Raw genomic sequence first — 144179 nt, forward strand, 5'->3', positions numbered from 1 at the left:
ATAACCCTCACGCTGCTCAAGCGACTGGAAAGGCTCTGCTTGCCACTAGGTGCCTCGTCAGAAATGATCACCTTCTCGGTCCCTCTGATGCAGAGAGGCAGGCCATGTATAATTAGCAAACTGGCTGGGAACATCGTGCCTCCATTTCCCCCTCTCTCCTACCCCTGTTCCGGTGAGTCCGGCACAGTGACACCCGGATTCTTCGCTATCTATGCTAACTGCTATCGGCATGCGATCCTAAGCCAGAGAGGGGTTCCGTGGGTAGTTTTGTACAGAGCACTACAGGTGACTGAACAAACAATGCATTCCATCGTAGATCCTGGTTTGTTATTACCAGGGATCTGATAGAGCCAGCGTGGTGTAGTGGTTAAGAGCAGTGGCCTCTAATCTGGTGAGCCAGGTTTGATTCCCCGCTCCTCTTAGAGTTCTTCTCACAGAGCAGTCCTAGCAGAGCCCCACTTACCTCACAGGGTGTCTGTTGTGGGGAGAGGAAGGGGAGTTGGTTTTAAGATGCCTTGAGACTCCTTTGGGCAGTGAAAAGTGGGGTATAAAAACCAACTCTTCTTTTGCGGGGTACATAAATATGTCTGTCCCCCTCCTTTTCCAGATGTTGGAACCCTTATTGCTTTGTTGTTGCTGAATTTTTTACATTATTTTAGCATCATTTTCATATCATTGTGGGCCATGCATATGTTATACGTAAGTTTTTAAGCCTAGCTGAAACCTCAGTGTGAGCAAAGACAAGGAATTCAGTGTTGTGCTGATACATGTAAAATGGAAAATGATGTCATCAAACCAGCAAGTCCAGCTCCTGTGTTAAAGTGTCTCAGCTCCAGTGCCAAAGTGTCAGGAACAAGGGAATAAACAGGTGAGTCAAGTAGAGGTTAAGTGGTATTATATCTAACTTACTATATCTAAATTTTAATATAAATGTCTCTCAAAGTAGACTAAGTGAAAAGGGGTTAAAATAGCTTGGAAGAGTTTGGAAAGTTCATTCTTCTTGGTGCTGGAGGAGCAACAGTGGGAGGGTTTCTTCAGGTCTGGCACACTGATGGACCTCCTGATGGCACCTGGGTTTTGGCCACTATGTGACACGGGGTGTTGGACTGGATGGGCTATTGGTCTGATCCAATATGTTTTATCTTGTATCCTTATGTTCACTCAAACTGCTGACAGAGTTGAAATATGCAAATAAACACAGCACCAGCTGCTTAGAGAACAAATAGTTTTATTGTGAAGAGAAACAAAGAGAGAGAGAGAGAGAGAGAGAGGAGAGAGGAGAGAGTCCTAGCAGTTTAATTTATCAGCTGTTTTTCACTGGAAGGCAAATAGAGAGGGAGCATGCTCAAGGAGCAGAAAGTATCCAATTGAGCCATTTAGGACCCTGGAGGAGATTATTTGGAAAATACCAGGAAGTTCCTGATCTAGAAGAGGCCCAGTGGCATCCCTGGGGTTGTTTCTGGAAGGGCAAACTTCTCAGGGCAGGGAGACTGGCATTCTTTCTCCCCAGGCACCATTTCCCCATCTGAATCAGTAGACTTTGTGCTTGAGAACTGAGCTCCTAGGGGACTCACCCAACTATACGGCAACCATGAGTCAATCATCTAAATGGAGCCAAAACTGGGATTCTCTTTGTAGATGTGATCATCATTTCACATGTCTTATTAATTCAGATAAATATTTCCCATATGTAGAACAGCAGTAGGCTGATTTCAAGCTCGTGTGGTCTATTTTTTATTTACTAAAATCCTTGTGGTGCACAATTAGAGTCCTACCAATTTTTCCACTTATGGATGCAGGATTCTGCACTTCAGTGTAACCCCATCCTGTATCCCATCTTTTCCAGTATAGGCCCCGGGGGGAGAGGGGGTCACAAGTTGGCCTTTTTCTTCTTGGGTCAGCAGAAAAACTGGGGTCTAACACAGAATCTTTAACCAGTTAAGGCCAAACAAAGCCATGTTCCTCTACTATGCATAATTGGCATTCTCCAACCCCCCGCCCTGATTTCCAATTATATGCTGTTGTATGTTTGCCTACTGCCAGCTAAAAAAATGTGTTTCTTTCCATATAGTGTTTGGTTTTAATTAAAAGACCAAGTTCTGAATGGTATTTTTTAATATGTTCTTTTCTCTGGGTTAAAGAAGCATGATCTTTTTGGCCAGACTTCTGCACAAGCACTTGAGATTTGTGGTCATTGTTTGGAAACACACTTATTTGACTGCCAATGTCCTTACTCTTAAATGAACAGACAGGATTCAAATTAAAGCTATTGCTGCTAGAAAGTATTCCTTGTGGCCAGCTTTCACCATGGTTGTCAGTGGACCATTAAGATAAGACAAAGCCATTCTTGCATGGATTGGGGGCAGGAAATCTGAAGTTATTTATTGTCTATGCCTTAAATCCCCTGGAGATCGGACTGCCAGGAACATTCCCATATGCCTGCTGTGAGATGGGAGAGGTGAGAAATTACCATTTTGTGAGAATGTATTCTTCCAGTCATTGAACCACTCCAAGTACGGTTGCCAGCCTCTAGGTCGGGCCTGGAGAGCTCTCCTAATTTCAGCTGATCTCCAGATGGCAGAGGTCTTTTCCTCTGGAGAAAAGGACTGATTTGGGAGGGGGGGTTGATTGTATGGCATCACAGCCCCACTGAGGTCCCCCTTCTCCCCAAACCTTGCCCTCCCCAGTTCCATCCTGAAGTATACAGAAATTTCCTGACTCAGAGTTGGCAACTCTTATCTGAATTCAAACCCTGTTGTTCACTTCTGAGAAGAATCCCCATGTTAAGTAAGCAACAGACATTATAATTTTTTAATATGGTGTATTCCCACACCAACCATCCAAGATAGATCCTAATAATGAATTCCACTTGTTTATACACCCTGACCAATCAGCAGGCAGGACTGATGTTTGGCCTCCTGCGATCCATCTCTTGAGCCTGAGGGGTGGAGCCTGGGAATTCAAGGGCAGGACCTGATGGAGGGGAAGTCTGGTATTAAAGGGATGTTGAGCATCTCCTGATGGTGGATTCCCTGTGCAGAACTACTGCGGTCTTTTTCTGTGTTTTCAAAATGTATTTAATAAGCCCATAGTGGTCTCTCAAATGTTCTCTTGCCATGGAAGATGAGGCTGGAGGCTGGCTTCCTGGAAACTGGCCTGCCTCTTGCTTGAGAAGCATCACCCCAACATTATAGTAATAGTAGTAGCATGTTTATTTGGTCAATTGACCCATATAAATGATGCATCTGCAGAAAACTATAACAATTAATAGTAGAAGTTAATAAATATGGTGTCATAAAAATACAAGAATATTGCTACATGAAAATATTAAGACAGTAAAACAATGTTAAAACAATGAATTGTCGGGAACAAATATAATGTTATTGCAGTTGGGGAAAAAATGGTTATAACACCAGCTTGGTGTAGTGGTTAGAAGCATGGCGAGGCGGGTTCAATTCTGTGCTCCTCCACTTGCAGCCAGCTGGGTGACCTTGGGCTCCCCACAGCACTGAGAAAGCTGTTTTGACCGAGCAGTGATATCAGGGCTCTCTCGGCCTCACCCACCTCACAAGGTGTCTGTTGTGAGGAGAGGAAAGGGAAAACGATTGTAAGCCACTTTGAGACTCCTTCGTATAGAGAAAAGCGGCATATAGAATCATAGAATCATAGAATCATAGAGTTGGAAGGGGCCATACAGGCCATCTAGTCCAACCCCCTGCTCAATGCAGGATCAGCCCTAAGCATCCTAAAGCATCCAAGAAAAGTGTGTATCCAACCTTTGCTTGAAGACTGCCAGTGAGGGGGAGCTCACCACCTCCTTAGGCAGCCTATAAGAACCAACTCTTCTTCTAAAAAAGAAATGGGGAAGAAACCTCAGAGGAGTTAACTACAGAGACAAGGAATCAAGGAGTCTTCTTGAACAGTATTGGTGAACCCTTCCCTACAGAATAAGACATCCATAAGGCTTGCCCGCAGTGGTCCCCAACCTTTTTTGGTCTGGGGGCCAGGGGGGGAGAGGGAGGTCTGGGGACCAGGAGTGAGAGGGAGGAGCAGGTGCTTGCTGCACTGGAAGCAATTGCCTCCTCCTGGCATAGCGAGCACCACGCTGCGGGGGGGAGGCATGGGCGCAGGCGCCCGCAAATGCCCGCTGGTATGCCAGCGCCCGCACCTCCCCCCCGCGCAGTGCAGTGCTCACTGCACTGGGAGGCAGTGATCACTTCCAGTGCAGCAAGCGTGCCGTGGGGGGGGGAGGGAGGCATGCCTGCTGGCGCGCCAACACCAACACCTCCCCCCCCCACCGCGGCCCAGTACCGAGACCTCCCTGTGGGGGAGGAACACCGCTATAGAGCAGGGGTGGTCAAATGGTGGCTCTCCAGGTTTCCATGAACTACAATTCCCATGAGCCCCTACCAGTATGGACATCTGCAGCACCACCGTTTGGCCATCCCTGCTGTAGGTTATGATAAAGTCTGACAAATTGCACCCACAGAATCACCATTTTCAGTTGCCATCAGATCCCCAAGAAGCAGAGAAGAACCACTGATGGTGCTCTGTCTGATCAACCCCATATTACCAAACCCAGCAGTAGAACCTGGGGATGTGGGTAGGGGAAGACATAAGAGGCTGCTAGGCTGCCCTCTCTAATCACCGAGGATAGTCCCATCAGAGATGTCACCCTACCCCTTTGTATTTCCTGCTCCATAATACTGAAGCTGGTCTATCAATTCAGCCAGTACTGGGCACAACCCAGCTGCCTGTTTAATTCTCGTGACCGTAACTGATGAGACACACAGCCCAATCTTATGTGTGTTTACCTAGAAGGAAGTTTGTTTATTGACATCAGTAGGGTTTGTTCTCTGCCAAATGCACATAAGACTTCAGTCTTCACTTTGGCTGGATCCTACCCAACTGTTATAATACCAGCACAGCAAATCTCCTTTGTACTGAACAGAACAACTTATTTTAGGATTTTCTGGATTCCATGGCTCCGTCTGAGATGGTATTTTGCATGCAAACGTATATAGCCCTCTTGCTCTGCCGCATACAGCACGGCAGCAAAAGTCACATGTCTTCAGTTTCCAAATCTCACAGATTTAACATCTGGTTTGAGCTGTCCTTCTTATTCTTATTATACATTCATAATACTCAGGCTTTTCCCCTTTCTTCGGGGCATGAAATTAGAGAAAAATTCAAAAGAGAAGACAAGCGCTAATAAAGACTCGCATCTGTTCAAGGTATTTGAATGGGGTTCAGGCAGATATGACGGAAGCAAAAATCTAGTCCTGGAGGCATATTCATCGGAGGAAAATGCTGGAGACTTCCTACGAATAAGCAGAAATGGAAACAAAACATTGATATTTCTAATTAGAAGGATCAAATTGTTGGAGTTCTCAGACATGATTGCTCCTGATTGAGCTTGATTATTATAAGAGAAGGGCAGCTAATGGGATTAAGTTTGATTTGGACCACAAGATTTAAACTCAGATCCTCCACTGTCTGGCTGTTGTGTCTCCTTGAACAAATTTCTGTCTTAACAGCGGGGTACTAAGCAAAGTTATCGTTGTTAGTTGCGAAGTCATGTCCAACCCATCGTGGCCCCATGGACAATGATCCTCCAGGCCTTCCTGTCCTCTACCATTCCCTGGAGTCCATTTAAGTTCACACCGACTGCTTTAGTGACTCCATCCAGCCACCTCATTCTCTCTCGTCCCCTTCTACTTTTGCCCTCAGTTGCTCCCAGGATTAGGCTCTTCTCCAGGGAGTCCTTCCTTCTCATGAGGTGGCCAAAGTATTTGAGTTTCATCTTCAGGATCTGGCCTTCTAAGGAGCAGTCAGGGCTGATCTCCTCCAGGACTGACCGGTTTGTTCGCCTTGCAGTCCAAGGGACTCACAAGAGTCTTCTCCAGCACTTGAGTTCAAAAGCCTCAATTATTTGATGCTCGGATTTCCTTATGGTCCAACTTTCACAGGCATACATTGCAACTGGGAAGACCATAGCCTTGACTAGACACAGTTTCGTTGGCAGGGTGATGTCTCTGCTTTTTAGGGTGCTGTATAGATTTGCCATAGCTTTCCTCCTCTCTCAGTCATTCCATTGCTGATCTAAGAATGGCAGTCCTCAAACAGAAAATCTTCAAGGGGAGAGTACAACATGAAATGGCTGAGCTGGAAATAATCCACAAGTTCAGAACAATAGATCCCCCAGGCCTGAATAAGAACATAGGATTCTTATCTTCCTGCAAATGCTAATTTTCCCCCCTAAGCTCTAATCATGCTGAATACTATATGCATCCTGAGTTTCTTGCTGTACCCCTCCCACCCTCTGACTTGGATATAAGAGATCTCTATTCCAGCTAATATCTGGTGAAGGGAGCTTTGTCTTGTTGATCTTGGAGGTGCTATGACTTGAATCTAGCTGTCCTACAATGAAGTGGGAATTTGTCAATGAATCATCTGCTAGTTGGCAGAATACCACCTCTGGTTACTGCGACATTATTTGTTCCACAGTCTTTGTACATCTCAATTACATCTTAATTTCTGAGGAGGAATATATTGGCTTATTGTGACATGCACGCTACTGTTCTCATCTTGTGGTAGAGTTCAAGGATTCCTGGCTTAGAGGAGATAAATATGTCCAGTGTAGCAAAACGGTGGCTGGGTGGCTGGCATTCTTCAGTGTGCCCTTGACACATTTTTTATTTGTGAAATTTGCTGATATATCTGAAACATCTTACAACTGGGACTTGGAGGGAAAAGAATCAATAACTAAGCATGTCTGTACCTGCCACTAGTGAAAGGGGGGGGGACAGAGCTGAGGCTGTCGTGAAGTTAAACAAGTTATCCATCTGAAATACAATACAGTTGGGATTTAATAAGATCACAAGCAGCAAGTTTTTAGACACAAGGGACTGAAATATCCACATTATTTTGTCATTTAAAGAATCAAGGTCTTTATTCAGTATTGAAAACAAGAAGGAAACATTAACAGAAGACAGTTTTTCTGTTTCTTTAGTCTTGTACTGCCTCTTTCTATGGTCTTATATTATTATATATTTTTAACCACATGTTATCTCCAAACATCCCAGGATGGTAAATGTGGATTCCTTTCAGTAAAAACAATCCTGTCAGGTAGGTCAGGCTGAAAGAACATGACTGATTCAAGGTCAACTGTGAGTTTCCTGGCTGAATGGAGGAAGGTCACTATTTCAGCCTCCTCTGCCCTAGACCAACACGAACCAGTGATTCAAATGAGTAGCTGTGTTGGTCTGAAGTAGCACAATAAAATCAGAGTCCAGTAGCACCTTTAAGACCAACAAAGATTTATTCAAGGCGAGAGCTTTCGAGTGCAAGCACCCTTCGTCTGACCCTCCACCTTGAATAAATCTTTGTTGGTCTTAAATATGCTACTGGGCTCTGATTTCATTGTACTAACCAATGAGTTACACAGTTACGAAATAGATATTGAATGGTACAGTTTTCAGTATGCTTGCTGTATTAAGAACCTTGCTTTTTAAACATTAGAAATGTTTTTTAAGCCAATTTTTAAAGCTTTTTTGGAGGAAAGTGCCATATGCATTGTTTTGTGGTTGCAAACGAGTCTGAAACAAGATGCAAAATTTTGTTGTGATGTTCTCAAGATATGCATACATAAATAGGTACATATATGCCTCTTGTGGCGCAGGGTGGTAAGGCAGCCAACATGCTGTCTGAAGCTCTGACCATGAGGCTGGGAGTTCGATCCCAGCAGCCGGCTCAAGGTTGACTCAGCTTTCCATCCTTCCGTGGTCGGTAAAATGAGTACCCAGCTTGCTGGGGGTAAAATGGTAATGACTGGGGAAGGCACTGGCAAACCACCCTGTATTGAGTCTGCCATGAAAACGCTAGAGGGCGTCACCCCAAGGGTCAGACATGACTTGGTGCTTGCACAGGGGATAACTTTACCTTTACCTATGCTTGGAAGTCCTGGTGCTTAGCAAAGGAGCTGTGATTCATTCTCAACTAAATTTGGACCCAGGCTGTCAAAGCCATTTTTCCCTGTAGGATGAACTATATGTGAGAATATGCAAAAGACAAGTTTATAGGGCAATCCTAAACAGTTACACACCCTACTCAGGGTTTGGGGGAGGGTTTTTAAGATTTTTGTTGTTTTAGATTGCTATTGTTCTTATATTATTGTTGTAATCCACTGTGAGCCAGCTGTGTTGGGAATGGAGGAATATAAATATAATAATAAATAAAAACTGGTTAAAGGACAGGAAATTATGAGTAGGAATCAATGGACAGGTCTCACAATGGAGCAGTGGGGCCTCAAAAGGATTAGTATGGGGACCAGAACTATTTACTTTATTTGTAAGTGATCTGGAACTAGGGGTGAGTGGTGTAGTGGCCAGGCTTGAAGATGACACCAAATTATTCTGGATGATAAAAACCAAGGTTGATTATGAAGAGCTTCAAGATGTCCAAAAATTGGGTGTGTGGGCAACAATTTGGAATACAAAGTGTAGTGTTGATACAGGTAGGGTGATTCATAATGAGACAAAATATATCCACATTTCAGGCACAGGCTAATGGGATCAGAAATTCCTGAGATTCAGAGGGGAAAAGGTGAAGCCTGGGAAGCAGGGGCTGTTCAATGCTGTAGAATCCGTCTTCCAAAGTTTCCATTTTCTCCAGGTGACCTGATTCCTGTTGCCTAGAGATCAATTATAATCCCAGGAGAGCTCCAGCCACCAACTGGAAACTGGCAAACCTGTTGCATTACCACCCAAACAACAGAGTCAATAAATTCCTGCTTGCTAAAATCAGCTTTGCATCAGTATAAATTCAAGAAATCTTTTTAGGCTTGTAAAGGTAAAATAGGGTGGGGAGAACAAGAATTGCATAACTGAAAAAACACAACTGGTAGAGAAAAAACAGTAGGCAGTGTGTGTGTGTATGTATTATCTAGGGCTGTTTACAAACCATTCCAGGAACCTCAAAGCAGCTTGAAGAAACCCAACAGCTTGACTAGTAATATGAAGGTTACAATCAGATAGGAGGTAAGAGACCAACCACTTTTCAGTGTGACCTGTGAATGAGGGGTCTGATTAAAGAGTTTCTCTGCTCAAAATAAAGGTGACGATAGAGCAGAACACGGGATAAGGCTTTGGACAAACTAGCCCAACATGGGCAGTATCTTTCCTAAAGGCATCTGCGAAAATCTGGCATTAAAGTCTAGGGTAGGCAAGATATCAGACCATGCAAGCATAAAAGCTCTTCAAGTTTGTGAGGGATCTAAGATGCAAGAGAAAAAGGCAGCTGAGGCCCAATAATCAGCTACTATGCCTAGCACCAAGAGCCTCTTGTGGCGCAGAGTGGTAAGGCAGCTGTCTGAAAGCTTTGCCCATGAGGCTGGGAGTTCAATCCCAGCAGCCGGCTCAAGGTTGACTCAGCCTTCCATCCTTCCGAGGTCGGTAAAATGAGTACCCAGCTTGCTGGGGGGTAAACGGTCATGACTGGGGAAGGCACTGGCAAACCACCCCGTATTGAGTCTGCCATGAAAACGCTAGAGGGCGTCACCCCAAGGGTCAGACATGACTCGGTGCTTGCACAGGGGATACCTTTACCTTTACCTTTTATGCCTAGCACCAAAGGGAAGCAGGCCCTATTTGCTAATGAGTACAAGATCTGTCTGTCAATATCCATTGGTCTCTGATGCAACAGGTTGAAGGCTTGTTTCCCAAGCATGTAAACAGAATTGAGTAGGAAAACAATCGAACACCCAAGTATCTATACACTTGCCTTGTACTTTCCAGTAGAGATATCAGATTTTGGAGAAGTCCATAATTTTAAATTTTTAAAAATTGATAGAGAATACATTAGAATCACAGTCATCTACAAATGCAGTCAAAAGGGGCTTGAAGTCCAGTTGAGTACAAGATAAAGCCACAGCTTCATCTATGAATAACATAAGAAGGATGTGATTTAGAACAATGACTATCCACCAACTTCAAAGCAAGCATCCAGTCATTCATAAATAGATTAAATAATTAGGGGCCAAGATACACCACTGACTGCTTGATTGGCAGGAATCTCACTAGCTAAGTCATTTTGCCTGCTATAATTCACTTGGCAGCTGGTGGAGAAGTATAATTTATGAACTAGAAAGAATAGTCTTCTGTCTCTTAGGAACTGGTTCAGTTTATTTCACAATAGATTCCTAGGGATTGAGTCAAAAGCCCCTTTTAGATTGAGAATGGCACAACCCAGTTTTTTCTCTAAAACATCAATACATTTCTCAACGAGGCTAGGGTACAACAAGGGTCCAGAGCAGATCTATCAGAAAGGGTGCCTGAAACTAATACTCAAATTATGTACTATCATTAGTTAATTAACAAGACCCTTTTCATATTCAGGAACAATCTCTTCTTAAGACCGATGGGATTCAGAAGTTGTTTTTTACACTCAAAATTCCTGGGAAGAGTAGTTGGATCAGTTTCATGATGGGTGCCATCAAACCATGGGTGAGATTTGTTTCTTCAGTGTTTATGATTGAACACAGTGGGCTTTCACTGGAAAGCAGCATGACCAAAGCTGGTAAGATTTCAGTATAGGCCAAGAGCCTCAGCAACTTTGGGGGCATTCATTAATTGTTGGTTTGACTTCACTGAGATCCCCGCAAATTTATTTCTATAAATAAACAAACAAACAAACCTATAAATCTCAGAATTAAGTAAATTAGTAATATCATCATCTACTCTCTGATTATTTGTAATCCTTATATAGGAAAATGAGCCCTTGGGAATGGTAAGAAGAAGAAGAATTGGTTTTTATATGCTGCTGTTCTTTACCAGGATATATTCTGCACAGTGGTGGCTACACTGGGCCACTGCTGGGAGTCTGCAATCGGGCTATCTGCCCCCCCTCACTTCCTGTGTCCCCATGGGGGACGACTTGTGGTGGCAGAACCCATCTGCCCTGGATTTCTGCCTCCACACAAGGCAGCCAGGGCAGAAAGGTTTTGTCATGTGGATGTGCGGGTGTGGATGTGGGTGGAGATTTTTTTTTTTAAAGCCAGATCTTTCAATCCCTGTGTGAGATATTGCTCTTGGATTTCAACATTTGCTTATGTTTCTTTCCTCTTGACTTACCCTTTCCTCTTGACTTTCATCAAGGATGAAAATCACATCATGGTGACACTCCCTCTGAATCAATCCTTGGAGCATTTATGGGACATTTCATATGAGAGATACCACATTCCTTCATGAAAGCAAAGCTTGTAACAATTTTCATTTCATGGAGTCATTAACTAAACTGTGGATCTGTTCAATCTCTCAAAGGAATTTTGCTAGGCTAATTAAAAATTTTCCACTGGCTTGCCATGAAATTCATCCCAAGGTTTGTCTGAGTTGGACCTCACCGTCTGACTTTGAATTTCACTTCAGGCAATAATGCACAAAGTTTGGAATGCACAGAAATCTCCTGGGAATGTTGATTTAAAATAAAATAATATATTTCTTAAATAGATAACAAGGTTTTATAAACAAAAACATTTTCAAATCAGTTTCCTAGCATCAGTTATAAAATGTCAAAGAGTACATATGGAAGGATTCTGTCTTGGAAATTAGAATTCCAGTACAGTAAAAAGATACTCTGAACATGTACATAATATGTCTGCTGAGGCGTGATGGACTACACTTCAAAAAATCAGTCAAACAGAAGCTCGGGGACACTGAGAGACAATATGACCTTGCGTATTGTTTTCGGTCCCCACCAGAGTGTAAATACTCTTTGGTTTCAGCTTCCTAACTCACTTTTTAAGAAGGAAACACATTCAGAAGGGCCTTTACTCTGGCAAGACTTGCAGCCTTACTCTCAGCAATCATGGATGGCCAATACAATAGGATTCCACTCTCTGAGAGAATTTGCCTATGTCCCCTTGGAGAAAATAAGACCAGGGAGCATGTTTTTCCACCATTTTATTTATGTTTGGATTGCTCTCTCCACAATGAGCTGCAGCCTTGGACTACTTACCAATATTACATTCAGACCTTCCTGACAGACTATATCTTGGTGGATGAAAAGTCTTCAATCTTGAGATGTGTTGCAAAGTTTGTGCCTCAGTATATATAGCTCGTAAGGGTTCCAATATCAGCTTGTTTTCTAAATTAAATTTCTGATTTTATTTCTAGTTCTATATATCATACATATAAATTTTATTTTGATTCTGATAATATTTTCTCCATAAATATTGATGTTATTCTTTTTGTATGCTGATCCCTGTTGTTAAAATATTTTATCTTTGGCCTATGGAAGCAAATACATTTGATTTGATTCATTTAATACGCTACTTTGATGATTGCCATTTTTGTTTAAAATCAAATTTCTTTGGCTTCCTTCAAAAACTCTCCAATGGAGTTGCCAAATCTAGCTTGGGAAATTCCTGGAGATATTAGTGATGGAGCCTGAGGATTCAGGAATTTGGGGAGAAGAATGTATGACCCCATCGAATCACCCTCCAAAACAGCCGTTTTCTACAGGTGAATGGATCCTTGTAGCCTGAAGATCAGTTGTAATTCCAGGAGATCTTCAGGCTTATCGGCAAGTTGGCAACTCTAAGACCTTGTTTTGAGTATGAGCAATTCTAAATCCTGACTTCTCCAATGGATAGATGTTAAGTCATTGTCATGATCCTAGGCCTGAGGTTAGGGCAGGCTTTCTCAACCAGGGATTCGTGAAATACTGGGGTTTCTTGACAGCCCTGGAAGGGTTTCCCAAATGGATGGGAGCTAATAATTAAAAAAAAAAATTAAAAATTTGTTAAACATTTATTGGGTGATTGACCCAACCTCCCCTCCCCAAATTGCCATTGATGGGCCTGGAGGGGATGGGAAGAGGAGAGGCCCTGGATGGGTATGCACACAGCTATGTTTCCCAACCATATTCTACACAATTGCACTATTTCTAGCATTTCCTGAAGCTTGACGAATGTTTCAGGAGTTTCGCAATGGAAAAAAGTTGAGAAAGGCTGGTTAGGAACAGAGCAGTTAACTAAACTGTGGATCTGTTCAATCTCTCAAAGGAATTTTGAGGCCTCAAGACAGCCTTTCCATCATGAACCAACCTCAATTTCCCTGCAGGCCTATATTACCCCTGCACTGTCCAAGCTTCTGGATTAGACTGTGGAAAAATGGAGGGGAAATTGCTGTACGGGAGACAGAGCTCTAATAGAGAGCATATAATGCCCTACACAAAGGGGGAGGGAGTTTACTCCCTGAGCACGAGCAGCAGTAAGGCGGACCTTGGTGGGATTTAATCCTTCACTTCATGGTGGGGGTGAGTCTGGCCTATTGGAATCAGATTGTGAAGAAGAGTAGGAACTATATAAGGACCTCGTTGTCTTCTGGCTGGCTTCTTTCTTTGATGGTTTTACACTGTGTTAATTCCGGCTCATTTTTGCAACTTTTCTCCTATTACTTGCTATAATATCTGTTTACTAAACTGTTTCTTGTTTATTCTGGACTCATCGTGCCATAAATTCAGCATGATCTGACTAAAGAAGGAGTTGCTTGGGAAGCTGAAAGGGTGTCTGGTCCTTCTCCAGCAAAGCCCTAGGTCTAGAACACTGGCACTCAGTTAAGCCCATTGCCTGCTCCAAGGCTGAAGGGGCGGGAGGAAAGGAAGGAGTGTGTGTGTTGTGGGGTGCTTGGGAGGAAAGTCCTGTCTATGGCCCATTATGCACGGCTGCCGAAACGACGATTTCAGGTCACATGGAAAACGCGGAGGGGGAAGACGCGAAGCACACCGGTTATGCACGGGACAGGACGCGACGACGGCAAAACCCAGAGTAACCGATTATGCACGCGGCGATCCCGCCGCTGCTTCTGGTTGCACCCCGGTCACCCAGAAGCTGCGCTTTCTTCTGCGTTTCACTAACGCGGCTTTTTTGGCAGCATGCACCGACGCTGCGGCCGGTTGCAGCCGGCACCGTGCGTTATCCGTGATTTTAGTCGCCGCCATTCCACCCCGAATGTGCGTTATTCCCCCCGTGCATAATGGGTCTATGGCAAACCATATAAGGCCTCATCTCCTTCAGTAATAGGCCTAAATGTTCCTGTGGAGCCAGTGAAGGCAGTGGGTAAATACACATTCCAACCATCCAGGAAGGACTGGCCCATTTTACCGAGCTTGTCCCCCAGAGAAGAATCTATGAACCTGTAGTTAGGTGTGGTGCTATCGTTCTCAATTTTTTAAAAAAAATCTCTAATAGCTGTCACAAAACTCTGTTTCCTAGGCTTCCTTGGAGAGAGCCAAGATAGGTTTTAGACTGGTTTAAATGTATATTTGGTCAGAACCCCCCTGGAATGCTGTGTGCAGTACTGGAGGCCTCACTTCAAAAAGGGCAACATTGAGAGGGTACAGAGGAGAGCAACAAGGATGATCCAGGGCCTGGGGACCAAACCCTAGGTGGAAAGGCTGAGGGACTTGTGGATTTTCAGCTTTGAGAAAGGAGGTTGAGAGGGGATATAATTGCTGTCTTTAAGTATTTGAAAAACTTGGAGGAAGGCAGGAAACAGTTCCTGTTGGCAGCAGTGGATAAGACCCACAGTAATGGATTTACACTATGTGTAGAACAGTACTAGCTAGATATTGGGGGGGGGGGGGGCAATTTCACAGTCAGGGTAGTTCAGCAGTGGAATGTGCTGCCTAAGGAGGTGGTGAGCTCCCCCTCACTGGCAGTCTTCAAGCAGCGGACAGATACTTAACCTGGATGTTTTAGGCTGATCCTGCAATAAGCAGGGGGTTGGACTAGATGGCTTGTATGTCCCCTTACGATTCTATGATTCTAGAGTGTAGATTTGATTATCAGAAGGGCTTATCTATGCCACTGTGTGAGAGAGAGATAGTTGCACATTTGATCTCTGCTGGTCATGTTGTGCCAGCCCACAGTCCTTCCTAGTTTCTGCCTGCCTGTGTAACAGTATACGTGGCGAGATCTGCATGGTTGACAATCTGACTGGATTTCCCCCGTTCTGTTCCCTTATTATTCTGAAATTTTGCTGTGCCCTGCAACCTGTTCCTCCAAATTTCCCTTTAACTAGGAGCATTTCTAAAATGGATTATTGAAATATGGGTATTCTTGGATCATTGGAATAAGAGTATTTTGAAATGGATTATTGGAATATGAGTATTCTTGGATCATTGGAATAAGAGTATTTGAAAATGGATTATTGGAAGATGGGTACTTACCCCTCCTGGTGCACTGCCATTCACCTCTAATCGATGCACATGCATTATAACAGCAGTCTTGCTATAAGTGTGCGTAACTCCACTGAGATTCTTTTTGTGCTGTGGTTTCACCAATGTTCACAGGGGCTGCTGTGAACCTGTAAAACACACAAATCAAGTCTGCATGCAACCATACGGGCAGCGTAGGCAAGGGGGATGGTGCAAATGAATAGAAGGAACCAAGCAATGTGGTACACCCCGTAAAGTTTTCGGTACCAAATTTTGAGAGAGGGGGGAAAAAAGAATCCATGGAAGATCCTGAATATATTGGTTCCGTGCTTGAGGACGAGACCAAATGAGATTTGGAATCTTCAAAACCTGGGAGGCAACAGAATAGGAACATTTCCATTCCCTAGGAATTAACATTCGGGCACATGAGATTCTCCAGTGCTGTACTTGTCTTGTTTTTCAAGAAGTACCTTGGAGTGCTCTGCCTTCTTCTGCTTCCCACGGTGATGAAGTGCCTGTAGCAGGAGATCCAGACACACACACACCCCTCATTGTTTTATCAGCTGAGGAGAGGAAATGCTTTCAAGGGTCATGTAGCTGCACCAACTTCTGCTGTAAAATCAGGCCATCCTTACATGACCAGGAACTCAACCGTGTAAGGGCAGTTTAACCTCAGCTGACCTTTCCAAACCACCTTACTAGAACACGGGGAGAGTGTCTTGGGCCAGCGGGCCACGGTTTTCATAAATCAGGAGGACCAGGGCAATCATTTTGGAGAATGTACTCTCCCCCTCCCCTTTATCAGATAACCCAGGAAAGACACCTCTAGTGACTTCATTGCATCGTTACTAAAGCACTATCACAGTCATGCTTAAAAAAAGAACCCAACAAAATAAATATACAGGCTGTATCACTTTGGCCCATTATGCACAGAGTGGAAAGTCTGCATTCGGGGTGGAATGTCGGCGGCTAAAATCACCAATTATGCATGCTGCAGGCGGCAACCGGGTGCAGAGTCAACTTATGCTGCCGAAAAAGCCTGATTAGCGAGATGCAGAAGAATGTGGAGCTTCCTGGGACCAGGGCGCAACCAGAAGCGGCTCCGGAGTAGCCCTGTGCATAATCGGATACTCTGGGTTTTGCCGCTGTTGTGTTCTGTCCCGTGCATAATCGGTTTGCTTCGCTTCTTCCTCCTCCTCGTTCTCCATGCCACCGTTTCAGCGGCCGTGCATAATAGGCCTTTGCCAGCTTGTCTCATCCAACCGGTTTTACACCAGGAGACAGATTTTGCTGTCTTTATGCAGCCCCCTCTTAATCTCCCCCCGGAGGAGTATTAATTCCAAGCAGTCACAAGATGCCCAACCCTTCCTGCTGCTACTTGTTCCTCCTTCCCATTCCCATACTCTTTCTCCGACCGACAAACGTTTGTATCTGGGTTGGCTCACTTGGGCTTACTGGAACCCGGGGGCTGCTTCCAAAACAAACCAACACAAAAATTGAAAGCGATTTGATCTGGGGAAATCCAGGGGAGAGAGAGCCTGTTTCACTGCTGGGGAGTTCGGTTTCCTTGCACAGCCTTCCCTCTGTACCAAGCAGGCAGAGCAAACTGCTGTATAAATAGCCAAGCCTGTGTGATACATCCAGTTGGAGGGCTCCAAGCATTGTCGAAGGAGGCACGCAGAAAGGAGAGCAGCCAGCCACTCACCAAAGGAAAAAATGATGTCTATTTCAGACTTGCTGTCTTGAGCAATCGGGAGGCGAGTGCGCGTGAATGGATTACAATAATACTTGACCAAGACTGCTGACATCTGTGCAGGACTGTCACCTACAGAGACAGATAAGAACAGGAGATAATGCTGTCATTTCCACAGGAGCTATAGACCGAGGGGCTGAGACCCTGAGAAAGAAGAGAGCTGAAAAGATCGATGGCTTAAACTTTTTACAGTCTTCTATGTATGGAATGGGTGAGTGTTAAGGCAATTTTTATTATTAGCAAGGGGGGGAGTAATTGCATGGTTTTGGCTTGATCTATACACTGTCTGAATGCTTTAATTGTACTTTAAAGATTTATTTTGCCAGAGTTGTCTCTTCTCTGTCCCTCTCCCCTTTGGACATCTCTTAGCTGTTCCTGTTTCAAGTCTTCAGGAAGAACGATGCAAACAAGGCAAAATTGGGTGTCACTAGACATGACTGGTTAGAAAGGTTAAGCGTTTTAGACTGATATATTAGCATCCGTTTACTAGGGAGAAAGTCCTGTGGGACCCAGCGGGACTTGTTCCCAAATATACCTGCATCGATTCAGAACGTCTGAGTCTTAGAATGCTTTCGTCTGAGTATTTGTTATGTACCGTCACCAAGTTCTGTACCGTTATGTACCGTCACCAAGTTCGGGTTGTTGCACAAGTTAGAATTCAAGGGACCGATATTTCAAATGCTGGGGAAGCGAAGGGAATCTTTGGGGCAGTGTAAAGTTTCTTAATGGCCTCATAATTATGTGTGCCTGTGTCTGTTTTCAACTCGAACTATGGCATGGATTCTGCTAAAACCTCCAGGCAAAATACAATTAGCACCTTCAAAATTTTGGATAGTTGATGCTCCTAAGCTGGTCTGAACATACCTTTAGTTATGCGAAAGAGGTTGAGTATTTTTTAAAAAGCAGCCTCTCTAGATTTCAGTTACATTTTCATCCTTTCTGAAGGAGTATATTTTAATGGGATTGTAACATGTGGATTTCTTAAGATTGTCCTCAGAGTAATGGCTTGGCTATTAAGGCAGCAGACGTATTAATTTTGTATTTATTTTTAAAAGGCAAAGTGAATCCTGGTTTCTGGAAAGCAATTAAATTCAGTGCCGGCTTGCATTTTCAGCAGGCTGGCAGAAGAAAAAAAATCTAAGTAAAACCTAAGAATGTACGCATCCTTCATTAACAGCCAATTGAGCTATTACCCCTTCCCTCACTGCATATTAATTTAGCAGCTTAGCTCATGGAATAGTTCAAGTGAACTCGCAACTGATACAGGAAAGGAGGTGAGAGGATAGAACAGAAAGAATTCAGCAAACAAACATTTGAATGAATGAGAATGCATAAGGACCACAAGGATCCATAAACCACCCCTGTATATTTGTGTTCATGTGTAACGGCAGGAAAAGAGATCTGTATTATGCTTTCTTTTTCAATTAGGAAAACAGTTCTCTATAATCAGGACAGAGGATGGGTTTGTTTGATAACAGAGATCTGTTTGACTTGTGATCAAAACAGACAGATTGAAGAGAATGTAGAACTGAAACATCTTTAGTTCCTTTGACGTTTTCGGATTGTGATCATATCTTAACTACCCAGACTTTGACGTGAGTTTTAGCAGAGTACCTGGTATTTACTTGTAAGCAAGCATTTATTGGGTCACGTAGACTTGCTGCGTGGGCCTAATAAACTTTTCTTATAATTGTCCCATTGTGTTCATGGGACTTAGTCCAGAATAAATGCATTTAAAATCAATGGTGTGTGATTTTTCATTTTTAAAGTTCATAAAAATACTAGTTTAATAAGACAGCAGAATTGCATAGAGGAGTGTCCCAAGACCTTTTTGTAAAAATAACATTCTAAATTCTACTTTCCACCCTGATGTCTTAATTTTCACCCAGAGAATTTTAATAAACTTTTAAAGCCGAATTATCCAGCACTTCAAGATAAAAATGGACTCAAAGCAGGCATCCAAATTATTAAGATCTCAGCTTCTGCAACCCACAGCTTTAATTTTTTGGTTGCATTATTCCAAATATATAATTTTATTTTATTTTCCTGAAGCTAATCCGATGGAAGGAAATACCATCCATTCTAAAACCTGCAGTGTGCTGTGCGCAGAAATGTCATTTGGAGTTATTTTTTAATTGATGATATCAAGCAAATATCAGCTATTAATGCAAACCACGGAGCTTAACCAAACTTTAATATGACTAATTGAGAGGATGTGTCAGCCATTGGTAACTTGGTGCAATTTATTTTTCTTTGCCATTGGGGCTTATGAAGCAAAAATTAAATGCGTGCTTTTCCCTTAGCTGCAACTATTAATTTGCTCAAGATTTCTTTCTTTTCAAAGTGTAAATCTATTTAGGTTTAAAGGGATTTGAGACAGATAACCCATGAGAGTCAGAGAATTCACACACCGCTTGTCCTGTTTTATTACATGGCTACACAGGAAGATTATGATTTCCTTGATGAGCTTTAACATCAAACAGAGAATGGGAAAATATATTGCTGCGTTATATTTAGAGAGGATAGGATTCTTTAATCCATTGATTATGGGTGTTCTGCAAATTCTTCCATATTATTAATCTAAGGCAAATTTTTCCATATAATTAATACACCCATGCATTCCCTGTTGTTGTTACAATTAAATCCACATTTTGGGAGAAAATACGGTGTGAATGGAAACGATGAAATTTGGCCCAATGTTACAGCCTTCATATGGTCTAGCTGCATTGTTTGGCTTCCTTCAAGTACAACTCCCCACACTTTTGAAGGCTATAAGTGGTGGAAGGATGGCTGCAGGCAGGGGACTCTTGTGCATGACAAATGAGAAGGGAAGGAGAGGGTGTGACAAGAGCTAGATCACCACCTGTATTTTCAGAGTCAAGGGACATTTCAGAATAGACAGACTGGTCAGAATCAGAGAATACTAGAGTTGGAAGGGGCCATACAAGCCATCTAGGCATGATCATTCTAAAGAATCCGGGATAACTATCTGTCCAGCCACTGCTTGAAGACTGCCAGTGAGGGGGAGCTCACCACATCATAGAATCATAGAATCATAGAGTTGGAAGGGACCTCATGGGTCATCTAGTCCAACCCCCTGCACAATGCAGGAAACTCACATCCCAAACGCTCATCTACTGTAACCTGCCACCCCTTTGCCTTCACAGAATCAGCCTCCTGAGGCAGCCAGTTCCACTGCTAAACTACTCTGACTGTGAATATTTTTCCTGATATCTAGCCGGTACTATTCTAAGTGTAGTTTAAACCCATTACTGCGGGTCCTATCCTCTGCTGCCAATAGGAACCCTTCCCTGCCCTCCTCTAAGTGACAACCTTCCAAGTACTTAAAGACAGCCATCATGTCCCCTCTCAACCTCATCTTCTCCAGGCTGAACCTTCCCAAGTCTCTCAGCCTTTCCTCACAGGGCTTGATCCCCAGGTCCCAGATAATACTCATCCCTCTCCTCTGAGCCCTCTCCCTTTTGTCTGTCTGTTTTTTGAAGTGAGGCCTCCAGAACTGGACACAGGTTGAGAGAATGCATTATATTTCTGTGATCTGTTGTGGGACATCCAAGAGAAGTGTTCCCCAGAAGCTCTGAAAAACATTGCTTCATGGGGGGCCACTGCTTGAGAGCTGCATCCCAACAACCATTGCAACCCACAGACTTACCCATCCATAATCTATGTTTGCTTGCTCCTACATGTAATCCCAGACCTTTGCTATGGTTGGAAGCAATCGACTTTCTTGGCCCACTATGTATGCTCTGAAGTTTCCCACAGACATGCTCAAAAGTTGGATTTACGGTGATCTAAGGCAGGGGTAGTCAACCTGTGGTCCTCCAGATGTACATGGACTACAGTTCCCATGAGCCCCCGCGAGCGTTTGCTGGCAGGGGTTCATGGGAATTGTAGTCCATGAACATCTGGAGGACCACAGGTTGACTACCCCTGATCTAAGGCATTGACCGAATGTGAGCCAGTCACCCTTGTCTGCTTGGTTCATGCCGAACAGCTGCAAAACGCGGTGAACCGGTTTGCATTGGCTGCTGCTGTTGGGTTGGGTTTTTGTTTTGTTTTTTTGCAAAACTGTATATGCGCAAAGGCACTGCAGTCTCCAACTTGATCAGTAGCCGTTCCTGTTGCAAGAAATTACTCAGACAAATATTGAAGGGTGAGATCTTGAGGTAGTGATGTAGTGTAAAGAGTGGTGGCATGTAATCTGGAGAGCCAGGTTGGATTCCCTGCTCCTCCACATGCAGCCGGATGGATTACCTCGGGCGAGTGACAATCCTGTTAGAGCTGATCTCAAAGAGCAGTTTCTGTCAGAGCTCTCTCAGCCCCACCTGCCTCGTAGGGTATCTGCTGTGGGGAAAGGAAGGTTGATTTGATTTATTACATTTATAAGCCACCCCTCTCGGCTCTGCCGTTTTGGGGTGATGTACAACAAAATAATAAGTTAGATGTAAATTACATAAAAATTACTGTGAGACAGCAGTAAACACCTTTTCTTTACCAAAACTGAAGGGAAGAAGATTGTAAGCTGCTTTGAGACTCTTTCAGGTAGTGAAAAGTAGGGTATAAAACCCTTTCTTCTTCTTCTTCTTCTTCTTCTTCTTCCACAGCATTTATTTATGACTGATCTAGGTGATTTGTAGCAAAATAAAAGGGGAGCCTGGTGGCAACTCCAAGACAAACAAAATTTATTCCAGCAATTTTTTTCCAGGATGAAAGCTCATGCAGGAACAAATGTTGTTAGTCTTGAAGGGGCCACTGGACTTCCATTTTATAGGATTTGTGACTGATTGAATTGCCTGTTTAATCAGTTGTCTACTGAGGGGAACACTCATGCATCGAGGATTGGTGGGGAAGGGGAAAGTCAGTATAAAAACGTAGAGGCCCAGGAAGCCAATTGTGCGGTATCACATACTTAGGAAAGCTTCAATCTTGGGCCAATAAAGAGGAACGTTGTGGTATAAGTATTATAATAAATAAATAAGCTCTGCTTAGTAGAATGGCAGGATGGGAACAGGATCCCTCCTTGTGCCTGGGCATGCATACGTACTCTCTTGCAGCTTGGATCTTAATCTTTGCTTCCATTTGTGCTTCCCCCATCCACTGAGGGGACAGTTCTCTTCCATGGTGTGCCTTCTTCCAGTGCTTGGTTTATCTCTCGTTTATCTAGAGCAGGAGTAGTCAAACTGCGGCCCTCCAGATGTCCATGGACCACAATTCCCAGAAGCCCCTGCCAGCGAATGCTGGCAGGGGCTTCTGGGAATTGTGGTCCATGGACATCTGGAGGGCCGCAGTTTGACTACCCCTGATCTAGAGATACTGCTCTTGACCGAGCTAGGGTGCCTAGCCACAGAAGAAAGCACTTGGCGGTGGAGAGTTGTTTTCGCAGAGGAAATGAGTACACCAGAAGTGGCAGCAGGTGTTAAGATCCTGGCTGATTGCTGCTGGAAACCAGAACATGGATTTGTACAAGTGTAAGCTCCACCACCTGGTTGGGAATGCTGCTTTTCATATACAATCCTATGGAGATCTCATAGCTTCCTAATAGCTCCCAGAAAACCTTACACTGGGAATGCTACCAAATTTGATTCCCCTTCCTGTTTCTGTGCTGACGTGCCTGGCCCAGGACCCACTCTGCACATCTTGGATAAAGTACTTTCAGTGCACTTAGATGTAGATTTTCCTGTTCCGCACGGGAAAATCCAGCTACAAAAGCACATTGAAAGTGCATTATCCAATGAGTGCAGAAGGAGCCCAAGTTAGCCTAATTGTATCAGATCTCAGAAGCAAAGTAGGGTCATCCTTGGTTAGTACTTGGAAGGGTTACGGAAGTCCAAAGTTTCCATGCTGAAGTAGGGAATGGCAAACTGTAAATGGTTCTGCAAAGATTGGATAAGGCACTTTCGATATACTTGAGAAGCAGATTTTCCTGTTATACCCATGAATATCCAGCTGCAAAAGTGCATTATCCAACATGTGTGGAATGAGTCAAGAACTCTGATCCTCTCTTCCTGTGAAAACCCTACAGCAGGTTTGGCCAGACTGTGGGTCTCCAGATATCCATGGACTACAATTCCCATAAGCCATTACCAGCATCTGATGGCAGGGGCTCATGGGAATTGCAGGCCATGGATATCTGAAGAGACATAGTTCAGCCACTCCTGCCCTACACACTTGCCATAAATCAGCTGACTTGATAGCCCTTTCCACCACCACTTGGTTCTTCTTGGTCATCTTCATTGTGGTTTTGATTCTCCCTTGTTTACATGGAACTGGAAAACCTCATTGATCATATCATATGTTCTCAATTCAATGTGTGTTTCTGAATCTTGTGTGTGTGTGTGGATGGCTTCAAAATGATGTTGAAATGGCCTCAAAATACCATAAGAATGCCTAAAAGACAAAAGAAAGGGAATGCCAACAATGAAATGAGAGGAAGCAAAAAGGCACAGAAGGTCAACATATGAAAAACAGTTTCCTGAAATTTTGCATGGCCATTTTTCCTGTCTTCTCCCTTGGATCCACCCACTGGCACATTTCTGCACACAGAAGGATTTCTGCCCACATCCTGTGGCTTTCTCACTACAGGTCAAAATGCCTCCTGAGAAATGATGCTGCTGAGGGACACGAAAAGTTCCAAGTCCAAGCCTTTAGTTATCCTATTTTGAAAATAACAATTCACACAAATGGCGAGGCATAATCTTGCCACCCCCCATAAGTAACACCAACTAATCTTATGAAGAAAGACATTCCCAGTTCATTCCTATGTAGGGGTGGCCCAGCTCTTCAGTTCACCAGGAAAGTCTGCTTTAGGCTGGATGGCTACTGGTGGTCAAAAGCAAGCCAGGCTGAGCTCCAGAGGTGCTCCAGGGTCCCTTTAGACCCACAGAGTAGCAGCATTTGAAGAGGCACTTGGCAAGCCTACACCATTACTGGCCTGGCTCACTCTTTGCTTTTATCAACGTCCCAGTTCTTTCCTTCTCCTGGGTTACAATACATCAAGCAGATGAATTCAGTTACAATTCTAAAAAAAAAAAAAAAAGGTGTTTTCTATAGAGGAAATGAGAAGGAAAGTAACGAGTGCTTGAAGCTGCCTTATAATAAACCAGGGCATTTGTCTGTCAGAGTCAGGGCCTTTTCGCACGGGGATCTTTGTTGCAAATTGTTTCCGGAATGAAAAATCGCCATTTAAAATAGTGGAATTCGTCGTTATGCATACCTGCCTTTGTAGTGGAATCAGTTGCGTTTTTTAGCGTTTCCCACAGGCTTCCGGTCTCGGCAGAAATCGCTAGAAAGGAAGCACTATTGCCAAGCTCGTCCCGCCCCTGGCCGTCAAGCAGCCAATGGGCAACCGTTAGCATGCTCCCAAACAGCCCCTTTCCCTTTAAGAAAGGTTTAAAAAAAAACAAAAACAGACCCATAGCAACGAATCTAGGTAGATTCGTTGCAACGGAGAGACCCATCCAGCTGCCTAATGTGAGCTGTCGTTTGATTGTATGATCGTTGGCACGCTGCCTCGAGTGATAAAAAAAAAAATCCCCCCCCCTTCTCACGGGCCCGATTTTCGGCTGAATTAATGTGTAAAAAATAAAGGGACTTTATTTCAGCAAACGGGCTTTTATGTGGTTTGTGCTTAGTGACTAAAGGTGAAGGACTGAAGCCAGGGAAGCCTCTAAACAGAAAGAGGCTCGCTGGTGCGTTTATCCCCGCTCGCTCGGAGAAAAAAAAATGGCGATCGCCTCGCCGGAAGTTTGGAGGACAGGCTCAGGAGGAGGGACTTTGAAGAACCCGCAACAATGGTAACGCACAGGTCTTTAGCGCTAGTGTTGCAGATTGGTTGCAGGAGTGTATCGCTATCCGGAGGGTGAATCCACTTTTCTGGATTCCCCTGAAAGCGCTACAACGAAGCGCTTTTTGCTGATTGGTTTCAGGAGTGTTGCAGATTGTCTGCGACGTCGTGCGTTAAGGCAAATTAGTAGCGTTTTCAATTAGCAACCATTGTGCTATTTTGAAGCCGTGCGAAATGGCCCTCAGTATTGTCTATTCAGACCGTTAGCAGCTCTCCAGGGTCTTGGGCAGAGGTCTTACACATCACCTACCGCCCAGCTCTTATGACTGGAGATGCCAGGGATGGAACCAGAGACCTAGCATGCCAAGCAGATGCTCTGCTATAGAGCCACGCCCCCTCCCCGAACCAACACAGTAAATAAATAATCTCAGGGGTCACTAAACACAAAACAAATGAGATTTGAATAAGGGGAAAGCACTGCAAAACCACCATTTTTAGCAAGGAACCCAACAGATATCAATAATTTGTTTTTCATAAAAGAGCTGGGAGGATCAAGCTATACGGGATTCTGAGCAGTTCATAGAACCAGTAGCTGTTCGAGCCCCCGGTTACATTAGAATCATAGAATCATAGAATCATAGAGTTGGAAGGGGCCATACAGGCCATCTAGTCCAACCCCCTGCTCAATGCAGGATCAGCCCTAAGCATCCTAAAGCATCCAAGAAAAGTGTGTATCCAACCTTTGCTTGAAGACTGCCAGTGAGGGGGAGCTCACCACCTCCTTAGGCAGCCTATTCCACTGCTGAACTACTCTGACTGTGAAAAACTTTTTCCTGATATCTAGCCTATATCGTTGTACTTGAAGTTTAAACCCATTACTGCGTGTCCTCTCCCCTGCAGCCAACAGAAACAGCATCCTGCCCTCCTCCAAGTGACAACCTTTCAAATACTTAAAGAGGGCTATCATGTCCCCTCTCAACCTCCTTTTCTCCATTCTACATTCTGACCAAGTGGTGGAGAGAGGAGCTGTAATTTGCCCATCTCATGCCCATAGTTACAATTTGTCATAAGGAGTGCACTCTGGTTGCCAACTGGCCCTGGAGAAACATGGCTTGGCCCTTCGTTAGAGGTCTAACATGCGGAAACTGGCTCTTCATGATGTGGGGGTAGAACTGGCAAATAACATCCGATTGACCTTCTGTTAACCCTATTTCTATATGACAAACACTGGGAAGGTTTGATCCCAGATCTTCCAAAGCCTGGGAAAGCCTTGAATCCTGGGTAAACATTTGCTCTAATAAGGAAGGCAAGTACCTCTAAGGCTAAGCATCATGCCTGCCGCTCACCACTGAGCCAGCAGCCTCTCCCCATCTATGGCTCACTAATGGTTCAGGGAATCCAGTGGAACGTCCATTGCTTGCAGATGTGCTTGAAACCCAGCATCATCTTTTTGTGCCAACCCTGAAACATTTGCAGTAAGCTGGAACCCTTACATAGAAAGTTGCTTGCAATAAATCTCGGGGGGGGGGGGGGGGGGGGTCAAGTTACAATTTGCCAAGGGTCTCAAACACACTCATCTTATATTCCAGTATAAACTTCCATGGCAGGGACAGACAATGCCAAGCTGCCTCTGAAAAGCTCTTTCCTTGGAAACCTGATGGAGTCGCCATAGGCTGCCTGCCACTTGATGTCACTTCCCACCAACCAGACGTTCATGAACTAGAGCCAACTGGCTCAGATGCTTCTGTCATGGGCCATAACTGGGCAGACATTTACACATGAGGTTAAGGGAGGAAAATGTTACATAACAGGGTTAGAATCATAGAATCATAAAATAATAGAGTTGGAAGGGACCTCATGGGTCATCTAGTCCAACCCCCTGCACTATGCAGGACACTCACATCCCTATCGCTCATCTACTGTAACTTGCCATGGTCCTGGGTTAAAGGACCATGACATGCAGAAAGCACACAGTAATGTAACTGGTGGAGAATGATGGCACGGTATAGCTCAATTTCATTCAGTCTTGGATGCTGAGGATGCTCAGTACTTGGATGGGAGAACCTGCAGAAGAAGGCAATGGAAAACCACCTTGGCTTCTCACTTGCCTTGAAAGCCATTTGCTGGGGTCGCCATAAGTTGGTTGCAATTTGACAACATGGAGCTACATCACATGTAATTATGTGTTCAAATGTGTGGGGGGAAACTACAGAGACCGGTCGCAATAGCAGTAAAATAGCCATTACAGAAATGCCCCCAGATAACACCTGTAATGACCAAGGAATCCCAAACCCTTGTTCAGCCCTGGGAGAGAGGGGATGCCCTGTCCAAACTCTTAGTCATCCTAGTTCCACAGTCTCACTCTAGAGCAGGGGTAGTCAACCTGTGGTCCTCCAGATGTTCATGGACTACAGTTACCATGAGCCCCTGCCAGCAAATGCCTGGCTACCCCTACTCTAGAGGTTCCTCCTGACCAGGAGGGTTTCTTCGTGCCAACTGTAGAGAAATGCTTTAGCCTGACCTCCCCGGAGATATTACAAGTGTCCAAACCATATATCCCCACACCCAGTTCTCACTCTATAATGCCATGGGATTCCATCCCATGAAGTCAGATGGGAGCAGACACAGAGGGATCGTATTTGTAGCTGTAACTGAGGCACTGCCGTCGGTCGGATGACAAAGCCTTCTTAGTCGGATCACAAAGGCTTCTCCTAACAAACTGGGAGTGGGGGGCAGGGGAGAAATAAAACCCTCGCCTGTCCCATCATCTGAATCCAAGCTTCTCTGCTCTCGAGAGGGAAAGGGGTGGTGGGGGGGAATGTGTAGCAATCCGGTCAAACCTGCAGGGCAACTGAGAGTGGATTGTGGGAGAATTAAATAGGCGTGCGGTTGAGGAGCTGTGGGGAGGGAGAAGATGCTCCCGTCTCCTCTGCCTCTTCCCCTCCTTAGTGCAGTTTGGGCTGTGGTCGAGAAAGCATCTGTGTGGCTCCCCAGAGTTAGTTGCTCAGCAACCGGAATCAATTAATATGCTCTGCAGAAAGAGCAGGGGAAGCCCAAGCAGCAGGCTGGGAGAAGGTAGGGCAACTCGTGCTCCTCACCTTTGAAACTGACCCCCCTTTCTCTCCCTCTTCGTGGAGTACAGTTCTGCGGATCATTTCCCTTTGGAATCCAGAGTCTGAACTCCCCTTCCCCCTCCCCCCTCCCCAAGTGATTCAGACAAATAGCCCGTGGCCCTCCCTTCTCCGGATTGGAAGATTTTCCATCACGCTGAATGTGTAGCCTCTATCGCTCCAACGCAAAGAGAGAATTTGTCATGCCTGACCTGATACAGGTTAGGGAAGGGAACAGAGGGAGAGCTGGGGAGAGTCACTGGCTGTGCCAAACCGAGTGACAAAATCAGCACCCGGTCAGTTAGCATAAAGTTTGTTACAAGAGAATTTGCAGGTAAAAATCAGCACTTGCAACAGCGTACAAGAAAATGCCTGTTCTTTTTCTGTGTCCTTTTTGGACAGCCGATTCAGAGCTTTAATAAGATCCTTCTTCTTCTCTCTCTCTCTCTCTCTCTCTCTCTGTCTGTGTGTGTCTCTCTCTTTCCTTTCCCTTGGAGTCTTTCGGATGACAGCTGAGCTCTTGGAATGAAGAACTTCTCGAAGCTGATTGGAAATGGCGTGGCAGGGATGAAGCTTCACTGGAGGAAATATACCTCCCAACGAGGAAGATACCATGTGCTGTAAGGCTCTGACTTCTGGTGACAAATGCAAGGCTAGAGAGAACTTGGCCGCTTGGCTGGGAAGGATGGGTTGGACAACCTTCACCCATTCCAAAGGGCGTCGGGATGCCATGATGAGCTTAATCTCTGCAGCCTGCTTGGTGATTCTCTCCTCCTGATGCACTGTATGGTAAGGCCTTTCCACTCTCCCCATAGAGAAGGCTATTGCTGGTTCGCTGGCTTTCATTTCCAAACGAAAGTGTGCAGGATGACGCTCAGCCTTTCCCTAGTCCCAGGGCCCACATCCCATGGTCCAGTTGGCACTTAAACGTCATAACTGATGTCTTCTAAACATTGGTGGGGCGATCCCTCATTATCTGTTTTGAGAGGGAATTTAAAATTATGGCTTTGATGCTGCCCATTCCTTTTAGATGGATAAGTCGCTTGGTGGGACTTATACATAACTCACTTGCATGACTGAAGCCTGACATTTGGGTGTTTCAATCTATAGTCAGGCTAAGGTGGTGGTTAAGCATTTCTGTATGTACGAACAAGATACATTCAGGTCGATAGCCGTGTTGATCTGAATCTGTGTCTGACAAAGTGTGTCTGGCAAAAAGGCTAATGCCATTTTGGGCTGTATCAACAGGGGCATCACATCAAAATCACAAGATGTCATAGTCCCATTGTATACGACAGTGGTCAGACCACACCTGGAGTACTGTGTGCAGTTCTGGAGGCCTCACTTCAAGAAGGACATAGATAAAATTGAAAGGGTACAGAGGAGAATGACGAGGATGATCTGGGGCCAAGGGACCAAGCCCTATGAAGATAGGTTGAGGGACTTGGGAATGTTCAGCCTGGAGAAAAGGAGGTTGAGAGGGGACATGATAGCACTCTTTAAGTATTTGAAAGGCTGTCATTTGGAGGAGGGCAGGATGCTGTTTCCGTTGGCTGCAGAGGAAAGGACACACAGTAATGGGTTTAAACAACAAGTACAACGATATAGGCTAGATATCAGGAAAAAATTTTCACCATCAGAGTAGTTCAGCAGTGAAATAGGCTGCCTAAGGAGGTGGTGAGCTCCCCCTCACTGGCAGTCTTCAAGCAATGGTTGGATACACACTTTTCTTGGATGCTTTAGGATGCTTAGGGCTGATCCTGCGTTGAGCAGAGGGTTGGACTAGATGGCCTGTATGGCCCCTTCCAACTCTATGATTCTATGAAACTATGATTCTATGATTCTAAGTGTGTCATGCACATGAAAGCTTCTCTCTGGAATAAAACTTGGTTGGACTCAGACTTTATTCTCCTGATGGATACATTGCTTATCCTTTGTTAGATTTGACTCTCAAAAGCTTCCATCCCGACACTCTTGCGCTACTGGACTTGGATCTGTTTCACTGCAGACTAACAGGGCTATCTGATGAAACTTTACCCATCCTGGGACTTTTCAGATCCTGGTTTCCTTGGACTTCTCATATGTCAGACTTGGCTGCTATCAGGAAATAAAGAAAATTTGGGGAGGAAAAAAAGGTTCATTACAAAGAATCAATTCCCAGAGAGCTGGAGTGTTGTAGTGGTTAAGAGCAGCGGACTCTAATATGGAGAACCGGGTTTGAGTCCCAATTTCTCCACATGCAGCCAGCTGGGTGACCCTTGGTTCCCCCACTTGCCTCACAGGGTGCCTGTGGTGGGAAGAGAAAGAGAAAGGTATTTGTAAGCCACTTTTGGAGCCCTTCAGGTAGTGAAAAGTGGGGTATTAAAAAAAACAGCTCTTCTTCTTCTTACTGAGTCATTTTATCTGTACAATCATCTTTTGGTACAGGTAGGTCAGCAAGTGCACAGGGAAAGCACTGTGTGAAAAAATAACAAATATAGATTTACCTTTGCAGAGATTTCCACAATTGTGGAAGCACTTCTGAGATTGCGGCGGAAATTGCTACAAAGAAATTGCTACTTTAGGTAGACACAGTACTTTCTCTATGCAGATGCAAGCATGGAATTGCTGTTGTTTTGTACAAGACTGTAAGCCAAATGGAATTTTCTCTCCTCATGGCTGCAGTCCTGAGTAACTTCACTAAGTCCCATGGTACTGAAAGGAACTTCTACATAGATTTGTTTGGGATCAAGCTGAAAGGTCACTTTGAGTCATGAAACACATCAGTCCACAGTAGAAAAGAGCAAGAGTTTGCCACATATGTTGGTAATACAACTAACCTTCTTGATGTCTAATTCACATTATGTGACCCTCGCAGGAGTTGAGGGCTCCCAAATGTTTTTGAAAGTCATAATGTTTCTGACTTTCAAACAAAAATACTGTTGGGATATTGAGGCATAGAAGAACCATGACGTACAAATTGAATTATTTGGAGGGTATTGTTTTCTTTTTACAAAGATTGGTTGCATAGTTGTATATTCTTTCAAGGAGGGTGTTTCTTTTCTAACTTAAAAAAATGATTTGAGAATTCATTTCTGACAGTTCTTCAAAAATGCAAAATGACCAAATGGAAAATCACATATTTGTTTGCCAACCCTATATTCATGTTAGGACCAACGAGGGATTGCAGTGTTGTGACAAGTATGGTGCCTGCTACTAAAATCCTTTGCTCCAAAAAACAAGATGTTTTGCTGAGAGAACGAGGTTGTATCTAGCCCTGATTTCAGCATGAAGGACCTGTACAGTGGGACGAGTGAAGGCTTAATGAGATTATTTTGCTAGGTGTCATCACAGAAAAGTCCCTGAAGTTCTTAGAGGCCTAGGGAAGTCACAAGCCAGAAAGGTCTTTTCATTAGGGTATTCTGAGTCCAGAAGGTAGAATTGTTATTGTTGTTGTTGTTAGTTGTGAAGTCATGTCCGACCCATCGCAACCCCATGGACAATGATCCTTCAGGCCTTCCTGTAGCATTAGAGCTAGGCGATTAATTTCACAAGGACAATTGGACCAAGCAGAACTGAATTAAGGCCTGGCACAGCAAATAGGAGCTTTCGGCAGACCAAGGAAGCAGTAACACCATGGGATCCAGATTCACAAGAAGATTTGAGACTGGTTTACCTCCCCTGATGTCCCAGCAGTGGAATATTCATCACTTGATGACGTCTGCCCAAATAGACTCCACTGAAAAATGTTAGTATTTGAAGAGATGTGATATGGCATTCCATCTGACAGCCCAATCACACAGGCAACTCATCAGTTGGTGGCTGCAGTTATCAGAGGATGGCAATGTAGGTATAGGTCAATGCTAACCTAAAACATGTTGGTAGATACAGTTGCTAACCTGTGGACATGAATGACTAGATGCAGTAGCAGCCGAGGCAGGTGTAGGATTAACCAATATTGATATAAAGAAAAATACTTCCCCGTCATCATGTTGTATACATCTGGTCAATTTACTGTTCATATAAGCTCACCAGTCAGAGATTAGTTATCAGCTTGTTGGGAGTTAGATACAATCATGTTCATAAAAGCTTTAGGTCTGAAAAATCCATAGGTCAAAAAACCTACTGAAAAACCCCTTAGGTTAAAATTACTATATGATAAAACAATTAAAAATGGGCAAGGACCATAGAGAACAGTAATTGAAAACAGTAGCTGGATCCGTTCTGGGCCCTGTGTTGTTCAACATATTTATAAGTGATTTGGATGAAGGAATAGAGGGGGTGCTTATTAAATTAGCAGATGATACTAAACTGGGAGGGGTAGAAAACACAGCAGAAGACTGAATCAAGATACAAGATGATCTTGACAGGCTGGAAAACTGGGCTAAAATGAATTTCAGTAGTGCAAAATGTGAAGTTCTGAATTTAGGTAGGAAAAATCATATGCATCACTATAGGATGTGTGAGATTTGTCTTGGCAGTAGTATGTGTGAAAAAGAAAAGATCTGGGGGTCATAGTATACCAGACACTGAACATGAGTCAGCAGTGTGACTCGGTAGCTTAACAGGCAAATGGGATTTTGGGATGTATCAAAAGGAGTATAGTGTCTGGATCATGTGAGGTGATGATACCACTTTACTCTGATTAGACCTCACTTGGAGTACTATGTTTAGTTTTGGGCACCACAATTGAAGAAGGATGTAAACAAACTGAAGCGTGTCCAGAGGAGGGCAACAAAGATGGTGAAGGATTTGGAGACATATAAGGAAAGGTTGAGAGAGCTTGGTCTGTTTAGTCTGGAGAGAAGATGACTAAGATGTGATATGATAGCCATCTTCAAGTACTTGAAAGGCTGTCACATAGAGGATGGAGCAGAGTTGTTTTCAGATGCCCCAGAAGGTTGTACCAGAGCCAATGGGATGAAACTAATTCAAAAGAATTTCCAGTTAAACATCTGGAAGAAGTTCCTGACAGCTAGAGTGGTTCCTCAGTGGAACAGGCTTCCTTGGGAGATGGTGGATTCTCCTTCCTTGGAAGTTTTTAAGCAAAGGCTAGATAACCACCTCACAGAATTGCTGATTCAATGTGGGGAGGGGATCATCTGGGCATGGAATTGGGGTCACTGTGGGTGGGCAGGTAATTGTCAATTTCCTGCATTCTGCAGGGGGTTGGACTAGATAGCCCTGGAGGTCACTTCCAGCTCTATAATTCTATGATTCATTGTCCTTCAGCCCAAGATCCCTGCCGTCTAATTTACTTATTAAGTATATTTGTAGTCTGCTTTTCTGCTGTGAACTGGATTCCCCAAGCTAACCTGATCCCAACAAATGCTAAGCAGGGTTGGTCCTAATTAGTTCTTGGACAGAAGACCGCCAAGGAAGTCCAGGGCTGCAACACAGAAACTGGCTATGGGTTTAATGGGTTTAAACTACAAGTACAATGATATAGGCTAGATATCAGGAAAAAAAATTCACAGTCAGAGTAGTTCAGCAGTGGAATAGGCTGCCTAAGGAGGTGGTGAGCTCCCCCTCACTGGCAGTCTTCAAGCAGAGGTTGGATACACACTTTTCTTGGATGCTTTAGGATGCTTAGGGCTGATCCTGCGTTGAGCAGGGGGTTGGACTAGATGGCCTGTATGGCCCCTTCCAACTCTATGATTCTGTGATTCTGTGAAGCCACCTCAAAATATCTCTCGCCTATAGGGTTGCTGCAACTCGGTAGAACTTTCCCACGCCACCATTCCAATTTTCTGACTAATGGGAACTCAAAGCATCTAACAATATACTGAGAAAAAGAATTACAACCCATGAGAAAGGAAGGGAGGGGGGTTTCCAGTTGCCCAGCAAAAGATAAAAAAGAAAGAGGGTGTTGCTTTTCCTAATTCCTGACTCCTCCTAGCTATGCCTATAGCTAGCCTGTCTTCCTGGTGAATCCAGACGCTTCATATTGCCGACCAACAAAAAGAACCAATGTGCCTACCTGTGCCTGCAGAGGGCTCATGGCTCAGTGGCAGGACATCTCCTTTGTATACCAAAGTTCCCCAGTTAAAAAGAGGTAATAGGAAAGTTCTGTGATTGAGATCCAAGAGAGCCACTGCTGTACAATTTTGACCTCGGCTGTTCCAGTGTTCTGACTCAGTCAAAGGCAGCTTTATGTGTTCACACACCGGAGATAACCTTCCACTAAGCTGCTCAGACCATTTCTGACCCAAGCTCTGGATCACCAGACCAATCCCCTGCACATTCCTGAAACAGTATTTGAAAACAGGGACACAGACTGGGTGCACATTGTTGCAAAAATCAAAATCAAATGCTACCTTGAGCTGGCTCAAGGTAGACTCAGCCTTCCATCCTTCCGAGGTCGGTAAAATGAGTACCCAGCTTGCTGATGGGGGGTAAAACAGGAATGACTGGGGAAGAGAATGGCAAACCACCCTATATTGAGTCTGCCAAGAAAACGCTAGAGGGCCTCATCCCAAGGGTCAGACATGACTCGGTGCTTGCACAGGGGATACCTTTACCTTTACCTTTACCTTGAGCCTGCTTGCTACTGATGTCTTCCTGGAATTAGATACATGGAAAGGGACTGGGCTAGAAACACTATAATTGAAACACTATAATTGAGACTGCTGCTAATTATAGGTGTGGTTTCAATGCTTTTAATGCTTTTTAAATGTTATTAAATTGGACGGGAACTAACATCAGTTTAATGTTGTAAACTGCCCTGAGCTGACTTTGGTGGAAGGGCAGTATATAAATCAAATCAATCAATCAGTCAGATGAAAACATGTATTCACATGTTGCAAGGAACAGAGAAGTCGGTTTCTGGTGGCGGCAGCCAATGACAACATGCAGCTGTTGTTTCAAAAATGTGGGGGACTTTTATTGAAACATTTGGCGTCTGACTATGTTAGAATGATTCTTATTTAGGCTGTGAATTCTTCCTAACCTGATACTAAGAGGGGGCTTAATGTCTGCTTGCTGAGAAAAGCTGGAATTACCTGTAGAGAGCAAAATGAATGCTTGGCGTGTTAAATATGAATGCTGTCACTCACAATTCCCACTAGTATTGACAAAAGAAGAAAAAAAAAACCATTAATAGTTCTGCAGGTAACATGAACAAGCAATAACATCTCTCTTATACCTACAGACGTCATAAGGATTTTGTCAAATAGTTGGTTGCTGGGTGGTTTTCCACCTTTGCTTGGTTCATGTGTTTAGAATGGTCCCTCCCTCCAGTAGATAAAAACGCAAAAAGCTGTTGTATACTGAGTCAGACCATCAGCCTCTCAAGGCCAGTATTGCCTACTCTGACTGTCAGCAGTTCTCCGGGATCTCACCTCCAACCAGATCCTTCTACCTGGGGATACCAGGAACTGAACCTTGTACCTTCTGCATGCAAAGCAAGTGTTCTACTACCAAGCCATCCCACTGTGTCCATCCCACTGTATAAATTTTACATCCATTTCTCACCTGCTATCAATAGAGAGCGATGCCCCCCCCCCACCCTTGCTTCATTATACTGGCTACATGATCCTTCATCAGATGGTACGCAGCAAGCAATGCCATCAACCCTCTTTAAAACAAGCAAAGAAAAAGCAGAGCCAGAGCCAGTGCTACGAGGAGCAAAACACAGTGAAATGTTCCCCAAAATAACTTGGGATGCAGTCTTTCAGAGAATATTCAGGCTGGTAGTTTGTTTGTTTTTTTTGCTTAGAAAGCTTGTCACAATTGTCTATTGCTAGTCTTATTAGGAATTTATTTTATTTGTTTTGGCACTTTAAAAAAAAATCTATTTTCACCAGCCAGACACTGGGAAGGATCATTCGCTGCAGTGATGCTTAGTGGAAGTCTAGGTAGATGTTGTGAGATGGACACAGTGGTGCTTTTACAGACGGAGAGATCAACCCTTGCAGAAGAGCTTCCTGCAAAGTTTCCTTTTAACAGATGTTCCTGAACTCTGGCTGCCTTGCTATGCTGCCACCGTCACGCTTTCCCAAAAATAAAGCATCTGTAACGCTAATGTTGGAACAAAACGGGCCATCAGCACCTACATCTAAAGACCAGAAGGAGTAAATCACCCAAGCAGTTTGCAGCTTTGGTGTTCCCTCCGGAGGGAGGCCAACCTAAGGCCAAGTCTCCATGTTATTTAGCATATGACAAAAGCTACCCTGTTCAGTGGTGTGCTTTATTATAGTCCCGACTCCTGACCTACTTCGTTGTGAGAGTTTGGGGGTCTTTTGTGCGGTTTCTAGTGTGATGTGGTGGTTTTTGAGTTTGGTTGTATTTTGCTTTGAAGGCCTTTGAGGAGAGGTCAAAGCTCTGTGGCTGAAACCATGTGCTTTGCAAACAAAACATTTCAAGTTCAGTTCCTAGAATCTCCAGTTAAGGACTGGATTGTCTGGAAATAGAGATGCCCATCTCCAGGTGGGACTGGGGGATCCCCTGGAATTATAGCTTATTTCCAGACTAAAGGGATCACTGCCTCTGGAGAAAATATCTGCTTGGGAGAGTGGACTCCATTGCGTTATTGTTATTGTTATTGTTATTGTTATTGTTATTGTTATTGTTATTGTTATTGTTATTGTTATTGTTATTGTTATTGTTATTGTTATTGTTATTGTTATCGTTATCGTTATCGTTATCGTTATCGTTATCGTTATCGTTATCGTTATCGTTATCGTTATCGTTATCGTTATCGTTATCGTTATCGTTATCGTTATCGTTATCGTTATCGTCGGTTGTCGGTTATCGGCTCATGGCGGGTTATAACACATATAAAAACCGCAATAAAATACCCCAGTAAAATTCCACTATAACCAACTAGAACAATCCCATAATGTCTCGAAGTGGCAGACTAAATCTAAATAAACTCACCTACCATCCACCAAGGGGGGCGTGGGGACGATGACCATAAACCCGCTGGGGGGGGGTCCAGCACTTCCTTAGCACGCCGGCCTCAACCACAGATCTGGCAGAAAAGCTCTGTCTTACAGGCCCCATGGAACACTGAAAGCTCCCGCAGGGCCCGTAGCTCTTCCGGGAGCTCATTCCACCAGGTTGTGGCCAGGACCAAAAGGCTCCACTGAGGTCCCTCCCTGCCCCAAATCCCACCTATTCCAGGTATTTCCCAATCCAGAGCTTCCAACCCTACCTAGAAACTTTGCAGAGGTGCTAATATAACAAAAACTGAGTCCAATAGCACCTTTAAGACCAGCAAGGATTTTTTCAAGGTGTGAGGTTTTGAGTGCAGGCACTCTTCTTCAGACTGAATGAACAACCCTCATAAGTGTAGAGGTATAAGGCAAAATAAATTGCGGCAAATCAGTAAACTGTGTCATAATATCCAAATTAAGCCATATGATACCATATAATAATCCTTTGCTACAACAGCTAATCAGTCCTTTTGAGTTCAATTGTAGTTACAAAAACGTTGGAGAAATAAAACTGTCCATGTTAGTAATTAATGGCAGACACTTTCCCAGTTGTGAAAAGAAATAATTAAAAGAGACTTTGGTGCTATTAGTCAGAGCAGTCAATGTCTGGCTATCTGAGTTACAAAAACCTACCTTTGGAAGCATATGTTTCCAGCCTTGGTTCCAGCATCTCCCGTTAAGGAGCAGCTGTTGGGACAGACTTTTCCCTGCACGAGATCCTGGAGTTTGGCTTACCGTTCACACTGCTTAGACAGCCCAGTGACCTGACTCCTCAGAAAGCCACATCGTTTGTCTTTGTGCAGTGCTGAGAAGCATTATACACCCTCCCAAACCCACTGAGACCCTTCTTGTAGTTAAGTCAAGGATGTAATTCTCATTAGGGCTGCTCTATTATTATTAAGAGCCTCTTGTGGCGCAGAGTGGTAAGGCAGCTGTCTGAAAGCTTTGCCCATGAGGCTGGAAGTTCAATCCCAGCAGCCGGCTCAAGGTTGACTCAGCCTTCCATCCTTCCGAGGTCGGTAAAATGAGTACCCAGCTTGCTGGGGGGGTAAACGGTAATGACTGGGGAAGGCACTGGCAAACCACCCCGCATTGAGTCTGCCATGAAAATGCTAGAGGGCGTCACCCCAAGGGTCAGACATGACCCGGTGCTTGCACAGGGGATACCTTTACCTTTACCTATTATTATTAAAGCCAGCTTGGTGTAATGGTTAAGAGCCTGGTTTGATTCCCCTCTCCTCCTCCTCCACATGGACCCTGCTGGGTGACCTTAAGCCAGTCACAGTTCTCTCAGAACTCTTTCAGTCCCATCTATCTTACAAAGTGCCTCTTGTAGGGAAAGGAAGGGAAAGGTGACTGTCAGTCACTTTGAGACTCCATCAGGTATAACAAAGATGGAGAATAAAAATGTACACTTCTTACTGTGCAAACCTCAACCAGCATAAAATGATCTCCCTCATGGATCTGTTTAGGGTTGCCCTCAGCAGACTAGAAGTCTCATTTTAGTATTCTTAGTATCACAGCCACAAGATTGGAACCAGATTAAATGTCCTGCCAATTACCACTAATTTCCTCTTCCGACTGCATATGGGGTGGAGTCAGGGGTGAGTGGGATGGGGGGCAGGGAGGGCTCTTAGGGGAGTATAATGGAGTCCTCCCTCCAGAGCAGCCATTTTCTCCAGGGGAACTGATCTCTGTCGCCTGGAGCTGGACTGTCAAGCCAAGGGATCCCCGGGTCCCACTGATTTGCCTCTGATCCTGTTCCCACGAGCCCCTCATTCCCCTGTCTCCCAAGGAACAGCATTTGGGGAGGAGATCAGTGGGCTGCAGTAGGACAGGGAAAGCAGGAATGCCTTGCAGGAGTGAAATTTTTTTGACACCCTTCATCTCCTATTGCTGGGAAGAAAGATAGGTTTATAATGTTGTAAGTAAGAATAAAACTAAACCACGACCATAGTTGCAAACTACAGGGGAGGGGAAAACCCCTTTCCATTATTAGAAACGGGATCTGTCTGTCTTGGGCACAGCTGTGAGTGTGTTTGTATCTGGTGCCATTATGTGGCAACCCCGTAGGTAGTCAGGAAGGATTTCTGGCAAAAAGGCAAAGGGAAGCATTGCGGCTCTGCTCTGCTGTGTTATATACGTTGCTGTCCCTGGCAACCCCGTAAGGTTTTCAAGTCTTTGCCTGCCTCTGCAAAGTGACCTTGGAATTCCCTACAAGTACTAGCCAGTGCTGACCCTGTTTAGCTTCTGAGATCTCTTAAGAGGGGGCTAGCCAGGGCCACCCGGGTCCGGATGATTACCATCTACCAAGATGGCGGTCGGCCCAGTCTTCCAGAGAAGAAAACTTTACCAGACGGCCGCTTCTTCCTACAAAAGCAACACTTCCCCTTCGAGGGTCCGATAGCCTTGTGGACGCACTACACCAGGGGTAGTCAAACTGCGGCCCTCCAGATGTCCATGGACTACAATTCCCAGAAGCCCCTGCCAGCATTCGCTGGCAGGGGCTCCTGGGAATTGTAGTCCATGGACATCTGGAGGGCCGCAGTTTGACTACCCCTCCACTATACGATGCCTGACTGCATCCTGAGAAAACACTTTGTTTTTGAAGCGATTCGTGTTACTCGGCCTTAACATTGGGGCAAACCTTTCCGTACAACAACCGTGCCGCAGAGAAGTGACATGAAAAGTAACATGACTGAGAGCAGCTCATGTGAGTAAAGGGTTTGTCAAGTCGAGTTGGTTGATTGTCATGGCAGCAGCTATTAAGCTTGGGGCGTAATTCCCGTTTCTCTTCTAAACAAAGTCTCTTTAATAACGTTTTTTTTTTTTTTTTGCCCACATCAATCTCTCTTTACTGTGTAATTACAACAGGCAAAGTAGGTCAATAATGGATATCCAAATATTTTAAGCTCCGTTTTAAGCATTATTTAACAAGGGGATGTTTTCACACAGCAAAGGTTGCCATTAGTACAGGTCCAGAGGCATAAGTAAATACGTTTTAAAAAGAGCTGCTCATATTGTAATAGGTCATTTTTTTTCCCCCATTTCGCGACATCAAAAAGACAACCTAAGCTGAAGCACTGGGATTCTTTTAATCAGTTTGCTTATCTAAGAAACTGTGTTTGGCTGAATTTTGCATTTTTCCACAGGTACCTTTTGAAGAGTTGGTTTTTATACTCGGCTATTCATTAACCAAAGCAATCTCAAAGGGGCTTACAATCACCTCGGGATGTGGTGGGTTCTCCATCTTTGGAAGTTTTTAAACAGAGGCTGGATAGCCATCTGACGGATTGGCTGATTCTGTGAAGGCTCAAGGGGGTAGCAGGTTACCGTGGATGAGCGATAAGGTTTTGAGTGTCCTGCATAGTACAGAGGGTTGGACTAGATGATCCATGAGGACCCTTCCAACTCTATTATTCTATGATTCTACCTACCCTTCCTCTCCCACAACTGGCACCCTATGAGGTAGCTGGGGCTGAGAGAGCGCAGAGAGAGCTGCTGTGTGAGAACCATGCTAACAGGACTGTCACTAGTCCAAGGCTACACAGCTAGCTACATGTGGAGGACTGAGGAATCAAACCTGATTCTCAGGTTAGAACTCGCTGCTCTTAACTGGTACACCAAGCTGGTAGGCATGAAACTTTTTTTGAAAGAGCAGCATTCTTCTAGGGGAAAAAAACACATCACCCTGAGCCGTATGGGAGGGTGGTATATAAATTAAACAACAACAATAATAAAAGGCTATTCATTTTGTCACAGAAAAAGGGTGCCAGGAGTTATTGTAGTTGCCATTCTGAAGAATTTCCACTCCTCTGGTCCTCAAAACAGCAGTCCCACTTTGCAAACAGGCAACCTCTTCCCATTTCCATTCAGCTTTAGCAAATAGCCTTCTGTGCGTGCTGGCAAAGGGGAATGTGATCAAACCTTGGATTGAAACAGCAAGAGAAACGGCACTAGCAAAATGGATATGCGAGGCAGTTTGTTTTCTTTTTTAATACAATCAGCCAGCAAGAAATGCCCTCCAAAAAGGTCACGTTAGTATTTCATGGCGGAAGGCTGTCCACCAAATCCAGTTGGGAGGGATTCCCATACCCTCCCTCCCCTCCGAGGAACAGGGAGGACTACATTGGAGGTAGGGTTGCCAACTGGCCTGGAGAAAAATGATCTGTTCCCTTCACAAAAACTTAATATAATGTTATTTACCCGGTGATAGACCAGACATTTCCTCCCCCTCCCAGTTTTCTGGAAAGCCTTTAAGGAGGAGAAGTCTCCGATTCCATCTGAACTGCAAACTATTGACCTATATTACTTCCGTTTGCCTTTAGATAAGTTCCTAGCTGCCATGGCTCCCAGGCTAGCTCTTATTGGTCCGTAAGGAAAATGTTGTGCTACTTAGTGCTCCTATGACTCCTCCAGCATTCAAAGTGTTTCATATGCATCGCCATGACCGTTTATGCCCTGGGAACTGCTCTGCCCCAGCGCCTGTGCAGGAGCACAAATCAGGGGCAGATGACGTGCACCAGGCCAAATGCTCCCCCATGTGGGTGCAGGAAGAGGTGGGGCAACCCGCCACAACTAAAACTCCAGCCTGTAGCCCAGCATGAAACCTCCAGTGCATAAACAGTCCATGGTAAGCATTAACAATCGTTCTGTGATGAGGTCCTGCATTATTATACCCAATGAGGGGCAAAGCCCGTTGTGTCCAGGAATACATGTGGGGGTGGGAAAAGTAAGTGGAGAGGTGTTCAGTCTGGAAAGATGTGTGGCTGAAGGGGTGTGTTGTGTGGGTAGTGGCTGCGTGGCCGGGAATGAGAGTGTGTGCCTGGAGAGATGTGTGGCAAGGATGTGTACTCCACAGGCTTAGTAGAGTGTGGAAAAGGACTGACCTGTGGGAAGCGAGGTGTGGCTGTTGTGTGTGTTAATCAGAGGAAGATCTCAGAGTAGATGACATGCTTCATCACAATGCGGTCAGATTGTGGGAGGAGCATTCCCTGCTCTGCTCCAGGGGCAACATGGACCCTGCGGTCCGTGGAACGTCTGACTCTGACATGGCAACATTTAGTTGGGTTGAATGGAGGTGAAGGGCTGAAGGGTGAGGTAGGGGAAGGGTGACACGGGACAGGTGGGGGGGAAGGGTGATGTGGAAGAGGTTGAATGGGGAATATGAGATGGCGGTGGGCGTAGGGGGGGTGGGAGTAGCAGCAGCATGGCTAACTGGGAATCGGGGCATGGATGAGTGGGCAGGTGGGTGGGTGGGAGGAGGTGTCGTCTGGGTGCAGAGGAATGGGGGATAGCTGGGGTGTGGGTAGATGAAAAGGGGAGTTTTGCAGGCAAGGGGGGGAGTGAATGGCTGGTCTGGATCTCACAGTGTGACTCTGAGGCATTGTACAATTTTGAAGCCCTACCTCCAAACCTCCAGGAATATTTCCAAACCAGGGGTAGCCAACCTCCTGGTGAGTCCTGGAGAGCTCCTGGAATTACAGCTCATCTCCAGACTATAAAGATCAGCTCCCCAAGCAGAAAGGAGGTTGGCCAGGGTTGCTGTGCAGAGGAAACATTAAACGCCTCCCATGCAGGTTGTCGTGGAGTTGAAACACTTGAGGCCTAACCAATTGGGGCTGTTGTGCAGATGAAAAAGGAGGCGAAAGAACCTCTGCGACAGCACCCATTTTCATCTGCACAACAACCCTGTGCAGTAGGCCTCAAATCTACAGAGTCACGGAGAAGAAATACACATGGCTCGGCTGCATCTTCCCTCCAGCAGCGGGGCCGGCCACAGCAGTATTTTAAGTGAGAAGGGGCTTTTCTGTGGCTTCCCTGTCAGCCAACAGAGAGGGAAAGCCATAGAGATCAATCTCAATCCCTGAAGTTGTTCCTTGTCATTGATATTCAGACGTTTACTGCCTCTGAATGTGAAAATCCCATTAGCCACGGATGGAACATTAGCCACTCCAGGAATTTTTCTAATCCCCAAGCTTCTGACCCTCCCTGACAATTCCTTCCACAGTTCTATTACCTGCAGTGTAAAGACACAGCTGGAGCAGGGGGACCAGGGCTACAGATGTGTCTTCGTAGTTTATGTCGCTCTGTATTTATTGTGTCTTTATGCAGATATTTGAGAATATTCATAAATAAATCCAAAAAGGTAATGGAAAACTATCCTGCTGAGGAATATCAAAGAAAAGCCATTTATTATGTGAAATTTGCACAGAATATTAATGGCATTATTTGTGCCCAAAACTGGGAAGATCTGACATGGGTGGGAAATGGATGCCTTTAATAAGGATGCGGTAACTCTTTGATTGGAAGTAATCTCTCAAATTTATATGAAGGAAGGGAAAATTGTTTGGAGGGTTGGCGGGAAGCGATCCCAGGAATAAATCAGGAAATGAGGGAAATTCAGTTCTTCATCCTTATGCTATCAATAAAGCATTCTATCCACCGAAGGGACAGCTTTTATTAAGACACCAGTCTTTTTTGGAAATAATTCTATCACAATATGTCTGTGAAGATAAATCGAGGGGTTGGAGCATCTACATATGCAAACAGCAAATGCCGTTCCGTGTGAAAGAGCTGCAGATGATTTAAATGATGGAGCGCATTGTTTTCCATCCAGTTTAACTAGATATGAGATTATCAGGAGGAGACAATTCAATTAAGTGCACTGTTCTCGCCCGTTATCACGTCTTCTGTAACCACAAGCCGGATAAACAGAAAAATGAAAACATACATCAACTAGTTAGTTGAGGAGATCTCAACTTGTTTACCTGAGGTCTCGACTCATTTGTTTAGGACAGGGGTGGGCAAACTGTGGCCCTCCAGATGTCTATGGACTACAATTCCCATGAGCCCCTGCCAGCAAATGCTGGCAGGGGCTCATGGAAATTGTAGTCCATGGACATCTGGAGGGCCACAGTTTGCCCACCCCTGGTTTAGGAGATCAAAAATGTGAAGGAAAGGGATCGGTACATACTGACAGGGGCTCATGGGAATTGTAGTCCATGGATATCTGGAGGGCCATAGTTTGCCCAACCCTGGTTTAGGAGATCAAAAATGCGAAGGAAAGGGATCGGTACATACTGAGCCTCAGGGGAGTGCAGTATATAAATACAATAATCAAATAAATAATACTGTGATATCCCTAAGGAAAACACCGTTATGCCTTTCCTGTTTAACATATCTGTGTCATATTTTAGTAGGAGCCCCTTTCTGGTTTAGGAGATGAAGTAAAATAGTGGTCCCTAATTTTTTGAATCTGTGGCCCTGAGGAAATTTTGAGAATAAATAGTGGGTGCCACAATAAAATAGCTGACATGGGGGATGAACAGATCACAAAATGGCTTCCGTGGTGGTGGGTCCTACTCACAAAACACTGGGACGGTTCCTCAAAGTTTTAAGATGTTCCAAGACAAGCTTCCTCCTCAATACAGGAAGTTCTTTCAAGATGGATATTTCCTGCAGACAGAAAGGCATACTGCATGTATAGAATAGAGTTGGAAGGGGCCATACAGGCCATCTAGTCCAACCCCCTGCTCAACGCAGGATCAGCCCTAAGCATCCTAAAGCATCCAAGAAAAGTGTGTATCCAACCTTTGCTTGAAGACTGCCAGTGAGGAGGAGCTCACCACCTCCTTAGGCAGCCTATTCCACTGCTGAACTACTGCATTACAACTCTCTACTCTAGTCTCAAGGTCATCGGCTCTTACAGCCAGGTAGGTTAAATCAAGGTAGGGTGTCATCTTCTAGACTTAATGGGGATGGAAGAAAGCATTTTTTTAAAAAAATGCTGTATGAACTTATTTCTCCAGCAATAGTAGCAGTAATAACCACCAGTACCTGTGACATAATGGTCAAACCTCTAGGAAGAGTTGGCAACTCTCACATTGACCAGAGACTCCTGACTGTGTTAAAGGCAATAAGCAGGCACCCACACAGCCTCTATCTTCACTTCAGGCCATGGACAGCAGAAGAACAAGGCAGCAACCCGCCTGAGGTAAAGTAGAAAGGAGAATGGCTGGGGAAGTCAGCACCCTCATGCAGAATCTGCTCATGCAGATTCTCCACCATTTTGAGCAAGGAGAGGGGCTAGGGGGTGTGAAGGGTCGTCATGACCCTTAACCTCTTAACTGAATCAGCAGGAGTTAGCTGAACCTTGACATGGGACGCCAGCTTGGTGTAGTGATTAAGAGCAGCAGACTCTAATCTGGAGAACCGGGTTTGATTCCCCACTCCTCCACATGTAGCCAGCTGGGTAGCCTTGGGCTGTTAGAGCTGTTCTCTCAGAGCAGCTCTCTCAGAACTGCTAGTCCCACTTACCCCACAGGGTGTCTGTTGTGAGGAGAGGAAGGGAAAGGCGTTTGTAAGTCTCTTTGGGTCTCCTTCAGTAGTGAAAAGCAGGGTATAAAAACCCAACTTCTTCTTCTAGTCCTCAGCCTTTCCAGCCAGCATTGACTCCGTCTTTTCAGAATTCACTTTCAGCTTGTGTACTCTTATCTTTTGAGCACAGTAATCAGGCAGAGGCTGGTTACTTTACCCCATAATGAGCTGATGTTGTTTCTTAGCTGAGAGCCAGCTTGGTGTAGTGGTTAGGAGTGCGGATTTCTAATCTGGCATGCCGGGTTTGATTCCCCGCTCCCCCACATGCAGCCAGCTGGGTGACCTTGGGCTCACCATAGCACTGATAAAGCTGTTCTGACCGAGCAGTGATATCAGGGCTCTCTCAGCCTCACCCACCCCACAGGGTGTCTGTTGTGGGGAGAGGAAAGGGTAGGCAAATGTAAGCTGCTTTGGGCCTCCTTTGGGTAGAGAAAAGCGGCATCTAAGAACCAACTCTTCAAGGCAGTAATATCAGTAATGTGGGGAGAGGAAAGGGAAGGTGAATGTAAGCCGCTTTGAGACTCCTTCAGGTAGAGAAAAACAACTCCTTCTTCTTCTTCTTCTTCTTCTTCTTCTTCTTCTTCTTCTTCTTCTTCTTCTTCTTCTTCTTCTTCTTCTTCTTCTTCTTCTTCTTCTTCTTCTATGAGAATTTGGCATTTGGGATTCTTACTTGATTAGTAGCCCATTAATAGGGATGGGAACTTTGTAGTGGCCCATCTATTTGATTCTCTGTTTTAGAGACTCATTTCAGAAGCATCAGAAAGCTTCCAGGCTACTTGATAGACATGTAGATGGTTTATAACAGATCAGACCTGAGTCTATCAAAGTGAGTCCTTTCTACTCTCTAGCAACGGCTATCTAGGGTTCTGGTTTGAGTTCTTCCTTATCACCTAGGGAGGGGTTATGGCTTAGTGATAGAGCACCTGCTTGGTATGCATAAGGTCCCAGGTTCGATCCCCACTATCTCCAGTTAAAAGATCTAGCATCTGCTTGGCTTGCAGAAGGTCCCAGGTTCAGTTCCTGGTATCTCCAGTTAAAAGATCTGGCAGTAGGTAATATGAAAGACTTCTTCCCGAGACCTTGAAGAGCCACTGCACAGACAATACTGACTTTCATGGATGAAGGCGCTGATTCAGTATAAGACAGTATCATATGTTGATAAATTGTTCCTTGTGTTCAACCAGAGTATCAAGGCAAAGTCTGAAGATGTGCTGCTTCAAATGAATTAGGCACGGGGCTCCTTTGCACTTTGTCTTGAGACTGCTGTGTATCAGTGCTTCCCAGTGTACAAGTGCTTCCCAAACATGCAGCTAGGGTTGCCATCCCTGTGCAAGCATGTGCCAGGAGGTTTTTGCGGGGGTGGAGTTTTGAGAGCATGCAATGTCATTCCAGGTGATACTCTAGTAATTTCCCCAATCTCCACAGTCTTTACCATGTAGATTAGAGAATTCCTAGACAGGTATGGCAGATAAGATATCTGATCCTGGCTGCAGGGTTGGCATGGAAGATATGATGTCACCTCTGGGTGGAAAAATAGTGGATGTGATGTTACTGCATAGGAATCGTTTCTATCTCTGTGGTCTTTTCTGTAGAGTTTATGGGAAATTATTAGACCATCATCCTCAATGCCATTTCACTCCCATTGTTTGTCTCCTGAAATTATCAAGGGAGGGGGGCTGAGCCTGGAAGCAGGACATTGCCCACTGCCACCTTGCAGATGGCATACCTGTATGCAGCCAAAACCACCCTTCCTCCGTGTGTGATTCATCTGAGGCTGGTGCAGAGAGATAAGCTGTGTATGTAGCAGACCCAGAAATGCAGCATTTTGCCATTTGGCCAACATTTGCAGCCCTCTTATCAACCTACCAGACCTGAACTGGCTACTGGCTTGTCAGGCCCAGTCACTGTGGAGCAAGTGGTACCGGCCACTGATACCTAGCAGGGCAACTGGGATGTGCAATTTCACTATAGCCCAAAGAGACTGTGAATTTCAATCCACCCCCTTTTGCATTGATCTTTGCCTCATGGGAAGACGGGGGAGGGGGGGGGAAATCTATACAGTATGCATTTTTTCTAAACAACAACACAAGGGAATTTGTTTAACATTCTCAGTCATTCCCTGTTATGTAACTAGTAGCAGAACACAGGGAATGCTTTGCCAATGTGGGATCTGTTGAGATGCAGAACGCAAACCGAAAACTTTGAAAGAAAGGGAATCGCTATTTGTATTCAGCTCTCGACAGAGAAAAAACATGAAAAAACTAGGACCTCAACCTTTAATCAGTTTATGGTTACAAAGGGAGGCAATGTTACCCAAATTGCTGGGGAATCATGAATATAGAAAGAGGCTGGGTAACGCAGGATCTTTTCTTCCGATGTTTACGGGGTCCTTTCCTGGAAAAGAAGGTTCTTAAATGAAGACAACAATTAAGCTTACACTCAAGGGGATTTATTGGGGGGGAATATCGGGGGACATTCAAAACACACACAGAAGCAAAAATATACAGCCACTAAGTTCTGGGCCAAGTTCAAGATACAGCACCTTTCTTGGATCCAGGGAGCCAAGATACAGGGTTGATGACATCAGGGGGTGGACAGGATGCCAGGTGTGGAGGGATCAGCACAACACACATGCAAAATTGAAATTTCAAAAAAACTTTAATGGCACATCATCAAAATAGGGGTAATTCATAATTAATTGATAATGATTACATAGTCTAAAACAAATGGGCCTCTTGTGGCGCAGGGTGGTAAGGCAGCTGACATGCTGTCTGAAGCTCTGACCATGATGTTGGGAGTTCAATCCCAGCTGCCGGCTCAAGGTTGACTCAGCCTACCATCCATCAGTAAAATGAGTACCCAGCTTGCTGGGAGGTAAAGTGATAATGACTGGGGAAGGGAATGGCAAACCACCCTGTATTGAGCCTGCCAAGAAAATGCTAGAAGGCATCACTCCAAGGGTCAGACATGACTCGGTCCTTGCACAGGGGATACCTTTACTTTTACCTTTAAATGAAACAAATAAGTAAAATAAAATAAGCAGCAACCAACAATAGATTCCTCCAGAATGCCTGGCAATTAGCAATTTCCACCAACTGTAGATGCCCCTGTTCTAGAACTGTTTCTTGACTAGCCGATTGTCCCTTTGTATCACAGTAGCCAAGAATTCGGCCACCAGTTCCATTATTTCTGGGGACCTATCAGCTAACAAATGTCTAATGATTCTGTCCATTGGGCCAGAAAGGTTTACCGTGATAGGAACAATAAGTTGTTGCCTAAGCAAAGAATGCGATGGGCAATAAAGTAAAATATGTGGCACTGAGTCAGGCCCTAATTGACAAAATTTACAAAATCTGTTCCCAATCGGTACCTTGCTATATCTGCCTGATAGAATAGCTGAGGGGAAGATGTTTAATCTAGCAAGCATAAAAGCACGACGATGGAGTGGGTTAGTAAGGTGCCAGATTTGGAGGGATCAGCACAACACATTTACACATTTGTGGTGTGAGCAAGGTTTGATATAGTGTTTGAAATTCCCGGGCCAGCCCAGTGACTGCCCACTAAGAGGTCCGTGATTGATGACTAGTTATGAGTTACGTATAAATCTGATAGGGCGGTTGGCATATGAGGTCACTGGAGTGGGAGGTATGGAGTCCTGGTTGGTAAATCCAGTAAATCAGTATCTGAAAATCCAAGGAGAAACTCAGATAGAAGCAAGCAACTCAAACCCATTATATAAATTAGCCTAAGTTTCCTGGGTGACTTTTCAAAGTTCCTTCCAAATAAAGGTATAGTAAACTGGTAGAGATGGTTTATAGTAAGACAGGAAGCGTACACCCAAGTGTGCTATAGAAAGCCATGTGTACTGGCAGTGTACGATTGATGAAGTTTGGTAGATTCATTACTGAATATGCAGATGCAAACGGCATCCTCCACATGGTTCCTGGATGCTCTCTGCAGCATCTGTTGCTGGGGGAAACCTAACATGGGCGGAAGTAGGAGATTTCTTCCAAAGCACTGAATGCTCTTAAAAATATTTCATCTATTTCCAGAGGCAACATGATCAACTGGTTCGAGCAGCGGTTCTCAGACTGTGGGTAGGGACTCCAAAGTGGATTGCAGCTCTCTTTCAGGAGTGTTGCCAGACCAGGAAGGTGGAGGAGGAGGAGGAGGAGGAGGAGAGTGAGCAGGTAGAGGATCCTGGGGGAGGCTTTTTGGCAAATGCAGGTTTGTCTCTGTATATATGCGACGTGGCCAAAAAATGCAGCCAGCTGCTCAATAATGTTACATATTCACCAATACTAAGCATGAAACATAAATTCTAAACTCATTGTCTTGCCACTGTGAGTTTCCTGAGTTTTATGATGGGGGGGAAAGGAAGGCATTCAACTTTGCAAGTAGATTCCAAACAAGTCTAGTCTAGTTATGCTTTGAGTGCCTCCTTGGTCTGGGGCTAGTCTTACAGCTCTCAAAGAAGGGCTCTTATAGTAACATTACTGTCCTGCCAGGTCAGTATCTTGTACAGTCTTCAACAGTGGGTGAAAACATTTGTTTACTTCACTTTGTTAGATAAAGTTTAGGTGGTCTTGTTTCTGTCATTCCTATTTCAGAAACAGCTGTGGTGCCCCAGACTGGAACCTCTGCATTGCACATAAAAGGTCCCAGGTTCAATTCTTGGCATCACAAAGTGACATATGAAGTTGTCTTATACTGAACCATTGTTCCAGTAAGGTCACTATAGGGATTTCAAACCAGGGGTCCTCAGGAGTTTTGGAGGGGTCTATGACCTTTCCCCTCCTGCCTTATAGGAGTTGGCCACAAGCTAGGGAACTGGCTGCTTCCATTGCTCCCCTCCCACCTCTGACTTTGAGTGAGTCCCTGGGAGAGGGAGGAGCCTGCATGCCTACTAGCATCTTAAACTGCCTTCTGCCCCCTTCCCTCCCCTCAGTCCTCCTCAAGCATGCCTGTTAACGTGAGTGGTAATGTCACTGCTGGTGCTATGTCACTTCTGTGGGCGTGGCAGGGAGGCGTGGCCAGCTGACATCACTTCGGAGGCTCGTCAAAGCCTGGAAAATTATCTCAAGGGGCTGCTCCATGGTCAAAAGGCTGGAAATGGCTGGCCTGCTTTCTTTGGAAGGTGCTGTCCATGGTGCTCACCAGAGTCTCAGGCCAAAGTACTTCACATCACTGACTCCTGGATCACTATAACCAGAGGTGTAAGGGATTGAACCTGGAACCATCTGCATGCCATGTAGGTGCTCTATCCCTGAGCCATGAACCCTTCTTAAGAAAACTGCTTTAGTCCCTGTATGTAATCTGTTTAATAGAGCACTGAAATACAGGTAAAAAAGTGAAGACGATGAGAAAAGGTGGAAGAATTTCATCTCCTTTCCACTTCTGCTCATTGACAGGGTCAGGAAAGAACGCAGCAACAAGAGGGGCAAAATACACAAGCCACACAAATCTAAGTGCACCCTTCAGTCGTGCAATAATGCATGCCGAAGTGGTGGAAAGGGCCATCAAGTTGTGACCACATGGGGTTTCCAAGGGACAATTAGAAAGGTGGTTCTCCATCGCCTGCCTCTGCATAGCATCCCTGGGCTTCCTCAGTGGTCTCCAATCCAAGGATTAACCTGGACTGGCCTTGCTTAGCTTCCAAGGATGTCATACTTTAATTTAAGGTGACCAGATTTTAACATTGGTAAAGCGGGACACCATTGACCGGGGGGGGGGGTTCTTGATTAAAAATCTGGTCTATATGGAGCAACAAAAAGTTTCATAGAACACATAGAACACAAAAATAGTATTATAATATTTTTTTTTAATTTCAAGATAAGTGCAATTTGCCAGGTGCCCCCAGATGTCCCTCCAAAAGTGGGACAATCTGGTCACCTTACTTTAATTGAATATTGCAGGGAAAGCCTTCCCTTTCCCCATCTGTTCCTCCTGCCAATCAGCATCCTAATATTCTGGGAAAGGATTGGAATTGTCCTCCTTTTGCTCTCCGTTCACAATCTTGTACACCTCTCCCATGTCCTCATATCCAGATAAGTACTGCTTATTGCGAGTTAACGATTTAATTCTGGGGAAAAGGTAATAAGCACAGATGTTCCGAACACCTGTAATTGCTTGTGTAATTTAGGACGGTAATTTTATCATATGCAGAGCAGATCATGCAAAGCCCTTTTCACTTAAGTGTCATTCTGAGACTCTTGGAGGGAGGGGGGGGGGCTAGAGGAAGTCAAAAGGATTCGATGGCAGAAAGGAGAGCGACCGGGGGAGATGCTTCATCCTATGTCCCGGCATCCGTTCTGCCACACTAAAGGGATTTGCTATTTAAGGGCTGCCTTTCTGCCATCAGAGTGGCTTCCTGAGTAGCAGCACTGCAATAGCCATTTGCTTGCCAGAAACCCACTGCATCCCGCTTTGCATCGACACTGAACAATGCGGGAGTAGTTTAGTGAGCAACAAACAGAAAGAGAGAGAGAGAGAGAGAGATTAAATCCGTTCCGGTGCTGGGAAAAGACTGCATATGGGTACTGGGTAGTCTGTCTCCTGATTTCTCAATCGATTAGTTGCATCCCAGTATACAAACATTGAAACCCGGATGCCCATGGTTGCTGGGCTATCATTTTAGAACAGGGGTAGTCAAACTGCGGCCCTCCAGATGTCCGTGGACGACAATTCCCAGGAGCCCCTGCCAGCATTCGCTGACAGGGGCTCCTGGGAATTGTAGTCCACGGACATCTGGAAGGCAGCAGTTTGACTACCCCTGTTTTAGAATCTTCACTCCAGGTCAAGCTTTCTTAACCAGGGTTCCATGCAACCCTGGGGGTTCTTGAAGGCCCTGGAAGGGTTTCCCGAATCGGTGGGAGTTAACTGTTTACATATATCGTTTTTTTAAATTAAATATTTATTGTGTGATATGACCAGATATGGTCAGGTTGACCTCCCTGAAAAATGGCCAGTGATGGGCCTGGAGGGAGTGGGAAGGGGAGGAGCCTTGGGTGGACATGTACAAAGCTCTGCTTCCCAGCAATATTCTGCATGATTGGACCACTTCTGGGGTTTCTCAAAGCCTGAAGGATGATTCATGGGGTTCTCAACAGTAACAAAAAGCTGAGAAAGGCTACTCTAGGTCATTAAAATAATATATTTTTTGTATTTTTTTTTGTATTTTTCTCAACACAGCTTAAACATTGTATTCACTCCCTCCATGATATAACCACTGGATTAGGCTGAGTCAGAGTGACATTCCTAAGGTCATCCAGTGAACTTCCATGATAGAACAAGATCTGGGTCTCCCGCACTGTAAGGGAAGAATTAGATTGTCACGTGATTTCTATGTGGACTGGCAGCTTTATGCTGTGGAGAATTCCCTATAAAAGTGTTGCATGTCCCTAATTCTGATCAGGACTTTGGTGTGGGGGGAACGGGGATCCTATCTCCCCTATGCTGTTTCACAACCTACCTCCCACTCATTTTCAGGCCAGGAAAGCAGCTCGAGGGAGAGGCAGGAGCCTCTTGTCCCACTGCACCTGGATCCCAACCAGAACAGGCATCCTGCCGCTCTTTCTGACAGAGTTCTCTGTGAGGAACGGCAGCTGGTCTATGGAGAACGTGCAACAAATGTAATGTCTAATCTGGCTGAACACACCCATCTTTACACTGTGTTCTCATAGTGGGGGGAAAGATTCTGAGCAAGCGTTTGAGAATCTCAAGTATCTGGGGGTGGTTATTCCTGACTGAGAAGTGTAAGGAAGGTTTGGGGGAGTGCCCTCCAAACCTTGATGGGTCCCACCAACTGCAGAGAGCCAATAAACACACTGATGCCGGATGATTGTAAGAAAGGGTATATTTAAAGATATTCTAAGGACACAGCATGCTACAGTATCAGTACAGATATATTGTGTGACAGAAAGCAAAGGAGTACAAACCCTAACTATCCTCGCCTCCCCCTCCTCTGAATATCCCACAGTGAGGTTTTAGGAGGTTGGTGTTGTCCACAGAGTTGACAGGAGGGGGAAGGAAAAAGGGGGTGGGTTGTAGATGTGGTTTAGATTTTATAAATGGATGTATTTTATATTATTATTATTATTATTATTATTATTATTATTATTATTATTATATTATTATCATTGTCATTGTCATTGTCATTGTCATTGTCATTGTCGTCGTTATTATTATTATTATTATTATTATTATTATTATTATTATTATTATTATTATTAGATTTATTTCCTGCCACTCCCTGGGTAGGCTCGTGGCGGGTAACAGTTGTCTTAAAAATCCCAATTAAAACCCCATTAAAAGATATTAAAAATCATAACATGGCGGCAGCCAATCACAATCTACTCCCACCTGCCAAGGCGATAGAGAATGGGGGAGATGATGTATACTTCAGACCCCCCCAGGTCTGAAGTCTGTTTACACATTGATGTAAACAGCCTCGTGCCAGCCAGCCAGGAGTCACAGTGAATAAATGCAATAATAAAATGAAATGAATAAATATTGCAGAGGCTGCTTACTGCCTTTGTGTACCTAGGAGAACTAGCCAACTGACCACCCCCTTTTCCTGGTGCCCTTTTTCCATAGCGTATTTGAACAATGGTGGTCTGTGTGGTACAGAGAATAACTACCAGCATTCAAAATTATAAAGCATTTAGTAAAAATAAGATTTCTGCTTGCGTATTTTCAGCACAGTAACTGAATGAGCAAGGAATCCAAAGAAAGGTATAAAATGAAGTTTCTGTGTCTCTCATCCTGTGCATGCCCTAGCTGATCTTATTGCAAGGCAGACATTTTAACTTAGAAGTTGCAGCATTCTAAACGCTTCCTATGACTTTGGTGTTTTTATTCAGGAATCCAACCTTTTGTTTCCTCCACATGGCAGTGGAGGCCTTCAGATGGAACCCGGGTGCAAGAACTCCTTCTCCCTAAATGGAATCAGCCAGAGAGAGAGAAGGGAGGAAAGGGGGGTGGGGAGAGACACTTCCACCTCCATGCCAAGGACGTTATTATCTCTGTTTGCCCACCCCCTTGTGGCTAGCCTCATCTCATCAGATCTTGAAAGCTGAGCAGGATTCGCCTGGTTAGCGCCACCAGGGGCATGTGTTTATTTCTGCACAGAAACAGGCATCGATAAAGTGCCACTGTTAGTCGGTTGCCTTGAAAACCCTACAGGGTGGCCATCCAATACATATTATTATAACGTAGCGTACATAGGACTGCCTTTGAAAATGATCTGGAATCTTCCATTGGCCCAAAATGTGGCAGCCAGGCTACTGTTAGGGGTCGGCCACAGGGAATTTATCAACTCTCTTGGCCTGGAAGGGACGGACCAGAACCGATGGGATGAAATTAATTCAAAAGAAATTCCATCTAAACATCCGGAAGAAGTTCCTGACAGTTTTAGTGGTTTCTCAGTGGAACAGGCTTCCTCGGGAGGTGGTGGGTTCTCTATCTTTGGAGATTTTTAATCAGAGGCTGGGAAGCCATCTGACAGAGAGGCTGTGAAGGTTCAAGGGGGTGGCAAGTTACAGTGGATGAGCGATGGGGTTGTGAGTGTCCTGCATAGTGCAGGGGGTTGGACTAGATGACTCAGGAGGTCCCTTCCAACTCTATTATTCTATGTTTCTATCAACCCCTTTTATCAGTGTCCTCTGCCCGTAGCTGAAGACTTTTCTCTTTTGTCTGCATCCCCTCGCTGATTCTCATTGACTTTTCCCTCCATCCGTGGATTTGTGTTTTGCCTTAATGGTTTTTACTGATTTTATATACTTACATGTATGCCTACACACATGCACACAACTATGTGTTTTGAATGTTTTTGTTGTCAGCTGCCTTTGAACTCTAAGTTAGATGGAAAGGTGGATTAGAAATATACTAGGAATAAAATAAATAAACAAACCCCACACTTGAAGACATATATTGGCTAGCCATCTGTTTGTGGGCACAATTCAAAGTGCTGGTTATTACTTTTAAGGCCCTAAATATCTTGAGGGCCTGAATGATTGCCTCTTCCCCTATTGTCCAGCCCTCCTGTTAAAAGCTGTCTTCAAGCCCTGCTCCCCGTGTCCCATCCTGCAGAGGAGAGACAGGTAATGAGTAGAAACAAGGAATTTTCTGTGATGGGGTCTCTATCTTGAGCTTCACCCAGTACTTCCTTTCCTGTGCTTTACGTACCAGGCCAAAAACTTTTCTTTTTGCCCAGGGTTTTAACTAGGGATGTTATTTTTCCGGCTGTTTTATGGTCCGCTTCTAATCGGAGGTCTGTTTTATGGATAGCTTGATGCTGTTTTTGTGTCCCTGGAATTGTTTTAATGGCTTGTCCTAATGGCTTGCTTGTTTTTATATTGACAGGTCATTATTTTTAATCTACGTCTCCTTGAGCAGAACGCTGGAGAAGCAGCATGAAATTTCCTCAGTAAATAAAATGCATAAAAATTGAGCTTCATTTTTATAGCGCAGACGTAGCAATGTGTCGGCAGAGGATTTTATGTCCTTGACAGGCCATGTGCAGCTCTTTGCCATCTAACTCTTAGGACAAATTGTAACACCCTCCTCTTCCATCCTCGTTCCAGATTTTAGCAGGGTTTCATCTCAGAGAGTTGTCTTTTTTGTGCATTGATGGCTTGAGCCTCTGGATTTCCTGCCTTTATGAGCCATTGATTGGTGAATGCGGGATCAACTTGCTTGTGTATAAGTACAGGAGGATCGATACACTCCTGCTTTTTCCTGTGCAAGAAGTTTGATTTCCCAATCATGTTTCCATCCATTTGAGGCAGTTCCATTATGTGAAGGGATGAGTGAAAAGCACAAACCAGACACTCAAAAGAACAGTGTGGGGTTGGTTCATCATCAGATTGCATGGAGCTTTTGCCGTAATATACTAAAGACTTTCTAGAAGAATTATGTTATCCATTCAGTTTTCGTTATGCGCCTCTGTCTATAACCGATTTTTTTTGAGGCTCTGCTTCGGCAGTGCTAAAAAATAAATAAATACAAATAAAAAGAACAGTGTGGGGGAGGATTTGAGAGATGTGGCTTATAATCTGGAGAACCAGGTTTTATTCCCCACTCCTCCTCCACATGCAGCCACTTGGGTGACCTTGGGCCAGTCAACTGTTTTCTCAGAGCTCTCTCAGCCCCACCTACCTCACAGAGGGTGTCTGTTGTGGGGAGAGGGAAGGAAGGCGATTGTAACCTTGCTTTGAGACTTCTGTGGGCAGTGAAAAGTGAGGTTATAAAAAGCAACTCTGTGAAGTTCTACAGCAGGGAGACTGATTTTGAAGGGAGTTGGTCCCTCACTCCACAGTGGGATCAGTCTGGCCTACTGGGGTCAGGTATTAACATCAGAATGGAAAACAAGGCGATTGTGTTTGAGGACTTTTGTTGCTTTGCTTTGTTGCTCACTCTTTCTGTGTGAGTTTTGGCCCCAGGCAGTTGCAGTGTCCTTTGCGTTAATTCTGCCCCATGTTTGTATCTGTTCTCCTGTTTCTTTAAATGTTATAGTATTTGTTTGAATGTTCTCATTTACTCTGCCAGCGTTTATCATGCCTACTTAGTGAGAGCCAGCTTGGTGTAGTGGTTAGAATCATAGAATCACAGAATCATAGAATCATAGAGTTGGAAGGGGCCATACAGGCCATCTAGTCCAACCCCCTGCTCAACGCAGGATCAGCCCTAAGCATCCTAAAGCACCCAAGAAAAGTGTGTATCCAACCTTTGCTTGAAGACTGCCAGTGAGGGGGAGCTCACCACCTCCTTAGGTTAGGAGGATGGACTTCTAATCTGGAGAGCTGGGGTTTAGTTCCCCACTCCTCCCCCACACGCAGCCAGCTGGGTGATCCTGGGCTACTCACAGTTGTGTTAGAGCTGTTCTTATGTCACGGCATCACACCAACACTCTAGGATTCCCAAAACTGTATGATTTCATGGTGATTTCAGTGGAACTCTAGCCTGTTGCCCCAGTGCTGTGAAGCCACCGTCTGTGTATATATGCCATATTCAGATGCTGTCTCTCCCTGCGTGGAGGATGAATACAATGAATGGAGGGGGATCCCAGTGGCAAATGCTGCCCCTGATGTATGCATAATCATTGGAGGGAATGCACACTTCAGTGTGTACAAGTGTAAGTGCATAGGGACCTCTGAAAAAATAGGATTCTTAGTTGCACCATGCGTGTGTACATGCACAGGCTGCATACATGCAATTAATGCATGCATGTTGGGTGGCATTTCCCACTGCCTTCTTGCTTCTCCCCCTAAGTGTTCATTCTAGTGTCTTACAAAAAGGGTGTAAAAAAAGGGATGTACCAATTTCCTCCTGCTCTGCTCTGTAAATTTATTGCTCTGTATTGTGTTTTGCTCCTTGTTAATGCTGGTTCAGCCAGGAGAATTTCTGCATTCTGGAATTGAAGCATGCATGTGTTGTTATGGCTTTCAGTTCATTCAGTTAATTTGAATCTTTGCCCATACCTACATTACTGATGCACACACACACACACACTGCATTGATAATACACCTCAAGAAAAAAAAATCATACCCTCCTGACAGGTGCTCATCCAATCTCCTCCAATGAAGGAGATTCCACCACCCTCCAAGGCAGCATATTCCATCTGTGAACATCTGTGAACACTGCCAGAAAATGCTTTCCTCCTTTCCCATAATTTGAATCCACTGCTTCTGGTCCTTGTCTCTAAACCAGCAGTAAACAAGGTACTTATGCTCCTGTACATTGAGAAAAAATGCAGCTTTGGGAAGGGGCATCTTCTGAGACTAGGACATGCCTACTTATCCAAATGAAACTTACCCTGACCACACCCAAAATCTGGGAATCAATTATTTAATAAGCAGAATTGACCAGAATGTACGCTGGAGTTTTAAAAAATCCTTATTTCCCCCTATTGATAGCATGCACAGATGTTGCTGTGCAAACCACCAGGTGACCTTAGCATCGCTTATGAAGAATGCCCTGCCAGGACACTTTGCTTAGTAGCCGAGTTCCTGTCCTCTCCAGTGTCCTTCATCCAGCCAGATCAGCCTGAGTAGCAAATCTTGCTCTTTGAAGAGCACTTTCAAAGGAAGGAAGCAACCCTTTGGAAGATGAAGCAGCCTTGAGCGCTTTCTGACCTTTTTGAGAAGGTTTCCTGCTCTAGGAACTGCGTCCAAATATAACTGTGGTCCAACCTTACCAGGCAGAGTCTTCGAAACACAACACTGGGAGCCCTACAGAATAATAATCCATTTGGCCCATGCAAAGTACCTCCTTTCCTCTGCAGATCTTGCTTGCTGGAGATCAAAGCAGGAGAGAAAATATGAGCCTGTTTATCACTAACAAGGATGGGTCTATTACAGCTGTCCTGGTGGATGCAAATGGTTCCCAGGCTTATATAGCAACGTACATGAATTGCTTCCTTTCCTGGATAGTATAAAGCCCTTGTTAAATATTCAGTTCAGTCTCAGTGTCTTGAGCACAGGGGCCTGCCTTATACAGAATCAGACCACTGAACCATTGAGGTGAGTACCAAACAGCAGGAGCTCTCTAGAATCTCAAGCAAAGGCCCTTTGTGACACTGACTATCTGATCCCATTGAGTAGAGATGTCAGGGAGAGAAGCTGGGGCTTTTGGGATGCCAACTAAATGCTCTGCCACTAAGCTGGGGTCCCTTCCCAAGGTTTTCTTAGATCTTTTGCAACACCAAATTATGGCAACAACTATTAAGGTTTTCTTCCAGCTGCCTCTGGCATGGGAATTATTTTTCTTCCTGGCATTGGCTGACCTGGCCCTGCTGATCCATGCCCCCCTGACTGCAGAAACCTCACACTCGGAAGGACTGTCTTTTCCATCACAAACAGACATGAAGGTGCTTTATACCGAATCAGACCCTTGGCCTATCAAGTTATTTTCTATTCAGACTGGCAATGGCTCTCCAGAGTCTTAGGTATAGGTCTTTCACATCTCTTCCCACCCGGTTCTTTTAGCTGGAGATTGAACCTGGGAACCTCTGCATGCAAAGCAGAAGCCCTTCCACTGAGCCACAGCCCCTCTCCTCATGACCCTCTGTGTTCTGGGAAGGCGACTGTAAGCCGCTTTGAGCCTCCTTCGGGTAGGGAAAAGCGGCATATAAGAACCAACTCTTCTTCTCCTTCAGTAATATCAGGGCTCTCTGAGCCTCACCCACCTCACAGGGTGTCTGTTGTGGGGAGAGGAAAGGGAGGGTGACTGTAAGCTGCTTTGAGCCTCCTTCAGGTAGGGAAAAGTGGCATATAAGACCCAACTCTTCTTCTTCTTCAGTAATATCAGGGCTCTCTCAGCCTCACCTCCCTCACAGGGTGTCTGTTGTGGGGAAAGGAAAGGGGAGGTGAATGTAAGCCGCTTTGAGCCTCCTTCGGGTAGGGAAAAGTGGCATATAAGAACCAACTCTTCTTCATCTTCTTCTCTCTCTTTTGGAGCTCCTCTTGCAACATGGTCTGCTTGTTGTTCTCTTATTTGAAATTTCTCATTTTCTCTGGCACTTGCGGGGTTATGGAATGCTGGCAGTTGTGTGTTTCACTTGCAATCTCCTTGCATAAGTGAAGGGTGTAAAGAGATGTTATTCCAGTGAGCCTTCTGTGGTGTCAACTGAGTTATTTTAAGTACTTAGATCTGCTTGCACGTAGAATAGATATTGGTAATTATTCATCTCTCATTATCTGGGTTTTTTAAGCTAGTTATAGTCTTTGTTAATTATGATGACTTCAGCATTTTGCAAGCTGCCTCAGGACTCCTCAGGGAGACAGGTGGCTCAGAACTCTGAAAACGGAAATTAAATTGGCACCACCAATTTTCCATCTATATTTAAACAGTGGGACTTCCCAGCATACCCAGGGGGGCAGGTCTTTCCCATCACTGTATTTGTGAGCGAGGGTTTGACAATTCTGACTTTAATAAAAATTAAATTAGATTTGAAATTAGGTTCCGAATGGCGTTTGTTACATGCCAGTTCACAGTGGCAAGAAAAAAGAAGGCAAAGGTCCACAATCAGAAGAGATTTAGTTTGGTACCTAAATCTGAGAAGGTCAGCCACCAGAAGAAGAGTTGGTTCTTATATGCTGCTTTTTCTCTACCCCAAGGAGTCTCAAAGCATCTCAAAGAGTCTCAAAATGAAATCACCTTCCATTTTCTCTCCCCACAGCAGACACCCTGTGAGGTGGGTGAGGCTGAGAGAGCCCTGATATCACTGCTAGGTCAGAACAGCTTTATCAGTGCTGTGGCGAACCCAAGGCCACCCAGCTGGCTGCATGCGGAGGAGCAGGGAATCAAACCCAGCTCGCCAGATTAGAAGTCCACCCTCCTAACCACGACACCAAGCTGGTGAACAGTTGTAGGGAAGGCATTCCAAAGAAGGGATAGGATCACAAAATGGTCCTCTCTTGGTTAGCCGCCCACCTCACTTCTCAATGGTACCTTTTCCACACTGGAAATTCACCCCATGTGGTACTCGTCTGGTGACAGGGCTAATGCCCACTTCCAGATGACGTTGGGGCTGGCCTGGGGCTGGCCTGGGGCTGGCTGGACTCAGACCTTCAGTTACCCCACAGCAAGGGAACATGGATTCTCGCCCTATGTCAGGCCAGGCCCCAGGAGAGCCAGTTTGGTGTAGTGGTTAGGAGTGCAGACTTCTAATCTGGTGAGCCGGGTTCGATTCTGCGCTCCCCCACATGCAGCCAGCTGGGTGACCTTGGGCTCATCACAGCACTGAGAAAGCTGTTCTGACCGAGCAGTGATATCAGGGGTCTCTCGGCCTCACCCACCTCACAGGGTGTCTGTTGTAGGGAGAGGAATGGGAAGGTGACTGTAAGCCACTATGAGACTCCTTCGGGTAGGGAAAAGCGGCATATAAGAACCAACTCTTCTTCTTCTTCTTCATCATCTGGTAGGGAGGAGTCAGGCCATCCAGGCCTGGCTCCTTCCCAAACCTACAGCACCCCAGAAGGACACAGAATGCCCCATGTAGCTTATGCCACCTGGGGACAAAAAATGCCCTCGGCTCCAGGGCGGACTGGGTCCAGCAGGGAAAATGCTTCCTCATACGGACTCAGGAAGAGGCGGGGCAGCCTGCCCTGGCTGAAACCCCCCGTGGCACCGTCAGTGTGGAAAGGGTCCAGTTGTGCCTTTTCCCTGCTTTCAGCAAGCAGTGCAGACTCCCCCAGAAGCATTCCTGTTCTTGTTGGTACTCAACAGACCTGTGGGAGAAAAGGTGGATGAGTTCGGCATCTGGCAACGCTGCACTGTCATTTCTGGCTGTCAGAAATGATCTCATCATGTTATCATAGCTCTAACATTTACTTGAAACTCTGATAAAAACTATAGAGTGTTTTTTTTTTGGAAACATCACTCAGAGCCAGCATGCTGTAATGGTCAAGAGTGTTGGACACTAGAGAACTGAGTTTGATTCCCAACTCCTCTGCATGCAGCCAGTTGGGGGACCTTGGGCTAGTCGCAGTTCTCTTAAGCCTGTACTCATGGAGCAGTTCTCTTAGAACTCTCTTACCCTCACCTGCCTCATAGAGTGTCTGTTGTGGGGAGAGAAAGGTATTTAGAAGCTGCTTCGGGACAAACGGGGTATTAAAAACAGTTCTTGTCACACAGCTGGAAATGACAGCATTACGTTGCAAGACACTGTTCCTGAGAGTATCCACTCGCTTCCCATCTTCCCGGGATTGCCAGCCCAGTGCTAACCCTCCTGCCCCTGAGGGTGGGGATGCCCAAACCCTGACCTCTCGAGATGGCCTTGGGTCTTAGGCAGGTCCCAGGCTGAGCTCAACTCCTTAGGGCTTTAAATGTCATTGAAGAAGGGACTCTGAATGGTGCTGAGAAGCCCAGCCAGTGAAACACTCTTGACAAGAGTGAGATATGATCTCCATAAACCACATTGCTGTATTCTGGACTGCTTGAAATCAATGGGCACCCCCCTGTAAAGTCATACATTCTAGACGTGACCGCAGCAAGGATGACTGTGGCCAGATCCTGCAGAAAAGTAGGAGCAGCGCTGCTCATTCTCATGACATACGGCTCTAATCTGGCCTCTTCCTTGCTCTGCCAAAGTGTGCCGACTGGCCTCCGCAGACAACGTGCACAGAACACACAACAAGGAAGCAAGTGTAAATACAGCACCGGGCAAGCTGATGTGTCCCAAGGGAGCCTTTCACATCGCAAAAGGAATATCAATGTTGGACCCAGGGAAGGAAAGTTTCTCTTCAGAAAGGCAGTGGACAAACCCATATTTAAGAAGAGTGCTCCGCTTCCACCTAAATGTCAGCCCTGCTATGCTTTAAAATTAATTTGTGGGCCCTGGCTCTTTCTATTCTGCTCAGGAGGACTGAACCCTTTTTCCCCCAGATGTGCAGCTTTGTTTTTTTAGGAGAGGCTGCTGTTCTTATCAAAGCAGTTAACCCCTTAGCTTTTTTGCCAGCAGTTCCTTCTGACCATGGGACAAGTCTTAGGATATAACCCTAAGCACTGGGTGGCCACTGGTGTTAGGCTCGGCCCAGAAGTACCATTTCCATGGCATGTTACCTTTCTGCCCACTACCAAGACCCCCTTCTGCCTCTTTTCCCACCTACCTACCTGCCCTGTAAATCATTCCCCTTCTCACATTCCCCTCCTGCAGCACATTCATGCCCATTCCCTAACTGCACTGGCTGATGCATGCAGCTGCTGGGCCCGCCAGAAGTGTTGCTGTTGAGTACCACATGCATGCATTTCCCCATCAATAGTAGGGGGCTGGGAGCATGGCTTGTGGAGCGCTTGCAAGCAAATGGGGAGGGATGGGCAGGTGGCAGGGGAAGGATACAGATGTGGGAGTCTGTGGAAGTAGTCCCTATCAGAAGCCTTTAGCCTCACCAGATGCTCCCCTCTAAAGGTGCCAGCTCTGGGTTGGGAAACACCTGAGGATTAGGGGAAATGGAGCCTGAGGAGGGGAGAAGAGGGACTTCAATGGAGTATAATGTCACAGAGTCCATCTAACAAGGTGGAACTGATCTCTGTTGACTGTAGATCAGTTATAATCTCAGGAGATCTCCAGCCATCATCTGGAAATTGGCAATCATATCCACCTCACAGTGTGCTGACACTAGCCCTTGGGGCCTAGTTGCACCATAGCCACTGGGTGGGACCAAGTGGTGTGAGTAGTGAATTTCTGGTGGTTGCTGGTGGGTCTGTCTCTAGTGGGTCTTCCACCATCAGGGGACATGATGGGAGAAGGATAGAATTGTTTCATAAGCTGTTGCGTCCAAGACCACCCTAGCCTTGTCACAGCTTGCTTTATAGAAACTAAGGTTCAGGAGGTTTAGCCACATCTTGTGGTTGCCTAGCAACCTCCAGAAATGATCATAGAGAGCTCAGTGGACAGTCTTTTCTTAAAGCTATAAGCATTTTTCCTATTCTTTGGTAGTTCTTTAATACTCAGATTGTTAAAATAAGATTTAAAAAAATAAGATTGGGATTTACTTCAAGTTCATAGAGAAATCCCCTCTTTTGTCCCTAGCTATGTTTTTCTAACATATAATCTTTATATGACCCAGTACAGCACTGGATATATGATTAATTACATAGCTCCGCTGGTGTGCATAACATTTTATCAAGTAGCATAAGAAAAAAAAATGTAGATGTGCCCTGAGGAGCTTGCACTCCAGATTTTGGCAGTGTGAGGAGAAGGAAAAGAAAGGGAACAAATGAATGCAGGAAAATACAATTATACATAGCTTGTACTTCATATAGAGACCTGCTTGTCCTGATGCTTCCAGTTTCTTTGTGAGAAAGTTAGTGGCTCTTTAATGAGGTACAAACATGCCGAAATTGTGTTCTATAGTGTCAGGACATTTCCCCTCTATTTCCCCTCTATTTCCTCCATTTTCCCCATTACCACTCCTAATTATAAGCAAGCATAATACTGTATTGCATCAACATGTTGTGCATGCACATTGTGTGCAATTTCACAATGTGTGTGTGCATGCATGTGTGTGTGTAATGGTCACAAGCTGAAGCTCAGTCCTGACAAGACGCAGATAATGGTGGGCAGGAATAGGGATGGGCTCAGATATGGTTCGTGGCAGTTTGTGGTATCCAGTGAACTGCCACAAACTTTTAGGGGCTAAATGAAATGGTTCAGTTTGTGACGTTTGTGACATGGTAGAATATCTCCCCCCACCCCAGCATACTAGAGATACCAAACTCACTGGAAATCTGCCCGGGGTCTGTGTAAGAAAATGGGAAGTGAGCACAAAGGAATACCAGCAAAGGGAGGAGGGACTCACATGACTAGTTTGAAACTGGCAAGACTGTTTCCAAGAGTGTTTCCAATCCCCCCCTTGATTTGAAGTTTGGTAAACATTTTGTTTGAGTGGAGACAATCTGTATCCATTCAAGAACCAGCACAAGCCTCTTTGAACCTCTGCGCTTCCCCACATGCAACCAGCTGAGTGACCTTGGGGTAGCCACAGCACTGATAAAACTGCTCTGACCGAACAGGAATATCAGGGCTCTCTCAGCCTCACCCACCTCACAGGGTGTCTGTTGTGGGGAGAGGAAGGGAAGGTGACTGTAAGCCGCTTTGAGACTCCTTTGGGTAGGGAAAAGCGGCATATAAAAACCAACTCTTCTTCTTCTTCTTCTTCTTCTTCTTCTTCTTCTTCTTCTTCTTCTTCTTCTTCTTCTTCTTCTTCTTCTTCTTCTTCTTCTTCTTCTTCTTCTTCTTCTTTTATGAACTGCTTGAAAGGTCATGGAAGGTTTGTGCCAGTTGACCTGCCATGAACTGTCATGAACTTCACCTCGCAAACCATGAACCAACCAAAATCCATGACAAACTTTAGTTTGTGAGCCAGTTGGTGTTCATCCCTAGTAAGGAAGGCACTTTGTTCTTGAGGGACTGAGTCCACTTGCCCTGAACAAAGTAGAGTTGAAGTTTTCAGAGCGGGGATGTTCATGGACTCAGCTTTAGGATTTGAAAGTCAGATTGATGTAATGACCAAGAGTGCCTTCTATCAACTGTTTCTTGTTTACCAGTCCTGTTATAATGAAACAGTTGGATTAATGCAACATGCTTTGTGTTGGCTACTTCTGAAGAGAATCCAGAAACTGCAGTTGGTCCGGAATCTGGCAACTATTGCTAGGGGCTAGCTGATAGAAATATATGTTGCTCATTTAGAAACAGCTATATTGAGGGCTAGTTCAGTTCAAGGTGTTAGTTATGACCATTTAGGTAATTCACAGCTTGGGACTGACATATTTGAAAGACTGAAGGGTGAAAAATGGGCCTCTTTCTTGAATCACCACATATAAACTCAAGTTCAAGCCAACAAGGCTGTATCTGAATTTAAAACAATATTGGACATTTTCTGGCTTAAAGTCCCTTGAGCAGAGAGCTGGAGAAGCTGGAGGTAGACAATACTACTTTGTTGACCAGGAAAGAGCAGACCTAGCTTCTAGGGAACGTGACTCCACCTAGACACAAAAACGATGGCCATTTATTCTGTGTCCAGACTGAAAAAAACTATTGTGGAACTCTTAATCCTTCAGCAATAGGAACTTTGGAGACCCTGCATTGCCCTGGGGAGTTTGGAGATCAGAATCATCTTGTTCAGGAAGCAGAGAAATACTGGCAAGTGAGTAATGCATTTTGATCTGGAGTTGAAACAGGGAGTACAAGTCCTAGAATCCCGGTGATTGTTTCCTTGACACTGGTGAGTCTTTCCCTTCCATTTGTTTTCCCTGTTCCCTCAGGCTCCTCTTTGAAACCTCTTTTGCTCCCTCCTTCCCAAGGCAGAAAGACTAAAACAGCTTGAGGAAATGTTTGTGCTCCTTCCCTCTTGACATTCTGCATGAAACCAGGCAGTGCTTGGCAAAGAACATCCTTTGCAACAAAGGAAGGCAAAGAGTTTTGCTCCCAAACCACCAACTATATTCAGCCTCTTGGGGAGGGGGGAGACAGCATGGTAGCCAAACTGTGGCTCTCTAGATGTCCATGGTCTACAGTTACCATGAGCCCTGCCAGCAGGAATTCATGGTGGCTGTCCATGGACATCTGGAGAACCATAGTTCAGCCACCCCTGTGGTAGCCCAATCTCATTCGATGTCAGAAGCTAAGTAGGGTTTATATTTGGATGGGGGACCACCAAGGAAGATTCTGCAGAGGAAAGCAATGGTGGTCCACTTCTGCTTCTCCCTTGCCCTGAAGGCCTGTTCCAGAGGTCAACCTAAGTTGGCTGTGTTTAAATGCATAAACATACATCTATTCCTCCTGAGACCTGACTTCCAGCCAGTAGGCAAGGCCAACTGCATGCTCTGAAACAGTACCCAGCCCCTTGGCAATTAGGAAGTAGCCAACAATTTTGGTTATCTGGGTGGGGCATGTGCTCACCACTGCCCCCTTTGTACAAAGAGGTGGGGGATAGGATCACAACCTCACATATGAAGGTTGATGGAAATGAGCTGTGACTGTAACACAGTCAGTTGTTCTGTTCTGGTTCTGGTCTCTTCTTTGTGTTTCAGGAGCCATAGATCAACCATTAGTGTTTAGTGACCTTCTGCCTGAGAGTAGAAAGCCCCTGGCTGGCTCTAACTTGCAGAGCTTGCATTGAGTTGCAGATAATCTAAGATGACACCGACCTTGGCAATCTCCTGAGAGTAATGTTTTCAGTAGGATGAGCTCTTGTTAAACAATTTCTTCAATGTGCTTCTGTTTCATCCACACTCACTATCATGCTTACTATCACATCACTGCACATGTTGATTTCCCCCTCCACACACACTGATGTGCACCCATGATAATGTATAGCTCACCAGCTACCACATGGCCGTGCGTTTGCTTTCTAGCTTCAAGTACCAATAATATAATAATAATAATTTCTTATTATTTATCAACAAGGGCCAGCGCCTTCTTGGTCCTGGCCCCTACCTGGTACAGCGAGCTCCTAAGGAGATCAGAGACCTGCCCGAATTTCCACAGTTCTGCAGGGCCTGCAAGAGGGAGCTCTTCCACCAGGCATTCACTTGAGGTCGACCGACTGAGAACACCTGCTGGTCCCCCCAGACACTCGCCCATGACTCTCCCAATGTTACTGTTAATTGTTATTTATATTATAAATGTGGTTTTGTAATCTTTTGATGCTTTATTGAAAGTTGTTTTGATGTTATAGTCTGTATAATGTTCCATGTAAGTTATATAATGTTCAGTGTAAACCGCCCAGAGCTGCAAAGAAATGGGCGGTATAGAAATCTAAATAAATAAATGCTCAGGGTGGGAACCTCTGATAGGCCACATCTGGTCATGTGACAAGCTTGCCTTAAAGGAGAAGCCCCTAATTTCTCTAAACTTCTGTCGGTCCTGGATTTTTCCTCCCTCCTCTGCCTTTTTCGATCCTCTCCACCTCCCCCCCCCTCCAAGAAAAGAAAGAGGCTCCTTGCCTGGCTCCTCTCCCCCACCTTCAAGAAAATAAAGAGGCTTTCCTCCCCCCCTTCTGAACTACCCTAACCACGTGCAGAAGACTTTCCTGTTTCAATGGGGGGGGGGAGAGGAAGACCCGAGTTCAAAGCAATCTGAATTTAACAGGATTGACAACGGAATAAAGAAAGTAAGTGCAGACTCTGCCCAGTATACAAAGAGTTGAAACCAGTTACAGTTCTCCTAATGCTCCACACACTAAAATTCCCAGACTGGAGGATTGTTGGGCAGGAGCCGATCTTCTTGCTCTCCTCCTCCTCCTCCCAGTGGTGAGACCGGCAAATCTTGGTAGATGTCACCCTGGGCCTTGACCATAAGCCTGGCAGAACAGCTCCACCTTGCAGGTCCTGAAGAAATTATTTAGGTTCCACAGGGCCCTAATCCATCCTGGAAGCTCATTCCATCAGGCTGGTGTCAGAATCCAGTTGTTTCTGCCGTTATTTAGTGATGTTTATGTAGTTAGGTATGTAGAATTTAGCCTTGTAGGAATTGGGGCCAGCCTGTCTCTTCTGCCTAGTTTATAGCCCCTCACATTCCCTCCCTGCATTCCACCCCTCCCCTCCCTTCCACCTTTCACCATCTGCTCCACTCCCCCCCCCATCTCTGTGTCTGGGAGCTGAGTCCCTTATCTGAGTTTTTGGCTATGTGAAGGTCTACCACTTTTTTGGGTACCCATGGGATCGGGGGAGGGGGCAGGAGAGGAGTATATGGGAAGACCTGTGTCTTGGGCCCCAGTTTTGCCAATGTTTGAATGAGTGTGCTTTCCTGCTCAATAAACCAAATCCTTGCTTTAAAGTCAAGAGTTTGCTTTTCTGGGCAATTGAAGATCTTCACAGCTGGGGCCTGGGCCAAAAAGGCCCTGGTCAAAGCCAGTTTTACCTTCTTCGGGCCAGGGACGCTGAGCAGATTTTGATCCAATGATCTTACTACTCTTGGTAGGGTGGGGATATAACGGGAAAGGTGGTCCCATAGGCATGCTGGTCCCATACAATTTAGGGCTTGAGCACAAATGATGATTGATGCTATGTACATTGGTGAACCTTCTGCCTTTTTTCCCAGCGTCCTGCTGAAAACCATCCAAGGGAAACCTCAAATGATGACTTGAATGTATGGACAGCCTTTCTAGCTCAAACACAGATAAAGCTTTCTTAGCTGTATTGCTCTATGACCTACCACCACAGCAAGATGGAAGCCCTATGCAATTTCTTTTTAAGCAAACACCCCCCCCCCTCTGCTTTGCATAAGCATTCTTTCAAATTACTGCCAATACATTAGAGCGTGTCAGGATGCATCATGCAGAGCAATCCGACGTACTATGACCTTGAGGCAGCCTGATGTGTATGTTAAATTACATCAGACATCAAAATATGTTCTTTATGTAGCACACCCACCACTGCAGACAGGAAAATATTGCCCGGAACTGCAGATAATTCAACAGATCCATGAGATGTAAAATAACTCTGAAACTGATCTCAGCGTTGTTGAGGTAGAAATGCCCCGAAATGTACACCGGCCCAAGTTCCTCGAGGGAGGGTGGGACACCAGCTTGGATCGTAAAATGAAATATGGGTGAACAGTGGGGTATCAAATAGAGGATAAAGGAACATGGGAAGATCTAGATAACTCTGTCCATTGATTCAGCCTGAGTTTGAGGATGTGCAGGGTCTGTAGCACCAGAGGTAGTTTAAGGATTGGTGGAGCCTCAGCAGAGCACAACCGGCACTGTTACTTGTGCTCTAAAAGTGGGGCACCCTTACCAGGTGTTGTGTCTGTAGACCTGCTGAGGACTAAGCTTAGGTCCGAGGCAGGATCGAAATCCAGGACAGTGCACTGAGCAGCACACGGTTGGAGTTGCTGCAACTCCCGGTCAGTATAAAGTGCGCACTGGTGGGGAAGTTCTATTATGTGATGTGTGTATATATTATGGTGTATTTTCAGTTTAGTTCATGCTCTATTTCTGCACCATGCTGGGGTCCAAATCAAGAGCTTAATCACTTACAGCGTCTGTGCTCTTCTGAACCTACAGATTTAATACCAGGGATAGTTGGAATTTAGGAAGCAACTGAGAGCTGCTTTGTTTCATTCATTCATTCATTCATTCAATTTATATACTGCCGCTCTCAAATACTTGTGGCAGTTTACAATAAAATGCTAAAAACACAGAACCCTTAAAATCCCCTGCACATTAAAACACATTTAAAAAGGCTATTAGTTGGAGTTGGCCCCGCCGACTCCTCCCCCCCCCCCCCCCCCCCCCGTCTAGCTAGCCGTCTGCAGCTCTTTCCTTAGGAGCTCTTTCCTTTTATTTTTGCATTTTTATAAGTATGAAGACCCCCTGATCATCATAGTGTGAAGCCCCCCTAATGGTCCAGCACCACAGGGCTCGTAGCACGTCCTACATGCCTTACTAGGATAGATCATCTCTGCATCTGTTTAAAGTCCAGTCCCACTGACATTTGTATGAAACTGAAACCACTCTAGTCCTCCAAAGGTTTGGAATTTGTGGCTTGCTCAAGTCTGAATTGCTCATGTATATGGCCTCATACTTGAGTTTGAATTCCTTGTAGGGTTTCCAGCCGATGAGAATCAAAGCCCTTGATCTGGGCTGCTCCTGTGTCTTCAATCCATTGCTTCATCTGCACGTGAGGCTTTTTTAGGGCATGGGGATAAACATTGCCTCCTGCGAATGTTGGCAGCGGGGACAGGTTGGCACCCACAAATGCTTGTTGCGAGCACAAACTCACAGTGAGCAATTCACAGCGGGGTGGATTTTGCACACCGCTGCAGAACCTCCAGATGTACTTTGAGCCACGTCATGCGATTTGGTTGGCTTTACCTTCTTCCTGCCAGGCTCAGCACTCTAGTTGTTCTCTCCAGTGCGAGTCCAAGTCGCTGCCTGCAACTTTTGAGCAGGAGGTGCTTTAAAAGACAGCCTGGGCTTCCGGAAGATGCTCTGCAGGCTTCCTAGATGCATCTGAGTGACTAATGTTGGAAAGAGGCTGATGGACATTTGGTTGAATCTGTGAAAACTCTTAGGACAGGGGACATGGCTCAGTGGTTCTGCATGCACTGCTTTGCATATAGAAGGCCCCAGGTTCAATCCCTTGCATCTCCAGCTGAAAGGATCTGGGAGTAGGTGATGACAAAGGCCTCAGCGTGAGACCCTAGAGATACTCCCAGTCTAAATACACAATGCCAACCCTGATGGACTGATAGTTTGATTCAATATATGGCAGTTTCCTTTGTGTGTTCATGTGACACTGCAGTCACCAGGGGCCTACAAACTGTGTGGCGGTCTTCCCAATATGTGCAGTTGTCATACTGTGAGAGCAGGGGCAGCAGGTATGTTTACCATGTTCATACAAGTATGGTACCCAGGAAATGACCACTGGATTATTTAAGGTTTGCACGTTCACCATAGGTTGTAAACATTGCCTGATGGGGACTGCACATTTTGGGAGGATCACAGGGTTTAAAGCATCCCACTGGTGGCAGGAGGTCTCTCACCTCCCACTCTCATTGCCCACCGCCGATCAGCTGGGTGGTGGGAGCAAACTCCCCAGGGAAATATGGGGGAAAGGCTGAGGTAGAACCCCACAACACAATGTTGGTTAAACTGCAGAGCATCATCCCTGGCTATCACAACTCAAGGATTCTGGTGTGGGGAAGTGACCTTCCCTCAGATGAAATTCCAACACAATTCCATAAATTGTAAAAGGAAAGGCAGTCTTTATTGAGGAAGGAGGGGGGGGGGGAGAGAGATCATCCTGGAAGAAAAATTAAAAAGAAAAGCTAAACTCATCTATATACAGGAAGTTCTGACCATAGAGTTTCTAGTAATTCCTAGAGCTACACTTGTCACTTCCAGGTAGCTCTAGGAAGCACCACAAACTCTATGGTCAGAACTTCCTGTAAGTAGAAGATGCATTTAAAACAATTCTCCAGGGATTTTCCCCCTTCCTTTTTCCTCCTGCCTTGATACTCCCTGACACTGTCTGGCAATCCTACCATAGATGTAAACTGGGAACTGCCCACAGCTCCAGCCCTCATTCCAGGTTCTTCACTTCCAGCTCTTGCTTGCTGCAGTATTGACCTGCTCTTGTTTTGCCTCTCATCATTTATATCCAACTCTGCCTCAGAGCCAAATAGCATGTGACTATAAATATACAGGCTGCCTCCATCAGATGTCTCCCCATTCAGTGAAAGAAAGCACATTGCCCTCAGAGCTTTACTACTCCCCACAGAAAGCAGCCAATGAACTAAAGAGTCTGCGGGAAACAGTCTCACCCTAACACGAAAGGGTCTCCCCTTTCTTGAGGCAGCTCATGAGGCTGTTTAGGCTGAATGAATGGCCCAAGGTCATTCATTGAGTTTCATGACAGTGGGATCTGAACCCAGCTCTCTTCAGTCCTAGGGCCATTACACATGCCTGTCTTAATGTAGATTCTCTGACCAGTAAGCCTTTCATTTTGACTTCAGATTCTGTGCCTGCCTTACACACTATTCTTTTTCTTCTGGTGTATTTATTCTACAGCTGCAATTGTAACAATGCACTTTTTAAAAATCAGTGTGGAGTGTCACTTGTGAAAAAAACCAGGAAGAGAGATCATGAGTAGGCGTCGCCTTGGCCTGAATGCTTGGGGGGGGGGCCTTGAATGATCCAGATATGCTGTCCTGTCTCTGCAGATTGGTATTTTGGCCTCTGATGTACCCAAAGGAGCTGTCAGAGTAGGTATGAGGGGATCTATTGCGATTCCCCCTCCTCTGCCGGTCACTGAGGATGATTGGCCCACACCCAGGATCAGAGGAAGCCTTTTGGCTGTCTGAATTCTCTGATCATCTTGCCCTGCCTCCCCATGGAACGTTACTGATGGTTGGGGGAGGGCATCCAAAAGTTTCTTTAAAAATTACACAATGGCCCTATCGCAGCTGCGCAGTAGTGTCTAGCAAGCGCCTTCCATTTAAATCCTTGTGGTTCAGGTTTTGTGCAGGCATCTTAGCATTAGTTTGTTGAATGAAAGGAAACAGAAAGGAACAGAGACACAGGGGGGGGGAAAAACAGTGTTGAATTTGGCAAGATGTTTTGAAGGTGACAAGCAGCTGCAAAGCCCTGTTTTCCATATTGTGGAGCACTAAGGAAATTTCTTCTGTGTCATCAGCAAATGAGAAAAATGGGAAAGATTCACATAGTCTCATAATATGGGGAAACATGTTGAGGGTACACAATGCATGGTGAACTTAGCAGTTATTTAAACTATGTCCAGAGCAAATTGCACTCTTCCTCCAAATGGATCAATCCCAAGCGATTTGGTTCATCGGTTCACAGAAGGTCCATGTGACTCATCTGCCATTTTAATATTAGGCTTCCAGAGACTCCCCAACTTTGTTCATTAAAGCACTAAGGGAAAAAATGTTTTCAAAACTTCAGGCTTCCTATCCCCATGCTGTTTTTTATACCTCATGTCAATTTCATTCCATGCTGATGATTCTTCCCCCCCCCTTTTTTTTTTTGTTTGCTTGCATGCAGCACTGTAATCCCCCCCTTTTTTTTTGCACTGGGGATACTGCTGTTTGCCTCCTCTCTGATTCTCTTTTCAGATCAATACAAGTAGGGGACTAAACCTTGTGCAGCTCCTTTTAACTTTCTCACCTTCATTTACATTTTTAAAAAAATCAGTTATCCAAGACTAGTGATAGCCTTATATTGATAGACTCATGCTGCTTGTAATATCAAAGAAAACAAGGGAGGAATGGAGTTTGTACACCGATGAAGGTGGGAGAATGTCAGCAGAACAACCTCAGTGTGGGCTGGGAATGACCCTCAAGGGGTAGCAAAAGGAAAGTGCGGGGAATCTGAGGGACTCTGTAGGGTGGAGGAGAGTTGTCTTGCAAGCAGCCACAGATGATGGATACGCTGTACTTGGCTTGGTAGGTAACAAATTGAGCTTGAGTCCCAAAGGGAACTGCTCTGATCCAATGACCGTAGTTGCACATGCTCCAGGTATCTGTTTCTACCTGTTCTTCCCTTCCCTTCCCTTCCCTTCCCTTTTTGTTTTTGTATTTTGTTACCCATCTCCGGTAAATCATTGCCTGTATTTTGTCCTTTGTTTGTCTGTTGTGATTGCCTTGTTAAACGTAAGCCTAAACTGCTGAGACTGTCATGCCTGAGAGTTCAGTTTTCATCCCGGGGTGTCTAGAGGCTACCTTTCCGAGTGCGAAGAAGACATATCTTTTTTCTCCCCCTAGTGCACGTGGGTTGGCCTCATGCAGTGCATTTTCCACAATGCTGAAATAGATGTTGAACTGTGATCGCACATTATACATTTCTGCTTTGTCTTGGACCAAAAGTGTAAAGCCCTCCTGGCTTCTTGAGGAGGTGTAGGATGAACTCTCACAAGGCAAAAGGACACAACTTACCACTGACAGAGTAACGGCACTTTTTTTGCCATCTAGTCACAGCTGATTTATGACAACCCTGTAAGGTTCTCAAGACAAGAGATGTTCAGAGTTGGTTTGCCACTGCCTTGCCTCTGTGCTAGGACCCTGGTGGTCTCCTATCCAAGCACTAATTAGGACTCACTCCGCTTCTGAGATCAGATGGAATCAGGTGAGCCTGGACTATATAGGTCAGGGCCTTTAGTGATACATTATGTATGAGAAATGGGATGGATTCCGATTTCTTATCCCTGACATTTTGAACGTCAACTCTATTTTAATTTTGCCTCTTCCTTGCACAAATATGCTGGTTTCTGTTCAAAGCCATGCTGGGCTCCTTGCCTTTTCCAACATTATCTGCACATCACAAAGTTCCGTATGCCCTGACCTGGGCTGATGCTGCACTTACTTTATTTATTCCGTTGTGTATCCAGCTGAATTCAGATCTAGATGAACTCGGGTCTCCCCCCCCCCCCATTGAAACAGAAAAATGTCCTGAACATGGTTGGGGAAGCTCAGAAGGGAAGGGGGAGCCAAGCACAGAAGAGAAGGGGGAGGATTGGAGACAGCAGAGGAGGAAGAAAAAAAAACAAGAGGCAAATCTCTGCCAAGAGAAGTGTGGGCTTCTGGAGCTTCTGCCGAGAGAAGTTAGGGCTTCTCCTTTAAAGCAAGCTTACAACCTGGGAACAAGAAAGCCTTTGAACTGAAGCCTTGGCCAATCAGGGCTTTTCTACAATGTCAGAGGCTCAGCAGCAAGTTAGTTCATGCTAATTTTTCAAATAGAAGAAGAAGAAGAAGAGTTGGTTCTTATATGCCGCTTTTCCCTACCCAAAGGAGGCTCAAAGCGGCTTAAAGTCGCCTTCCCATTCCTCTCCCCACAACAGACACCCTGTGGGGTGGGTGAGGCTGAGAGAATGCTGATATCACTGCCCGGTCAGAACAGTTTTATCAGTGCCGTGGCCAGCCCAAGGTCACCCAGCTGGTTGCATGTGGGGGAGTGCAGAATCGAACCCGGCATGCCAGATTAGAAGTCCGCACTCCTAACCACTACACCAAATTGGCTCTCATACTGAGGGTTATATCCACTCCAGGATGTCGCAGGGAAAAGGTAGGGTCACTCCAGATCAATTATGCTTGTTGCAGAAGAAAAAATTAAATTGGACAAAATAAAAATGGAAATCGCATTCAGTGGAGATGGCAGGGACTGAATCAACCTGGGAGTGGAATAAAAGCTCTGTACAGATTCAGCCCTAAACAGCACAGCCTGACCACATCAGATCTCAAAAGCTAAGCAGGGTCATCCCTGGCAAACATGTGGATGGGAGACCTCAAAATAATATCAGTGTTGTGATACAAAGGTAGGCAATGGAAAACCACCTCTAAACTCCCTGGCCTTGAAAGCTCCACCAGGGCTGTCATAAGTCAGCTGTGAGTTATGCCATTTTCACCACCATGAAGTTCCATATATGTGGAGGGAAGGTGGAATGGAATAGCCTTATCCCATCAAATCCAGGAAGCTAACCAAGCTCAGTACTTGGATGAGAAACCCCTAAAGAAGACTCTGCAGAAGAAGACAATGCCAAACAACCTTTGCTTCTCACTTGCCTTCAACACAAGCTCCTGGGGTCACCATCAGTTGGTTGCAACACAACCAGACTTATGTACGTGTGTAAATTCCATAGATCATATCTATTGATGGCATATAGTGTCCATATAACTACCACATAAACTGTATGTAAAAACCAGGCAAAACGCATGTGCCACCAAACCCAGGAAACCAGGAGCAAAATGCAGAGAATGGAAACTCTTGGTAAAAATATACAACCTCGGAATAGAAATGGGAAATATTCATTTATCCCTAGTTATGTGTCTGTCTTTATATCTGCCACAAGTTGGAGGATACAGGGTTACATCCCATCAGGATGCCTTGAAACCTGGAAAGATGTAGGGCAGGCCCCCTATCCTACATGAATGGGAATGGCTATTTCACGTGAGCAGTCCAACTGTTAACTTCATGACTCATAGAGGTTTGCTGTGATAAGCTGAGAACTTCTCCCACAGGGGAAATGCTTTAATGTTCATTTAAATTCTCCCTCCTTCTTCCAATGTCCTGTAACCTTTCTCTTGTTCCTGGCAACAACGCTTCCCCTTCTCAAGCTCTGTTCTGAAAGATGAGCTTACGGCCTTATGCCGAGACACAATGTGTCTCCCTTGCCCAATTTTACATCCCTATATTATCCTTCAGCGGCATTTTGCAGCCCGGCTTTAATTAACCCCATTATATTTTATTGGATTACGTCCTTCCTGCACAAACCCCTCTTTTGTGGTTTGGATTATTCATAGAGTGCTCCTCCCTGGATCTGGACTGGAATGTTCCAACTCGTCAAATGAACTCTGGGGAGGATGTCAGTTTAAGAACTGTTCAGTGCTATGTAGAAATATTCTCACTTTCGAGCTGTTCCTTAGCACTACAACAAAAAACCCTATGTCTTTGCACTTTCCTGCTTTATAATACATAATATACCGACCATTTCAGCCCAAACTGACTTCAGCGTAAATTGACCCATCCCAATCATAATACCAAACACCTCTGGAGTGCGCTTTCCATGTTCAAGTCACTCTGCATGTGTTATCTCCATACTCCTTTACAATAACCCTGTAAGGTAGATCATAGAATCAGAGTTGGAAGGGGCCATACAGGCCATCTAGTCCAACCTCCTGCTCAACGCAGCATCAGCCCTAAGCATCCTAAAGCATCCAAGAAAAGTATGCATCCAACCTTTGCTTGAAGACTGTCAGTGAGGGGGAGCTCACCACCTCCTTAGGCAGCCTATTCCACTGCTGAACTACTCTGACTGTGAAAAACTTTTTCCTGATATCTAGCCTATATCGTTGTACTTGTAGTTTAAACCCATTACTGCGTGTCCTCTCCTCTGCAGCCAACAGAACAGCATCCTGCCCTCCTCCAAGTGACAACCTTTCAAATACTTAAAGAGAGCTATCATGTCCCCTCTCAACCTCCTTTTCTCCAGGCTGAACATTCCCAAGTCCCTCAACCTATCTTCATAGGGCTTGGTCCCTTGGCCCCAGATCATCTTTGTCACTCTCCTCTGTACCCTTTCAATTTTATCTACGTCCTTCTTGAAGTGAGGCCTCCAGAACTGCACACAGTACTCCAGGTGTGGTCTGACCAGTGCCGTATACAAGGGGACTATGACATCTTGTGATTTTGATGTGATGCCCCTGTTGATACAGCCCAAAATGGCATTTGCCTTTTTTACTGCTGCATCACACTGCGGTAAAAAAGGCAAATGCGTATTATTATTATTATTATTAGATGCGTATTATTATTCCCATCCCATCTTGCCGGTGGCCGCTCCCTGCTCATTCAGCCAATGTGCCAATAGCAGCAGAAACATCCACATTTTCCCATTTGCTGATTCGTTGCACCAGCTCTTAATGCTGTTATGCCACAAGTACCCAAACCTGGAAAGTTAGTTATTGCCTTATATCGCTTCCTTATTTAGCTGGAGAATTATCAAGCTAGAGAATCTTCAGCAGTAAACTTTCATGATTCTTTTAAAAAATGTAAATGGAAGAGTGGAGAAGAAGAGCCAATGTTGTAAAGTTGTTAGGGACTAGAAACCGAGAGTTGGAAGTCCCCGCTGTGCCATAGAGACCTTGGTCTAGTCCAGGGATGGCCAAGCTGTAGCCCTCCAATGTACACAGTTTGGCCACACCTGGTCTGGGTACTCTCTGCTGTAGTGGTTAAGAGTGTGGACTTTGAATCTGGTGGGCCAGAATTGATTCCCCACTCCTCTTGGATGCAGCCAGCTGGGTGACCTTGGGCTCGCCATGGCACTGATAAAACTGTTCTGACCGAGCAGTAATATGAGGGATCTCTCAGCCTCACCTACCTCACAGGGTGTCTGTTGTGGGGAGAGGAAAGGGAAGGTGAATGTAAGCCGCTTTGAGACTCCTTCGGGTACACTTTGAGATTCCTTTGGGTAGAGAAAAGCAGCATATAAGAACCAACTCTTCTTCTTCAGTAATATTAGGGCTGTCTCAGCCTTCCCTCCCACACAGGGTGTCTGTTGCGGGGAGAGGAAAGGGAAGGCGAATGTAAGCAGCTTTGAGCCCCCTTCGGGTAGAGAAAAGCAGCATAAAAAAACCAACTCTACTTCTTCTTTTGTCAGCCTAACCCACTTTATGGGACTGTTATTGGGAGGATAAAAGAGAGGAAGGGGAATAATACTGTGAGCTGCTTTGGGTCCCCATTGACCGTTTACGCACTGGGAACATCACTGCCCCAGCTCCCGTGCAGGAGCACAAATCGGGGGTGGATGAGGCGCACCAGGCCAAATGCTCCCTTGTGTGGATGCAGGAAGAGGTGGGGCAACCTGCCACGACTAAAACTCCAGCCTGCAGCCTGGCATGAAACCTCCAGTGCATAAACGGTCATTGAAAGGTAACTAGCTGCATTTGGTCTTAGGACAGGAGACTGAACGCAGCACGGCTTGTCACTTGTGGGGATTCTTCCATGCTTGGGTGGGGACGGATGGGGCTAGCAACAGGTCTCTTTCAATTACTACTGTTCATAATTGGAAAAGCCTCTGCCTTTAATCACCAGCCTTAACATTTTTATTCCCCTTATGTTTGTTGTGATCAGCAATTGAACCCAAAGGACTGATGAACTCGGTTTGTAATTCTAGCAAGGCATTATTTGTTCTCCATTATGCTGCATATTTGTTAGATACCTTCATCAGGCTGTTTGCTAATTTACTGCTAAATTATCGCTATACTCTGATGATTGCTGTTTCATTGTTTGAGGAAGTGCGCCTGCACGTGAAAGCTCACACCTTGAATAAAACTTCATTGGTCTTAAATTTTGTTCTGCTACTTCAGACCAACATGGATGCCCATCAGGATCGGTGCATAACTATGTAAAAAGTAGACATGCTGAAGAGGGGGCCAACTTGTTTACTGCAGCTATAGAGACAAGGACTAGGAGCAATGGATTCAAATTAAGGGGGTGAAGGTTCCACTTAAGTATCAGAAAGCATTTTCTGATGGTGAGAGATGTTTGTAGATTGAATCTGCTGCCTTAGGGGGTGTGGAGTCTTCTTCGTTGGAAGCTTTTAGGGGGAGATTGAACCTGTCAAAAGTGTATGATGTTTAAGTCCACCCCCCCAATAAGGTGGGGGGGGGCGGACTGGCGGGCCCGTTGTGGTCTCTTCCAGCTCTGTGTCTTCGTGGTCTCTTCCAGCTGTGATTCTGAATGCCCTCGACACTTACATCTCCACCGGTGCCAAAAGGAAATTAATTAGCACATCAGAGAAAACAGCTTGTTTGACAGAGTGCTGGATCCAGCTCAACATTTTGCTAGCAAGCAATATCTGATGTGTCGTGAAACAAGGCAAACTGTTCTGTACGGGGTTTTTTTTTTTTATTTAAGTCACATCTGCTGATGGTGTAAACCAAGGGTAACTTCTCCTTGACTTGAAAGGGACAGAACTGAGGGCCTGAGTGAGGATCATGCCCACCTCCGTTCTGTTGAGCTTGACTATCGGCTACATGTACCAATGCTGTACGCTTATTTCACAATCGGGTACAATCGGCCAGGCAAATTGTTCTGAAATGTAAGTGTGTTTTCTGTCCCCAGGCTATTAATTGTGATGACACATGAAGAGATAAGAGCGCTTTAATTTTCAGAGGATAGTCTCAGTCCTCTGCCGATGAGAGATACACAACAGAAACTGGCTTTGATTAGCAAACTAAAGAGATCCCAGGAAAGGAAAAGGGGACAATGGGGAGCATGAGTTCTTCTCTCCCCCCCCCAGCGTAGCATCTCTCTTATCTCCCAAGGAAGAGAGGCTCCAGGAGTGCTCAAATTACAAAGTAGGGAAGAGAAGATTCTGGGGGATTTCGACACTCCGTAGGAACCTTTAGAGTGAGACAAAAGAAGGAAAGATTGTTATTTTCACTCCTGTTATTTATCATTTTCTAAAGCATGCGCCCCTCCCTTTGAAGTTAGCCAGCATGCTCAAAGGCAGAGGAGTTTGAATACTAAAGACAAGCTAACCCTTAATGGTCTCAAGACTGTGGGTGAAACCAAAGATGCCTCCCTAAGTGGTTCTTCTTGTCCTGGCAGAATGACAAGTGAAAGCTAAGTAGTGACCTAAGTAGTAGGTTGATCCAGCATTGAGCAGGGGGTTGGACTAGATGGCCTGTAGGACCCTTTCCAACTCTATGATTCTGTGAACGTAAGCAGATTTTGCGTGGGTGGGCAGAAGGGATTTTGTCCATGCTTGGCTCTTGTGGCCCTTTCTTGCATGCCCAGGGAAATGTCAATCACCGCCTTGGGATTGGAAAGTGAATTTCTTCCAGGTCAGACTTGGGGGAATATTCTGGGCATTGGGGTCACTGTGGGTGGGCAGGTAGTTGTGAATTGCCTGCATTGTTGAGGAGGGTTAGACTAGATAACCCTGGAGATCCCTTCTAACTCTATGACTCTAAGTGCCCACAGCAGGAGTCTTCTGCCAAAGCCTGGGGCTGTGACTGACAGGCTTCACATCAGTGGTCCAGAAGCAAGCTATGGCTTGCATTTAAAGTACACCCTACCATCTAAGGCGGGCGATAAGATCCAGAGTCTAGAATTCCCCAATGGCAACAGTAGACAAAGAGAAGAGTTCCTTCCCTGGCCCCCAGCAAGAACAGATATTCCCATAGAAAATCCCTCTAGCATTTGCAGCATGTTAGTGCATTTAGGCTGGTGCTTCTTGGCTCCCCCATACAGTCAGCCATCCTTAGATCCACCAGACCATGTTGTGAGACAATGTGCCCCGAGGCCTCATTCATGTGTTGAATAGTCATTGGAGTGCTTATGACAGACATGAGCTGGCAGTTCCCTTCTGGGCATTGAAGTTTTAGTCATGTATGGGCCCAATTCAGTGCCTGCGGGGAAAGGGCCCCACGTATGCAAATTCAGCGCTGACAAATAAGTTTCTTCCGATATGTGGGCACATCACTGCCTAGGGAAGGGGTGAGCTCTTCAGCATCTGCAGACAGGACATTTGATATCCAAAGTTGATCTGAAGGTTATTGGATCCCTGGATGGGGTTAGGAATGGAAATCGAGCAGAATGTAGCAGCTTTGAAATGGACCCAAGATTAAAAACCTGGCAAGCTGGGCCAAAGCTACGGGGAATCCTTCACTTCTCCCATTATTCATATGTGTACAATCCACATTTATCACTGAGACCCAAGGGAGACGATATATGGAAGTAGGTGCCATCAATAAGGTGAGGAGGCCTCTAATAAATGCGGGAGGAGGACGAGGATTGCAGATATCTGAAATGAGGCTTTAGTATTAAACGTGACCCATTAAACAATGCAAGAACTTTGGGAGTTTTAAAGCAGAGGCTAGATAGTCACTTGACAGAAATGTTGATTTTATGGACTAGGGAAGATTGTGAGTGGGTGGGCAGGAAGGGATGTGCAGGTGTTTGTCTCTTGTGGCCCTTCCTAGCTGGTTGCCACTGTGCGAAGGGAGGGGAATTTCCTCCAGGCTGGATTCTGGAAATTTTGGGTAGTGTTGGCAGGGGGATAATTTTAACATGAAACTGGGGTCACTGTGGGTAGGCAGATAGTTCTGAGTTCCTGCATTGTGCAGGGGTTGGACTAGATGATTCTGGAGGTCCCAACTCTGTGATTCTATTATTCTAACTGTATAGCAGCGCAGATCCTTATCATGGATGCTTTAGGCTGATCCAGCATTGAGCAGGAGGTGGGCCTAGATGGTCCGTATGGCCCCTCCCATCTCTAGGATTCTATGATAAATGGTGTTACATGTGTAGAAATATAATGCATTGAGAGCAAGATAAAAACATATACGATACATTAGCAGTAGAGTCTGCAGTAGCGTTCCCTCTACTGAACCGTTTTCCTGAATCATTCTGTTACAATCCAGAATTCTGTTATAACAGGACCACTGTGTGACAATTCTTTTATTCAAATGCATGAGTTATTTTGTTTTACACAAAGCCCAAATTGTGTGGGGTGCTCCTGACCATCTCAGGCAGGCCATTCCACAAGGCAGGAGCCAGGAGAGAGAATGCAGTACATAAACCTCTTCTTTCGAAGACTTTGGGGTGGGTTGCCTTCATGGGGCTATCCTAGTTCTAACCTTGCCATAGACTAGTTGAAGAGAGACTGGTATCCCAGTCAGCTTCATGGCCCAAGAGAGATAGGCAGGTCTCCCTAGTTAAGTGTCTATACTCCAACCACACTGGCTTCAGGATTACGGCTGATGGGTGACAGAACCAGGTGAGTTATCAATTTCTCCTGGCAGAACCTGGACATTCCTTGCATTTCGGGCCCCAAAACCGCCATTTTATTGTGTTCAAAAGAATTTGTCACTGAAAGAACTGTCAGCACTGCAAATGCTGTTATGTTTTATATTAAGAAGAGCAAATAAAAAGCAAAGGGAGTAATAATTCCATCTTGGCTTTATTCTACATTATTTATAAGAAAATCATTATTTCCTTTCTGGGGAGGAACAAGAATATCTTGATCTGGGGTGGTTGTTTTCCAACTGTTTTAACAGAAATGAGGTTTGCCAGTATTGACAGCTCCTGAAATAAAACATTTTGTTGCTTGAAGAAGGTGGTATCTATAGAAGGTGCTATTTGCTTGACCCAGGCAGTGGAGGCCAGAGAGAACTTGGGATGGGGGTGAGACAGGGAGACTTCCTTAACACAAGCTAAACATCAGTAGAACATCTGACTGCACACAGATTGCCATGTCCCCAAACAGGGGACTAATTGCCATGTCCCTAAACAGGGGAACTAATTGCTTGAAGATCAGTTGTAATAGTGAGAGATCATCAGTCACCACCTTGCAGTTGGCACAAGGCTATTTTAATTCATGGGCATGCCGGGCAGTTGCCCGAGGGCCCCACGAGCATAGGTGCCCCATGCTAATCTATGTGCGTATTCATAGTTTGTGATATGTGAATGGGCAGGCTGTTTATATAAGATGTAAATAGTGTAGAATGTAGACCAAGACAGAACTGAAGCCAGGCCACACATTGAATCCCTCACTCCCCCTCACTGGCAGTCTTCAAGCAAAGGTTGGATACACACTTTTCTTGGATGCTTTAGGATGCTTTGGGCTGATCCTGCATTGAGCAGGGGGTTGGACTAGATGGCCTGTATGGCCCCTTCCAACTCTATGATTCTATGATTCTATGATTCTATGACTCACAGTGTTGTGAATCAGCAAGCAGTAGAGAGTTTGGATGAAGAATAAAATTATAATGTAAGAAAGTTAATTTGCTAAAATCTGTTCTGTGACTTGAGTTTGTATTCCAAGAGTTATATTTGTGTAGTGAAAGGCTGGAGGAAGTGTAAATAAAGTGAATTGACAAAAAATAACTTTTTATTGTGTAAAGTCTGATTTTTCAGGGCCAAATTGAAAAGTACTTTTCTGAAGATAGAGACTGAGGACAAGCAAGTCAAAAATTGTATGATAAAATGGATGCAGAATCTAGGTCAAAGTATGAATGGGAACAGTTATGTGGGAAGAATGCTAAGCTAATGGAATGTCAATCATTGAGAGAAACTGGTATAAAATGGTGGTATATAACTCCTAATGGTCCCAGCAGAATGGGAAATGATGGAGGTGTCATGATGCTATTGGTTCCTTTTTTCATATGTGGTGGTCTTGTGAATGTATCAAAAAGTACTGGACAAAAATACATGGTGTGATGGAGAAGATTCTAATTATCAAGTCTCCTTTATATCCTAAATTTATGTTAAGTGCCTTTCCCCCTAATTTGCCTGAAACTGTGGCAGTCAGACTCCCAATCTCTTCAAGAAACAACAAGAACAGCCTGGTGTGGACACATGGTTCAATAAGATGAGAGAATTTGCTTCAATGGCAAGACTGACTAACTTAGTAAACAGAAGGTCATAGGAAGAATTTAACGAGCACTGGGACTTTTCCCTAGAATTTGTGGACAAGTAGAAGCATCTTCCTTCTGTATTCTTTATTGTAACGGCCGTTACCTCACAACAAATGGGAGAAGTACTTGTGGTGGAGATTCCAGTGAAGAAAATGGTGGGAAGAGATATTCTGTTTAATAGGAATAGCTGAAAAGTGTAATGTAAAACCATTTATTCTGGTTTTTTCTAATGTTATGTCTTCTGTACTTTACTATACTATAAAAAAACATTTAAGAAAAAACCCCCCACTAATTTTGCTGGAGGAAACTGATAAATATAAGTTTAATTTTATTGAGGCAATGCTATACTATCGAGCTATACTATCGAGCTCCACTATCGAGTGAACGCCCCCTCTGGAAGACTGAAGGGAAGTAGGAGGAGTTTTAGCCATCTTAATGTTTGTGATGTTTTTAAATCTAGTTTTAAGGGATTGGGGTTTTTTATGGGGGTATATTGTTATGTGATCCACCTTAAGTCCCAGGAGGAAGACAGACTATAAATCATCATCATCATCATCATCATCATCATCACCATCATCATCATCATCATCATCATAGGTTTTTTATTCCTGTGAGGGGCTCTGTAGGAGTAGCCCCTGTGCACTGCTTTTCCCTGGGGTCTATAATGCTGCTTATAGGGCTCTGGGCTGATGACCCTACTGTGTTCCATATCATCAACCCGCAAGCCTTCAGAGATATCCAAACCAGAGTCTGACGCTCTCTGCATTCTCTGCTCTCTTTCTCTACTAGGTTAGCCTGAGGAGAAGGGTCAAGAAACTGGCTACCAAGATGGTAATCACTAGTGGAAATGAAGAAGAAAAAGCCAACCAAGAAAAGGAGAGCAAGGAGGAAACCATCCTGGCGATGCTGGGCATCATTGGGACAATCCTCAACCTCATCGTGATCATTTTTGTGTACATCTACACGACGTTGTGAGCCGCGGCGGCAAAGCCATTCCAGACAGTTGACCTGAGGTGACGGCAAACTTTTGTGCGCTGTTGACACGCGGTTTAACGGGAACAGACACTTTTGTGTATTAAGACGCCATAAAACTGCTGCCGGCGGGCAGCTGGAGGTTGAAGCACAATTAATCTAACAAGACTTTTTTCACAGTTACAAGCAGAACTCCCCCCCCCCACCTCTCGCCCGCCTCTTCTGCCTTTTCTGTTTTCATTTGTTCTCAAGAAAGAACTGCGGATATGTAAATAGCAGCTCTGGAGGAATCCACGGCAGACCGAACATTTCAGTACAGCCAGGGGAAGACGGGACGCTCTTGTAAACAGTTTCCAATGTAGAGCATATTCATGCCCAGATATGTTCCACAGATAGCTAAGTAGCTGTCTTTTTGTGTATTTTAGATCACATCATCGTCTCTTCTCTTTTCATTTACGGTGAAGCTAGCAAGGTGTTTGTTTTTTTACAAAAAAAAAATTCAAATGAGGGATGTGTAACGAAGTGGCGTGGGGTGGGGGGAAATGACCACTTTGTTGAGCCGCCTGAGAAAACGCAAGATGAAAGCTTTGGCAGAGTCCGTGACATGTTATTTCTTTTCTCTCTTGTCCGCCTGATATCTGTGTCTCTTCATACCAAGGTTTATAAATATCTATTTTTAATAAATGTGCTATATTTTTAGCATGAAACAAACATTATGGAGACCCTCAGGTCATTGGTTCAGCCTGCATTTCCTCCGTGAAAGAGCCTCCCCCATCCCATCCCAATTTCATAGAATCATAGAGTTGAAAGGGCCTCCAGGGCCATCTAGTCCAACCCTCAGCAGAATGCAGGAAATGTCCACAAGAGCCAAGCACATACACAATTCCTCTGTCCACCCGTTTACAATCTGCCTATGTTCACAGAATTAGCATTTCTGTCCGATGGCTATCTAGCCTCTGCTTAAAAACTTCCAGAGGAGAACCTACCACCTCTCAGGAACCTTCCACCTCCACTGAAATGCTCTGTGAGAAACCTCTTCTGGATGTTTAGCCAAAAATCCTTTTGAATTAATTTCAACCCATTGGTTCTGGTCTGACACTCTGGGGTAACAGAAAACAACTCTGTTCCATCCTCTATGTGACAGCCCTTCAAGAACTTGAAGATGGACATCATATCACCTCTTAGTTGTCTTTTTTTCCAGGCTAAACAGACCAAGCTCTCTCAACCTATCCTTATACATCTTGGTGTCCAAACCCCTCACCATTTTTGTCGCCCTCTTCTGGATGTCCTTGTTTGTCTACATCCTTCTCCAATGGTGGTGCCCAAGACTGAACACTGTACTCTACGTGAGGTCTAACCAGAGCAGAATAAAGTGGTACCATCACCTCACATTATCTGGATACTATACTCCTTTTGATACAGCTCAAAATCCCATGTGTCTTTTTAGCTACCAAATCACACTGCTGACTCATTTTAAGTGTATGGTCTAATAAGACTCTTTTCACACATACTACTGCCAAGACGAGTCTTGCCCATCCTATAATGAGGCATTTGATTTTTCCTACTTAAATGCAGAAGTTTACATTTATCACTATTGAAATAAATTTTATTTATTTTAGCCCAGTTTTCAGGCCTTTCAGGACTATCCCATATCCTGATTCTGTCTTCTGGTATGCTTGCTACCCCTCCCAGTTTAGTATAATCTGCAAATTTAATAAGCACCCCCTCTAGAGCTAGTTTGGTGTAGTGGTTAGGAGTGCGGACTTCTAATCTGGTGAGCCGAGTTCGATTCTGTACTCCCCCACATGCAGCCAGCGCTGATAAAGCTGTTCTGACTGAGCAGTGATATCAGGGCTCTCTCAGCCTCACCCACCTCACAGGGTGTCTGTTGTGGGGAGAGGAAAGGGAAGGTGAGTGTAAGCCGCTTTGAGACTCCTTCAGGTAGAGAAAAGTGGCGTATAAAAATGAACTCTTCTTCTTCTTCTTCTTCTTCTTCTTCTTCTTCTTCTTCTTCTTCTTCTTCTTCTTCTTCTTCTTCTTCTTCTTCTTCTTCTTCTTCTTCTTCCAAATCATTTATAAATATCTTGAACAATGCAGGGCGCAGGACAGATTCCTGAAGTACTCCTCTCAAAGAAGGTGATGAACCATTAACCTTTGGGTGCAATCTGTCAAGCAGTTTTCGAGCCACCTGACAATAATAGGATCCATACTGCATTTTACCAACTTGTCAATAAGAATATTATGTAGAACCTTATCAAAAGCTTTAGTGAAATTGAGATGAAATATATCCACAGCATTCCCCTGATCCAGCAAGGTAGTAACTTTCTTCAAAAAAAAAAAAAGGGATAAGAAGAAGAAGAGTTGGTTCTTATATACCGCTTTTCTCTACCTGAAGGAGTCTCAATGCAGCTTACATTTGCCTTTCCTCTCTCCACAACAGACACCCTATGAGGTGGGTGAGGCTGAGAGAGCCCAGATATTCCTGCTTGGTCAGAGCAGTTTTCTCAGTGTTGTGGTGAACCCAAGGTCACCCAGCTGGTTTCATGTGGGGGAGCACAGATTCAAGCCCAGCTCTCCAGATTAGAAGTCTGCACTCCTAACCAGTATACCAAGCTGGTTAGTCTGACGTGATTTTTTCTTGACAAAGCCATGCTGACTCTTAGTAATTACAGCCATCCGCTCTAGCTGCTCAAGGACCAACTGTTTGATGATTTGTTCTAAAATTTTGCCTGGTATAGATGTCAAGCTATTGGGTCAATACTTACATGGGTCCTCCTATTTTGCCTTCTTGACGATGGGAACAACTTTTGCCCACCTCCAATCTTCTGGCACTTCACCTGTTCTCCAAGAATTGTCAAAAATAATGGACAGTTTTTCAGAAATTACATCTGCAAGTTCTTTTAGTATCCTTGGATGCAATTCACCTCAGCCTTTTTAAACAGAAGGTATCTTTCAGCAATCTAATAGTCCCTTTGTTGTCATGCACTGAGCTGCAAATTCCATGGTAACATATGTGTTTATGCTACATGCCTGACATGCTGTTGGAATGCCAGTTGGAAAGTATTGCCCATACTACAGAGGTACGAAAATAGCAACAGAAGAGCTGGTTTTATATCCCACCTTTTTGTACCCGAAGAAGTCTCAAAACAGATTAAAGATTCCTTCCCCACAGCAGGCATCTCATGTAATAGGTGGAACTGAAAGAACAGTGACTGGTCCAAGGTTACCCAGCAGGCTAGGGAATCAAACTCCAGTTCTCCAGATAAGAGTCTGTTGCTCTTAACCACTACTCCATGCTGGCAGTGACATTTCTTGGCAGGATTTGAGTAGGTAGACCACCACCCACCATCTTGGTGTAGTGGTTAGGAGCCAGGTTTGATTCCCCACTCCTCCTCCACCTGCAGCCAGCTGGGTGACCTTGGACTCACCACAGCACTGATAAAGCTGTGATATCAGGGCTCTCTCAGCCTCACCTCCCTCACAGGATGTCTGTTGTGGGGAGAGGAAAGGGAAGCTACTTTGAGACTCCTGGTAGAGAAAAGCAGCATATAAGAACCAACTCCTCTTCTTTTTCTTACACATATGTTCATTCTTCCCAGAGTGTTACATACTAAGGATTCTAATGTGGCCTACATGCTGCAGTTGCCTACGGTTAATTATTTGAGACACAGGGGCACTTTTTATTTGTTTGTTTGTTTGTTTATTTATTTATTAAATTTTTATACCGCTCCTCCATATGGCTCAGGGAATCATCAGGGAATCTAGGAAGTCTAGAACCGTTGCAGGGCCCTTAAATTTAATTGGCATGTTGAAAACATCTTACATTAAGAGAAGAAGAAGAAGAAGAAGAAGAAGAAGAAGAAGAAGAAGAAGAAGAAGAAGAAGAAGAAGAAGAAGAAGAAGAAGAAGAAGAAGAGTTGGTTCTTATATGTCGGTTTCCCTACCAAAGGAGGCTCAAAGCGGCTTACAGTCGCCTTCCCATTCCTCTCCACTTTCAAATCTCCACAAAATGGGACTTCCCCCATCTTGCTACCACTCCTAGGAGCAGAATGAGGGATGAATCTATAGCGGAAGGAGGAAATCTGTTGGTGTAAAAGAGCTGCTGGATCCAACCCATTCCTTCCCACACTTCCTGCTTTAGATTAAACTATAAAACAAGCAGATTTGGAATCTGTCTTGTAGAATGAGTATGCCTAGTAGCATGTCTAATTCTGTGGATCCAACACAACTCAAAAGATACGACTTTTTAAAACCAGTAATTGGGGGAGTAAAAGGTAACCGTTTCACCTATTCCCCTCCTAGCTACAAAGCAAGCGACTAAGCACTCTTCTGTATATAGGACAAAAGCTGGACTTATTGGAAAAATCAGCTTTAATTGGAGATAATTAGCTCTATCGAAAGCTGGCCCCATGACAGGCCAGATCTTCTGGTGATATGATAGAAACCAGGAGAAGGGTTATAATTTGGTTTGTGTTTACCACTTGCTTCCTCTGTGCCCAGGGAAAGGCAGTTAACCTCTCTTTGCTTTGGATAATAATGTAGATCTATCTCAGCGGGGTGTTAAGAGGCTTAATGTTGAGAAAGCACTTTGAAAAACCAAGCATGGGGGAGCGATCAAAGCACAGTTATGACTGCGTATCTTTGCTTCGGTGTTGCTAATTCAACCCACGCCACAATGCAGAACAGAAAAGTATGCAAGGACCAACTCGGCCAGACTTGACTCCCGTATTTTGAGAATTCAAGATCAGATAGCAAAATAAAGACCCCCTTGTTTCATTGACTGGTCCTCACATGTTGATGTGATACGGACAGCATCAAGGGTCCTTCCCCTTCCCACTGCAGACTTCTGATCTACACAAAATGCAGCTCCTGAAAGACAGGGGATCCTTGGGGGTGGCATGCAGAGCCTCTACCATGAATAGGGGACTGATGGGAATTGCCCCCTTCCCTTCCATCAGCAAAAAATCTTGTTCAGATCCAACTTGAAGTGATACTCAAGATTCAAATCTTTATCAGGTCATCTCAGATATGTTTTTTGATGGAGGAGCACATTTACTTACCCCCAGAGTAGAAGCAATGAGAACCACCTTCCCACCAGTCTTATCCACATGGTTGGAATATTTCTCATGAACAGCAGCAGTGGCATGGGATGTATCTTTGGGAATCACCTCCTACACAGCTTGATATCATAGAATCATAGAATCATAGAGTTGGAAGGGGCCATACAGGCCATCTAGTCCAACCCCCTGCTCAACGCAAGATCAGCCCTAAGCATCCTAAAGCATCCAAGAAAAGTGTGTATCCAACCTCTGCTTGAAGACTGCCAGTGAGGGGGAACTCACCACCTCCTTAGGCAGCCTATTCCACTGCTGAACTACTCTGACTGTGAAAATTTTTTCCCTGATATCTAGCCTGTATCGTTGTACTTGAAGTTTAAACCCATTACTGCGTGTCCTCTCCTCTGCAGCCAACAAAAACAGCATCCTGCCCTCCTCCAAGTGACAACCTTTCAAATACTTAAAGAGGGCTATCATGTCCCCTCTCAACCTCCTTTTCTCCAGGCTGAACATTCCCAAGTCCCTCAACCTATCTTCATAGGGCTTGGTCCCCTGGCCCCAGATCATCTTCGTCGCTCTCCTCTGTACCCTTTCAATTTTATCTACGTCCTTCTTGAAGTGAGGCCTCCAGAACTGCACACAGTACTCCAAGTGTGGTCTGACCAGTGCCGTATACAATGGGACTATGACATCTTGTGATTTTGATGTGATGCCTCTGTTGATACAGCCCAAAATGGCATTTGCCTTTTTTACCGCTACATCACACTGCCTGCTCATGTTTAGTTTACAATCCACAAGTACCCCAAGGTCTTGTTCACACACAGTGCTACCTAGAAGATATGTGTATGAAGGAAGGGTCAGGTGTCCCATACAGTGTTGGGAAATTGGGGACAGGCACGTCTGGGTAGCTCAAGCCCCAAATGAACCAGTATCATTATATATTTTGCTTTCAGGCATTGGCCTCAGTTCCAGCTAAGTTGTCCACTGCCCCCCCCCCCCCGCTCACATTGGATAGTTGCAGTGTGAATTATCTAACTGTACACCTCGTCTCTTTACATGGTCTAGTTGTTTGTGTGACATATTGTGCTAATGATCAGCTATTTCACTGTGGATTGAAGTGCCTTCTCTCCCTTCTTCTAATTTGTGTCAACCACTCATGGAATAGAGAGGGCAGTTTGGCATGGTAAGCACAAAAAGGCCATCCCAGCCCTGCAAATTACGGTTTGTGGTCTGGCAAACAGCATGCATGTCAACCGTGGGCAGTGCAGAGATGACTGCAAAACGACAGATGACTTTGTTCCAGAGTAAGAACTTAATAGCTAGGTGGCCTAACTGGCACGTGGCCTGAATGAAAAAACAAAATAATGCCACCACCAGATCAAAAGTAGTGATAAGAAAACATGGACGCAAAATCATTCCCATTCATTTAGGATTACCTTTGTCTTCCTTTCCATGGCTTTCCTTGAGCTTGCCTTGGGAGATATGCCAGGACAAACAATAAAGCAGCTCATGACATGAGCAGAATAGCTTTTCTTCCTTTCATCCATAGCAAAGCATTTGAGAAAGGAGAGCTGGAGTGATTGCACACCCGCAGCGCCACTTCGGGGGACTGCTGGTTCGTTGTGGTGGAGCAGCGTGCTCCACTGCTTCTTTTGTTCCCATGGGGAACACATTTGGGCAGTAGAGCTGGTCCTCTGTTTTTTGCAGCCCTGCAGGGGACACATTTTGATGGTGTATCTGGTCCACCACTGAAATGTGTACCCATGGGGGGTGCAGCCACAGCAGAAAGGATCGGTTTCATGGGTTGTGTGTGTGTTTTTTGCTTCCCCCCCCCCAGGATATTGGGATTCCATGAGAACACAATCCCATCTTCCTGCAAAAATATAATAAACTAGTAATCAAGCCCGCTGCAACTTATACAGCGGGTGCTAGGTTAGGGAGCCCCTGGCAGTTGGGCGGAGCGCGGCTGCCAGGGGCTCCCTGGGTCGTCGGCCTGACGCGTCGGGAGGTGCTTCGCGCCTCCCGGTGTGTCAGGCCGCCGGCAAGGAAGCAACTGCGAGCCGCACGGAGGGGCGGGAGGGCGGGAATCGGCTGGGCCAATCCCGCTCCACGCGGCTGCCGGGAGCTCCCTGGCTTCGCGCCTGCCGATTGGCCCGGCCGATGGTCTGTCTGGAGGAAGGGGCCAATCAGGCCCCTTCCTCATCACGAACTAATCCCACCTTAACTCCTCCCACAAAGCGCTTAGCGCTTTATTTAGGCATGTTAAGGATAGCCCATTCAGCCTTGTGGCGGCAGAAAGCACTGTGGAGATGAGTACAGCATTCTTTGCCCTCTTTGGGCTTCCGTCCACTTGGGGTTCCATTGGGATAGGTCCCATTGGCCCCGGGAGTGCTTAAAGAAATGCGGAGAATATCCATGTTCCCTTAAAGTGGGGCAATGGTGGTCTAATGCGTGCCAGGCACTGGAGGTGGGTGGCCTGGTGGCAACATCATATGGAAGCGGAGATTAGCCCAACTTCCACATGAGCACCCTTCCGGCCTTTTCCGCCCATGTGGATTTGGCCCTGATATTGTACGCTGGTTAAGAGTGTGAGCCAGGCAGGCCATGCTTCTTATCTCACCCCTGTGATGAGCTCTCTAAGGGGCTTCAACACAACCGCAGTTCCCGCAGCCCCAGCTCCTCACCTACCATGTGCAAATAACAATGTGGACTGAGCTTTTGAAAATGTCAGTGGATATCATTGGGAGGCAAACGAATGGCAGGCAGGAAAGGGATTAAGCAGCCTTCTCATTTCTAAATCCCCCTCTCCTGAAATGCTTTGCCTTTTAAGAAATGGTGTTGGAAGTCAATTAACGACCTGGGTAGTGAAACGGTAGTGAAAAGGCCCATTTGCTTCTGGCTGGGAGCAGGCGGGTGGTGGTTTTCCAATAGAATACCAGGACACACAGGGAAACAATGAGAGGGTTGGATTCTATGCACTAGATTCAGATATTCTAGGGTTGCCAGGTCTCCCCTGGCCACTAGCAGTGCATGTGGGGGTAGAGTTGGCAGATCCAAGTTGGGAAACTCCTGGAGATTTGGGGGGGGAAGCCTGGGGGAAGACAGGGACCTCTGGAATGCTGTAGAATCCACTCTCCAAAACTTCCATTTTCTCCAGCAGAACAGAACTCTGTAGTCTGGAGATAAGCTGTAATTCCGAGGGAACCCCCTGGAGGCTGGCATTCCTAGGATTTCCCCCTGCCTAGCAATCATATACAATTCACAAAAAGGCTTTTTCAGGGGAAAGAGGGCCTTCAGTTCTCACTGATCTAAATTCAACCATGTTGTTGTTGTTAGGTGCGAAGTTGTGTCCGACCCATCGCGACCCCATGGACAATGATCCTCCAGGCCTTCCTGTCCTCGACCATTCCTAGGAGTCCATTTAAGTTTGCAGCGACTGCTTCAGTGACTCCATCCAGCCACCTCATTCTCTGTTGTCCCCTTCTTCTTTTGCCCTCAATTGCTCCTAGCATTAGGAGCGATATCTTATGGTTGAACTTATTCAACCATAAGTTATGCTAATTTACACTCACGTTGGGAACAAGGATTGGGTTGGATCAATGCAGTTTTTAATCAATCTCACCTGATTCCTCCCCTTACTCTCCTTGACTGTTGTACATTGCTTTATTACATGTAGGTCCCATGTGCACCAGCCTAGACTTTTTGAGGTGCTCACAGAGAATACCTACCTCCTTTCTTTTCTATCCGTCGAAAACCTGTTGGATCTAACCCAGTGTAATGTGACAGGTGGATATTGCGCAAAAACCCATAGTGCTATATATTAAGCAAGTACCTGGCAAAACATCCTGTTTGAAAGGGCTGTGGCTAAGCGGTAGAGCATCTGTTGGCATGCAAAAGGACCCAGGGTTCAGTCCCCAGACCAATTCTGCACAGAGGCATAAAATGCATACTGCCTTCTGCTTGCAAACATGCATTTGGAAACCGTGTGATTGCATGCTTCCCAGTGGGAGACGGCTCCCACATTTTCCTGCTGCCTTGTCATGGCTTTTAGACTCCCAATGAAGCAGTGGAGAATCCAAAAGCATAGACAAACCAAACTTCTCCCTCCACTCCTTCGGTTGTCAATCAACACAAGCCACCAATTCCTTCACAACAGTTGTTTTGGGGATGCAAACCTCATTCCCCCCCCCCCAAACCCTGAAATTAATTTTTAAAAATACACTTCTGCATTGCTATGTGGAAATGCTACTACAGTAAAACATTTAAAAAAACCTTATACTTCTGTGTTGCCACGTGATCACGCAAAAACAGTAAAATATTTCCTTAGATCCTTTGTATAATGGTCTCTCTTTATGTTTGGGTAGATTTGTGATAGGCTGGCAATGGTAACTAAACCCCTATGACTGTGTGTTCACAGTAAAGATTTAAAACACAGAGCATGAACGCCAAGATAATAAGGAGATGGCTACTTTATCATATGCCCCCCCTTTCCCCATTCATACCCCGCACAAATAGGAATGTATTCTAGCTGCCCGAGCCCAAAATTGTACTGTGCACAATGAAGAGAACATTTTTATTTGCACTGAGGGCACGTAGCTTCTTCTTTTTTTTTAACTTGGGTCTGGAAATGGAGAGGGGAGGATGAATGCGAGGGTGGACAAAGTGCTACCAAGACTGTCGTGCATTTCTCCCTCCAGGCTTGTCCCTGTTGGCACCCCAGATTGCAGAGCGACAAGAAGTGGCATATTGAGATTTGATGATTTCCCTCATCGCAAAGCAAATCTGCCTAAAACTCACGCCACCTCCTGCACAGCCGCGGGTTGCTGCCAACGTCATGTGGAATCAGCACTAAAACCCGTGAGCAATGAGAGGCTGTCCAGGGGCAAATTCCTTGTGCAGAAACAGTCCCAGCATTTCCACTTAAAAGGGAACAGAGTAGGTGGTGGGAAAAACAAGACCCTGGATCACAAGACCTTGAGAAGCCATTGCCAGCCTGAGGACGCACTATTGACTTTGATGTACCTGTTAAGCTCATGGGTTCAAGGATGCCAGGATCACTGGGAGTTCAAACAGCTCTTTATTAGGATCTCAGCATGGTGGCACAAGAAGCAAAACTAAACTGAGAACCCACTGAAAACCCTCAACTTAGATACAATCACAAACAATGGATCTTCCTGCCTGTGTGTACTATTGGTCAGTTTCTGTTTGAACTGAGTAGACCCTCAGACTGGGATCTAGCAGTGCATTGGTCCATTACACAGCCCACTTCAATCCTGCCTTGGACCACAAGATCGGTCCTCTGCAGAACCGCTAACAGAATCACAAACTCAACCATACCAAACGCCTGATTCAGTACAGGGCAGCTTTGTGTGTCGATGGGAAAGCAAGCACTGAACTGTGCATATTTCCCTGCTTGCCTCCTAACCTGGATAGCCCAAGCAAGCCCAATACTTTCAGCTCTCAGAAACCAAACAGGGAGGACCAAACAGGGTATTGGATGGGAGACCTTCAAGGAGTTGGGTGGTAGTTCTTCCAGGGAACACCGGGGGTCATGATGCAAAGGCAGGAAATGGGAAGCCACCTCTGAATGTCCCTTGCCTGGCTGCCAGACAAACCCTGGCTCTTCTAGCTACCCTACCTATGCTGTACGACAAATCAATCAACTCCTGCTTCCTTCCCTTCTTGTGAGTGGGGCGTTTTGCTGCAAAATGGAAAAGGTCCGTTAAAGCAGTCTGCTTCCCCCCCTCCCCAGAAGGGAAGCCGCTTTCTCATCTATCAGAGCCCGGGGTTTTGCCTTTGTCTCCCTCATGTCCCTGTTCTTCTCCGTAGTCGAGAGGGAAGGGCTGGAAACGCACACAATGCAAGAACAAGCCCGAGGCCAAGAAAGCAAATCAAGGCTTCTCCAAACAGAGTGGAACATTGGGCAAAGCAATGGTAAATGAACTGGAACAAACACTCCTGCACAGGTGGGGTGATGAACTGTGTGCCTGACGCTAAGGGGAAATTTCTCACGCATGGCAGGGGTTGCCAACAGGCCTGGAGAAGAAGAAAAAATGCCCTGTTTCTTTAATATAGGTCTCATTCCTGGAAATGGAATACAGGAGATTTTCAGGTCATGGAGGTGTCTGACATCATGCAGTAGATTACAGCCCATCAAGCTGCTATTACAGAGACTTTTCTCTCCAGGTAGTTGGCAGCTCTGGAAGAGAAGGCAGCATGGTGTAGCCCAATTTCGTCAGATCTCAGAAGCTAATTAGAGTTAGACCTTGGATGGGAATCTGCCAAGAAAGTCTATGCAGAGGAAGGCAAGGGCAAGCCACCTCTGCTTCTCACTTGCCTTGAGAACTCCTTGCTGGGGTCCCCATAAGGCAGCTGCGACTGGCACACAGAGAGCTGTCAGTCCTGCATATGGAAGCCTATAGCCAAGTTGCCAAGACAAGAGATGGGAAGGGGTGGCTTGCCATTCCTTTCCACTGCACAGCACTAGGGATGGAATGAACCACATTTTTGCGGTTCAGTGTGTGGTGCGTGGCTGAGCCACAAACTGAACCACCAACCTGTACGAACCAGGAGGTTCATGAACTGACCCAGTTTAAATACATGCTTTCTGCTCCCCATGGTGTTTTCTGGGATGCAGAAAGTAGGGTTTCTAATAGCGGAGCAGCAAGGTAAGATCCTGCTATGTGCTCATCAAGAACTGTCACAACAGACACCCTGGGAGGGAGGTGAGGCTGAGAGAGCCCTGAAATTACTGAAGAAGAAGAAGAGCTGGTTCTTATATGCCTCTTTTCTCTACCCAAAGGAGGCTCAAAGCGGCTTACAGTCGCCTTCCCTTTCCTCTCCCCACAACAGACACCCTGTGGGGTGGGTGGGGCTGAGAGAGCCCTGATATTACTGCTCGGTCAGAACAGCTTTATCAGTGCTGTGGGGAGCCCAAGGTCACCCAGCTGGTTGCATGTGGGGGAGCGCAAAATCGAACCCGGCTCACCCAACTAGAAGTTCGCACTCCTAACCACTACACCAAACTGGCTACAGAGAACGTGTAAGTGTGGCTGCCCTTCAGTGTCCAAAGATAGGAGCTTTTTGAGCTTTCAGATAAGATCCCAGCCATGGTCAGATCAGATCCACCCCTGCTCAGCTTATTTATCATATGGTGTGTTTAGTGCAGATCTGAGGAGTGTCTGGCAGCCAAGCAAGGGATATTCAGAGATGGTTTGCCATTTCCTGCTTCTTTCTCATTGTCCGTAGTATTCTTTGGAGGATCAACCACCTGAATCCTCAGAGGTCACCCATCCAAATAGTAGCCAGGATCGACCCTGCTTGGCTTCCGGGACCTGGAGGGACCGGGTTTGCCTGGGCTCGAACAATGTGACAGCATCAGGTCTCTCAGACCACTCCTTGGTCTTTTCACACACTCCAATGAATCCCTACAGAAACCACACATCCTTTTGTTCCTTCTGAGAGTCTGACAAGTTCCCGGAAACAAATGACCCCCTGGTGCTGGGTTCCCACTGCCTGGGCAACTAAAGAAAGAAGCAATCGATAAACATGCGGTCTGCTTCTCCATCATTCGCCTCCAGGCTTGCGGCGAGATTGACTGAGATGCGAGGAATAGTAAAAGAGAACCCAGCCGTCACTTGTTTGAGCCTCCTTTTCAGACTAGCGTTTATTGATAACCCCCGTCCCCTGGGCAGAAGGCGCAGTTCTTTGCCAGAACTTCTCTGCTGCGTTCTGCCCATTAAGTCCTGTCGAAAGCACTGCTGGCTGACTGCAAACAAAGCAATGGCACAGGACACAGCAAGCGTGCAAAGGGCAAACCCCTCTTTTGGAGGACTGTTTCTTTAAGAGAAAGACTGGTTCACCAGTTGGGTGACCTTGGGCTCGCCACAGCACTGATAAAGCTGTTCTGACCAAGCAGTAATATCAGGGCTCTCTCAGCCTCACCTCCCTCACAGGAGGTCTGTTGTGGGGAGAGGAAAGGGAATTATAAGGCGCTTTGAGACTCCTTTGGGTAGAGAAAAGCGGCATATAAGAACCAACTTCTTGTAGGACAGGTGAGAATCTAGCCTTCAGGGTTTCTCAGCTGGGCCCTGAGCCCAAGGACAGCCCTCCCCCTGAATTCTGCATCTTGCTGCCTGTCCAGAAGTAGAGACAGGTCACTTTGACCTCCTTCTATCCTGGGATGAAGAGCAAAGATTAGGCACAGTTTAGGGAACCTCTTTCCTTAAAGCAGGACAGAGAGAAACAGCCCAAGGCAACCCAAACAAGCAGAAGGGGGATTTTATTATTTATTTACTGCACCTTGAGTTTCAGGTCAGTTTTACAACATGGCTCAGTAAACATGTTCTAGTGTATAGCAAAGGACAACATATTCCCAAATTCAGTTCTGTAAAATGACAGCAGTGTTTTTTAAACAGTTAACCACTAACCATTTGAACATTTAACCATCTCTTAACAGGGCATTGATCTCTGTCACCTGAAGATCAAGCGTCAGGGTGAGCGATCTCCAGGTACCACCAGGAAATTGGAAACCACACTTTTATATTCTTGTGTTGCATTTTGACAGCATGGCTGCAAAGGCATCTAGGCGGCAGTCATTCCCAAAGCATGTAGCTCCAATTAAACCTAAAGAAATTTTCAACTTTAATTTAAAAAACTCAAACACTCAGGCTAGAATTTACACACAGGGGCCTGCGTCGTGACTAGGATTGCCAGCTCTGGGTTGGGGAAATCATTTAGACTTTTGGGGATGGAACCTGCAGGAGAGGGAAGGGACCTCATTGGGGCCATCCAGCCCACCTTCTAAGACAGCCAGCGTGATGGCTAGGTTAAGGTTAACCACTAGGTTAAGAGCAGCAGCTTCTAATCTGGCGATCTGGGTTTGATTCCCCACTCCTCCACACACACCAACTAAATGACCTTGGGCTAGTCACAGTCCTGCTAGATCTGTTCTCATAAAGCAGTAATATCAGGGCTCTCTCAGCCTCACCTCCCTCAAAGGGTGTCTGTTGTGGGGAGATGAAAGGGAAAGAGATTGTAAGCTGCTTTGAGACTCCTTCGGGTAGAGAAAAGCGGCATATAAGAACCAACTCTTCTTTTTCTTCAGCAATATCAGGGCTCTCTCAGCCTCACCTCCCTCAAACGGTGTCGGTTGTGGGGAGAGGAAAGGGAAAGAGATTGTAAGCTGCTTTGAGACTCCTTCGGGTAGAGAAAAGCAGCATATAAGAAGCAACTCTTGTTCTTCTTCAGTAATATCAGGGCTCTCTCAGCCTCACGTACCTCAAAGAGTGTCTGTTGTGGGGAGAGTAAGGGAAGGCGATTGTAAGATGCTTTGAGACTCCTTCAGGCAGTGAAAAGTGGGGTATAAAAACCAGTTCTTCTTCATGGCCATTTTCTTCAGGGGAAATGATCTCTGTTGCCTGGCAATGAGCTGTAATTCCAGGGGATCCTCAGGAGGCTCACAATCCGAGAGAGGAGACCCAGGTTTATTCCCCACTGACAGACTTTGAACCAATCATTCTCCATACCACAGGATACAGCACCTCACAAGGGTGTTGTTAAGCTGGGGAAGGGAACGGGCCTGCCATCCCAACCTTCTAGGAGGAAGAGCAAGATAACAAATGTAGAATAAGTCATTTCTACCGGCCATATTTTAGCAAGAAGGGCAACTTCTGGATGAATGACTGAGATCAGAGGCACATTGCGAAAGGGAGGCGGTGAGGAGCTTTTTCTCCAAGGATGTTCACATTCCAAATCCCACTCCCAGTGGCTCATAGGGATGTACCTGATATTCACCTCCCCTGAACTTCTCCTGGGATTTTGAATTAAGATTCTTCCTCCCCCCCCCCCCCCCGCCGCCCACCACACACACACAAAAGAAGTGAATTAAAGATCTGAATTAAGATTTTCTTTCTGAAGCAAATCGGTTTGAATGTTATCTGTTGTTTTATTTCCCAGTTTTATCTGAGCTGGTTTTATTTGAGCAATAAGGGTTCTATTTTTAGCAGGCTCCATGGTTCTGGCTGCTGTTTTCAAGCCACTTTTGGGTGCTTTGGGGAGTGTGCAATGTTCTCAATAAACTCGTCACACAAGTGGCACGGATGCCTTTCGAAAGCTCCCTTGTTCTGTATTTCCAAATGCTGTGGAGGCAGGGCTGCAGTCTTTCCTCCTTCACATGTGCAGGAATGACAGATTGCTCCACGCCTCCTTGCTGCACCTGTGCATTTGGTGGCCTCAAGAAGAGCTGCCACAAAGTTTGGGTCAAACATGGCCAGCAGTTGGACTTAGCAAGTTTGTGTGAGGCAATCGGATGGGAGCCCGGTCTGACAGATTGACAGCAAATAACTGTAACACCAAGAGGGCTGGGTTGTATCAACAACAAAAAAATTCACACCTCTGCTTGTCCAAAGTGCTGCTGATCCAAGCAAAATAAGTATCCATTAACTTAGACCAGGGATAGTCAAACTGTGGCCCTCTAGATGTCCCTGGACTATAGTTCCCATGAACCCCTGCCAGCAAATGCTGGTGGGGGCTCATGGGAATTGTAGTCCATGGACATCTGGAGGGCCGCAGTTGGACTACCCCTGAGACCAATATCAAAGAGTGAGTGTTTTTTAACACAGCATTTATTTTAACTATCTAGAGAAGTATCCACAAAGCAAGCCACCATTTTCCCTACTTTTTTCCCCCTTGAGTCCCTACGTTTGCCAGTCTCCAGGTGAGGATCTCCAGACCATCCTGGAGAAAATGGATGCGTTGGACTGTGAAAACTATAGCAGTATAACTTCCTGAGCTCCCACTCCTCTGGAAACCTAGACTACAGAGATCCCTTCAGCTGGAGATAATGGCTTCTTTGGAGGGTAGAATTTATGTAATTATACCCCACTCCCCATATCCTGACCTTCTCAGGCTCCCCCCACCCATCTCCCTAGATCCTGCCCTTCTCAGATGCCATCCCCAAACCTCCAGCTATTTCCCAACCCAAAGATGGCAGCCCTACCTGGATGTGACTTGATGGCACTTTCCACCACCAAGCTTTCTAGTCCATTGGGCAGCCTTTTGATGGTCCAATGAGTTCCCCTTAGTTTCTGCTCAGTGTTCTAGTAGGATTAAGAATCATAAAAACCACAGTACGTGCGGAGAAGGTGTTCCAGCCTTCCCTCCTGCAAGTGGTCTAATGCCATGCAGTCCACCTTCTAAAACATTATGGGTCTTAGCTGCGGCTCATGGACTGTGACCTCAAAAAAAAAAAAACAACCCAGTAGATACCAGCCTATCCCTGGATGTGTGGTTGACCTTTGGAGGGGGCGGGGGGGGGGGTTATGTGGAACACATCTTCTGGCACGCCCCCTGAAAAGGATGTGATTATGGACCTGACATCCATAGAACCACCCTGGGGAGCACAGCAGGGGTGCAGCTGGTGGAGGGGTCCGAGGCTGTGGCCAAGTTGGTGGCTACAAAGCTGCCAGGGGTCAGGGCAGCTGCCATGCAACTTCTGTGGGCTGAGGCAGCAGCCATGAAGTTGCTGGGGGCCACGGCAGCAACTATGCAGCTTCCTCAGGCTGGGATGGTAGCCACGCAGCCTCTGTGGGCCAGGGCAGCATATGCAAAACTGCCAGGTTCACTCCACTGCCACAGACCGGGGTGGCACCAGTGAAGCTGCCAGGATGCTGCCCCTGCAGCCTGAGGAAGCTGGGTCCTCCTGCCTCGAGGAGGGAGGGGTGAAGGAGTCTGAGTGTGTGTGTGTCTGAGGGGGAGGGAGGGGGAGGGACTAATGAGGAGGTCAGGGAAGCAAAAGGGAAGGAGGGAGAGGGGAAATGGGGAGAAGGTGTTTGCCTGTATGTGTGTAGGGGAGTGTCTGTCTATCTTCTGACAGGGAGGGAGGGAGGGAGGGAGAGGGACTAAGGAGCCCTGGAACAGGTATGTGTTCCACATACCTGTGAGAGTCGGACTATCACTACATTTCTGTTTTTCCTCTTTCTTTATGCTGTATTTTGCTCACGTTTATTTCTGTTGTATTGTACTGCTTTGGGCCCCTCCCATTGGGAATATATGGGAGATAAATATACATTAATACATTGAAACACTCCTATTGTACATTCTAATGGCAGCTTTGGGGAGGGGGATTTTTATTTTTAAATGGAACAAGGGAAAGGTTCAGCACCCTTCCTTCAGCACCATGGCCCCTGAGCCTCCTTTTAAAGACGATGTCAGGAGATACGATCACAGATCGCCCACACAAATGCGTAGCTAAGCCCCAAGACTGCCTGGGCCCGGCATTTCCTCTCCTCCGTGTCTTCCTTCCACCTCCGCTTTCCTCTTTGCCCTGCAGGATGCCTTAAGCTTCATAAACAATAAATCTTCCCTTGCACCTATTTCCCCAGAGTAGAAATGTGTTGAAAACTTCATTCCCCCCACCTCCCTCCCTCTCTCCAGAGAGAACAGTAAACAATAGGCTCTACTTTTCCTCCGGCTGCTTGTCATCTCAAGCCAGTCTCGGGTTGCCCTCGAAGGAACAGCTTTCACAAGCTGGCTGTGTGCGGGGTGCTGGCTCGTGCTATTCTCCAGGGGATTTAGAGAAAAACTTGCCCGTCTGCGACTGCTCTAGAGGCTGTTAGCCCACCAAGACCTCCTCCGTTCCCCATTAGCTTGTCTGTCTGTGTAATGCACATGTTGAGTCACGACTTTACCCTTTTTCAGAAAAGACCAAGAAATGTGTTTTTCATTGCAAATGATACGCTTCTCTTTATACGCTCAGGGCATTGGCCAGACACTTCTGCATGTTGAGAGCAGAGGAGAGAAGAAGAAGAAGAAGAAGTAGTTTTTCTATTCGGCTTTTCACTGTCCGAAAGAGTCTCAAAGTGGCTTACAATCACCTTCCCTTCCTCTCTCCACAACAGATACCCTGTGAGGTAGGTGAGGCTGAGAGAGCTCTGACCAAACTGCTTGGTCAGAACAGTACTATCAGGGCTGTGACAAGCTCAAAGTCACTCAGCTCGCTGCATAGGAAGGAGTAGGGAATCAAACCCGGCTTGTCAGATTCCAAGCTGGTGCTCTTAAACCACTGCACAGAAGTCCTCAAGTTGTCTGTGTGCCACATCTAGGGTGGCCAAAGCCAACGGAGAGCACCACTCCTGTTCCTTTCTTAATTGTGTCCAAGAGGAAATTGGAGCAGGAATAGCTTTTCTTTCCCTGATCTGAGTGGCCCAATCTAGCCCAATCTCATCAGCTCCTGGGAAACTTTAAAGGGGAATAATCTAGATTTGTACTTGGATATGGTGTTGCAGTTGGGAAATACCTGTAGATTTTGGGGGTGAAGCTTGAGGGTTTGGGGAGAGACTTCATCATTAGGGCATAATGCCTTAGAGCTTAGGGCTGATCCTGCGTTGAGCAGGGGGTTGGACTAGATGGCCTGTATGGCCACTTCCAACTCTATGATTCTATGATTCTAGAGTCCATCTTCTATAGCTGCAATTTTCTTAAGGTGATCTGATCTCTGTCATTGGGAGATCAGTTGTAATCCCAGGAGGTATTCAACTACCACCTGGAGCTTGAAAACCCTACTTGAGCGGGAGACCACCAAGGAAGTCCAGACCCCGTATTCACACACTCTTGCCATTGCCTGTATTCATAGTCTTTGACCAATGTGTTAGTGTGGTGTGGTTTTGCTCAACTTGCTTAGGGTAGTAGAAGGGAGGAAGAGTTCATGGAGGTTTCAGGAGGTGGGGGTGCGAAGACATTGTCTGCTGCCTCTGCCATTCCATGAAGAAGGGCAGACTGTAAATCTGCTGGGTGTCTGAGTATAGGTTATCTCCATGGCCTTGGAACCCAGACTGCGTGGAAGTGTCTGATGCTAACTTTTATTTTGCCATGAGAACTCAGGGAGGTTGTGAACTGGAGTTCTCACACTCAAAGTTTGAACTGATGGGTGTAGGGAGGGAGCGTACATGTAGAGGAGCTTGTCTAGAGGTGCTTTAGCCTTAACAAGAAATAGGAGATGTCCTGTTTTGCCCTTTATAGAATTAATGTATTTAAATATTTACATTTATAAACTACCCCTATTGAACCTGTTGTCCCTGGGAGGTTTACAGCCTTTCGTATAAATAAAATGAAAAGCAATTAAAATCAACAATTAATTGTTAATAAATACAGTAGAACTATGTGCCAGGTCCCACTGGCTGGACCAGTTGGATAGATGTGGGTTTAGATGTTTATTTTCCTTCTCCCTTAAAGGAGGGTGAGCGAGAGTAGAGAGCAGAGAGCAGAGAGCAGAGAGCAGAGGAGGCTCTTTAATGTTCAGTTTATATGATTGTCTGAGCTGGCCTCAACCATAAGCCATAAAACCATAAAGAGATTTTCTTCAACAAAGAAAATATTTTGCTTCTTGGGAATATTGACTGGAACCTCACACTATGTAGAGGCTACTATTATCATAGATTTTCTTATACCTTCATAGCAAACCATCTCTAACAAATTATAAGTGAGAGTATTTGACCCCTTCACGCTCCCTTGTGGACTACCACAAGGGGTGATACACTCCCCCATGCTTTTTAACATCTATATGCACCCTCTGGCTCAGCTGGTCAGGTTTTGGGCTGGGGTGTCACCAATATATGGATGACACCCAGATCCATCTCCTGATGGATGGATGGCCGGACTCCCCTTTTGAAACATTCTCCAGATGTTTGGAAGCAGTGTCTGGATGACTCAGGCAGAGTCGGATGAAACTCAACTCCTCCAAGATGGAGGTCCTATGGCTGGGCAGAAGGGGACAGGATCAGAAAACACATCTCCCCTGCCTGGACAGGGTGCAGCTTACACCTGTGCCAGTGGCCAGGAATTTGGGGGTCATCCTTGATTCCTCCCTGTCTATGGAGTCTCAGATCATGGAGGTAGCCCAAATGGCGTTTTTCCATCTATGTCAAAGGGCTACTAGTGCCCTATCTGTCCACAGAACACTTGGCCACAGTTATCCATTCAACAGTCACTTCCAGATTTGACTTCTGTAACTCATTCTACACAAGCCTTTCCTTGTCTCTGACCTGGAAATTGCAATCGGTGCAAAATGCGGCTGTGAGGGTCCTTACTAGGTCATCTTGGAGGGCCCACATGTAGTCTATGCTGAGACAGCTGCACTGGTTGCCGGCTGGCTTCTGGATCAGGTTCAAAGTTCTGATTTTAACCTCCAAGGTTACACATAGCCTGGGTCCTACCTATCTGAGGGACTGCTTATCTCCTTATGCCCCCTGTAGGGCCCTTTGCTATGTGGGTATGAATCTGCTGGTTGTCCCAGGTCCCCAAGAGGTATAAGAAGGACAGTCTAATAATTAAACCAGACAGAGAGAAAGAGACCTGTCCAATGGCATATTCATAAAAGAAAGGTGTCCTTTTTTGTAATTTTCCTTATTTCTTTATTCTGTAGGACTTCTGTCAAAATGGAATCCAGGTAATATCCATTTTCAGTGAGATTCCTTCATCAGGGACAAGTCCTTATATATAAAAATAATATAATACTGGCCACAGGCTCACAAAAGTATGGGGACACCGGTCTTTATTGACATGTTCATTGGAATTATAGTCCATGGACATCTGGAGGATCACATGTAGATTACCCCTAGATTATAGCATTCCACTTTTCTGCATAGTTCTCTGATTTTTGCTACAAACTGGACTTGGGAAAGCTTTTTTTTTTTAATGCTTCCAGTATACTCCCAGTCCAGTCATACCTTAGAGAGCAACAAGAGTTTCAAGGCATGGGATTTCAAGTAAAAGCTCCCTTCATCAAATACTGTAGACCAATACAGCTAGATTCTGAAACTAATCAGTCACAACAACCAAAGCTTGTGGAAGAGCTGTGGTTCAGTGGCAGAGCCTCTGGTTGGCATTCAGAAGGTTCCAGGTTCGATCCCTGTCATCTCCAGTGAAAAGGACTGGGCAGTAGATGAAATGAAAGACCTCAGTCTGAGACCCTGGAGAGCAGCTGCCAGTCTGAGTGGATAATACTGACCTCAATGAACCAAAGGTCTGTTCACTATAAGGCAGGTTCATGTGTGAATTCTGAATGCCTTTTCTGCAGTGATTATTTCATATTTTTCTCCTTGAACAAGCAGGCAAATGACATCCTGAGCGCTCTTGAAAGGGCTTGCAACAATGCTGGAATTTGAGAAGTAATTTGGTGAGTTGACCCATATGGCTGTCTTCAAAAACGATCGTCTCTGAAGGTTTGTATGGGAAGATTCTTCCAAATACAGAAACAATTAGCAAGCTGTGATGTGGGTGAACTGTAATTTAAGGCCTTCCTTCCAAAGCTAATTAATCCAGTTAGTGGAGAAAGCCCTGGTGCTCCTCTCAAAAGAGGCCATTATCAAACAATAGTTATCTACTGAGGGCAATTTCTTTTCTCTCCTTCCCCCCCTTCCTATCACTCCCCTTCCACAAGCCCTGCTGAGGCAGAGGAGAATATTGGTTGAGTGTCTGCTGGTTTTCCTTCTGCCTGAGGGATGGACTGCAATTATGGCACCGTAAATATTTCATTAGACAAAGGGAAAGCAGCGGAGGCACCAATGGGAGGCAGCCTCCTCTTTATTTAAAACTTTTATTAGAATACAAGGAGAAAAATCTAACAGGAATAATTCTCCAACTCGCCCATCAGGCAGCTACTTATGACCTGCTGGATAGTATTTTATTCATGTCGCCTGAGCTCCTAAACAGAAGGCCTCTCAGAACCACCCTTCTTTTTTTCTCTGGATTCAAAGGAGGGGATGGGAGATTTAAGGAGATTTAAGTTTTAAATGTTGAGATTTAAGGCTGGACTCTGTGACAACACCGAGCATTGTCTTAAGAAGCATACCACAAGTTGGGAAGGATCCAGTGCAAACATCACAGCAGGGCCGGTTCTGCACACACTGGTTAATGCATTTTCAATGCACTTTAGAAGCAGATTTTCCTGTTCTGCACAGGAAAATCCAGCTGCAAAAGCACATTGAAAGTGCATTATCCTACTTGTGTGGAATGAGTGCATTGAAAGTGCATTGACTAGTGTGTGCAGAACGGGCCCTGGATCATGGGGTTTTCTGTCTTTCCTGAGCAAAACATGGTTAGGGAGAGGATATCGAGAACATTTTGCTCCTACAAAAGTGACCTTCCTTTTTGTGACACAATAAAATCAGCGTCCAGTAGCACCTCTAAGACCAACAAAGATTCATTCAAGGCGTGAGCTTTCGAGTGCAAGCACTCTTCGTCAGACTAAGAACTGACCATCAAACACCAAAACAGAACAAAAGACGAGAACAGTGGTAAACAGGTGTGAAAATGTGGGCAAGAATGGAAGAAAAACAGGCTTTTCATGAATCTTTCCTCCCGCCTGCCCCACTGGTGGCAACATTCGCACTGAAGATCAAACCCCACGAAAATCCGGCACAGCGTGAATCAAAATGACTACAAGCATCCATAGTCGCTTGCATGAAAGTCAGTTATTATCCAATTACTGGAGGTTATTCAAAGGTTGTTTTTGAAAGTGGTCCACCGAGATAGAATGATAGCATTTTGTTCACTGATAGAGGTGGCTGAGGTTGGGGTGGGGTGGGGGGGTTCCTGCAGGAGGCATCAGAAGAGTTTTGAACTCGTGCACTACTGGGAAATCTTCCCTAATTCAAAGGGGGACCTTCAGAGAAGGAGGACTCAGTTCTGCTAACACGCTCAGAAGAAAGAGACACTCCTGCATAATTAAATAGATGGGCTTCTCATGTGACTGACACGTTGACATTGATTAATTATCTTAAATATTTGCTCTGCGTTCTCTAGCTGTAGCACGCAATTCAAGTTAGGCCTGGAAATGAGCAGCTTGGTTTGCACAGCATCCCTTAAACTGTTTGCAAAAATAATTTACTGTAATTAAGTATTCAACTACTGAGCATTCCAAGTGAGAGTTATATAATATGGCTTAATTTAAAAAAAAAATCCCAAGGAGCTCATACGACAAGAAACTCCAGGGGACCCGCTGGCAACATCTGCTCAGTGACCCCCATCTCACCTTGGTCCCAAAAAGAAGACTGTGATGCAAGCTTCTGGCAATGTTACCACCTTGCAGCTAGGGGGCTCCATCCTACAGCTGACACCTGCCTCTCTTCTATGGTTGTCAGGCACCCATGTGGGCAGGGGAACCCCCATCTCCAGCAGGCATTCCCCACACCATTTGGCTAGCTGGTGGAGGGAATCAGCAACACTCCACTGTGCTGATGTCCCTCCCAGTGTGCCTGGGAATGGCATTATCATGTCAACGAAGGGAACACTGGGATTTGGGCAAAACTCTATGGTTAGACCTGGTATTAGATTGATAACCCTTTTCATGTATACTTCTAGTGTGCATTGGTCTGTGCATCACTGATGAGTGCCCCACGACCCAACGGACTCTACTGCCGGTCGCAAGGGGGGAACTGGGAACTCTGTTCCAGCCCTAAGAGCCTTTCTTTGAAGCACATCTCATGTCTGATGTCCATATTCATTAATAGACTCCCACTGGTCTTCTTAGACCCTTTGAAGTCCAGCAAGTTTATTCGCTTAAAACTGTTAGATGACAAAAAGCATTTCCCCCCCCCTGCCTCCAGGCTTTTCAAAGTCAGTAAACACAGGTTTGTTTGGATTTAATTCCACATGTTCACATCTGCAATGGCTCTATAAAATCCATTTTTAAAATCTGTTCTATTTATTACTGCCCTGACCTTGGTTGCCCAGGCTAGGTCATGAAATCTCAGAAGCTAAGCAGGATCAGCCCTGGCCAGCATTTGGATGGGAGACCTCCAAGGAATACCAGGGTCATGACGCAAAGGCAAGCAATGGCTAACGTCATGCTTATTGTTATTGTTGATAGTACTTCACTGTTAATGTACACTTAGCAAATTTATATTGTACTGTCACACCATTCACGTTCCCTGTGCCGAAAGGGAAGGCGGTATATAAATGCAAAAATAGATAAATAAAAATAATTGGTTGGGCTTGGACAGCAAAAAAAAAAGCATACTTCCTTGAGGGTTCCACCTGTGTGTGGATGCATGTAGACACAACAGGGGCATGCAACCTATGCATCAGTGACACTGTGGTATTTCGACATGCAATTGATTTGGGCTGCTCCACATATTACCCTGTAGCCTTTTGTGGCGCAGAGTGGTAAGGCAGCAGACATGCTGGCTCTGACCGTGAGGCTGGGAGTTCAATCCCAGCAGCCGGCTCAAGGTTGACTCAGCCTTCCATCCTTCTGAGGTCGGTAAAATGAGAACCCAGCTTGCTGGGGGGTAAATGGTAATGACTGGGGAAGGCACTGGCAAACCACCCCGTATTGAGTCTGCCATGAAAACACTAGAGGGTGTCACCCCAAGGGTCAGACATGACCCGGTGCTTGCACAGGGGATACCTTTACCTTTACGCTCCACACATTCTCCACAATCACCACCGAAATCTGCATTGATGGTCTTCACAAAGAGATTCAAATACTGGAGGTACAGTAGTGGATGCTGCCTGGATATGATTGCTTCCTGCGGTGAGATATTCAGGTGACTGAATGTCCCCAGGTCCCTTATAATCAGAGGAGAAGGAAAACTGGGCTGGATCTGAAGTGGGGAAATGAAAGAACAAGCCTAAGCTAGCAATTCTGTTGCGAATCCAGGTGTTCAAGGGGCTTACTCCCAGGAAAGTGATCTTAAAATTGCACTGTGAGTTGGTCGTGGAAACATATTGGGACAAAACAGCCCTACCTTATTTCTTCTGGGCACACCTGAGAGTTCAGAGGTTTAGTTGCGAGAAACCTGGAGTTTTCTTGTGGCTGAAATGTATTTTTGCATCCACTTTCAAAAAGGCCGAGGAAAAAATTCTCAAGGATGACACTTAACAAATGCTGTTTCCCATCCCGATATTCACTGGTGCTGGAGTCCTTTTGTGCCCCTTAACAGTATCAGGAATAAAACATGGTGACCTATTTGCTTCAAATGCACTCCACCCTGCTTGTGTACAGTTCATTAATCTTCAGCATCCCAGGCAATTTTTTGCATGTGCTCTTGCTACCTCCCTGGCCCAATAGTCGTCTGTCTATTTCACTAGATGTGCAGGGCCTCTGCAGCTCTGGGGCAATGTTTCAGCACTGCATTTCTAAAGGAGCCTTTCCCAATGATCAATTGTCAGTGCAAGAAATGAGCGTCATTCATGTCTTGCATCCAGACCTTATGCAAGTGCCCCTGTTTTGGGGGATTCTGCCCTTTGACAGCATTGGTCACTGGAGAAAGCCATCTTTGCTTCAGCCAGGGGAATTATGAGAACTGATATATTGTCTCCATTGTGGCTGAATTCTGTGTCATGGTGTGACAGATGGCGCTTTGAAAAGCTTAAGTGCTGTGTATACAGGTAAAGGATTCTTCACAGAGCCAGAGATGCTTAAGTGACAGGCTGCTCCAAGCAACCTGATTGGTTAGCATCAGTTAAGCAGAGGGACACTTCTGAACTGGATGCTAGGAGTATTCAGTCTGATTTCAACCCTAGCTGAGAAGATTTGAGTACTGACAGTTTTGAATTTCAGCCCTGACTGAGAGCAGCTTAACAGTGATAGGAAAATTGGGGGAAGTTGGCAAGGATGATTGGGTAGTTAGATGAAGATTCTGATTCAGGCTAAGGAAAGGAGATAGATATACTAGTGAGAGGAAAATTTCCCTACCCATTCAAATAGGGAGTTAGCTCTGAAGAATGCACAGATCCCTGGTGTCATTAGCAACTGCCTATTAGTTAAAACTTAAGATGACTACTGGTGCTTCAATAGAAGGGGCTTGGGTACTGGACAGAGAGCATCAGCCTTCTGGAAACCAAAAGTCAGAAAATACTTAAAGAAAGACTACTTGAGTGCTTGAGAATACACTGGAACAAAAGCCTCTCAACATAAAAATATAAGTAACTGTGAAAAGTTTAAGCAACTCTCATTAGCCTGAAACATAAGAACTAATCTGTGTATGTACTGATTTTACTTCAATATTGAATTACCTCAGAAATTTTCAACTGATTTCACTTGAACCTTCCCCTCTCTGTTAAATAAAATATTTTGTTATATTTCAGCATCAAAATGCCATTAGATGTAATTTAAGTTGTTTAAGTTAAAGGAGGCTTCCTATCCTTCCCTCAGGTTCCTGGTCTGAGCCAACAGCCAAAATAGCATGCTCTGATAGGGTGAGACAGCCACAGTTCTTCAGTAAAGAAGAAAACATATTATTAGGGTGGCTCAATCAGTAAAAGGAGTGAAAACGGAAGAGAAAACCTTGCCTCTAAGGGAGGGAATAGAATGGAGGGAGGGGACGTCATGTACAGACAGTAAGCTTCAGTTCAGACTGCTATCAAATGAGGACAATCTGAGGTAATGCAGATTAGCTAGGAACTCCTCCACTGGGCCTGGATTCAGCTCATCTGAAACCTGATCTATAAAGCATATTTTTAATCTGTTCCTGGTTATTATACCTGGCAAGAGTAATCACCATGAATGTGGATTTTGCAAACAATGTTCCCTGTCTGGCACAAAAGATTAATTATTTAAAAGAGCCAGTGTGGTGTAGTGGTTAAGAGCGGCAGACTCTAATCCAGAGAACCAGGTTTGATTCCCCACTCCTCCACATGCAACCAGGTGGGTGACCTTGGGCTAGTCACAGGTCTCTTAGGACAGTTTTCATAGAGCTGCTCTCTTAAAGCTCTCTCAGTCCTACTTTCCTCACCGGGTGTCGGTTGTGGAGAGAAGAAAGTAAAAGTGTTTGTAAGCTGATTTGGGACTGAAAACTGGGGTATAAAAAACCCAGGTCTTCTTCTCTTTTTAAGATCTTTCAAAGCAGAATAGTAGCATGGGGGAATTTGGGGCTTCCACATCGCCAGCTTCCCCAGTCCTGCTTGATCTGAGGGTGCTTTGCCCCTCCAAAGTAATCTGGCAGTGCAGTTGCATCCAGTGTCAAAAATCACCACAGAGGTACATTAGAAATACTCCAGAAGGATGACTGAAGAAACACTGGAATGCAAAGGGTTGGAAACAACATAATCTGTATTCTCTGTAATCAGTGAGTGACTGAATAATGGAATCTTGCAAGCATGGAAACAGCTTTGCAAAATAAGAGGTCATTTCCACAAAAGTTCTAGAAGCAGGCTGGAGGAGATTCTTTCAGTTATTCTTCAAGCTTGTCATTAGCCATCTTTTGTATCACATTGAAAGATAAATGTAAAATCATAGAATCCTAGAGTTGGAAGGGCTCGTGCAGGCTATCTAGTCCAACCCCCTGCTCAATGCAGTATCAGCCTAAAGCATCCAGGATAAGGATCTGTCCAGGCACTGCTTAAAAGACTACCAGTGATGGGAAGATCGCCATCTCCTTAGGCAGACTAGTCCATGTTAAACTACTCCAACTGTGATAAACATTTTCCCTGGTATCTAGCTGATATGAGCCTCTTGTAGCACAGAGTGACACTGTGGTATTTCGATATGCAATTGATTTGGGCTGCTCCACATATTACCCTGTAGCCTTTTGTGGCACAGAGTGGTAAGGCAGCAGACATGCTGTCTGAAGCTCTGACCGTGAGGCTGGGAGTTCAATCCCAGCAGCCGGCTCAAGGTTGACTCAGCCTTCCATCCTTCCGAGGTCAGTAAAATGAGTGCCCAGCTTGCTGGGCGGTAAACGGTAATGACTGGGGAACGCACTGGCAAGGCAACCCTGTATTGAGTCTGCCATGAAAACGCTAGAGGGCGCCACCCCAAAGGCCAGACCTGACCCGGTGCTTACACAGGGGATACCTTTACCTACCTTTACCTAGCTGATATTGTTCTGCACGTAGTTTTAAACCCATTATTGCAGGTCCTATCCTCTTCTGCCAACAGGAACCTTTCCCTGCCCTCCTCCAAGTGACAATCCTTTACTTAAAGATAGCAATCATGTCCTCTCTCAACCTCCTCTTCTCCAGACTGAACATTCCCAAGTCCCTCAGCCTTTCCTCATAGGTCTTGGTCCCCAGGCCCTGGATCATCATTGACTCTCTCTTGTCTCTGCATCCTCTGAATTTTGTCCACATCCATTTGGAAATGAGGCCTTTAGAGCTGCACACAGTACTCCAAGTGGAGTGACCAATACAGTATACAGTGGGACTATGATATCTTGTGATTTTGATGTGATGCCTCTGTTGATATAGCCCAAGACTGCATTTGCCTTCTTTACCATTGCCTCACACTGTCTGCTCATATTTAGCTTACAGTCCACAAGTACCCCAAGAGGTGCTAAAGTATATCTCAGCAAAACAAACAACAAACCAACCAGTTTAGATGAATTAACACCTTATTTACTACTTCTGATTTTTTACTTTTATTTTATTTATCGTTAGGATACATTCCATCTTTCACCTCAGATGGGACCCAAAGTAGCTTACAGCATTATCTTCTCTTTCACTTTATCCTCACAAAAACATCATGAGGTAGATTAGGCTGAGAGAATATATCAGGCCCAAGATCATCCAATGATTTTCCATGTCAAACCCATGGGGATTTGAACCTAGGTCTAACAAATTCTAGTACAATACTCTCATCCAGCTTTTCTCAACTTTTTGACCATTGAGAAACCCCTGAAACATTCTTCGGGCTTTGAGAAACCCCAGAAGTGGCAAAATTGTGCAGAGTATAGTTGGGAAGCATAACTGTGTACACGCCCCATGGGGCCTCTCCCTTTCCCTGCCCCTCCAGGCTCATAATTGGCCATTTTGGGAGTATGGGGTTGAGAAAGCATGCTCTAACCACTACATCATGCTGACTCTCCCAACTTTATTTGGGAAACAGCTTCTAGAATGCATCATCATTACCCTTTCTGCTTGTATGTGCTATTATGGGGTCTAAGAAACAGGAAGGAGGAAAATACAGTTTTTAACTCCCCCACAGGTGTTCTGTTCCCAACCTCCGGGCATATCTCCAACAGCTCCCTCCTCCTGCCACATAGCCAGATGTTGCCCACTCCTGATGTTTCTCTACCATCTCTAACGCCTGTTCATTCCTCAGTGCATCAGCTGCTAAAAGCTTCAGCTGTACCCTCGTTATTTCCCCCCCTTCCCGGTGCACCATGGCCGCCTCTTCCATGATCAGCTCCCACCCCTCCTGTCAATTCCAAAAGCCTCTGCTGAAATTGTCCTTGTCTCCTGCCACTAGGATCTTCCGTCCTGTCTCCTGAGATGTCTTCACTGTCAGCACCCCATTCCAACTCCTACGTCTTGCAGATTGGGGACTCCACCTCAGAATGTAGATCAGTTCTGACAGTTGGAACTTATTCAGAGCTACCTTTTTTTAAAAAAGTACCCAAGCTCAATTTTTTTTAAAAAAAGCACCACAGCTTGATCGAATGTTGTGTGGTGGAGAAGCTGAGAGGAAAGCTAGATGCACATCTGCTGCTGGAGCTGGACCTCTGGGCCATAGACTTCAGGAAAGAGGACAGCTAGAAGAAAGAGGTCATGGTTTCCCCACTGCCTTGAGCATAAGTAGAATGCAACAGTCCAGGATGCCAGAATTTGCATTGGGAATCTTTTGTCTATGATTGGGACCTAACCTACAAAATATGGTTGCCAGGTCCCCACTGCAGGGGACAGGGGAGTGTAGGGCTACCATCTCTAAGTTCTTGGAGATTTAGGGGTAAAGATCAAGGAGGCCTGGGTCATTAGAGGGATACAAAGCTATAGAGTCCACCCTCCAAAGCATTCACTTTTTCCAGGGAAACTGATAAAGTTGGCAGCCTCCAGGTGTCACCTGAAGAACTTCTGCTATTACAATTGATCTTCAGAAGGCCAAGATCAGTTCCCATAGAGAAAATGGCTCCTTTGGAGGGTGGACTCTATGGACTTACAGCCTGCTGAGGTCTCTCAATTCCTCACACCCCACCTAAATATGAGCAGACAGTGTGATGCAACTGTAAAGAAGACTAATGCAATCTTGACTGTTTCAACAGAGGCATCGCATCAAAATCACAAGAGGTCATAGTCCTACTCTATACAGCATTGATCAGACCCCACTTGGGTCTGGAGGCCTCACTTCAAAAAGGACATGAACAAAATTGAGAGGATTCAGAGGAGAGTGATGAGGATGATCCAGGGTCTGGGAACCAAGCCCTATGAGGACAGGCTGAGGGACTTGAGAATGTTCAGCCTGGAGAAGAGGAGGCTGAGAGGGGACATGATGGCTGTTTTTAAGAATATGAAAGGCTGTCACTTTAAGAAGGGCAGGGAGTGGTTCCTCTTGGCAGCAGAGGACAGGACCCTCAGTAATGGGTTTAAACTACTTGGAGAATGGCACCAACTAGTTATCAGGCATTTATTTTTTTCACAGTCAGAGAAGTTCAGCAGTGGAACTGGCTGTCATAGCTGAGTTGGCAGCCTTCAGGTGGTGGCTGAAGATCTGACACTATTACAAGTGATCTCCAGGTGACAGAGGTTGGTTCAGCAGGTGGAAATGGCCACGTTGGAAGGTAGACTCTATACACCACTGAACCTCCCCTCCCCCCCAAAAAAACACTCTCCTTAGGCTCCAACCCCCAAATATCCATGTATTTCCTAACCCAGAGTCAGCAGTCCTACCTCATGGGGTTTCCAAGGCAAGAGACATTCAGAGATGGTTTGCCACTGCCTACATCTGCAGTGCGATCCTGGAGTTTCTTATCTTCCAGCCAAATACTAACTGGGGCTGACCATGTTGAGCAGCAGAGATCTGACAAGCTCAGGCTAGCCTGGACCATCCAGGCAGGGCACCTGATTTAAGGCATTTGGAAAAATGATTCCCCTAATCTGGATAAAGGGCCTCTTAAGGCAACAAACATGCAGTCTGAAGCTCTGCCCATGAGGCTAGGAGTTCAATCCCAGCAGCCGGCTCAAGGTTGACTCAGCCTTCCATCCTTCCGAGGTCGGTAAAATGAGTACCCAGCTTGCTTCTGGGGGGTAAAATGGTAATGACTGGGTAAGGGAAGGGAAACCACCCTGTATTGAGGAAGGGAATGCAAACCACCCTGTATTGAGTCTGCCAAGAAAACACTAGAATGCGTCACCCCAAGGGTCAGACATGACCTGGTGCTTGCACAGGTGATACCTTTACCTTTACCTTTAATCTGGTTAACCAAGTTTGATTCCCCACTCCTCTACATGCAGCCAGCTGAGTGACCTTGGACCAGTCACAGGTCTCTCAGAGCTCTCTCAGCTTCACCCAACTCACAGTGTGGCTGTTGTGGGAGGAGGAAGGGTAGATGATTGTATGGATAAGGACAGAGGCTTTTTGTTCCATTAAGGATTTGCCTCCCGGGCCCTCATTTTTTGGGAGGAGAAAACTTTTGTGGTGGCTCTAGATGTGGTCAGCTCAATTGCCCCATCCCATCTACCTGGGTTCATCAGAGTGCCTTTTAAGAAATGCAACTACTTCAGCCAGTTGCAGAGTGAAATACATGTTCGGCTTGCCTTTTCCATTTTACATATGGAAGGACCTTGGCTTGAATAATTGTCATTCAATTTAATGCACCAGAATATTAATGCATGTGTTTGTTTTCAAATGCATCAGATTTTCTATTTCCCTTGACAGTTTCCTGCTCCCTCATCCATAAGGGCGGAAATTTTTCAGCTTTGAATGAGATCGAATCATTTTAATCCTCAGATATTGTTAAGCTCATGAAAAGCTTCAGATCCCTACGCATCCTTATAACAACTTCTTTTGTTGAACCTGCAACAGCTGACATGCGGCTCTCCGGAGCAGGTGAAATGGTTTTCTTCCTTCGCTATCTCACCTTCTAATAAGATGCCTGAATTTCAGGCACGCTGGCCTTGTTCCTATTGATTTTAAGCCTTAATGGACAAGCAATTTCTGCAGGTTTAATTGTCTCCACCATGCAATGTGTCTGGCAAAATAAACAGCTCTGATGTATTTGGTATTTATCCGGGTTGTTTCAAAACTCCTTTAAAAGCATTTCCTCATTATCCAATCTATAGCCTCAAACAGAAGAACTGACATTACGTAAGCACACTCCAATCTAAAATTCTGCTGGTGTAGGATCGTTCCCCTTCCTAGCTCTTCTGTGCTTGCTGTCTTTGGTATGGGCTAGCCCTTTGCTCACCCATGGTAGACAACTGCCCAATGTCAGCCCCGATTCCCTGTGCTCAAGAAATTGAGTAGAAGGAAAAGTGGCCAGAAAATGGTCTCCAGTCCATAGCGAAACTCTAGGAATTTCCTCCTGTCATTAGGATCTTGACCATAGAAAGTAGGGGAAATTCCTAGCACGTGATCTAGAAGTGATGTCACAGCCTCCCCAAACCCCACCTTCAAAATCTCCTAGCATTTGTCAAGCCAATGCTGGTAACCCTAGTTAGATGGCATGCCTTTGAAACAGGGAACGATCCATATGGCAATTGTACCTGAATTTGGGTCTAGAAGTCGCCCAGTTTGGGGTTGGATGAATGATGCTACAAGAAGAATTCCTATTTAGGGAGAAATTCAAAAACATACCTAGCAATGATGTAGGAAACCAAAGTCTAAAAGGCTGAACTTGAAGCAGAGGTATTTAGATAAGTTCTTAGCATTTATACAAGGCCTGGACAATCTATGGATTCATAACATTGAGATGTGGACAGCAAAGGCCTTTGTCAGATGTTTCTGGTTTGTGTTCTGGGTTTGTGGCAACTATTTCTAGGAACTCAAGTGGAAATGTCCTTTGGTTCTATTTACTTCTTTCCAGATGTTGTGATTGACCAGAGCTTCCTTCTTGGAATGATAGCTGTGAGTGATCTGAATTCGTCCTTTTTTTTTCTCACTCCAGGCAATGCTAAAGTGTCATTCAAACTTGCCTGTTTTGTCTTCAGACTCATTGTAGTCAGCCACCTGAATACAGATAGTTCCTGCTGGTGTAGAGCAGATGACTCTTGCTGTGTGTCAATCCCTTCCACCTCTACAGCAAAGACACTAGAAGAACATTGTGGCTCTTGACTAGTTCAGCCACACCAGGCTCACAATCCAAGCATAAATCTTCAACATTCAGTAACAGTTTGCCAGCCCAAATATCTTGGCATTGTGAGACAGACTGGATAGAACATGACATTGCCCAATACCATCTCTTGCTTGCTTGAGTCTCGGCATGCGTTGCCCTGGAATCAAAGTTTTCTACAAATGCAAAGGTACTAAAGCACCATTTTTATTGAGCATTGAATGCTGAGGGAAAGAACCATTTCTCAACAGCTTCTCAAAAACCATGTATTGGTCTTGTGGGAAACAGAAACAAGCGAATGCTATCAGCACAGGATCTGCTGCCAATAGATTTTTGAAAGAGAGATAACAGCTGTCTCAGGGCACATCTGTGTGGAGATTTTCAATGAGTTTGAAAATGCATCAAGTGCCTATCTGAACCCAGAGGAGAGTGGGGTTGCCAGCCCCAGTTCAGCAAATTCTGGGATATTTGGGGCTGGTCCCTATGGAGGGTGGAGTTTTGCAGTAATGTGATGTCACTTCTGAGTGATGCTGTTGGAGTCCACCAATCTTTATGGTCTTTGCTATAGAGATTGGGTAAATTCCTAGAATGAGGAAGTGATGACACAGGGGCTTTTCGCACGCCTTCAAAATCGCACAATGGTTGCCAATTGAAAACGCTACTGATTGCCATTATGCACAACGTCGTTGACAATCTGCCACACACCTGAAACCGATCCGCAATAAGCGCTTCCTTGTAGCGCTTTCAGGGAAATCCCCAAAAGTGGATTCACCCTCCGGAAAGCGCTACACTCCTGCAACCAATCTGCAACACTAGTGGGAAAGTTCTGTGCGTTACCATTGTTGTGGTTTCTACAAAGTCCCTCCCCCTGGCTCTCTCCTCTGATCTTCCGGCGAAGCGATCGCCATTTTTTTTTCTCCGAGCGAGCGAAGTTCAACCCACCACAAGCCTGTTTAGAGGCTTCCCCGGCTTCAGTCCCTCCCCAGAGCTGTTTAGTCACTAAGCACAAACAACAGAGAAGCCCGTTTGCTGATGTATTTTCCCTTTATTTTTTACACTGTTTTCGGCCAAAAATCGGGCCCGTGAGGGGGGGGGTTCACTTGGGGGGAGCGTGGCAACGATGAAACGACAGCTCAAACACACCTGCCAGCTGATGGGTCTCTCCGTTGCAACGAATCAACACATATTTGTTGCAATGGGTGTTTCTAGCAATTTTTGCTGAGACCGGAAGCTTGTGGGAAACGATAGAAACGCAACTGGATTCCACTACAAAGTCAGGTATGCATAATGACGAATTGCACTATTTTAAATGGCGATTTTTCGTTCAGCAAACAATTTGCTACAAGGATCCCGGTGCGGAAAGCCCCACAGTATTGAAAGATCTGTCTAGAACACGTGTAGCCAAACTGTAGTTCTCCAGATATCCATGGACTACAATTCCCATAAGCCATAGTTTGACCACCCCTGGTCTAGAGCCTGGGGGAATGCCTCCCCCAGTACGGTCCCTGGAAAGTATTGTGCTCTGCTAATAACAACTTACTGATAATCTCCACCACCTAAGATACTTGCCTCACCTTGACCTGGTAGAATAAGTGACCAGTTGAAATCTGGGTCCTGATGTAGCTGTCAAAGTTCTGTAGGGCCTACCAAAATAGCACTATGATTCTATGATGCTCTTCCACCAGATTTATGCTTGAGGCCTTCCTTCTCCTTGGCTCCCCCCATCTTTAAGATTCTTCTAGTCCAGTTAGCTTGGTGGAGAGGATTTAAGAGGGTAAGAGAGTGGTATTGGTTTTATCTGCATTGTTGATGTGGGACACATCTTCTGGCATGGCCCCTGGGATGGAAATGGGTATGGAAGAAGCTGGGGAAGCTGTTGGGTGCCATGGCAGGTGGTCAGCTGGGGCAGTGTGGGCTGTTGTTGGAGGAGACCAGGCCACCACCACACTGCCCAAGGAAGCCTGGGAAGTCACGGGGCAGCAGGGCGGCCAAGCAGGCCAGTGCCGTCGCGATGGTAAGGAGAGGACGGGAGCTGGGAAGGAGCTAGGTGGCTAGGTAGAGGGAGGGAGCAGGGAGCGGGAAGTGTGAGTGGTGGGAAGGCCTCTGGGGGCCGGGGAAGAGGCTGTGATGCCAGCACAGGCCTAAGCACTGCCCCCCAGGCTGGAGTAGGCCAGGGCCCTCCTGGGAGAAGAGGTAAGGGGGGGGAGACTCTTTGTCTACATGTTTGTGTGTGTGTGTATATCTGGGGGGAGGGACCGGGAAATAGGTCACGGAAGGAAGAGGGAAGGAAGGGGAGGAGAAAGTGGGGAGGGAAGGGCTTTGTGTGTGTGTGTGTTTGTGTGAGAAAGAGGGAGGGAGGGATATACATTATTAGCACCCGAGCAGGTATGTGTCCCACATTCCTGTGAAAACCTGGGTGGCACTACTTTTATTATTCATTGAAAATCTCCCCAAGCCTACTTGCAGGGAGGAGCAGTACAGAAATCGAACAACTAAATAAATAAATAGAAACTAGGGATTTACATTTCAGACCGTGTGAACTTTCTTTTGTCTCTTATACTTTTATGTGATTATTAAGGGTTTGGGGACCACTTAATCTTCTACTTCTCAATGACAGAAATGGCTGGACTCAGGGTATATTTCCTGGTAGTCACTTGGCCTATTATGAGGTTTGAAGGAACCATCCAGCAGGCGCCTAAAACAACCAAGAAATGGGTGGTGTGAGTGGTTTTTCTTTGTTTTCCTTTTTTCCCCTCTCAGTATTACAGTAATAAAGTTACTGGAGAGCTAGGGCCAGAGAAAACATAGCCGTTATAACAGGGCAGGTTTCTTGTTTTGAGGAATTCAGGCTGACAATATAGAACAAAAAGGCATTTAACTTCTAATTGCTTTTGGCAGGAACAGCACCCATATCTTCATAACACAAAGCAGGAAGAAAGTCTGAGAACTGCATTATGGAGATAAATAAGGAAATGACAGTCAGTTCCAATTTGACTAGCTTAACTATGTGTGGTCCTCTGCATGAGCTTATAGAACCATAGAGGTGGAAGGGGCCATACAGGCTATCTAGTCCAACCCCCTGCTCAATACAGAATCAGACCAAAGCATCCAAAATAGGTACCTGTCCAGCTGCTGCTTAAAGACTTCCCATGTAAAGGAGCTCACTCACTACTTCCTTAGGCAGCCAGTTTCACTGCTGAACTACTCTATGAAATCCCCCCCCCTGGTATCTAGCTGGTACCATTCTCCATGTAGTTTGCAGGGGTAGTCAACTTGTGGTCCTCCAGATGTCCATGGGCTACAATTCCCATGAGAACCCTGCCAGCATTTGCTGGCAGGGGCTCATGGGAATTGTAGTCCATGGACATCTGGAGGACCACAGGTTGACTACCCTTGGTTTAAAGCCATTACTGCAGTTCTCTCCTCTGCTGCCAACAGGAACCCCTCCCTGCCTTCCTCCAAGACAACCTTTCAAATACTTGAAGAGAGCAATTCTGTCCCCTCTCAACCTCCTCCAGGCTGAACATTCCCAAGCCCTTCATCCTTTCTTCACAGGGCTTCATCCACACGACCAAAGAGCTTCTTCTCACGCCCACTAGTTCTTTCTTATTTTAACATAAATAAAATTTCATAAAATTTTCATAAAATGGTGTACAGGATGCTTCCTCACTGCTCCCCCTTGGCATAGGGATCAGCAAGTATCCTCTGTTCTATTGTTTTACCATCCTGTAAGTGTTCTTTAGAGCCTCTTGTGGCACAGAGTGGTAAGGCAGCAGTCTGAAAGCTCTGCCCATGAGGCTGGGAGTTCGATCCCAGCAGCCAGCTCAAGGTTGACTCAGCCTTCCATCCTTCCAAGGTCGGTAAAATGAGTACCCAGCTTGCTGCTGGGGGGTAAATGGTAATGACTGGGGAAGGGAATGGCAAACCACCCCGTATTGTGTCTGCCATGAAAATGCTAGAGAGCGTCACCCCAAGGGTCAGACATGACTCGGTGCTTGCACAGGGGATACCTTTACCTTTAAGTGTTCTTTGTGCAGTGTTTCCTATCTCCTGAATCCCAATCTAATGCCTTAAATTAATTCCACAACTTCAGTGTTCTTCTATACATTGTCTTGTCCCATCCCCCCCATATGTTACCTTGAGCCGCATGGGAAGATGGTATATTAATTAATGGCAGATGTTTTCCCAATTGTGAACAGAAGTAATTAAAAGAGTGATGAGCAATGCTGGGTTCGGTCTGCTGTCCTCAGACCAGAGAGTTAGATTGTAAATTACATTGCATACTTCATTACATCACATTAAAGCCTCATTGTCCCAAATGAAATAAAATGAAGAGGGGATTGTAAGGAATGCAGAGACAAGAGCTTAATGAGGTTAGCATAGGTAGGGAGATAAGAAACCAATATCCCTGTTGAGTCCTGGGGATTCTATTATTTTGAGTGTTATCATCTCAGCAATTTCCCTTTCCAGTCTGTTCTTGATGTTTCTTTTGAATAAAACAGCTACTTTAAGGTCCCTCATTGAATGTCCTGGGAGGCTAAAGTGTTCTGTTCTGCTACTTCAGACCAACATAGCTACCCACCTGAATCTATATTCATGTATATATTCATGTGTATATATCTTTATGAGCTAGTTTTCTTTAAGTGCTAGTTTCTGTTCCCCCTCTAGGCCTTTACAGGATAGCACGCCAAAAGCACACCTTCCATTCTCTTAAACTGAAATAAAACCTGTAAAAATCAACATGTTATTATATTCCACAGATATGTGCTACTTCTATATTACAAACATTTTGCATTCAGAAGCTGCTCATTTATCATTAACTATAATTTGTTTACAGATACTATTTAGGATCAGGGGTAGTCAAACTGCGGCCCTCCAGATGTCCATGGACTACAATTCCCAGGAGTCCTTGCCAGCATTCGCCAGCGAATGCTGGCAAGGGCTCCTGGGAATTGTAGTCCATGGACATCTGGAGGGCCGCAGTTTGACTACCCCTGATTTAGGTCAATGCCTTTCAGAAGGGAGTGCTATACTTTGCTTTTGAATGCTATGGGTGCATTTATTTCTTATACCAGACCGCCATCTCTTGGTATAAGAAGAGAATGCGGTACCTTTAGCAAACAGTAAAATCAGAGTTCAGTAGCAACTTTAAACCTTACAAAGATGCATTCAAGGCGTGAGATTTCGAGTGCAAGCACCCTTCATCAGATGAAGGGTACTTGCACTCGAAAGCTCACGCCTTGAATACATCTTTGTTGGTCTTAAAGGTGCTACTGAACTCTGATTTTATTGTGCTACTTCAGACCAACACGGCGACCCATTTGAATTTAGCAAATAGATCTCTGTCCCAAATTTGCATCAGGTGGTGGGATGCTGCTATTCTTTGCACACCTCCTTAAAATTTTATACAACAAGCCTGGTGGGCCTCTTGGGGGGGGGATATGTTGTTCATTTAATTAAGTGCTGTTTCCCATGTGGTCTTTTAAAATGGGAATCAATATGCAAGTAAAGCCAGTTTGGTAAAGTGGTTCGGAGTGAGGACTTCTAATCTCACATGCCGGGTTCGATTCTACACTCCCCCACATGCAGCCAACTGGGTGATCTTGGGCTTGCCACGGCACTGATAAAACTGTTCTGACTGGGCAGTGATATCAGGGCTCTCTTAGCCTCACCTCCCTCACAGGGTGCCTGTTGTGGGGAGAGGAAAGGGAAGGTGAATGTCAGCCACTCTGAGACTCCTTTCGGTAGAGAAAAGTGGCATATAAGAACCAACTCTTCTTCTTCTAAAATATATGTGTACTGAACTGATTCTTGAAGGCTACTCTTGTTAAAAGCCAAGTGCCTGAAGAGCTTTATTTCAACACACTGCCCAAGACCCAAGTCTCCAATGAAAACAGCTAGGCCTTTGTAGGGATGGTCCAATATCTCCCAGTTAAAATTTCAAATTTCAATTTTCCTGACAGTAATAAAGTAGAGAAGTTGCTCCAGGGGCCATTTTGACAAGGTGGCCACTGCAGGCTGTGCTGTTATACTAATATTATTAGTGTACCCCCTCCCTGACCAGGGCAGCAGCCTGGAAGTCCATCCATATCAACCCCTGCTGTGACTTCCCCACTTATGAGGGTAAGATTGCCATCTCCCCCTCCCCAATGCTTCCTCCCCTTCCCCACCACTAGTACTCAATAGGCTGTGGGGGGGAGGGATGTGAGGAGAGTGAAATTGCATTTCATGATGTTGGGACATCATTTCCAGCCCTGCAACTGGAAGTGATGACCCGGAATGTTCTAGGATACACTTGAAACAATGGTCTTCCTCCAAAGAAATGGAGGAGATGCTAGAGTAGCAGTTGCTAGGCCTTGTGGACCAGATTCAGGGAGTGCCTGGCAATAGGTCTAAAGGTTACCCAATGCCCTAACTTTCAAGAAGATTCCTGCACTTCAGAAGAGACATAGCTGCCCACCACAAGGGTGGAATGTGTTTTTACTCTTTGTAAATGGCTTTAAATTATGGAAGAATGTGGTAAAGTACACAGATTTTGAAGACTGTCATTTGTGTTTCTCTGTGCAGGGAACGTTTGTGTTTTTATAATTACTTTTTGCTACACAATGTCTGGCAGAACTCATGGTTACTCATGATTTGTTCATTTTTATTTATAATTATAATTTATTTATATGACTGTCCCTCCAGGCACACCAGTTTGGGGTGGTTAACATCATATTCTTAACTACATTGTTCAGTAAACAACCTTAAGACAATAAAAAAAAATCACAATTTGAAATAATAAAATATAACATTAATCATAGCTGCACCTAGAATCAGCCTCCATTAAGACTGCCCATTTTGCTTTCCTTCTTCTATACAGGAGATGAAATTTTGGTGGAGGGCCTTGATGTGATTTGCATTTCTTAGCCCCAACCAAATGTCTGGCGGAAGAGCTCTGCGGGTGGGGGGTAATGAACTGGTTCGTATTGGCTAAGCAGAGTGCTCTTCATCAGGGAGTATAATCAGCTAGGTGGTCACTTAGGTATGCCAGTCCCAGGCTGCAAATAGCATTGAAGGTGAAAACCAAAACCTTGAACCTGATCCAAAATTCAACTGAGAGCCAGTGCAGTTGCCTGAGAACAGGCTGGATATGGGCTCTCCAAGGTGTCCAGTTGTCTGGACCAATTGCAGTTTCCAGATCAAGATAAAGGGCAGGCCCGCATAGCATTGGCCATTGCATGGATCACTATGGCTTGGTCTTCCAGGGCCAGGTAGGGTGCTAGTAGCTTAGCCAGGCAAAGGTGGCAAAATGCCAGCCGAACTACTTTAGCAATCTGAGCCTCCATAGACAAGGAGGTACCAAGATTCACACCTAAATTCCTAGCAGAGTTTGCAACTGTCCTGGCCCTTTCTTACCCAGACACAGGACCCTTGTCTCACAGGGGTTGAGTTTCCAGTGACTTTGCTTGAGCCATAACATCACTGCTTCCAGACAACTGGTGAATATCTCTGGGGTAAATCCATCCATCAGGAAATAGAGTTGGATGTCACCAGTATACTGATGGCATCCAAGCCCAAACCACTGAGCAAGTGTCGGGGACCCGCTTGCTAACTGAAAAAACAGGGTGCCCCTTTGAAGAAAACGTCACGCCAGGCCTGGTGAACGATACAACAGGAACAAGCTTTATTTCAGCAACGTGGAGTCCGCTGGTATGGAGTAAGAGCTTCCACCGAACTCCAGGTGGAAGCTCCCTTTTATACAAAACCCACCTCCTTAGGCTGTATTGCCCCACCCAGTACTTGCGGAGGGAACATGCTGATACAATCATGACTCATGCACATATGCGAGGTTTTCCGGGGTTCCTGATGGCCCATTTTCCTGGAACAAAGGGCCATCTCCGGGCCCTTGTCAAAAGGGGGACATTGAGGTTCTTTAGCGGCCATTGCCACCTCAACGATCGGGTGGGGCGCCCAGCTGCCGGCTTGCCTATGATCACCATGCCCTACCTCCGTGATCGCGGGCGCCTCTGATGGCGGGGTTCGGTCCGGTTCCCAAGCCACCAAGGACCGAACCACGACATTCTGCCCCCCCAAAGGTCCATTCTCCAACCCCCCGGGACGGCCAGGATACCGCTTGTGGAAACGTTCAGTGAGTCGGGGCGCAAGGACGTCCGCTGCCCAGACCCATTCCCGGTCCCCCAAAGCGAAGTCCTTCCATTCCACGAGGTACTGCAACTTCCCCCTGTGGAGTCTAGAGTCCAGGATATCCGCCACCTCGTGGTGCTCCCCCCCCGGCAGGACCTCGGGCGCTGGCGGGGAAAACACGGGGTGCCAAACGTCACCGTCCGGAGTTTTTTTTAGAAGGCTCACGTGAAAGACGGGATGGATGTGCCGGAGGTTCTTGGGGAGCTTGAGCTTGACCGAAACTTCGTTGATCGGGGCCAAGACCTCGAAAGGCCCCAAAAACCGAGGGCCTAGCTTCTTGCTGGGCAAATTCAACCGTAGGTTCCGGGTGGAAAGGTAAACTCGATCCCCCGGTCGGATCTCTTCAGCTGGTCATCTCTTCCGGTCGGCGTCCTCTTTCTGCGCTGCCTTGACTTTGTGGAGCTGCTCCTGCAGCGACTTCCAGCAGCTCCCGGCACGCTTCCCCCACTCGCGAAGGTCGGCCGATTCCCGGGCGGGGACCTCTCCAAGCTCCGGGAAGTGTCTCAGGTCTGTCCCGTAGACGACGGCAAAAGGCGACATCTCCGTGCTGCTGTGGTCTGCGTTGTTGTACGCGAACTCGGCCAGGGGGAGCAGGGGCACCCAGGTGTCTTGATGATAGGAACCGAAACACCGCAAGTACTGCTCCAGTACTTGATTAACCCGCTCCGTCTGCCCGTCCGTCTGGGGGTGGTAAGCGGAGCTCAGCCCTTGCTCGATGTCTAACAGGCGCAGGAAAGCTTGCCAAAACCGGGACACGAATTGTGAGCCCCGATCGGAAATCACCTTGTCCGGCAGCCCGTGCAGTCGGAACACGTGATCCAGGAACATCCGAGCCAATTGTGAAGCACTGGGGACACTGGCGCAAGGAATGAAATGGGCCTGTTTGGAAAATAGATCTACCACCACCCAGATCACCGTTTTCCCCTTGCTGGGAGGCAAGTCTGTTATAAAGTCCATGGAGATCACTGACCACGGCCGGGTCGGGACCTCGAGCGGGTGCAGCAGACCTTTCGGCTTGCCAACCCCCGGCTTGCAGGTCAAGCAGACAGGACAACCACTGACGTAAGCTTTTGTGTCCCGCCGCAGACTGGGCCACCAAAACCGCCGCCGGGCCAACTTCCAGGATTTTACGAAACCGAAGTGCCCGGCGGTCTTAGCATCGTGGCAGAGGCTGAGGGCTTCCCGTCGTAGCCCTTCCGGGACTTAGACAGCCTCCCCCCTCCGCCAGAGACCGGAGTCCAAAATCAAAGAGTCCCGGAGCTCAGCCAGCTCCTCGTCTGTCCCGTAGGCTGCCACTAGGCGGTCTCGGAGCGGGGCGGTCGCCGGGTCGGGCTCCCATTCCTCCCTGGCCCGACGCCTAGTGACGACCCCCCGTCCCAGCTGCTCCTCACCAAACACGGACCTGGTGCAGGGAGCGTACCCCTCCCCATAATGCGGCAGACGGGAGAGGGCGTCCGCGAGGAAATTCTCTTTGCCGGGGATGTGACCAAGCTTGAAATTGTACCGCGAAAAGAACTCCGCCCACCTCATCTGCTTGGCGTTCAGGGATCGCGGTTGCCGGAGCGCCTCCAGATTCTTGTGATCTGTCCAGACCTCGAACGGCTCCTCTGTTTCCTCCAGCCAATGCCGCCATTCGGTGAGGGCGAACTTAATCGCAAACGCCTCCTTCTCCCAGGTAGACCAGTTCCGCTCCGTTTCGGCGAATTTTCGTGAGAGGTAGGCCGCCGGCCTCAGCTGTCCCGCCTTGTCTCGCTGCAGGAGAACCGCCCCGGCTGCTGCGTCGCTGGCGTCGACTTGTACCACCATCGGCTGGGTTGGGTCGACGTGCAGTAGCGTGGGCTCAGACGCGAAAGCTTGCTTGAGGGCCAGGAACGCTGCCTCCGATTTCTCATTCCAGCCGAGCGCTGCGCTGGGCCGCGTGGCGCGAGGACCTCTCCCCTTGGTACCTAGCAAGTCCGTGAGGGGAGCCACTACGGAGGAGTATCTGGGGATGAAGCCTCTAAAAAAGTTAGCAAACCCCAGGAAGCTTTGTAGCTGTTTCCGGGTGCGGGGCCTTTCCCAGGCCAGCACCGCCTGCACCTTCTCGGGGTCCATAGCTATGCCCTGGGCTGAGATGCGGTAGCCCAAATAGTCCAGGGAGGGACGGTGGAATTCGCACTTAGCCAGCTTCACGTATAGGTGGTTTGCCAGCAGGCGCTTTAACACCTCCCTCACCAGGGTCACGTGCTCTTGGGGATCTTGGCTGTAGATCAGGACGTCATCCAAATAAACAACCACCCCCTGAAACAGAAGGTCCTGCAACACCTCATTAATTAGACTCATGAAAACCCCAGGTGCCCCGCTTAAACCGAACGGCATCACTTTAAATTCGAATTGTCCCAATTGACAGTTAAACGCTGTTTTCCACTCATCCCCCTCCCGGATGCGTACCCGGTAGTACGCCTCCCTTAGGTCCAGCTTAGTGAACAGAGTCCCTTTGCCCAGCCGGGCCAGCAAATCCGGGATCAGCGGGAGGGGGTAAGCGTTCCCCGCTGCGATGGCGTTGAGGCCCCGGTAGTCCTGGCACAGCCGTCGGGACCCATCCTTTTTCCGGACGAACAAGACTGGAGCTCCCATGGGACTGGAAGCGGGCCGGATGAAACCTCGGGCCAGATTTTTACCCAAAAACTCCCGGAGGTCCTTGAGCTCACCCTCACTCATCTTGTAGATGCGCCCTTTGGGTAGTACCGCCCCCTCTGGGATGTTGATAGCGCAGTCCGTGCGGCGGTGTGGGGGTAGCTCGTCCGCTTCCCGCTCGCTGAAAACGGCTGCGAGGTCTCGGTACTCTGGCGGGACCTCGGGCTCTGGTATCTCCTGCTGCGCCGCCGCCGCTCCCCTGGGACGCGCCGCCGTCCTCTTGTGGCTGGAATTCTCGTGGGGGACCCGATGCCGTGCACCCACCGTCAAGTCGAACTTCAGGGTCCCCGCCCGCCAGTCCACCACGGGGTTGTGTTCCTTCAGCCAATCCAGGCCCAACACCGCCCGATATCCCGCTACGGGGACCTGGATCAGCCACCGCAGCTCTTGGTGGTCCCCTATGTGGATGGCGATAGGACCCACCTCCTCCCCGAAAGGTCCCCCCTGAATCGGGCTGCCGTCCATCTGGACGAAAACCAGGGGAACCTTCCGAATGCGCTTCGGTAGCCCCAAAGCCCGGGCTATCTGGGGGTGGACCATGCTGTGGTCGCATCCAGAGTCCAAAAGAGCCTCCCCCACCCAACTTAGTCCGTTCTCCGGGTTCCGGAGCTCTAAAATTACCACGTTCGGAGGTCGCGCCTCATGCTGTAGGGGTTTTCCCTCGCACCGCGGGACCTGCTGCCCGGCGCCGTCTACAGCAGGTCCTGGCCGTTTCCCGTCGCCTGGGCGCTTCCCGGTTCGTTGCGGAGGTCCTCCGCCCGGCGTGCCTGCTGGGGGCGTGTCGCACCTCCCCCCTGGGAGAGCCCGCGGTCCTCCCCCCCTTGCCGTTGGCACGCTGCTGCGAAATGTCCTGACCCCCCGCATTTCAGGCACAGACCTTCCCGGCGTCTCCTTTCCCGCTCGGGGTTCGGGGGTCGTTTGGGGCGAGAGTTGTCGGGGCCCGGTCTCGGCGCCTCGGCTGACCCGCCTTTGGCCTCCCGGGGGGGTGCGGCGGCCCAACCCAGGCTGGCTTCCAGCTTGGCGACCACAAAACACCACCCCTCCAGTGTAGACAGATCTTCTTCCGTCCCCTTGATCACGGCCCATTCCCTGAGCTTCGGGTTAAGGCCCTCCCGGAAGTACTCGATTTGGGTCTCCTCGTTCCAGGAGAACACCTTGCCTGCTTCCCTCCGGAAAATGTCTATATAGTCCATAACCCCCCTAGTACCCTGTCGAAGTCCCTTGATCCGACTCTTTGCCTTGTCCTCAGCCTGGGGGTCCTGGAATCGTCGGCGGAGCGCGACCACGAAATCCTGCAGGTCCCGAGTTGCCGGGTCGCCGCGCTCGGCCAACCCTAGGTACCACTGACCCGCCTTGCCCTGGAGACACGAGGCCACCCCCCAGACCAAGTCCTCGGAGTCCTCATACCGGTCTCCATACCTCCGGGCATGCGTCAGCGCGTGGAGGAGGAACTGCGGGAGGTCGTCCGGCGTCCCGTCGAAACGCGCCTTAAGCTCTGGGGGGGAACGTTTTGGAGAGTAGTCCGACCCCCTCCGGATCCGGGATTCTCGGCGTCCGCCGTCTCGTCCTGCTCCGCTCCACCGGCTACCAACTTGCCCAACGACGCCGTGCCGCTCCCTGCCTTGCACGTCGCTCCTGCGTTGGTCCGGCTCTCGCCGCCCCGTCGGCTCACCCGCTCCCCCGAGATCCTCTGCTGTCTCGCCTCTCCGCTGGCCGTCTCGCCTACTCGGGACTGAAAACTGCTCCGGGTCGGGGTCCGGGGCCCGCTCACCAGTGCCGGGCTCGTCCTCGTCGCTGGAGACGTCCTCACTCGACGCGATCCCCTCCGCCGTTGTATTACCAGTCCCTCCGGGCCCGGCCCGAGCTTGCTCACGGGCTTCAGCTGCCTGCAAGCGCCTGGCCAAGTCCGCCATGGCCCACCGCAGGTCCTCTAGGGATTCCTCAGGTCCTACCGGGCGAAGCGCCTGCCTCAGCTGGGTGTCCCAGGTTGGGGCCAACCCCCCAGACCTCGGCGCGCTCCCCGCCGTGCTTGGGAACCCCATGGCCCGGCGCCTTCCCTTGGCCGCCGCTGCCGAGGGTCTCGGGGTCCCGGACAGCTGCTCCTGGCCCCCCGATTTTCGGAGGAAATCTCCCGGGGACATTAAACTCATGTTCCCGGGGTTCGTGGGGGTCGAGACCGCCCCGTTGCTTGAAAACGCCATCTCTGGATCCGTCCCGATAAGCGCTCGGATGCGATGCCGACCCTGGAGTTCGGTGGGAAGCTCTTACGATGTCGGGGACCCGCTTGCTAACTGAAAAAACAGGGTGCCCCTTTGAAGAAAACGTCACGCCAGGCCTGGTGAACGATACAACAGGAACAAGCTTTATTTCAGCAACGTGGAGTCCGCTGGTATGGAGTAAGAGCTTCCACCGAACTCCAGGTGGAAGCTCCCTTTTATACAAAACCCACCTCCTTAGGCTGTATTGCCCCACCCAGTACTTGCGGAGGGAACATGCTGATACAATCATGACTCATGCACATATGCGAGGTTTTCCGGGGTTCCTGATGGCCCATTTTCCTGGAACAAAGGGCCATCTCCGGGCCCTTGTCAAAAGGGGGACATTGAGGTTCTTTAGCGGCCATTGCCACCTCAACGATCGGGTGGGGCGCCCAGCTGCCGGCTTGCCTATGATCACCATGCCCTACCTCCGTGATCGCGGGCGCCTCTAATGGCGGGGTTCGGTCCGGTTCCCAAGCCACCAAGGACCGAACCACGACAGCAAGAGGGCATGTGAAGAGGTTGATTACTGTGGGGGACAGTAGTGTCCTCTGAGGAACTCCACAAGGAAGTTGGCGTGGCACGACTGTCTCCCACAGCAACCCCATTTTTGACCCTTGAGAGAGGAGATCAGCCATTGAAGTGCTGCCCCGTGTATCACGTCCAACATTCCTGTGTTGCCTAGCATCAGATCCAGCTGGCACCAGAGGTCATGCATTCAGGGTGACTAAAGCTCTACCCCATGGCCAGGACAGAAGTTGGGCTGGTGTGGACTGAGGATCAAAGCATCATCTAGATATGCTGCAAGTTGGTTTGCAGCAGCCCTTTCAATCACCTTCCCCAGAAACGCAAGATGCAAAATGTGGTGGTAGTTGGCTGGGTCACATGGATCCAATAATGATCTATTCGACAATGGTCAGACCACTGCCTCTTTCAACACCTCTGGGAGCACTCCTGTGGACAAAGCGAGGCTTATTATCTCCCACAGGGGGCCTCCTATCTCCTCGTCACCCAATTTGAGCAATCAAGAAGGGCAGGGATCCAGCAGGCAAGCGGTTGACCTCAATTAAATTAGCAATCTATTCATTTCAATCAGCGAGAGCAATCTGAAGCCATCAGATAAATCATCCAAAGTTAGCTAAGGCAGGGGTAGGCAACCTGTGGTCCTCCAGATGTTCATGGACTACAATTTCCATGGGAATTGTAGTCCATGGACATCTGGAGGACACAGGTTGACTACCCCTGAGCTAAGGGACCTCCAGTTCCTTTATTATATCAAGTTTGCCATGGAACTCAAATACACCAGTGCTCTTGTGATTACTGTGTTGGCTCTCTTCCTGCTCTTCTAGGAAGTGATGAATTTTCCACCCTGCCCTTTGAACAGGTGAAGGCTGACGTGACTACTAGCCAAGACCAATCACCTGCAAGAAATTGATCTTTTAGCTATTACAGAGCTTACCGCCTAAGTTCAAGATGAAATTTCTTTATAAACCAAGTGTCAGCACATGGGGGCAGAAGAGGCTTAGGAATCTTGAATGCTTCCTATCTGTGAGACTATACACAGGGCTTACCTTACTGGAGCCAGTGTGGGGAGTAAAAAGGCCTGCCCATGTCAAAATTGCATAGGGAGTTTTATGGGTATATCCTCCAGATCTGGCTGCTGTTTTCTCCAAATTTGAAAGGCAGAAGTCATCCTAAACTAGAATCAGTGTATAGAGTGGGGGCTTAGAATTGTTGCAGCAGGTCTTGTAGTTAACTATTGGTCAGCTCTGTGTAGCATACACAGATTCTGCATAAACATAGGTGATATTCTGGTTTGGGGGCAAGAACTCTATGGTAGAAACTAATTCTACCATAGAGTTCTTGCCAAAAGAAAAAAAAAACCCAGAGCAGTACACCAATGTCACTGGCATGCCTACCTCACTTCTGGGTCATGTTGGAAGTCAGATGGGCACACTGCTGGAATGCTGGATGAAACTACCAGCAATTCCCTGGGAGGAATGTTTCACAGTTGTATGGAGACAGATGGGGGCAAGCAGCATATGGTGAGGTGAGAGCCTTTGATCACAGACGTCAGGCAGTTTTGGTTTCTCCTTGTGATTTTGTAAACTACACTGAATTCCAGGGGACTGATTGGCTATTTTGACAAAAAATTATCACTGGCTGTATTTGTTTGTGTGACACAGTTTACTGATGTGACAGAATTGGTTTTTTCTATATATTCCCTGTCATGTGAAGAGTTCATAATCTGAGGAAGAGTGCTTGCACTCAAAAGCTCACCCTTAATTAATTTCTGTTGGTCTTAAAGGTGCTACTGGACTCTGATTTTATTACCTGCTCCCAGTAAGCCAACTCCCTATCTTTTACCAGTTGCCAGGAGGAACTTGGCAACCCAACACAACATACAAAAACAATCCCAGAAAACCACAATATTGTTGTGGTTGCCTAGCAACCTCCAAAATGGTGGCTGAGATTTCTGTGGGCATTCTTTTCTTGGAGCTACAGGCTGTGTTTGGATTATTTCGAATTTCATCCCCCCATTTTGTGTGTGTATGTGTTTTAGATTTCAGGTTTTTCTGTAAATATAGGACTTCTTCACATTTATAAGGAAATCCCCCAATCTGCCTATAGCTCCATTTTGTGGGTATATTAATCCACACTGGTTTGGAATTAGATATATGATTTAATGTTTTTTTAATGATTATGCCACTGGATAAAAGATGAAATTTGTTTAAAGAACACAGCTCTGCCAAAAGCATAAATTGAAATAAGTGGGAATATTCCCACTGAAGATGCTGAGTCTTCTCTGAAGCAAATGGTGAAAAGCTGGTTTGTTCTACCCTTCACATTATGAATTGTGGATCCAAACCACCAGTGCAGGATGTTATGTTGTGCAACTCCCTTTAAAAATAGATTAAACTTTGGCCTAGTTTAATTCTTGTAGAGAAGAACTTGCCAAATGGTTAAATTAAGCCTGCTCACTGCCACCAACACATGGAAGTATCCAAATCTCCTAATTTCCTAACTGCTGGAAATGGCAAAAGAGAGCAATGCCAGTCAAGCCAGGCAGCCAATCCCCTTTCTCCATGCTTTAAATGGCCCACAATGCCTACTATTTTTTTAATCAATAGTTCTCTGTTGAAACGCCTATGCATCTTATCATAGATGCATCTAATCATAGATTCATAGTGCTTCTTTATCGCCACAGCTTATGGAATCACAAGTCTTGCTTCTTTTAAAAATGAATCTCATTCCTGATTGGATGAGGCATGCTTTGTGCTACAACTTCAGGGATTTTTTTTTTTGGCTTTGCCTGAATGATTGAATGCCTATTTGTTGCTCCAGGCAATTCACTTAAAAAAAAAACTCCTGTCCCTGGGAGAAGGAGAGGGAGGCGGGTTCGAGGGTGGGACACTCGAGACAGAGATAGTGCTTCTTTATATCCATACATTTTTTTTTGCTGGTGGCATGCTGGTTGCTCTCCATTAGCTAGCATTATATATGTTGGTGAATCCACTTTTTGGGATTCACCAACTAGCGCTTTAAAATGGAGGATGCAGCCTACTGTTTACTGCTCAGATGCTGCATGTGGGCGATGTCATGTGGAGAGGCCAGAATATAACGACAACTAAAGGTAAGTTATCACTATTTTTAAAGGGTGCAGAAATCCCCACTGTTTTGGTTTTACAGTTGGATGGCTTCCATTTTTGCTTCTTCATCTCCAAGTGCCGAGCATTCCCAGAATACCAAAGATGCAGTCTAGAGCAGTGGTCCCCAACCTTTTTGAGGCTGGGGACCTGCAGGGCAACTGCCCACCCGTGCATGCCACGCATGCGGGGATGGCATGCGCACTTGCGTGGCATGGCCCTGATTCCCTCTCCCCCCCCTCCCGCAGTAAGAAGCTTCCCAGGCCACAAGCTTGCAGCCTGGGAAATTTTTTACTGCGGGGGGGCGGGGAGAGGGAGCCGCGGCCCGTCGCCAAGGCCTTCGCGGCCCGGTACCGGGCCGCGGGCCGCGGGTTGGGGACCACTGGTCTAGAGGTACCAACCTTTAGCTGAGACCTAGAGTTCTCCTGGAATTACAACTACAGAGAACAATTCCCTTGAAGAAAATGGGTGCATTGGATGTCACACTGTACAGCAAAACCTTCCCAGACTATCCAGGAATCTCTGAGCCCAGGGTTGGCAACCCTAGTGCAACCAGATGCCATCAGTAGAGAAACATGATCCCTTACTAGGCCCAAGGGAAAGGGAAGGAATCACTCTTAACAGAGCAGAGGGAAGCAGAAACATCAGACAGGAGAGGAGCTCAGAGAAGAAAGCTGTTTTGTTTCATGTGTACTTGTTTCAGCCCTTTTAAAGCCCTTCAGAGTTTTACTACAATTCCACTCTATCGAACTACCACAACCATCTTCTTCTTTGGCTGCCTCTGCCTTCTATGTTTGGGTGGGTGGCAATCCACAAAAGGGAGTTCCAGATCATGGCACTTTAATGGTGGAACTCCCTTCCTCAGGATGTTCACCCATTTTCTGCCAGCAAGTGAATTTTTTTCTTTTGTTTTCAGTTTCCTTACTGACCTTGCCTTCCTACCTACCGTACATTTTAATTGCTTGATTTTTCATGTTTTATTTGTGGTTGTTTGTACAAATTTTGGTATAGCTGCTTTCTAACATGTTTTGTTCTCATAATCAGTGATACAAATATACACGAACCAAAGAGTGATGAGATGTTTAAAAAAAATCAAGTATTTTAACAAGAGATAACCAAAAGCCATCCGTCATCAGCACTAGGGATCAAGCGTGCCTTGCATTAAATAAGTCATTAACCAGATCTTTAAATAGGCTCTAAAATGGTCACTATTTAGTAATGATGTAGGTCTGTAGGATGTACTTGGGTTTCCCACCCTCTTCCTTCAATTTTAAAGTTATATTAACAGATGCCCAAACTTCTGAAGGGATTCTGGTATTTCCCATAAACCCTCTCCAGATACGGTGTTGTATAATCCAAACAGAATTTATAGACCTCATTTGTAAGCCTGTCAGGTCCTGAAGATTTGTGGTTTTAATTGAATTTATTATGGGTCTTAAAATGCTTGACTAAAGATAAGCTGTCTGCATGCAAGAAGATATTTTAAAACTATCTGTTAATTTTAAATGGTGTCAGAAAGCGCCATCAAGCCACAGCTGACCTATAATGACCCCATGGGGGTTCCAAGGCAAGAGATATTCGGAGGTGTTTTGCCTCCATGTCATGACTTTGATATTCCTTGGAGGTCCCCTATCCAAATACTCACTTGGTCAGGCCCTGCTTAGCTTCAGAGATCTGGGGAAATCTGGCTAGCCTAGGCACTGTGGTAAACACATTGTGGTAAACACAACTTCTGCCTGAATCACTGAAGAGGGTTAGGGGCCCCTGTGACTTGTGATGTCACTCGTGTTCTACCAGGCCACAAACCTCACGAACTGAACCAATTCAGAATGCTGCTAAAACTTTTGTGAACATCTGTAGTGTACGAATCACGAACCAAACTACATTTTCGTGGTTCGTGCCCATTCCTATTCAGCATAAGCTACCTCACTGAGTTGGTTCTGAGGATAATTTTGAGAGAGGGAGAATATCATAAGCTCCTTTTGCTCCAGGTTGGGGAGAAAAGCAGTGTATAAATGAACTAAGTAAATAAACCATTTGCTTTGTTTTCAATTCTGGTATTCAGGGCCCAACATACCTCGTGAGCAGCCTAATTTCAGCGGTCTTTACTAAATAACAAGCCAAACTAGTACAAAAAATCTGAGCAAGAAATCAATACACAGCCTGGGTAAGAAAGCTCACTGGCATACCTGAGAGGATGCAACTGAACAGCTGCACTGCCTTCTAATTGGAGACTGGATCAGGTTCAAGGTTTTGGTAATAACTTTAAAGCCCTAAATGGTCTGGGACTGGTGTATCTACGGTCCACCTTTTCCATGATGCCCCCACAAAGGGCATTAATATCACCTGACCAAAATCCAACCAAAACCTGCTGAGGATCGCCAGCCCAAAGGAGGTGAGACTGGCATCGACTAGGGCCAAGGCGTTAGCCCCTGCCTGGTGGAACACTAACCCCAAAAAGATCAGGGCCCTGCAGGACCTTAAGCAGTTCTGCAGGGCCTACAAGACAGTGCTGTTCCCTCAGGCCTATGGCTGAGGCCCTGACAGACCATCAAGAAAAGCTGGCCTCAATGTTGGACACTGAGGGAAGATCTACCCTCTATTATTATTGTTGTTGTTATTGTTGTTATTGTTGTTATTGTTGTTATTATTGTTATTATTTGATTTATTTCCTGCCACTCCCTGGATAGGCTCGTGGCAGGTAACAGCAGTCTTAAAACCCCAGTTAAAACCCCATTAAAAGACATTAAAAATTCCCAACATGGCGGCCACAATCCCATTCCAAGTCCACCTACCAAGGCGATAGAGAAGGGGAGAGGTGATGTGCTCCGGACCCTCTAGGATTTGACCCCACCCCTCAACCTAAACTAGTCAGGGCTACTGTAATATAAAAATGTCTTATTGGTTATATTTAGTATGTGATTTTATATTCTGAACAATTGTTTATTTTATGTTGTCCCCTGCCCCAAACTTCGAGGAAGGACAGGCTGCATAAAAAATAATATTTATTTATTTTATTTTAACACATTCGTTATTAGGAGGTGGCACACACAAGATCTCTCAGTGTGTAATAGGTATATCTAAGAACATGAATACCCAGGGAATTGCTGCTCTTTAACCACTACACGGTGCTGGCTCTCAATTTGCTTCTATCATAGAGTTTTTACCCAGAAAAACAGCATTGCCAACATGCCTACATCACTTCCAAGTCACATTGGTAGTGATTTTACTGAAACATTCACGGGGAGTGGAGATCAAGATGGTGGATGCAAGGCAGTTTGGCGTTTAGCCTTCCCGGAAAATATTTCAATTATCTCCTCTACTGACAGTATTTATGCTCATCAACTTCTTATTAACTCGTAAGTCACATAGGCATGGTGCTGAGATGTCAAATGTTCTTCCATCGTTTGGGGGGTAATTCCCCCTCCCCACTGACCTGTTGATTGGCAGTAGGGAGCTAGGGCCTGATACTCAAAGGGGGGTTCCTACCCCTATTCGGAGGTTCGGCATCCCCAGTCAGGGTATAACTTAGATATGGGGCGATCTGTTCAACATTAGCTCGAATAAAATAACAGCATTCCTACAGAAAAAAATAACACACAGGCATCCTCCCTTGATAACTCGTAATGAAGAAATAACAGATTATTCCCATTACTACCTCCTTTTGGTGATTTAATCGATAGCACTGAAAACAGGCAGAAGCACAAGACAGAGGCACGGAATAGATTCAAGAGGAACAGTGTCATGAAAATCTCTGCTTTATTTAAATATCTTTTCTGTTGAGTACATCTATCGTTCCCACTTAATTTCCCATTCATTTTGCATTCAAATGTTGCCTGGGTGCCCCTACTCACCTCTCTATCCTCAAAATCCGCTGTTGCTATGGTGCCTTGTGCTGGTGGGGAAGCAACATTCCTAGTCTTGTGGTAAAATATTAGTTAAGGAGGCATTTTGTTATAAGGCTGATTAAAAATGCCACAGAGACCGATGATGCATGGGCTGGGAAAGGAGGGCTGGCACCTTGCAGGCCCGAGGGGCTAATCCCTGATTTCACATGATGCCAACGCCGTCCAGGCCCCCTCCTGGCCCTGGCCCGTGTTCTTCCATGTTCACTGTCTCATGTGGTGGGAACCCCCATGCCCCCCACCCCCGGATGCTGCCGCTGCCACAAGGTGCAGCAGACCCTCCCCACACCAAAGTTGTGCATACGCATGCACAACTCTAGAGTGGACCGTGTGTGCAGGGCAATTTTGTCCCCATGAAGTGGCAGGGCATGCTTCCCTGCTGGTAGGAATTGGCGGTGGCCTGGCATGCCTGGCCACATGCATAATTGGTCAGAGTCATCTCCCTGTTTGACAAATCGCGTACCCCAAGGGCCAAACCAAAAGCCCCCAGGCAGCGGCTGGTGAAATTAGCCCTGCGGCTGCTTCTCCCTTGTGGGATGCCCCAGGGAGAGACTGACCTGCAGTACAGATGGAGTGGGTGAGGATAGAGTACTTAGTCCTTTCTCTGTCACTCCGCCTTGAAATTCCTGCCCATCAAACTGCTTTTTTCTCTTCAGAGAGATGGGGACATGGAGGGAGGGGGATGCCTTAAGCTAGGAGGAGGAGTTGCTATAACAGTCTTACACTCTGTTAAAAGATTGTTTCTCTAAATTGAAGTTTCCTTCAATTTGAAAAAAAAATTTAAATTGATGTAGAAAAAGCCACACAGTGAAATGCATTGGGATTTGTTTAATATTCTGGACATTAAAGAACCACTGAAGTTTGAAGACTCCTTAGAACAGGGGTAGTCAACCTGTGGTCCTCCAGATGTCCATGGACTACAATTCCCATGAGCCCCTGTCAGCAAACCTAAGGAGTTGGTGAGTTCCCCCTCACTGGTTGTCTTCAAGTAGCAGTTGGACAGATGTTTATCTTGGAGGCTTTAGCTGGTCCTGCATTAAGCAGGGGCCTGAGCTAGATGGCCTCTATGGCACCTTCCAACTCTAGGATTCAATGATTCTATCTGTGCAATTTGGAGATCGGTTGTAATTCTGGGCCACCACCTGGAAGTGGATGACTTTGTTCTCTGGGCCACAGCAAAGAAAAGGCCACGGTTGTCCAGGTGTCTAGCCAGGTGGCACTGTCACACCTCCCCATACTCATGCAAGCATATAAAGGGCTGGATAGGTGAAAGCAACCAGGCAGCCTGTGGTGGAGATGCTCAGAGTTGTGAACCCACTGGCATGCACATGCACACAGCCAGCTACTTAAATCCCCTGGTCTCTGTTGGGTGGAGGATGGATTCCTGGGGCTGCTGGGCCTTCCCTTCCCCTCCCAGGCACATGGATGAGATGGAAGTCTCCACCAAACACTCTTTCTCTGTCAGACATTTGCTTAGTGGCCAAGCCAGCCTTGCAAGACCTCCATTTCTCTCCCTCAGATGATGCATCACTGCTACATACATAGAGCTACATCCTAGATGGTGGGAGCTTATTGGCCTTATGGTTACCACCAGTGTCTGGGATCTGGCGATGGAATTAAGGGAAACAATTGTCAAAAGGCCAATCAGGTTACTCCCAAGATCTCCAGTAAATCCTATGGCTCGTTCATGAACTTCCAACTTTAGGTGTGATTTCAACATTGTTATTGCTATTGCTATTGTTATTGCTATTGCTATTGCTATTTATTGTCTTTGTAGTCTGCCACTCCCGCGGAGCCTCGTGGCGGATAACAATGACCATAAAAACCCCAATAAAATTCCCGTAAAACAGTTTAAAAACCCAAGCACTAAAATACAACAATCTATACATAACCACCAAGATGCTCCACGGCGAAAAAGCAACCAAATCCGATGCAATAATAGACCCAGGGGTGGACAGAGGGGTTGATCTTTGCTCTTTAATTGTGACATGTAAAGTTTTAGCTTTGTTGATAGAGCACTTTTATAAGCCCATCTAGAGCCACCAGTGCATTCTGACCCAGTCGTGAGTGCCTTTAACTTGCCCCAGTGCCTGATTTGTTAGGCAATTTGCTTCATTATGAAGACGGTGTATGGGAATTGATTAGTTCATGGTGTGTTGGGCTTGACAGGTGCTGTATATTTTGCAAAGAATCATGGATTTGCTCTGACAGATGATAAGAGCCTTTGGCAGGATGAACGGTGTCTACATGGCTACCAGCCATGTTCACCCTGGCTGGGAGTATGTGTACGGAGCTGCAGCCATAGCTACCTTTTGGAAGTGCATCTTTAGCGTACACTTAAAGCAGAGCTGAAAAGAATTTGAACTTTTGACTTCCCGTGGTTGAAAGATGCATCAGGATGGCCAGCTAGGCCCAGACAGTTCTGGCTGTCACTGGGGATTTCCCCCCTTCTGATAGGGCTTTTGTTGAAATTCAGCTTGCCTCTCGGATCTGGGAGATAATTCAGGCACTTGACACATGAAGAAGAAGAAGAAGAAGAAGAAGAAGAAGAAGAAGAAGAAGAAGAAGAAGAAGAAGAAGAAGAAGAAGAAGAAGAAGAAGAAGAAGAAGAATTCTTTTTTTTTACCCTACTTTGCACTGCCCAAAGGAATCTCAAAGTGGCTTACAATCACCTTCCCTCCCTCTCCCCACAACAGACAGGTGGCAGGGGCGTTTGCTGGCAGGGGCTCATGGGAATTGTAGTCCATGGACATCTGGAGGACCACAAGTTGACTACCCTTGATTTAAACAACTACCACCCAATAGCAAATAGCAAAGATTTGGTCTTTGTCTTTTCCCTTACTACTATCCCCAGACACAAGCAATCATCCAGGATTTGCCAGAAATGGGCCATCAGCCCTTCTAGACAGGAAATATTTCTCCATATTCCCAGCAGCTAGTTTCTTTGTCTCAACAACCCGTTTCTTTGTTGGGACCCGGCTCCAGCCATCAAACTCTTTGTCCAAGCCCTGGACAAGGTAAGATAAGACCCCTGTAACCTCAGGCCACAAATTTCCTTTAAATATCAGGCTCCCACAGCCACAAAGTGCAGTCAGTTTCCAGGCTACAGAAACACTGTCCGACGTTCATCTTGGTCCCTCGTCCGTCGCCCCAAATTGCTTCCCTGGACCTCCGGAACTCTGCACCGCCCAGAAGACAGGTAGATATCACTTCCAATCAACCCTTCATATAGGTTCTTCCCCTATAAGCCTTTTCCTTGTGTGCTAGTGGCTAGGAATGGACATTTCTTTGCTAGAGTGCGCATGTGTTGTATTTTGTCTAATTAGTGTGTGTTAATAAAATCCTTCCATGTTTAGATCATTGTCTGCCTTGGTTCTATCTCAGTGATATAATTACCCAATAAACTGTGCAATACAAGGTCCCACGTTACGCCACGCTGCGTCTTGCTGGCTCTACGAGCTGATTCCCTACAACTAAATTTAGACACGTGTCCTTACAGTCATGCATTTGGCGTAACACAGGGCTGGACGACTCCAGGTGATCTTGCAGTAGACCAGTGGTTCTCAACCTCCCTAATGCCACAACCCTTTAATACAGTTCCTCATGTTGTGGTGACCCCCCAACCATAAAATTATGCAGGTGTTCTTTCACAGAAATTAAGCCAAAACTGACCAATGCCATGAAGATCCATTGGTCATGATTGTATGTAAATTGTTTTTTTTCTGGGGTTTCTCAGTTCAGCTCTGCCTCTTTTTTCCACCATGCTGATCTCGCTCTTTTCCGCTGGTCCAGACAGATGAACACTGTATCTCGATCTACTCCACAAGGCTGTTGTGTGGCGCCTGCAGGTGGAGCGGCAACAGTGGCAGCGCTCCCCCTGGCCAAGCTGCTTGCCCTGCCACAACCCCTGTGAAAGGGTTGTTCAACCCCCAAAGGGGTCCTGACCCCCAGGTTGAGAACCACTGGAGCAGAAGGATTCAATCTGTGCCTATTTCAGTCCCGTTTCTGACCCGATTTTGGAGCAGAACTTTGCTCTGATCTAAACCAGAGGACAGAGAAATGTGATGCTGCTGTTACATCTGGACTTCTTGGCAGCTGCTGATGCCATAAACCATACTGTTCTTCCAGCACAGCTGACTGAGAAGAGAATCAAAGCATCACACTTTGTTGATTCCAATTCTGTCTGGCAGAATAGTATGCCACGGATTTCTGCAGAGCCAAAGCGGAGGAGGAAGAGGAGGAGGAGGAGGAGGAGGAGGAGGAGGAAGAGGAGGAGGAGGAGGAGAAGGAAAAGGAAAAGGAAAAGGAAAAGGAAAAGGAAAAGGAAAAGGAAAAGGAAAAGGAAAAGGAGGAGGAGGGTAGTTTGATTTCCCACTCCTCCTCCCCATGCAGCCATCTGGGTAACCTTTGGCTACTCACACAGTTCTCTTAGGGCTGTTCTTGCAGAGAAGTTCTCTTAGAGCTCTCCCAGCCCCACCTACCTCATGGAGCATCTGTTGTAGGGAGAGGAGAGGATTGTAAGCTGTTTTCAGTCTTCTCCAAGTAGTGAAAAGTGACGTATAAAAAAAATTCTTCTCAACTGAGTCCCAAAGCAGCTTACAATCACATTCCCTTCTTCTCCTCACCACCCTGTGAGGTAGGTAAAGCTGAGATAGCTCTGAGACAGCTGTGACTAGGCCAAGGTTGACTCTGGCTGCATGTTGAAGAGGAACGGGGAATCAAACCTGGCTCTCAGATTAGAATCTGCTCCTCTTAAGCACTTCACTACACTGGGGCTTCTGGGCCTCTGGTTGTCTTGCAGAGTTCTACTTTGTTCCCTGTGCTATTTAGCGTCTTCAGGAAACTATTTGGAGAGGCTGACCATGGACTAGCTGTTGAGTGAGGTTGGTATGCCGATGTTGCTCAGCTCTGTTTCTTCTTGTCGCCTGAGTCAGATGAAACGCTGATTGTTCTTAACTGAGGTTGTGGGGAGGGATTAGGCTGGAAGAGGGCCAAGAAAACAATGCTCAGTGCAGACAAAACTGAGGTACTGCCAGCTGAGGGTATTGATCAAAGTTTCAGAAGTCTCCTGGCGACACAAGCTTAGAACATGGGGGGGGGGGCTATTCATTGTTTTATTCATTTGTGCCCTGCCTTTCTCCTCCATGGGGACCCAGGAAAGCTAACATCATTCACCTCTCCTCCATTTTATTTGCCCAACAACCCTGTGAGGGAGGTTAAGTGGATTATACGTGACTGGCCCAACATCACTGAGCACATTTTTGTTACCTAAGTGGGAATTCGAACCTCGGTTTCCCAGGTACTAGTCCAGGCTCTCTCAACCAGGGGTTCGTGAAACGCTGGGGCTTCGTTGTCTATGGGGTCGCAATGGTCGGACACGACTTCACAACTAACAACAACAATTGGGTAATAGGACCATAGATGGTTATATT

At 46.1% G+C, this 144179-nt stretch overlaps 1 protein-coding gene across 3 annotated transcripts; it reads left to right on the forward strand.

Moving 5' to 3' along the window:
* Window positions 1-16624: 16624 nt before the first annotated feature.
* On the forward strand, window positions 16625-85713 carry TUNAR (transmembrane neural differentiation associated intracellular calcium regulator). 3 transcript variants are annotated; one of them, XM_077323606.1, is made up of 3 exons: window positions 16625-17180; window positions 28378-28669; window positions 84849-85713. In XM_077323606.1, the coding sequence occupies exons 2-3, from the start codon at window positions 28658-28660 to the stop codon at window positions 85032-85034; spliced, it is 198 nt and encodes a 65-aa protein (XP_077179721.1). In that variant the 5' UTR covers window positions 16625-17180; window positions 28378-28657; the 3' UTR covers window positions 85035-85713. The 3 variants fall into 3 exon arrangements, with proteins under 3 accessions (XP_077179721.1, XP_077179723.1, XP_077179722.1); XM_077323608.1 differs by having other exon boundaries at window positions 28393-28669; XM_077323607.1 differs by lacking the exon at window positions 16625-17180 and adding an exon at window positions 28058-28214.
* Window positions 85714-144179: the final 58466 nt, after the last annotated feature.

The sequence above is a fragment of the Paroedura picta genome, chromosome 2 (assembly GCF_049243985.1).
Source record: "Paroedura picta isolate Pp20150507F chromosome 2, Ppicta_v3.0, whole genome shotgun sequence".
Classification (NCBI taxonomy): Eukaryota; Metazoa; Chordata; class Lepidosauria; order Squamata; family Gekkonidae; genus Paroedura; species Paroedura picta.